Here is a 144,179-nt window from a genome sequence, read left to right as displayed (position 1 = left end):
GCAAAGGAAGGTGATAAAATTTGACTAAGCGTTTTATAGGCTCAATAGAAAGATAGACCACAAAACAAACAGCCGGAAATTTGGTGACTATGTTGAACCCATCTATCCCATCGAACTATCTCCCAATTGATACGATATTTCCAGGCTTGTATTTCCTATCATGATTTCCTTGATAGAGAATTGCTGCTCACAAGGACGCTATTAAACCAAGATTTCCAAATGGTGAAGTTGAAACCATTCTGTGCATGTACTGATTTTGTGTCTTTTGTTTTTCTATTGAATTATGTTGAACATTTTACTTATATATTAACCAAGGTTAATTTTGGAAAAATATTGAAATTGGTGCGAAGTATAGAAATAAATCGTTCGTGTGTCCGTACAATTGATTTCACTTCATCACGATCTGTGACTGTATCAAGTCACACTGTCCTATACTTGTCTCGTTCGTTCGGTTGGTTTATTTGAAAGTTCATTTTCTGAAAGGAGTTGCTTGTAATTATCGGTGATTTTTACCATGTGTTGTAGATAGATCATTGTTTGTTTAACGTCCAGTGTTAAAATATTTCATGCACATTCAGAACGAGAACAAACGAATAACTATAACAATGTAGGCTGACCAGGAAGAAGGAGGGGAAATTTGAACCTCCACTGAAAACAATTATGTGATCAATAGAGGTTGAAATTTGCCTTGAAGAAGGCAATAGTGCTATGAACTCCTCATAGAAATGCTGCAAAAAAGTGCTGATAACATGGTCCTAATTGTCTTATTTCTACCATGAAGGTGTCGCACGGTCGGTGAGATATATTATACATCTTGCACAGCGAACGACTTCTTTAATATATAACTGAAATATTCAAATACCCTAAAACTCAGGTTTACAAATGAAAACAAAAAGCAAATCTCAACTTGTCTTTATTTTGCATTTTATTATTTTGATCACAATAACTGATATTCGCATGATAGTTAGAGCAGGTATAAAATCCCCCTTTTAGTAACAATCGGAACATTTTGCAGTATACGTTGGAGTGATCCATATCAAGACGATTTGCATTAATTGTAAAATTTCTAGATGTATTCATATGCATTCTCTAGCAAGAGAAATTTATCTACATGCTCAAGTCGGTTCCAATATAAAAGAATATTTTTTATAAAATCATAGTGGGAAATAACCTAGTTTTGTCAATAAAGGAAAGTTGGTGGTATTTTTATAAACTCAGGGAAAAAAAGTCACAGAAAATAAAGTCACGGAAACACAGTCATAGTAAAGAAGTCACATTAGTTTTCGTATGAAAATTGTGATATGGTGCACATTACCATGCAGGTTGTCTCATTGGCAATCATTCCACATCTTTTTCATATTTCCTATAATCATTTAAAAATCTACCTTTCACAATAACTAATCTGATACAAGTGTATTACAACTTTATACCATGCATTCAAAAAAACATTTTAATGTTTTATTTTTCATACATGAACATAATGATTTATCATGTGCATTCCAACATGCTTTACTCAATCATATATTGTGACTTTTTTACTGTGAATTTTTTCTAGGAATTTTGTGACATTTCCGATTACTATTTGTATGTACCCTAAAATATATTTACAAAACTTTACATGCAGTTTTCCGCTTATTAGATGTGAATATAAATTGTATGATGATAGTAATCTTGCTGTATTTGAAATAAGTGACCCAGATTTCTCTACCATAAAAGGTCAGATACCAGGCATTACTATCTCTATTTTAAGTTAGGCTTGGAGGCCTTTGCAGTGGAGGATAACAGAATAATATAACCGGAATATATTAAGCAATTCATTTTTATAAAAGTTTTAAATAAATTAAGTATAAAAATTCCGAGGAATCACACTTTTTAATCTAAAAATAAAACAATAAATAAAATTGAATGATAAAATTTAATTATACATCAAATGCATAAACTTTTGTAGAAAAAAACGAAATACAAAGATCATAATATATATAAAATAGATTTCCGGTTCGGCGAATTTCCGACAAATTCCGGATCGGGTTCGGGTTACCACTTTTACCGACTTTACCTTACCTTATCGCTAAATCTGTCTCCGTCCTTCAGGACAACCTCTTAGTAGAGTACAATAGTATATATGACCCTCCACCATCCAGAATATCATACAAATATATATATATACAGTTTATATACAAGTCCGCAATTGTTTGTTTAATTGTTATCACTAGTTCTGTTAAATCAATTTTAATACTCAATCAGTACACACTTATTTTGAATGTTTCTTCTGCATACTTATGGTTCTGGCTTTTATAGTATGCAGTGCATAGCACAATTTTCTGGATATTAATTCACATAGTTGTTCTGGTTTTCTATCCAATAATAAATCTGAATTCTGATGTCTAAGTTTAGTACAATCCATAATTAATTGTGTCTGAGTGTTTGCAGACAGTTTATAGAAGGAAATGGACGCATCTTTAAGTATAATTTCTTCAATTTGATTTATGAAGGGACTTCTTATAGGTTCTAGAACCTTACATTTTAATAGTAGATGTTCAATGTCTTCGTCTTCATCATCACAGAGTTTACATAAAGGAGATTCACTTTTTGTAAAGCTAGCACGTTTGTTTTGTGTCATAAAAGTTCCAGTGACTAATTTAAGTTTGATCGCAATCGATAGCGCACCTTTTGACGGATTATTGTCATTATTGAGATTAATAATTAGATGATTTTTCCTTGGTAAAAATATATCACAATTCAAATATGTCAACGTGGGATAAGATCTACTGTTTTGAATTATTTTATGGATCCAATACAAATCGACTTTTTTCTGTATGATATTTTTCCATTCAAATTTCTTCGGTGGATTGTCAAGGAATTGAATGATATCAAGAAAAGTCATATTTATATAACAATTTCTTGATGGCTATATACCAACTATTGCTATTGTCTGGTTTGATAAGCAGCTGTCTATATGCAAGTTGTTTTTCTTTTGAACTATTATTTTGTCTGCATATGTTATTGAATAAGGTTAGACATTTTGTGTCAATTTGTGCTTCTATAAGAAGTAAACCTGAAATAATGTAGATTGCTGGATCTGGGGTATTTGGAGGTAATGACAGCATTATTTTCTTTAATGTTGTTTTTTGAAACTGCTCTAGTTTTTGCATATTTGTTGAGTTTGGATGTACTACTTCTAGACCATACGTCAAGACAGGTTGGATGTATGTCTTATATATTGATACAGATGTTATCGGATCTAGACCGTTATTCCCATGAAAACCGGCTGATAGTAAACTGTAGGCTGTTCTGCGAGCTTTTGTGATATTTTGTTCTATATTGAAAGTATCTGATTTTGACTTAGTTGTTGAGCGAATTATTCCTAAATGTGTGGATTTGTCCAAATTTGGCATTTCTTTGTTATCCAGATTGAAATTCCAGTTGTGATTAGCTGATTTCTTTGCTGTGTTCACCTCTTGAATAATGACACTTTTTTGAGGTTGTAGAGTATAATAATGGAGTTGACTGTATTGTAAGGCATGGTTAACCAAAATTTGTAGACCATAAGGATTATCACTGAGTAATGCAATATCATCTGCGCATGCAACAGCATTGATATTGATGTTACCTATCTTACAGCCTAGTGTCGAGTTTTCATATAATGATAACAAGTCTTCTATGTATAGTTTATACAAGTCAGCGTTTAACAAACCGCCTTGTTTGACCCCTTGATGGACTTTAAATTCCTGGGATAATTGATTCTTCCATTTGATACTACAGCTTGTGTTATTATAAAGTTCGTCAATTATAGACCAAGTTGCTGGGTCTATATCTAGTAAAAATAACTTTCTCATCAACATATTTATGATGATGACATCAAATGCCGACTTAGCATCGAGTAGCGCAATGTAAAAAGGACTATTACAGTCGGTGTACTCTCTGTATATTTCTTCAAATATAATTGCTGCATTTAAAGGGCAAGTATTTGGTGTAAATCCTCTTTGTAGTGGGGATTGTTTCTCAAGTAATATTGGTCTAAAGTCTAATCTGGCGATGTATTCAATGATTTTACATATAATGGGTAACACAACAATTCCTCTATAGTTCTTGGAGTCATTCTTACTTCCTTTGTTTTTAAATATAGGAGATAATAATCCTAATTTAATTATTTCAGGTATTAATTTATCATGAATGATGATATTAACCAGATAAAGTAGATAATCTGTGAAGTCATCTCCTGCATTTAGAATATGCCCAATTGACAGACCAAATATATCTTCTGATTTTCCTGTATTTATAGATTTGATTGTTTCAAGGAGTTCTGATTTTGTTACTATTCTAGGTGAAGCTTGATTGCATAGGTATTTTATTTGGCAATAATCTACATCACATAGTTTCTGATGTTTGAAGTCATATGTACTATTCTGGATTGGTTCAGCAAGGGTTTTAAAATTATTGTGCCAACCATTGATCACCTCCTCATTTTCATATGTTTTATCTGATACATGTAAATCATTAATAAAGATGTTTTTGTTATTTCTTTGTTTTTTTAATACGTTGGTAAAACAGTCTTTTATTCTGCGTATTTGCAGTTATAATTCTGTCTCTTTCTATGTGTTTGCGCTTATTTTCTTCTTTTTTCAGTTCAGTTCTAAATAGTTTTCTAGTCTCTTTTTTATCTATAACCAATGGATGTTCAGGGTCATTCGGTCTATCCGCATTTTTCCAGTTCTTGTACGTTATTTTATTCTGATACAAAATATGTTTAAAAATCCGGATTCCATAGTTTTAATTTCAGTTTGTTTTTCCCATACGTTTTTTGAGCGGAGCATTTCTTAGCTGTATTTGAAAGCATTTCCATGGTTTGTTCTATTGTGGTCGTAACTGAATTTTGCTGATTCTGTAACTTTTCCTTTAGCATAGGAGTTTCTTGTGTTATAATATTAGTATATTTATTAATATACACTTTGTCCCATCTAATTCTTGATTGCACATTACTTTCTAATATGTCTTCTTTCTTTAAAAATTTACATGGAAGTATGATCTTGATCAGATGATGATCAGATACATTAGATGCTACATCAGTTAATCTTGAGGTTTTGTGAATGACTTCTGTCTTGTATATGAAGTAATCGATTTCAGAGATTTCTTCTCCTTTAACATTGATGAAGGTTGGACCTTTAAAGTCTACTTTCATGTTACATTCATCTATTAATGTTTTTAATTTTAATGCTCTTCTTGAGTTATTTATTTTTGAAATGTCCTTATTGAAATCTCCTCCAATTACAAGATTGTTTGAAGCTCATATTTTTTAATAATCTCAAATAGTTGGTCTATACATTCACTAAACTCTTCAAATTTGTCATTTTCTGCTTTTGTTGGAAATATGCAGAAACTAATAAAATCGGATTTTTTAGGGCTAGTTCGATACATTGAATTCTATTGTTTCCATCAATTATGGGTTTTACATACTGATCAATTGAGCGATCCTATATTATGGCCACACCTCCATATCCTCTAACTGATTTTATCATTAAATCACATGTGTTTTTCCCAGAGTCAATCGACTTTCCTTTGCCACAAAAATGGGAATTTAATTCATCTAGCAGATTAACTTCATGATCGAATATAGTCTTTTTTATATTTTTTACAATTAAAAGATAAAATTCGTAGTTCACTCTGATGTTGAGTCATCTTAATAGCAGTTGGACAAGTTATAGTTGGTTTTGTCGATTCCCTAAAATATGATTCTGGTTTTGTTGAGGTGGTTGATCAAACATATTATGGAAGGAATTTGGAGCAGTCAAATGGGACTTTCTTTCCATGCAGTTATTCTGTGATGAATGCTGAGGATTGTTATAGTATGGACCTCTGTTGACTATAATTGTTTGAGGTATTTGATTTATGTACCCATTGCGTAGAGGTTGATGTATAGGTATTGACTTTTGTTCATTACAATATATAGGTTGTCCCCATAGCGGAGACGGTGGTATACTAGTATTAACTATTTGGGGTTTCGTGCAACGTATGCCTTGATATTGAGTTATTAAACTGTAACTAGATTGATTACTTGTAGTCGCTGTTTTTGACCTCGGTACTGCTTTGTTACTTGTAGGAGCGAAACCAGTCATTGGTGATTCTTGGATGATTGGTGTACCATTTTTTATATCAGAGTTGTCAGTACATCTTGTATTCCTTTGATTAGTAGGCTGCTGAGTTACAGGTATTATTGACATTTTCATTAAATTGGTTGATAATGTTGTCAAATTGGGTATCCATCTGTTGGAGGATAAATCCCGAGACTTTCTCATGTAACTTCGCAACTGTTTGTTCAATATATTTGCTTGAGGAACCATGATCATGAGGAGTATGTTGATTTTGTTTATCGTCTGTGAGGTTGATCAGCTCACATTTTTTTTGTAATATTTTATTTGAGTTTTCTAACTCATTAATTTTCATTTTGAGTTTTGTGACATAGGATTGTAATCATATTCTTTCCGTTTGCATTTCTTCGTTTAGTTTTTCTCTTATCTTTAGTTCTTCCTCTCTTTTCTTTAATTTTTGTTCTCTCTTCTTAAAGTCACTCATTTTGAGCTTTTTTGTTTTCTTGGATAGATCTCCATCTGTATTTGGTTGTTGAGTAGTTTGGTTGATGGTCTCAGTATCTACATAGTTGTTTTGGCTAATTATCCCATTGTTACAGCGTAAGGAGTCGTCTTGAGCAGAAACATTGGTACATGTTGTGGGTACCGATGTTATAGAGTTTGATAGTATACAGTTCTCGTGACTTAAATCAGACCCTGGATTTTTTGAAGTATGTTGTGAGGCACTTGTCTGCGTTAAAGACGTTATTGTCATTACTTTTGTTTGTTCGTCTGGATCAATGTTTATTTCACAGCTTACACAAGTATATTCGAAACCATTATATGATGCACAGTAAATATGACATGGTTGAGTGCAGGTTGAGCAACGTATAACTTGAGTATCAATAATGGTATTGCATATGTTGCATACGTTGTGTACTTCTTCGTCTAATAGAGCCTGTATTCTATAACGACAGTTGTAATTCTTGTCTGATTGATTAGAGTCCATAATTGCAATAGCTATGAACTTTACTGTGTTTGATCCTATTATGTTGTTTGTCTGGTTATCTGTTAAGCATAGCTTACATGTGTAATAGTCTATTTCAGATAGTTTTTTAACAGTTTGTATTTCAGATTCAGACAGTTTTGGGCATCTATAGTGAATCCAGTGTTGACCTTTGTCACAAAAAAAAAAATGCCCTTGTTTGTACATTTCGCTTACATTTGCTACATTAAGCACCATTTTGATCTTGTATGATTTTGCAGGGTTGGTCTATTATAGGTTGTTGAGTTGGTAAATTGGTTTCATCTTGAGGTGTTTGTTCTAAACCAGATAGTTTATATAGTTCGTTTTCTAGTTTCTCGTTTAGTGATTTTAGATTCACTTTGTTTGTCATTTAGGACTACCTCTTTTACGATTTTGAGTACTTTTGCTATGTCTTCTTTTGTGAAGATATGGACTGCTCTTCCATTAACCAAAAATTTGCAGTTCGTGATATATAGTGTAATAGTATATTGATGTTGTTCTTTCTCAAATACTTTAATTACCTTACTGACAGTAAGACCCCTTCTATCCTGATCTTCTGTTACCTTCACATGACGATTATTTGCTATTTTTGTGTTAAAGTAATGAGGGATGGCATTTTTTATGAGTTCAAATGTAACTGCATCCGCAGTGCCACTACTCCACCTTTTGTTTGTTCGTAAACAATATGCACTTCTCTTTTCGTAGCCAGAAGTTTCTTTGAGACTGCTTTATCCAAATTTAAAGTGAAAGTTTTTTTGTCGTCTACATTCATCCGAACTAGTTGTTTTGTTCAGTGAGTGGTTTGCTATTGATGTATCAGGTGTGTCAGATGTATCATTCATGATTGAGTCCATTTTCCTTCCTTTAGTTTGTTTTATATATATGTCCTTATCTTTATATGAGTTTCTAGCTTGATGTTTAGAAAAACTCTCTCAGATTTTGTATAAGTGTTTGTGGTGATACCGCTAAAATGTATCTATATTTACAATAATTCTACATGTATATCTAAAACTAAACCGATGATTAAAATCTATGCTCACTGTAAAGAGATTAGGTATCCTTAGAGTGTTGTTTGTGAATAGGGCCTCCCTTTTATACCTAAACTGGCTCGTTTGTTGTTATAAAATATTAAAATTTAAGAAATAAAATAATTTTCGTTACTCATATGTAATCTCTATGTGACCAGTATAATCTTTATTAGAAATGAAATATCAGATTAAGTGTCCTTCGTGTTGTCCAATATGGTACACTATATATTGAACAGGGCTTCCCTTATTCATATAGTGTTGTACCTTTCGTGTTTGATTAATATGTTGTAGGTAAAACAAAAGTCAAATATAACGGAAATTGTATGAGCTAAAAATAGTTCCATGTAAAAATGGATTATACAGCTATTAAAATATTTATGTGATGAGTTTCGATCCTTTAAAATATTCCAAATATTAAAATCTAACTATAAATCAGATACTTGTATGAGTGTAGTACTTATTCATGGGAATATCCTCTTCATATATGTAACAGGTAGAGCAGGAGAGACAGTGAATAGGGCTTCCCTTGTTCACTGGTTGTTTCTGAGGTTTCTTGCTAACTTAACCAAACGGTGTAGCCAGAGGCGAGAAATAGGACGTTTTGGGTGTATACCGTCAAATAATGATTTGAAGCTGATTTTATATTGAGTTCTGGAGCGTCGACGTTTTTTTGATGAGATAATTTGGTCTTGAGCAATATGTGGCACCAATGCGTTTCTATTGAGATGAGTTAACTGTTGGTTGAAATAATCGATAGCAGATTTTAACTTGGTATCCGTATCTTTGTATCAGATTGTACTTTCAGTATTGAATTGATAACCTCGTGATTGATTCCAGATATAGATTGAGAAATATGGGCAATCATTTGCTATAAAAGTGGCGGATGGATTGGCAAGGAGTATGTTATTTTTCACTGGTCTATACTCTGTTAATATTTGTTCAATAGACTGATAGGGATGATTGATGATGTCTGAAAATCTACAAGTTTTTTTTGGATATTTCACATGTACAATGATGTACCAAAACAGAGAAATACTATAGGATTTGTGGTTGTTTGTATGTTTCGTACAGCTGTGCTGACTATGTTTGAATGTATAGTCGCACCTTTTTTTCAGAGAATATATGAAAAGAGGATCTAAATCGCCTTGGTATCACTGTTGTATATAGTTGCCTTTACTGTCTGTGATAAGATATATTTCCGGTTGATAGAGACTTGGGTCTAAATTGAATTCTTCAGCTATGAGTTTGCTTGTCTGTTTTTTTAATTTGCAGTATAGACATGTATGTATATCAGTTATAGTACAGGTATACGGTTTGTCAGTGATAGCATACACAAAATAGTTATTCAAAATTTCTGCTCGTAGTAATATTGTTACAATGTTATATACACAACAAATATATATATACACATAAAAGTTTACGCTATATCACACTATTCTACAGAGTCAAGCAGGAAATATCAGATTCACTAGCACATGTCAAAGCAATTGTTAATATGATGAGTATGATGATTATATAAAGCGATTACAAGGTTGTTATGCAATCCGTTCATAGAAAGTGAGAAGGTACAAAGCACGTTTTGTTTGAATGGTTTTATACTTGTCAAATTACCTTTTGGTTAACTTGATTTTTCGGAAATTATTGTATAAAATGTTTTGGAAGAAAGCCAAATGCACTTCCGAATATATGGATAAATGTTTATAAGCCTATAGTTGTCTGGGAATATCTGACCACTGTCATGGCGGTTGTAAAGAAGTTGAATCTCACCACAAGCAGTAAGGGGAAACAACTCATTTCCCTAATGCAAACGCCATGTTTATGCTATGGAGATCAAGTTTTCCGTTTACAAAAAGGTTGATTTAGCGGATCGTACATATCAGAATGACACGTAAGTTTGCCACATAATATTTCATAACATACTCTTGTGATCTATCAATATGACAATAATAATCGCACTGTAAAAACTAATTTAACCAGACGATCAAAAAGTTGTGCTATTGAAAATTATTAAAACGAACTCGCAAGTTACTTGCGATTTCAAATTTTTTCAAGAAAATGACATAAAAAGATAAACTATTATATTATTTGACATACTATCCATTACAAATGATGTATAAAGTTATAATACTCGATATTGAATGACAAAAATAAAATCAATCAACAAAATAACGAGTTTGCAGATGCATGTTGACATTGTTGTTGTTCTATTGATATGCTAATCAAACACCACCTCACAAATTGTTTACCACACAGTCATGACAAATCCTAGAAATAGTTCCTACTTTAAATGTTGGCAGAATGTGTGTGAATAACATCCTAGATTTTATTATATAATTTACATTGCTTGATATATCATATAGCCATGTATATTTTTTACAAAAATGTACCATTTTGTACTCTCAGACTCAGTCATTGTTTAATTGTCAGGTCAATATTAAATCTTTGTATTGCACATGGTAAGCATTTTTGCTCATTCATAAAGGCAACCAAAGTTATTAACTTTTAAGTATTTAAGAATTTTGTTAATCCATGATCATGACCATAAAAAAAAACAAATGACTGGACAGCTTTGTTTGAAATAATATGTCTGATTATGTGACAAGTCTGTCTCATAGTCTTTAAAGTGAAGTAAAGTAAAGTAATCTATATTTAAAGTCGAGTTGCATATATGAATATTGATAACAAGGAACATGAGCTCTTAATTAGAGCTCTTTAAGGATTATGTACCCTTTTGTTGTTTCAATGCTAAACATGGAAATTTTAAAGAAAATCCAGCCTTTCCCTTGTACTCTAATATTTGACCATTCTATGCTTGATAGATAGAGCATTATTATTGCATGCAGTGCTAGCAATGATTTTCTTCGGACAAGTTTATAAATCAAAACATTGGTTAGAACAAATATAGATATGGACTAATTCAGGTACACCTTCTTGGGTGCACTCGACTTAAATGGCTCAACACGAGGTTTTTTTTTGGAATGTAAAGGTTTTTTAGGCCTTTTTGTAAATAACAAACGCTAGCACATCATGGACAACCAAGTGAGCAATCTATGTTTAAAATTTTATAACGAAAACCTCTGTATTAAAGGCTGGATTTTCTGCAAAAGTCTTGGCTTTTTGCGCCCCATTATCCCTATTTTGTATTTAATGCAATCAATAATATAGCTTTGAAAGGAGTTTCCCCTTGGTACATGTATATGTGCAAAAATGGCACATCTCTAATATTCATTATCTTTGCTGTTTTGATATCATTGCACATTGAAAATTTTCATTTTTTTTTTTCACACCTTTAAATTTTGGTTGTTGCAGATGCTGTTCTGATTGCAGAGGTATGCAAAATGGAAAGAAATAGATACATGTACATACCGAGAGTCTGATAATATAAAAAAGAAAATGTGGTATGATTGCCAATGAGACAACTCTCCTCAAGAGACAAAATGACACAGAAATTAACAATTATAGGTCACCGTTTTGAATTTAAGGTGTAAGTACATATATGATATAATTATTAGAAATGACGTATCAGCTTATTAGAATGTACAATCATTTATAAGAGTTCTATATTTCAGTTAAAAAAACAATTTTTTGTCATTTATGTATATAAGCAAGGCAAATATACCTGTTTGTTAATAGTACATTACTCATCTTACATATTTCTAGAAAATATAATTTTATTGGACTGTTTTCCTCTGTTGTATACACAATTGATATTAAAATGAATCATAAGTAATAATAAGACAATTTTATCTTCAGAGGCGGATTAAGGGGGCAGCGGCCGCCCCCCCCCCTTTTGTGGGAAAAATTTGTTTGATTATATAGGGAATCACTGAAGCATGACTGGATTGGCCCCCTCTTAGGCAGTCAGTTGGCCCCCTCTTATGAAACTTTCTGGATCCGCCACTGATCTTTATATAATTAAATGCCCATTTTGTTTATTCTTGATTTATATTATCAAAATATCTATATGACTCTTCTCTTTTTCAGGTAAAAATGAGCTACCAGAAAAGATGTTGAAAATTTTAAAACTGTTTTAACAAGAGCATAAAAAATAGAAAAAAAATTACAATACCAGGTCTGGACCTTTGTGGCTGCATGCAATTAATTCTAAAATACCAGGAAACAAGATGTAGCTGCACAGCAGACATGGCGGATCTTAAAATTGCTAATAGGCATCAACTCAACAATGTCAAGCTGCATATCAAAAATGAAAGCATTCCTTTTCATGGAATCCAAGAAATCTTTTAACCAAGTCAAGTGGTTATTAGACCTGCTATAATGAAAATACTAACATATATATTACAGTCACATGTAATTTCCCAAATATAAGAATTATTTGGTATGTTTGACTATCTTTCTTCCCATGTCATGTTACATGTATGCTCAGAATATTTTAATGTCACAAGGATATGAAATGGATAAATGATTTTGTCAACCATTTAAATAAAACAGACAGGCTCACATAGAAATTAACTGTTTATGTGAAAGTTCAAGTTGACTAAAATTGTCTATAATTAATACCATATATCCAAAAGTACAGAATTGCCTTTCTCAGAAATTTTGTATGTTTAATAGAATGATACTTGTAGCTTCTATTTCCTTGGATCTGTATGATTATCAATATAGAATAGGGAGATGTGGTATGATTGCCAATGAGACAACTTTCCACCAGAGACCAAAGTAAATGTTAGACAATACAGGTCACAGTTATGTATGGCCTTGTGTAGCAATCTATGAAAGACACAAAGATTACAAAGTGTAAAATAATTCCAACAAGAGAACCAACTAGCAAGGCTTCCTTTTAAACCAACAAACTCACTGAAACTAAACATAACAGCCAATTACAACTTCATATTCACAATAGGTACTAATTTGGGTCAACAGAGAATTCAAAATAGCCACCAAAGGCAATGACAATTAACATTAGAACCCAATAGGATATTGACTTTTGGTTTATTTTCAACTAGGTTTAATACAAATGGTCCCTGTTTTCAAGAACAAATGAAATGGAATCAAATGATGCAGGAATATTCAGTCTGGCCCAACACTTTTAAAAATTTGTTTTGTGCTTTGCAACATTGCAAAGATTTAAAAGAGGGACGAAAGATACCAGAAGAGGCAGTCAAACTCACAGATCGAAAACAAACTGACAACGTCATGGCCAAAAATAAAAAGACAAACAGACAAATAATAGTACAGATGACACAACATAGAAAACTAAAGACTAAGCAACACGAACCCCACCAAAAACTGGGGGTGATCTCAGGTGCTCCGGAAGGGTAAGCAGATCCTGCTCCACATTTAACCTGCTGATAACAATTTGGACATTGAGCTACAAAATGTATACACAAAGTGTTATCTGTGACTTCATATTTTAAATGTTTCATCAAAATGATACCAATGTTGACCTGACATAACTGTCAAAAGCTTAAGAAAAAAGTATGTTTTAGATTTAGAAAACACTCAAATGACTACAAAAACAATTACTAGTAATATGTATCCAGCAAACAATGTGTACAAATAATAATCAACAAATTCAAACTTTTTCTTGGTTCATCCTGCCTCCTGAAATACCAAATAAGCCATCGTACGGTGTTATTCTCTGTCGACCTTATACTTTTTCATGGTGTGTAGAATATAGCTTGTTTTTTTATATGACAATGTGACCACCAGGCCCACCATGGCCGAAAATAAACATAATAGTGAAATAAGGTCATCACTTAAAATCCATAACAGATACAGAAAATATGATCAGTGGGTAAAAGAATATTTTCGGAAGGTGAAAATTGACGTGTATTCAATTTTTACCATGTACATCCTACAATAGCAAATTCTATCACGATTAAATAACAAAACTTAGTAAATATCACCTATAGAATATTTCATGGTTTGATTTCATTTCAGTTCATGTGTTTAGTGACATATATATTGTACCAATAATTATGTCTCTGATGTCTTTTGGAAAATAGAACAAAAGAAAAAGTTCTCGTTTGCTTTAAATATGAACGATTGACCGCCTATTATGACCATTAGTCCATGGTGTGTCTCCGATCGGAACAAAAATAAAATACTTGTGGGGAACTTCAAACGCAAACACTGATATCCGACAGGTTTGATTGTGTTGGTTTACTGGTACCAATCTGATACCGTTTATCTCTTGCGACCATATTGGGTTTTTTGTTAGGTAATACAGTGAAAACATATTGTAATGGTATTTTCTAAATTACATTTCAGGGTGATTATCCTGTATGTGTTACACAATACAAAAATATAAATCTGATTTTAATTATCTGGTTTCCAGAAATGTTGAAGAATTTCTAGTTGTTATGAACATTTTTCATGGTTTTTGTTTTGCCTCGAAGAATTCATTTATGCGAGACTTGTGTGTGCGCTTTACAGCGTTGGTGTCGCTGTTTGAACAAGTTTGTGATTAGGTTACTTTAAAAAACCTTATTACAACTCGATCATATTTGGCATGCTGTTGTATAAGCATGCATATATTGGCAAATCTCGTATCCATGGATTTTGCATAGTTTAAAAGTTGAAGTTTCTAATTAATTTAATTTCAGGGCGTACATTTGTGAGTTCATGATTTCTCCCGTAGAGATTATTTGCCCTTTCCCCTCAGTTACGGTCCATTGAACTTGAAACTGTTGATGCCTAGTTTGCATGCTAAAGTTGGATTGGTTCAGTTGAACTGAAGTGAATCACTAACTGTAGCTAATTCAATGATATGTGTAATGCGGTTGTATAAGCAGTAGTAGTAGCATACATGTATCATTCCCATTGAGATTATATGCCCCCTTCATCATTGTCATGTTTTATTGATTAAGGGCATACGATACAGTTACAAGGGAGGTAATGAATTTGCTAACGTAAATTGTTATTTTCGCGACGTCAAACTGTGACATATCGGAAACGATGCAGTTTTCGACTGTTTTTTATCATTCAAACTGATTTAAATTGAAAACGAGTTCATGGACCCCTCTTTTTTAAAATGACATTTGGTTTGATTACGTAGGAAGATTATGTGTACCAATTTTCATGAAAAAGTCAATAATGCAATTTTTTTTTAATTTGATAAATATACAGCAAAAAATGACGTTTTTTCTACATTCATGAACATTTGAAAATATGAGTTATTTGTGAAAATAAAATGCACAAATTTATAGGACATTTATATAAAACAGAATTTACAAATAATTTAAAAAAAACAGCTTGTGCTTATCTTTTTAAACAAAAAAGTGATGTATTTCGGTCGAAAGGAAAAATACGTCCACAAATCCGAATTTTGAGCAAATAACTGAAATTTCGACCACAATTTACTCAAAAAGTAGCACATAAAGGTATACAAATATTCATCAAAATTTCATTATAGGATCAAAACTGTATCGTATGCCCTTAACACAAGCATAGATTATACATTTTCAAGTTGTGATTAAGTCATGTTAAGGAGAATCTGGTGATAAAATCAGTGATAGCTAGCTGATAAGCACGCTAATATTGGCATTTTCAGCATCAGCGATGGATTTAGGGTACCTGGATTTAGAGGATCAAGGGACCCAGTTCCTTACGTATGAGTTTCATGTATGATACAGCATAGACTTGTCTGATACAGTCTGTGTTTTTGTTAGATGTATTTCTATTTGTATCCATCTGATGAGTTAAGCCTTTTTCAAAGGAATATTCCACCATAGCCCAGGTTAGGGGAGGGTTGGCGCCCGCTAACATGTTTAACCCCGCAACATTATGTATGTGCCTGTCCCAAGTCCGGAGCCTGTAATTCAGTGGTTGTCGTCAATTGCTGTGTTACATATTTGTTTTTCGTTCATTATTTTGTACATAAATTAGACCGTTAGTTTTCTCGTTTTAATTGTTTTACATTTGTCATTTCGGGGCCTTTTACAGCTGACTAGGTAGTTAAAGCTTTGCTCATTGTTGAAGGCCGTACGGTGACCTACAGTTGTTAATTTCTGTGTCATTTGGTCTCTTGTAGAGTTGTCTCATTGGCAATCATTCCACATCAGTTTCTGTTTTCTATGGTGCTGTCATAAGCACATACTTACAAGCCGCTTTTGTTATAAATAGCTGAATTATGCATCCATATATAGATTAGTTAGTCTAAATAATTATGACGTCTAGAAAGGCTATTTTAATTTTTTTTTCTGTGACGCCTTCGTAGGAATTAAGGCGTCAATCTCATGGAACAAAATAAATAGCCTTTCAAGACGTCATAACTATTTGTACTATATATTAATAGAAGAAAAGTCTATAAAAGATGAAGACGAAAAAAATTAAATAATCATCACTGACTCAGAGTAACAAAGTTAATAGAACGAATACAACGACCCGGTGACGTGTAAGGGAGCATTGCAGGTAGAATGCAAATTACCTGTCACAAATTCGTTAATAGTTTACAAAATTATGTGTACAACGGAAACAAATAAACATATAAGGTCTTTTTTTTAATGTTGCCATTTTATAATATATAATCATATATCCATGTATCACTGTATAGTGATCCCAACTTAAATATGTGCATGGAAATGATTAATACGCGTTAGTTAGGAAACAAAACTGTGTATTGACCTTTCAATTTTAGAATAATAGAGTTCAAATATATCAATATTCATGTTATAACTTATTGTCATTTTGACGTAAATGTTTTTAAACCAATGGCAAGATACGATTTATTTTTCGATAATCTCTGATATTTAGTCGTTTGATATGGTAAAGTTCCAACAAGATCTTCCCAGCATATTATCATTGGTTTCCCTCCCCCTTACTTATATTCCCTGCCACAAGTTTTTTTCCAGTAAGGGGAAACAACTCCTTACTATAATGCAAACGCCATGTTTATGCGGGGAATATCAAGTTTTGTGTTTACAAAAAGGTTGATTTAGCGGATCGTACATATCAGAATGACACGTAAGTCTGACACGTAATATTTCGTAACATGGTCTTTTGATCTATCTAAATGACAATAATAATCGCATTGTAAATACTCTTTAAACCAGACGGCCAAAAAGTTGTGCTATTAAAAAATATCGAAAGGAAATCGCAAGGTACTTGCGATTTCAACTTTTTTCAAGAATATGACATAAAAAGATAAACTTTTTATGGCAAACCGTTGTTGAATTTATTCCCTATCTATTAATATTAAAAAATCATTTATTAATATTAAATATTATTTTTTAATATTAATAAATAGATTTTTTAATATTAATAAATATTTTCTAATATTAATAAATAGGTTATTTTTAATATAAATAAATGGGTTTTATTTATTAATATTAAATATTCAATTTTTAATATTAAATATTCGATTTATTAATATTAAAAATAATTTGTAATATTAAAAATAGATCCTATTTATTAATATTAAAAAATCATTTTTTAATATTAATAAATCATTTTTCAATATTAGAAATTCATTTTCTAATATTAATAAATGGTCTTATTTTTTGATATTAAAAAATGAATATTTAATATTAAATATTCAGCTTGATTTTTTAATATTAAAAAATCATTTTCTAATATTAATAAATACGCCACCTATATATAAGAGTTGCTTGGGCGCTTTTATATACGATGATCATACGTTACTGCAAGCATGTAGCTGAACTAGATCAGTGGAAAATATGAATAACAAAAATATCTACGAAATTCCGGCTTTTATCCTGCTATCAACAAATTGTTGCATAAATAACAAGTTCAAAAATAAAGTTTTGTTTATTTTTACTTGTACAAATAAAGCCTCTTGTACTCCACCTCCATATTGAGCAAACGGTAATGAGAATATTTCTGTTTCTGCCGTGACAGTTCAATTTCGATCAACTTCGAATTCGCGGTCAGCGGTTAAAACTATGTAGATTTCTTTAAAAAATGTAAAAATTCAGACTTGGATTTAAAAACTAACCATTAAAGCGTCAGTTATAAATTGTAGGATATAAACAATAAATGTACATTGTCGGAAATACTAAATGTATGTGTACTCGCTACTAAGAAAGAAGAGAAAACCTGGAAAAGAGTTGCTTTTCGTTCTGTTTCTAAATCTTGAACAAAATAAGTTTGATTTTAACAGGTAAATGTAATTACAGGTGACCAGATTTTCAAAGCTTTACCTGTTATATGCATGATATTGTTAATATTTGACATACGTTTAATTTCAATAACAACTACCCCCAATAAATGGCAAGCTGACATAACAGGAAAAAAGTAATAAAAGTTACTTTTATGACTATCAAAACAATAAATTAATTCATACACAAAAACGAAATTTTGAAAGATTTATATTCTTACGGTTGCTGTTTTTTTTTTTTTATCTTTTTCTCTAATCTTTTATTCTAATAATCACTTTTTACATTGACTTGCATATTTTAACACACGACAAAAATCACAATCCAGTGATAAGAAAACTGTTTTTTTTTAATTAAATTTAAGAAAGGACTTATCTTTTTAGACAATCAGTTGGGTTTTTTTATTACTGAAATCTATAAAACATTTTTTTTTATAATATTTTATGAAAATACAAGTTAAAAACATTACTAAACATAAACATATTAATAAAAAGCTGCCCATTTAATAGAAAAACATGGTAATAAAAAAAAGGTCCCAGAAAATAAGCCTTCTACCATTATTATTGTATATTACCTCTATGTGGTTAGGTGACGTCCCATAATTAATTTAGAGCTCTTCAAACTAGACGAAGAACATTAAGAAAAGAAAGTTCAATGAAAATGGACTTCACACTAAACTCCAAAACATATGAATAAACTAAAGTTAAAAAGGATACAAGACTAACAAAGGCCAGAGGCTCCTGACTTGGGACAGGAGCAAAAATGCGGCGGGGTTAAACATATATTGTGAGATCTCAACCTAGCCAATGTAGAATAAAGAATACGATATATGCAAACTATACAAGTGTTCTAAGTCTAGACCACACAAGCGGCGACCAAAGATACCGGTCATCGTTAATTGATGTAAAAAAGGGAGAAATAGAAACCATTTCATCCAAAAGGTATAAAATAAGAGAGTTTATCATAAATACATTTTTCAAGGCCATACATTTCACGGCATGATGATACACTTTTATTACAGTTACTTATCGGGGTTATCTAGACGGCAACAGGTATATTTTCCTTTTCATCAAACAGCCCAACGAAACATATTCCCAAAAGACAGCTGTACAGTCCTTTTTTACTGCACCTTTTTTATTGCACCATGTGCACTTTTTGTTCCTCATAGCAATTTAAGATTCGTATAAAGTAAGAACATTTCTGTAGATGCTTTGTTTTTGTCCAAAATAAAATTTGATAAAGCAAAGCATATATTGACATTTCCTTACAAAAAAATGATTATAAGGTCCTTTGTGGTCCTATGTGCTACATTGTGCTTTTTTTGTGCTCAAAGGAGGTCCTTTGTGGTGTTTAAGAGACAACAAAAAACATGCTGTCATAGTGAATTGGAATGTAGAAAAATAAGTCTGAGAAAAAATAACTGTGTAAGATATTTTTTAATAAATTTGGTTTATAATTTTTAAATGTATAAATGATTTGGTCCATAATAGAGGTCATGCATAACTCTACCTCTACCTCTGTAACATGGCCCATGTGGTGAATCACTTACTTTGGCCAGCAGGTGATAGTTCATGTGGTCTTTGTGACAAACCAGGCACCTCCTACCATATGCTTCAAAACTTTTACAGGTCTAGTGCTATTGGTAATTTTAGAGACCATGCCTACCTCTACTTCTGGTAACCGTGGGCCACATGGAAAATATCTTAGTTTGGTCAGTGGGGAATAGGAAAATTGGCATATTTGCCATACCAGGATACCCAAACTCCCATTCTTTGCTGACACACACGTATGGGTCTAAGCTTTAATTGCTTTGAGACATGCCAACCTCTACCTCTATTCCCATGGCCCACGTAGAAAATCTCTTAGTTTGGTCAGCAGGCAATATAAAAGTTGGACTATGTAACATTCCGGGTCCCCATTAACCTTTGCTGACAAACTCGTACAGTTGTAGGGTTTTAAATGCTATATTCCATTTTAGAGACCATTACCATTTTCTAGTACCATGGCCCCAATGGAGAATCTCTTAGTTTTCCCAGCGGGCAATAGTAGTGATAAAACAAGAATATGTCCATAGTACACGGATGCCCAACTCTCACTATCATTTCTATGTTCAGTGGACCGTGAAATTGGGGTAAAATCTCTAATTTGGCATTAAAATTATAGATCATATCATAGGGAACATGTGTACTGAGTTTCAAGTTGATTGGACTTCACCTTCATCTAAAACTACCGTGACCAAAAACTTCAACCTGAAGCGGGACGGACGAACTGACGGACACACGGACGGACAAACGAACGAACGGACGCACAGACCAGAAAACATAATGCCCCTCTACTATCGTAGGTGGGGCATAAAAATAAATTGAGCATGGAAATGGGGAAAATGTCAAAGAGACAACAGCCCGACCATAGAACAGAAAACAGCCGAAGGCCACCAATGGGTCTTCAACACAGCGAGAAAATCCCTCTTCAGCTATGTGCCATACAAGAATACCCCAATCTCCTTCTCTTTCCTGACACACTCCTAAGGGTATAAGTGCTATTGAACATTTTAGAGGCCAAACCTACCTTTATTTCTGGTACCTGCTATAACTATAGGACATTCAACCAGTACCTGCCATGACTATATGATATTCAACAAGTACCTGCTATAACTTTAGGACATTCAATAAATACCTGCTTTAAATATAAGACATTCAAAAAGTACCTGCTATGACTATAAGACATTCAACAAGTACCTGCTATAGCAATAGGATATCCAACAAGTACCTGCTATAACTATAGGACATTCAACAAGTACCTGCCATGACTATATGATATTCAACAAGTACCCGCTATAACTTTAGGACATTCAATAAGTACCTGCTATAACAATAGGACATTCAACAAGTACCTGCTATGACTATAAGACATTCAACAAGTACCTGCTATATATATAGGATATTCAACACGTAACTCCTAAATGTAGAGGCTATTCAACAACTACCTACTATACAAAATGATTTTCAACAAGTACTTGCTATAAATATAGGATATTCAAAGAGTACCTGTTATAACTTTAGGACTTTCAAAAAGTTCATACTATAAAAAAGAATATTCAACACGTAACTGCTATATGTCTAGGACATTCAACAAGAGCCTACTATACCGATAGGATATTCAAAAAGTACCTGCTATAGATATAGGAATTTCTTTGAGTACCTGCTATAACTATAAGACATTCAACAAGTACCTGCTATATGTATAGGACATTCAAAAGGTTCATACTATAACAATAAGAAATTCAACACGTACCTGCTATATCTATATGAAATTCAACAAGTACCTGCTATAGCTATAGTATAATCAACAGGTACCTGCTATATGTAAAGAACATTAATCAACTACCTAGTAATAATATTGGACATTCATCAACTACCTAGTAATAATATTGGACATTCATCAATTACCGGCTTAAACTATGATATTCAACAAGTTCCTACTATAACAAAAGGAAATTCAACAGGTACCTGCTATATAAAAAGGACATTCTATGAGTACCTACTTTACAATAGGATATTCAACAGGTACCTGCTAAAGCTATAGGACATTCAACAAGTACCTGCTATAGCAATATGACATTCAACAAGTACCTGTCATAACTATAGGACATTCAACAAGTACCTTCTACAACTATAGGACATTCAACAAGTACCTGCTATATCTATAGGATATTCAACTACAACACACTATACCAATAGGATATTCAACACGCCTATTATAGCTATTGAAAATTCAACAAGTATGTGCTATATCTATAGGACATTCAACAAGTACCTGCTATATTTATAGGACATTCAACTAGAACCTACTTTACCAATATGATACTCAACAAGTACCTGCTATTAATACAGGACATTTAACAAATACCTGCTATAACTATAGGACATTCAACAAATGCCTGCCATGACTATATGATATTCAACAAGTACCTGCTATAACTTTAGGACATTCAATAAATACCTGCTATAAATATAGGACATTCAACAAGTACCTGCTATGACTATAAGACATTCAACAAGTAGTACTACCTGCTATAGCAATAGGATATCCAACAAGTACCTGCTATAACTATAGGACATTCAACAAGTACCTGCCATGACTATATGATATTCAACAAGTACACGCTATAACTTTAGGACATTCAATAAGTACCTGCTATAACAATAGGACATTCAACAAGTATCTGCTATGACTATAAGACATTCAACAAATACCTGCTATATATATAGGATATTAAACACGTAACTCCTAAATATATAGGCTATTCAACAACTACCTACTATACCAATATGATATTCAACAAGTACTTGCTATAAATATAGGATATTCAACAAGTACCTGTTATAACTATAGGACATTCAAAAAGTTCATACTATAAAAAAGAATATTCAACACGTAACTGCTATATGTCTAGGACATTCAACAAGAGCCTACTATACCGATAGGATATTCAAAAAGTACCTGCTATAGATATAGGAAATTCATCGAGTGTCTGCTATAACTATAAGACATTCAACAAGTACCTGCTATATGTATAGGACATTCAAAAAGTTCCTACTATAACAATAAGAAATTCAACACGTACCTGCTATATCTATATGAAATTCAACAATTACCTGCTATGGCTATAGTATAATCAACAGGTACCTGCTATATGTAAAGAACATTAGTCAACTACCTAGTAATAATATTGGACATTCATCAACTACCTAGTAATAATACTGGACATTCATCAATTACCGGCTTAAACTATGATATTCAACAAGTTCCTACTATAACAAAAGGAAATTCAACAGGTACCTGCTATATAAATAGGACATTCTATAAGTACCTACTTTACCAATAGGATATTCAACAGGTACCTGCTAAAGCTATAGGACATTCAACAAGTACCTACTATAGCAATATGACATTCAACAAATACCTGTCATAACTAAAGGACATTCAACAAGTACCTTCTACAACTATAGGACATTCAACAAGAACCTGCTATAACTATAAGACATTCAACAAGTACCTGCTATATCTATAGGATATTCAACTACAACATACTATACCAATAGGATATTCAACACGCCTATTATAGCTATTGAAAATTCAACAAGTATGTGCTATATCTATAGGACATTCAACAAGTACCTGCTATATTTATAGGACATTCAACTAGAACCTACTTTACTAATATGATACTCAACAAGTACCTGCTATTAATACAGATCATTCAACAAATACCTGCTATAACTATACGACATTCAACAAGTTCCTGCCATGACTATATGATATTCAACAAGTACCTGCTATAACTTTAGGACATTCAATAAATACCTGCTATAACTATAGGACATTCAACAAGTACCTGCTATGACTATAAGACATTCAACAAGTACCTGCTATAGCAATAGGATATCCAACAAGTACCTGCTATAACTATAGGACATTCAACAAGTACCTGCCATGACTATATGATATTCAACAATTACCCGCTATAACTTTAGAACATTCAATAAGTACCTGCTATAACAATAGGACATTCAACAAGTACCTGCTATGACTATAAGACATCCAAAAAGTACCTGCTATATATATAGGATATATAACACGTAACTCCTAAAAATATAGGCTATTCAACAACTACCTACTATACCAATATGATTTTCAACAAGTACTTGCTATAAATATAGGATATTCAACAAGTACCTGTTATAACTATAGGACATTAAAAAAGTTCATACTATAAAAAAGAATATTCAACACGTAACTGCTATGTGTCTAGGACATTCAACAAGAGCCTACTTTACCGATAGGATATTCAAAAAGTACCTGCTATAGATATAGGAATTTCTTTGAGTACCTGCTATAACTATAAGACATTCAACAAGTACCTGCTATATGTATAGGACATTCAAAAGGTTCATACTATAACAATAAGAAATTCAACACGTACCTGCTATATCTATATGAAATTCAACAAGTACCTGCTATAGCTATAGTATAATCAACAGGTACCTGCTATATGTAAAGGACATTAATCAACTACCTAGTAATAATATTGGACATTCATCAACTACCTAGTAATAATATTGGACATTCATCAATTACCGGCTTAAACTATGATATTCAACAAGTTCCTACTATAACAAAAGGAAATTTAACACGTACCTGCTATATAAATAAGACATTCTATGAGTACCTACTTTAGCAATAGGATATTCAACAGGTACCTGCTAAAGCTATAGGACATTCAACAAGTACCTGCTTTAGCAATATGACATTCAACAAGTACCTGTTATAACTTTAGGACATTCAACAAGTAGCTTCTACAACTATAGGACATTCAACAAGAACCTGCTATAACTATAAGACATTCAACAAGTACCTGCTATATCTATAGGATATTCAACTACAACATACTATACCAATAGGATATTCAACACGCCTATTATAGCTATTGAAAATTCAACAAGTATGTGCTATATCTATAGGACATTCAACAAGTACCTGCTATATTTATAGGACATTCAACTAGAACCTACTTTACCAATATGATATTCAACAAGTACCTGCTATTAATACAGGACATTCAACAAATACCTGATATAACTATAGGACATTCAACAAGTACCTACTATATCTGTTGGACATTCAATAAGAACCTTCTATACCAATAGGATATTCAACAAGTACCTGCTTTGCAAATGAACATCAAACAAGTTTTCATACTATAAAAAAGCAAATTTAACACATAACTGCTATATGTCTAGGACATTCAACAAGAGCCTACTATACCGATAGGATATTCAAAAAGTCACTGCTATAGATATAGGAAATTCATCGAGTACCTGCTATAACTTTAGAACATTCAACAAGTAACTGCTATAACTATAGGACATTCAACAAGTACTTGCTATAACTATAGGACATTTAAAAAGTACCTGATATGACTATAAGACAATCAACAAGTACCTGCTAAAGCTATAGGATATTCAACACGTAACTCCTAAATCTATAGGCCATTCAACAAGAACCTACTATACCAATATGATTTTCAACAAGAACTTGCTATAAATATAGGACATTCAACAAGTACCTTTTGTAACTAAATGACATTAAACAAGTTCATACTATAAAAAAGCAAATTCAACACATAACTGCTATATGTCTAGGAAATTCAACAAGAGCCTACTATACCGATAGGACATTCAAAAAGTACCTGCTATACATAAAGGAAATTCATCGAGTACCTGCTATAACTTTAGAACATTCAACAAGTAACTGCTATGACTATATGACATTCAACAAGTACCTGCTATAACTATAGGACATTCAAAAAGTACCTGATATGACTATAAGACATTCAACAAGTACCTGCTATATCTATAGGATATTCAACACGTGACTCCTAAATCTATAGGCCATTCAACAAGAACCTACTACACTAATGGAATTTAAGTAAATAGACTTAAATTCAGTTATCGCTGGGGCCACTGACGGATTGTGTTTCATGTTTTAGATTTACCTAACATGAGTGACGTTATATTCTGTGACGTAATTTAGTCCTTTACAGAATTTCATCGCAGCAAGCAAGCTGTTTAAATTTCGTATGAGGTAAAATTGAAAAAAATGAAAAGTAGTATCTTGTAAATGGTAAAGTAGTGTTTGTATTGTATGGTTATAACCTGCCTCATGCTTCCAATGTTTATTAGAAGTAATCTTAGAAAGAATTCATTTTATCGATCGTCATTTTTTTAACCATATTCCATCAGGAATTTCATCGCCACGTGGAGAGCACATGCAAAGATAGTCCAAATAATTATGACGTCTTGAAAGGCTTAAAAAAATTAAAATAGCCTTTCAAGACGTCATAATTATTTGGACTAATGCAAAGACTGAAAGAGATTGGTCCCATTATTCGTTTTCATTTTTATAAATTATTTAATTTTTACAAATATGAGTAATTAGATGCATTATTGTCCTAAGATTTGCAGATTATAATAATGATTTCGTCATTGTATTTCTACATCAAATTAGATGCATGTATATAGTCTGTCTGATACTGATATAAAGGTACTCATATATATATATATATATATGACGACTACTGTGATAGTCGAGTTTGGCATATTTTTACACTGTTATTGCTAGGATTTCAAACTCCTGTGGCCTAACAATTGTATTTGCGCTGTAACAGATCATGCAGGTTAGTAACGTGTCTTTAATGTTTATGTGTTGTGGGGCAGGCGTTATCTGATGAACTCCCGAATTATAATTAAATTTTCCTTAAAATGGTATACATCGGTAATTGTGTACCTAGAACTTTCATAGCACATATACAGCAAATATTCCATGAAAGGATATGAACGTACAAAAGTGTAAAAGGGACGTACATTTTGGGGCGAAAGGAACCAGGTTCGTAACCGGAAGTTCAATTTTCGATACAAATAAACAAAAATCTTGGAAATCTTGCACATAGACCATGCCCGGAGTTAAGAAGCAGTAGCCAAAAATCGTCATGTCTAAATGTTAGCTTGCTGGTGGAGTTAAGCAAACATATATCATTAGCTGTATATATCCTGCTATAAATTTTGAGTGTACCTACACACTTGTTACTAAAAACTGTCAGAGTGTCGAGTCTGTCATATCAGTCATCACAGTGACATGTATAGTTGCTACTACTCTCTAGCCTAGACTAGGTCGATATGGTATGAATAGTTCAGATAAATCACAAAGTTAGTCATAATGTCATCAACAGGCCACAGCTTAAATTATTGTTGAAATAACTTAATTATATACAAATATTACACTATGTCACTATCAACTGACTATGGAATTAAGAATTAATAAATATATATATCATGTATATATACTAATTTTAAATTAATTTTTTTTTAAATTATTGTAACTATCTTCGACACAACTAGGAGTATACGTACTATTTTTATTGTTATTGTTTCTTTGTGCAGTCATTTGATTTTGTTATTTCAATGCTGTAGCATGGTGGAACTAATATTTACTTTTTGTTGAGTTGTAGCACAATGTTGGGAAGATCAGTCAGAAAGCGAAAAGTGCGACCTTGCTCTGCCACAGAATACCACCAGGGTTGTAACAGTTGGACCAGAGACATAGACAACAATGACACACCAGTTTTTACAAATAGGTCACCAGACTGAACTGGATTCACGACTCATCACGCCACTAACTCAACTCCTTTAGGTCACATACATTTGTACATTGGATCATCATCAGACGTCATTTATGCAAACCCCCAGAGCTCTGCATTAGTATGTTCCAGTTCACAGTTGATAATTTACCAGGTAATCATCAGATTTACAAAAGCAGTATATTACTTTTAAGTTAAACCCCTACATGTACATGTGATTCTAACTATAACAAACATATGTATAAACATTAAGGCAACTTTTATTTTTTTTTTTTCCAATCGTATGGTTTAGATTTAAAAGATTTGTGTAATGATTATATCTCAGTTTCTAAACTTAAATCCACAAAATATTGCTGAATGTGTTATTTTTACAATTTATAGGGGATGCCACATCATGCGTTAGAAATAAAAAACAATTCTTAAATATAAGGTTACAATTATATATTATTATAAATATATTACATGTGAAACTTTTAAATGTTGTTTTGTATATTATCATATGATTTGTGACATATGATTTGTAATGGAGAACACTATTGACTATTATAATATTATTTATCTTGATACATAATCTGAATATTACAAATCGATATGCATGTACTGCATGAATACAGATGTTGCAATAAAGTACCACAATTATAAAGGACAAAATTTATAGAAGTGTATATTTATTGACCACTATTTTAGGACAGACTGCAAATATTTCTGTTTGCCCAAACCCTACCAACCAGCCTTAGGTGTGTGGGAAATTTTCATTATTTTTAATTTAATTTTTTTTATATATTTAAGGGAAAATAGGGGCCAAAATGGTTTTATCTTGTAAACATTTTTAAAATGAGACTATTACAGAGTTTTGTGTAAATTGTCAGACGCAGATAAGCGAGGATATATACATGTATGTACATGTAATATTAGCACAAGCTAGTACTAATTAAGTAATTATTTACAGCTTGTCTTGCAGTCTGCTCCAAACCAGTTAAAAATCTTTAGTATTTAGGTGTCGACAACAGCTTTAATTTATATATATACTAGAATTTATTGAAATCTTCATCCTGGAAGATTCTAGGAGTTGCTCAAATAGATGAGTATCTTAGGCTGTACATTTAGGTGCCAAGCTTTGTTAATTTTAGGCTGGAAGCATTATGACAACAATTTCATTTGCATAAAACCATTGGCCCTACTGGTTGCTTGGCTACTGGTGATTCAAAATTATGGTTGATATTTATTAATGAAAATTATAGTACAGGTTGAATTTCAGTTAGCATGAACACTGGGACTAATTTGAAATGTTATGCTTTTAATTATGAGGGTACCTAGATGTTGTTAAGCAGTTTTTTTTTTTTTTTTTTTTTTTTTTTTTTTTTTTTTTGTGTAACACAGGTCATCCTTTATAACTTGTTGGTTGTCTAAACAGGAGACATTTACCATGTTTACTTTGCATAATCTAGGCCTTCTTATGATAATCCAAGTTTCAGGTCACCTAGACCTCAAATGGAAATAAGTTTTCATTTTGGCAACCTGGTTCAAACCCAAGACGAGACAGAGAGTGGTTGCTGCTGTTATACTAAATGTTTGTTTCTTCTTACATGGATTTAGACTCTAGTATACAGGTCCTCATAGTCATTCTTTGAAATTTGCATTTGCCTGAGTTGATCCAGTTCTTCTTGCCTTGTATTTATGGGCAGTTTTATAACATTATAAGAAATTCCCTTCTACATAGACATCTTACACATTCAGGTATTTCCCATCCAATCTTTTATGGTAATATACTTTACAAAGTACAAAATGTCAGTTTACCTCAAAAGCTAACAAAACATTAAAGCAACCTTATAAAGAAGGAATACTGTTGCCTGCATAAAAAATTGCATATTTTGGCTTCAATATTGATTCACTTGCACAGTCTTTGCATCGGACAAAATCTCATTTATTCTTAAACCAGTTGCTGGTTGATACGGGTTGTTCCTCTAATATATGTTATGATGATATGATACTAAACCCCCATTGGAGGGATGGTGCTAGATATTTCATATAATGAAGACATAATCTTTCGAACAGTTAAATTGAGGTCTAGAGCTGGCGTGTCAGTAACTGTTAGTAGTCCATTGTTGATTTATGTAATGTCGTCATTTTTCAATTTTTGTTTTGTTTGTTTTGTTACCTATTCTGATATTGGACTCGGACTTCTTTAAACTGTGTGATTTTTACTGTGCGTATTGCTGTGTGTTTGTTTGTTCTGCATTTGGTTGAGATTTTAAATAACTTGTTTAACCCCTCCACAATTTAGTACCTGTTCCAAGTCTGGAGCCTCTGGCCTATGTTAGCCTTGTATAAATTTTTATTTTAGTTCATATATTTGGGAGTTTAGTATGACATTCATTATCACTGTTCTGGTACAAATTTTTCATTATGGCTGAAGCCATTTCTGGTTTTTAGGTGGATCGCTTCAGATGCTTGGTCCTAACTGCAGATGTTTATCCTGCTATTACCCCACGGGTTTTATTACTGTTATTTCAGACCTTTAGTAACCGTTTAATTGTAAGTTCCACAGCACCCAGTATATACAGATGTATCAGAGAGGACAGTCTTTCTTTTTTCATGAGTTCAGATCTCTAATTGTTTTAATGAATACATTTCCTATCTCTCTTTATGAATTGTTAAGGTATTGCTTACTTGTACATTTTGTATCTCTCTCAACAAAAATTGTGACATTACTTTTACTAGGTTTGGATATTTTGTTAGGAAAATTTAACAGATGTGTCAAAAAAAAAAAAATTAAAAAAAATTTGAGGTTTGTCAGTTTTTAAGAAGGTATTAAACACTCCAGGCCTTTACATTTACCTTAACCAGAGTCATGCTGAAGTCTAGCAAATATTTCCTTATCTTGTTGTTGGCTAAACTTGGTATGAATTCAGTGTGTTTGAAGCTGTCTTTTCAATTGTTTTTGAGGATTATTAAAGGGTCGGAGATCCAATGCTGACAACTTAAGACAGGGGTTACAGAAGGATTATTATTTTTCTCGATTAATTATGCTTTAAATTGTATTGGTATTACATATGTACTTCCATGTAGCTATTTGCTGTACAAGAATTGTAGGAGATCCTATTAGCTTTAATGTTTGGATAGTAGAATCCTCAATAGTAAGTATGTTTTTGTAGCAGACCGACATCCTCCAGATAAGGTTGACTTAGGTCTAGGCACGGAAATGAATCTTTGTGGTGGCATGATTGTCAAGCATGTTAAAAGTTAACTCAGAACATAAAACTATGAGGATCCACCATATTTCTTAATAAAACATGTAGCAGGTAATGACACAGGTAGTTCTAGAGTGGGATTTTTGCACAATGAGACGAAGAACATGATCAGATGGATTATGCGGTTCATCAATTCTTAAGTAAATATGGTATCAAATTTGACCAGGTTATTGCAAAGCATGGACTTGTGTTGCTATAGAATATACAACTATATTATTGCCTTTATAATTAGCTGTCGGGTTGCTACATAAATATTATGATTTTCGATCAGACCAGAAATTTTTCAACTGGATGTTTTTCACTTGTCATGCTTATGAAATGAATTGTTAAACATCTTGAATATATATTTGATAAAATACTATAATATACTATATTTTATGGTATACAAATACAATCAACTATCTTATGGTTTGGTGTAGTTTCGGTTAGTATTTATATCTGTGTAGGTAAATATGTTTTTGAACAGTTGTTCACAAAACATCATATAGATAATTTAACATATATATGTACCAAGTTGTACTTTGAATAAAAATATCTATCTATCTATCTGTAGTTATCTAATATCTTTTTTTTGTACGAGATACTGCTCTTTTGTATTTATTTTTCAGGTTTTTGTCGGTGACAGTGGTAATACAGATTTGACTGATGATGTTAACTTGTTTGCGGTTGAGAAAAGTGACTTTTATTTGAACTTTGAGCATCATAAATAGATTCCCAGTAATGGCAGAATTCGCTGCATAGAATCTTAATGTTAACTATGAAATTTTAGGTTTTTGGATAATACAGACTACACTTGTGTATCCCACGGTGTTTTCTAAATTTGAAGCACCAGTGTATCCCACGGTGCATCTTTACATTTTCATATATATCTATCTATCTATCTGCATTTTGCAGCAAGGTTGCCATATTATCTTCGGGTAACCAACCATATATCTATCTACATATACATATACATCTATCTATCTATATATATATATATATATCATATGAATCTATATTATGAATAAAAGCCGTGGCCAGATATCGCCAAACCATATATGTATTTTGTTTTAATGGCACCATCTGAGATAATAGGATTTTCGACAAGTACTTGATTTAGATATTGGACATTCAACAAGTACTTGTTATAACTAAATGACATTCAACAAGTTCATACTATAAAAAAGCAAATTCAAGACGTAACTGCTATATGTCTAGGACATTCAACAAGAGCCTACTATACCGATAGGATATTCAAAAAGTACCTGCTATAGATATAGGAAATTCATCGAGTACCTGCTATATCTATAGGAAATTCAACAAGTACCTGCTATAGCTCTACTATAATCAACAGGTACCTGCTATACGTAAAGAACATTCATCAACTACCTAGTAATTGTATTGGACATTCATCAACTACCGGCTAGAACTATGATATTCAACAAGTTCCTACTGTAACAAAAGGAAATTTAACACGTACCTGATATATATATATATAGGACATTCAATGAGTACCTACCTACTTTACCAATAGGATATTCAACAGGTACCTGCTAAAGCTATAGGATATTCAAAAAGTACCTGCTATAGTAATAGGACATTCAACGAGTACCTGTTATAACTATAGGACATTCAACCAGTACCTTCTACAACTATAGGACATTCAACAAGAACCTTCTATACCAATAGGATATTCATCAATTACTTATTATAGCTATAGAACATTCCACAAGAACCTGCTTTATCTGTAGGACATTCAACAAGAACCTACTATACCAAAAGGATATTCAACAAATACCTGCTATAACTATAGGACATTCAACAAATACCTGATATAACTAGATGACAACCAACAAGTTCTTACTATTATTACTGTAGGACATTCAACAAGAACATATTTTACCAACAGGACATTCAACAAGTACCTGCTTTTACTATAGGACATTCAACAAGTTCCTGCTATAACTATAAGACATTCAACAAGTACCTGCTGTATCTATATGATATTCCACTAGAACATACTATACCAATAGAATATTCAACACTTACCTATTATAGCTATATAACATTCAACAAGTTTTGTTATATCTATAGGACATTCAACAAGTACCTGCTATATTTATAGGATATTCAACTAGAACCTACTTTACCAATAGGATATTCAATAAGTACCTGCTATAACTATAGGACATTCAACAAGTACCTACTATATCTGTAGGACATTCAAGAAGAACCTAGTATACCGATAGGATATTCAACAAGTACCTGCTATAGCTATAGGACATTCAACAAGTACCTGCTATAACTATAGGACATTCATCAAGAACCTGCTACAAATATTGGACAATTATCGAATACCTTCTTTTAATTGAGGACATTTAACAAGTACCTCATTTGACTATTAGACATTAACAAGTACCTAGACTTTATATACTCTGGTATAGGTGGTTATAATAGACCCCGCCATGAAAAATGAAGCAACGTTACTTAGAAAACTAACGGCTTTTTACGAAATAAAATATCATGACAGACAGGAACCAACGACAACCACTGAACTACGGTTCATGACTTCGACAATGTACCAGAGTAAAACATTAAACATGTATGTGAGAACCCATTAACCCATTAACCTTTGACAGTAGTATAACGGCACAACATAAGAACAAACTATATAAACTCTTGTTTAATCAATCATTACAGGCGCGTAGCTCCCTATAAGCCAACACGCAGTTGCGTGCACATCGGCATGCTGAAAAAAAATAGCACATAAAATTTCCGGCGTTGAACACGACATGACGTCGAAACGTAGCGAAAAAGGTGAAAAGGCTAAATGGAAAACTATTGACAGTTTTTTTTTACTAAACCCGTTTCAATAGAAACGAAAAGTTCTTCAGAAGAACCCATTTCCCAACAATCCTTGCCAGAGTCTGAGAGAATAAATCATGACAGAGATACAACTGCAAGCTCCAGCTCAGTTTCGACCGTCACCTCCAAAGCCAACACCCCTCCGTACTAGACATGTCAAGTCTGCACGATTCCAATTTGCAGATGACAGAAGTTAAGATGCAATTACTAACATCCAACTGGAAAGATGTAAATAATTTTGACTTCCCGGCGAGCTATGTTGATTTTAATTCTTCCAAGTCACTTTAAGTGTGTTAAACGTTTCCCAAAATCATGGAATAACATATTCCAGGGGTAACTCTTTGGATTTGATGGGGTATGTGGAAATGACTTTAAAATTGTGTTCAATTCAATAGTAGAAATCATGTCTGAGTCAAAAGTATACCGGCAAAAAAATAAATAGTGTTTATGAAAATCCATACCCCGAAAAACAGTCAATTTAAAAAAAAACAGACCAAAATTATTACTATACTATAGATTGTGTAAATTACAACGTATGAACCCGAATTTATCGTAGTTCTTCATACCCCGGGTAAAAAAAACCTCATCGTCTGATTTCCCGCAAACCGTAATTTAAACCCTCAAAAGGGGGTGGGTATGTTGACTAACTGTACGCAGATATCATAAAAAAATCGCTTCTCTGCGCAGTATCTGCTTCCTCGTGTTGTTGGAAATATAACCAACGAACAAATCGCAACATTGTTTGAGACATACGAGACTGACCTGGCATGTAATTTAGACGAATTCAATCGGGAGGTCGCTCGATGGCGAACACGCTGGTGTATAACACCTCGCGATCAGATGCCAACCTCGCTGTGTGAGACACTCGATGCGGTAAGCCGTGTTGTATCCTTCAGTATTTTGAGTATTATGTTGACAATGCTGGTAACAAGTGCTACCGCGGAGAGATCGTTCAGTGTACTACGTCGGTTGAAAACACATGTACGATTAACCATGAATAACGATATAGGTTATCATCGCTAGCAATAATGCATATTCATCCGGATTTCAGTGTGAATATTGACATAGTAATGGAGAAGTTCGTTTCTGCTAAGACCCGAAGAGCAGATTTTGGGCAATTTTGAGTAAATTCTGTCTCACAAAAATGTGTTGCTTATGTATTCAATTTACCCTGATTTATCTTATTCAAACGAATTCTGAATAGTTTTGCATTCATGAATTGTCTATGTAGCACAACTTTTAACCCTCCTATGACATGTATGACCGAAAACCGAAAAATCATTTTCTGCATAAAATGTTCCAATAAAATTTTCGCCTCGATCCGCTCGGCGGTAGATCGGCATGCACATCATTTTATTCTAGCTACGCCCCTGCATTATTATATTTGTTTATGATGATAACGCTGTTTCTCTAATTCTTCGTCAATTTATCCCTTTCTGCACCCATTGTATAAAAAAAATTTAATCAACGTGTGGTTCGTTTGATCTCAGTTTTTCATTGGTTGAAATCTGATTATGACGTCGAATTTTCTTGCTTTCCTCTGAATCAATCGGAACTACTCGGCCTTTCTGGTTGCACGAAGAAATAACTTTATTGTATTGCATAGCGAGAATGGCCGAGTAGTTACGATTGCCTCTGAATTTCCTATTATGACGGCATGAAAAAAGGCGACCATGCCTGATGACGTCACATAGAACACATCTTTTTGCAGATCATTCAAAAAGAAGGAATAAGTTTGCCTGCATATTGTTTGAAAATCATTATAGAAACAGATTCCACCACCAAATCTCGTGTAATACGATATTTATCCACTCTCGACAGTTAAATTTTAAATATTTAAAACGCTCGGCGAGCCTCGCGTTTTAAATTTGAAAATTTAACTTTCTCGAGTGGATAAATATCGTATCACACTCGATGCAGTGGTAGAATCTATATGTATCACACACTATAATCAGCATCCACTTCACAAGGTTTTTTTTCTGGGTATGAATTAAGTTTTATGATAAACTTAATGAAATTTGGATACTACGGAATCATATTTGGGACAAACTAGAATTAAAATTGGCACTGAACTTTTGTTTCAAATTCGAATTTAGAATCTGGAAATTTCAACTTCTCAGTATTTATATGTTTATATGTTCTAAAACTAGAAAACTGAGGAGCTCATGAGTCGTCCTGAAAATGCATGGCATATTTTGCCACTTGATTTACCATTGTTTCAACAAGGCAAAGTCGTTGACCTGCTTTTGGGATACCGAACAGGACTTTTAACCCAATCATAAAACATAGGATGCAAAATGTCCTTAGATGTGACGACCCTATGACAGAGTCGTGGACACTAAAACATGGAATATGGGAAAATAACATTTTTTTTCTGTCAACACGCATGCTCCTTCCGAATTAAACTCTTCAATCTTAAATGTTAATCCATATCATTATTAAAGAGAACAAAACTATTTCTGAATATAAATAGACAAAATGTTTGGATGACGCTTTATGTTTATTTATTTGCGTCCATGTCATCTCCTTCTAAAATTGTAATAGCTGTGTTTGAATACTTATATTAAAGTTGTAATACTTTTTAAAAAAGACGATATTTCAAGATTTGAAAAGTCAAAATTTCAGATTACAGTCAAAATTTCGAGATTTGAAAAGTCAAAAATGTGAGTTAAAGTCGAAATTTTTAGAATTGACATGTCAAAAGTTCGAATTCGAAACAAATGTGCCCATTTTATTTTTTACTATGTCCCTATATTTTTCTCATTGTTGATGGACGAACAGTTGTCTATAATTGCTTACACCCAATTCGTTTGAACTTCGGTGGAATAGTTGTCTTATTGGCAATCATATATTACCACATAACACCTCCTTATTCTTTATATTGCTATAAAGAAATATCGTGTCACTGTACTACTAGTTTAACCTAAACACGTTTCAAATTTTTGACAGAAGAAACAAGGTAACTGTATGTATGGTACTAATAGTTTGTATGTTTGCTTAGTCCAGACTCCAGGTTACGGAAATCGTATTACAGATATTTGAAATGGAAAAAAATGGAAGGTTTGAAATTCCGTGTCCTATTTGACTAACAAAAAAATACCTACAAATCGCTTATGTTGGCCCAAGTAAATAAATCGATTGACAATTTAGTCAGTGGTAATAATGAATGTGACACTATGTTTTGATTTTTTCATGAACTTAAATATTGATATGAATAGATCTTTTCAAAGCTTTGATAGGGACAATGCAGAATATTTAACCACGTGGCTATCACCAGAAGAGTAAAAAATTTACATTCAGAGTGGTACACTGAATAAATTCCACAACGGCTTGCCATACGAAAGAGTTGCTTAGTCTATATGTTTGCCAAATATTGGTCAATGCTAATTTGTTTTGTTCCTAATACGCTTCCGTAGGATTGAGTCCATTCACATGGATCAAATTATAATTTGAAATTATTTTGGCAAATTTAATGCACGATTTTAAAAGAAAATTTAATTCAAAATTCAATATTTAATGGTTTATAATAGTTCGAACTTTCCTTAATTACTTGTCTGGGTCGATATAAGATGGTCCGAGTTGACTTAACATAGTCGGTCCCAAATTTCTCCGGACCGACTTGTCCGATAATCATCATTAAAGCGTTTGACAGATAAATGATTGGTTTGCCTTATAAATATTAAACGCTAAGGTAACATTGGTGTTGATTTTTTAATATTAAAAAATCAGCGTATTATTTAATATTAAAAATTCATTTATTAATATTAAAATATCAGACTGAATATTTAATATTAAAAAAGGATTTTTTAAATATTAATAAATGATTTTTTAAATATTAATAAATGATTTTTTAATATTAAATATTCATTTATTAATATTAAAAAATGACAGTATTTTTTAATATTAAAAAATCGATTTATTAGTATTAAAAAATGATTTTGTAATATTAAAAAATCATTTTTTAATATTAATAAATAGGGAATAAATTCCACAACGGCTTGCCATAACTTTTCGATTATTTGACATAATATCCATTACAAATGATTGATAAAGTTATAATATTCGATATTGAATGATAAAAACAAAATCAATCAACATAATAACGAGTTTGCAGTTGCATGTTGACACTGTTGTTGTTCTATTGATATGCTAATCAAACACCACCTCACAAATTGTTTATCACACGATCACGAGAGTCCTAGAAATAGTTCCTACTTTAAGTGTTGGCAGAATGTAAGTGAATAACATCCTAGATTTTATTATATAATTTACATTGCTTGATATAGTCATGTATATTTTTTACAAAAATGTACCATGTTGTGCTCTCAGTCATTGTTTAATTGTCAATGTCAGGTCAATATTAAATCTTTGTATTGCACATGGTAAGCATTTTTGCTCCTTTCATAAAGGCAACCAAATTTAAAGTGATTAACTTTAAAGTATTTACTCAGAAACTTTTAAATCCATGATGATGACCAAAAAAAACAAAAGACTGGACAGCTTTGTTTGAAATAACATTTCTGATTATATGACAAGTTTGTCTCAAAGTCTTTAAAGTAAAGTATAGTAAAGTAATCTTTATTTAAAGTCGGGTTGCATATATAAATATTAATAGCAAGGATCATGAGCTCATTATTAGTGCTCTTTAAGAATTATGTATCCTTTTGTTGTTTCAATGCTAAACATGTAAATTTTAAATAAAATCTAGCCTTTCCCTTGTAATCTAATATTTGACCATTCTATGCTTGATAGATAGAGGAATAATGCATGCAGTGCTAGCAATGATTTCCTTAGGACAAGTTTATAAATCAAAATATTGGTTAGAACAAATATAAATATATGGACCAATTCAAGTATACCTTCTAGGATGCACTCGACTTTAGTGACTCAGCACGAGTTTTTTTGGAATTTAAAGGTTGTTTAGGACTTTTTGTAAACAATAAATGCTAGCACATCATAGAAAAACAAGTGAGTAATCTATGTTTAAAATTTTATAACAAAAATCTCTTTTTTAAAGTCTGTAGATTTACACAAAAATCTTGGTTTATTTGCCACAAAATCCCCTTTTTCTATTAAATGCAATGAAACAATAAATAAATTAATAATGCTTTGCACGAAGTTTCCCCTTGGTATATGTACAAAACGGCCCATCTCTATTATTCATTATTTTTGCTGTTTTGATACTATTGCAGTTTGAAAATTTCATAATTCACATGGCTACAGAAGTGGTCATAAACCTTAAATTTTGGTTGTTGCAGATGCTGTTCTGGTTGTTGAGTTATGTGAAATGGAAAGAAAGAGATACATGTACATACAGAGACTGTTTTGATATAAAGGTGTAAGTACATATAGGAAATATTTTTTAGAAATGACGTATCAGCTTATCAGTGAATGTACAAACATTTATTAGAGTTCTATATTTTAGTTAAAAAAACATTTTTTTGCCATTTGTGTAAATAAGCAAGGCAAATGGACTTGTTTGTTAAAAGTACATTACTCATCTAACATACTTCTAGAAAATATAATTTTATTGGACTGTTTTCCTCTGTTGTATACACAATTGATATTAAAATGAATCAGCAGTAACAATAAGACAATTTTATTTTCAGAGGTTGGTTTAGGGGGTGGCAGCGGGCCGTCCCCCCCCCCCTTTTGTGGGAAAAATTTGGTTGATTATATAGGGAATCACTGAAGCATGACTGGAGTGGGCCCCCTCTTATGAACATTTCTGGATCCGCAACTGATCTTTATATACATGTGTAATTACATGCCAATTTTGTTAATTCTTGATTTATATTATATGACTTCTCTTTTCCAGGTAAAAATGAGCTACCAGAAAAGATGTTGAAAATTTTAAAACTGTTTTAACAAGAGCATCAAAAAATAGAAGAAAAAAAAACAATACCAGGTCTGGGCCTTTGTGGCTGCATGCAATTAATTCTAAAATATCAGGAAACAAGATGTAGCTGCACAGCAGACATGGCAGATCTTAAAATTGCTAATAGACATCAACTCAACATTTTCAAGCTGCATATCAAAAATGAAAGCATTCCTTTTCATGGAATCCAAGAAAACTTTTAACCAAGTCAAGTGGTCATTAGATCTGCTATCATGAAAATATTAACATATATATTACAGTCACATATAATATCCCAAATATAATAACTGTTTGGTATGTCTGACTATCTTTCTTCCCATGTCATGTTACATGTATGCTCAGAATATTTTAATGTCACAAGGATATGAAATGGATAAATGATATATTGTCAACCATTTAAATAAAACAGACAGGCTCACATAAAAATTAACTGTCTATGTGAAAGTTCAAGTTGACTGAAATTGTCTATAATTAATACCATATATCCAAAAGTACAGAATTGTCTTTCTCAGAAATTTTGTACGTTTAATAGAATGATACTTGTAGCTTCTATTTTCTTGGATCTGTATGATTATCAATATATAAAATTGGGAGATGTGGTATGATCGCCAATGAGACATCTTTCCACCATGCAGAGACCAAAGTAAATGCTAGAAAATACAGGTCACAGTTATGTATGGCCTTGTGTATCAATCTGTGGAAGACACAAAGATTACAAAGTGTAAAATAATTCCAACAAAATAACCAACTATCAAGGCTTCCTCTTAAACCAGACAACTCACTGAAACTAAACATAACAACAATATTCACAATAGGTATTATTATAGAATATTCCTTCATGGTTTGATTTCATTTCAGTTCATGTGTTCAGAGACATACATATTGTACCAATATGTATATGAAGTCTTTTGGAAATTAAAACAAAAGAAAAGGTTCTCGTTTGCTTTAAATATGAACGTTTGACCGCCTATGATGACAATTAGTCCATGGTGTGTCTCCGATCGGAACCAAAATAAAATACTTATGGGGAAATTCTAAACTAATTGTTATGATTTACTGGCTCTTTGAAGCTAAGACCAATCTGATACCGTTTAGCTCTTGCAACCATATTGGGCTTTTTGTTAGGTAATACAGTGAAAACATATTGGTATTTTCTAAATAACATTCCAGGGTGATTATCCTTTATGTGTTACACAATATAAAAATATAAATCTGATTTTCATTATATGGTTTCATGAAATGTTTAAGAAAGAGGTGCATGCCAACAAACACCTGGTTGTTATGAACATTCTTGATGGTTTTTGTTTTGCCTCAAAGAATTCATTAATGTGAGACATGTTTGTGCGCTTTATAGCGTGGTGTCGCTGTTTGAAAAAGTCTGTGTTTAGGTTACGTAAGAAAACCTTATTTCAACTCGATCATATTTGGCATGCTGTTGTATAAGCATGCATATATTAGCAAATATCATATCCATGGATTTTGCTTAGTTTAAAAATTTCAGGGCAAACATATTCATGATTTCTCCCATAGAGATCATTTTCCATTTCCCCTCAGTCATTGTCCATTGAACTTGAAACTATTGCCTAGTTTACATGTTAAAGTTAGATTGGTTCAGTTGAATTGAAGTGAAGTTCAGAACCACTATAAAACTGTAGCTAGGTCAATGACATGTGTAATGCAGTAGTATAAGCAGTAGATTATATACCCCCTACATCTAAGTCATGCTTATGAGAATCTGGTGATAAAGTAAGTGATAGTTAATTGATATGCACGCTTGTATTGACTATTGGCATTTTCAGCATCAGCGATGGATTAAGAGGGTCAAGGGACCCACACCCTTATGTATGGGTTTCATGTATGGTACAGCATAGGCTTGGATCGAACCCCCTCAGGCCTCTTTTTTTTAAATTCTGGATCCGCACCTTAGCATATCTCATTTCCATGGAGATTAGTTAGCCTTGCGCCTCTGGTCATGGGCATTGAATGACTTGGAATATTTTTTCTTAGTTAAAATGTGTAAAAGTATTTGCAATTATTTTAACCTTTCCATTTTATCGTTTTAATTGCTATCAACGAAACGTATATCCCTGTGTCAACAGTTAATTAAATAATAGAACCTGGGAATAGTTTATTAACTATTAACAAACCCATGACTGAACCAAATTACTTCAGCCTTATTGTTATCCTTGATTTTGAGAATTTGTATGGTCATCTGTTAAAGTCATGACGAACATAAGGTGCACAGTTTTCTCTGCTTTCAAAAGTTTCTATATGAACCCGTCCTGGTTTCTTACTATTGGAATGTTATCATGAGTATCTGGGCGGATGTCAGAGCGGACCGCGAGAAGACATCGCTTATTACCCCGGAGAACCTCATGTTTAGCATTAAAGATATGCTTTACAACCTGGGTAGTGTACTTGCTCACAACATGTTATGCCCCAGCAGAAACATATATTACATGAAAAAGTAGTTAGCGGGTTGTTTTGAAGGTTTGAATTCTGTTCTTGGAACACAAATGTAAATAAGAAATGACAGGATACAGTGGGGAATCCCGTTTTACAAACTATGTACATACAGTCTGTGTTTGAGTTTCAGACTTAGTGTTTTAAGTGTCAATAGTGCTCCTTGCATGCATTATCCTGATGAGATTTCAAAATTTAAATTCACGCTAAGAAAACATACAAACAATTAGACTGTCCATTTCCCCAAATAAAAAAAACTAAACCCAATGAAACACACTTTCAAAATGACTGGATCCGCGCCTGGAATATACCACAGGTTGTGGTCAAAGGGTGGAGCTAGCTGGTTTATTAAATAAATGCAAGGAGTCTGTGTTTTTGTTATAGCCTGATGATGTATTTCTATTTGTATCCATCTGATAGGTTAAGCCTTTTTCAACTGATTTTTATGGTTTGTTCTTATGTTGTACTATTCCTCCATAGCACAGGTTAGGGGAGGATTGGCGCCTGCTAACATGTTTAACCCCGCCACATTCTATATGTGCCTGTCCCAAGTCAGGAGCCTGTAATGCAGTGGTTGTCATTAGTTGCTGTGTTACATATTTGATTTTCGTTCATTATTTTGTACATAAATTAGACCGCTTGTTTTCTCGTTTTATTTGTTTTACATTTGTCATTTCCGGGCCTTTTATAAGGCTTTGTTCGTTTTTGAAGGCCGTACTGTGACCTATAGTTGTTAATTTCTGTGTCATTTGGTCTCTTATAGAGTTGTCTCATTGGCAATCATTCCACATCTTTTTTTTCTATAAACTCTTTAATAGGTTTTATTGATAAGATGAAAAGAAAAAAAAAGACACAATAATGTTTTTTTTTTATATGCATATTATATGATTTCACATTGACAAATACAGTGGTCCTAAAAAATATAGAAAACTGGATTCAATTATTCTGTTTTCCATGCATACTAATTAACAAGCCGCTTTTGTTATAAGTAACTAAATATATTAATAGAACAAATGTCTATAAAAAGATGAAGACGAAAAAAATGAAATAATTATCACTGACTCAGAGTAACCGAACAACGAACAGTTCGAATACAACGACCCGGTAAGGAAGCATTGCAGGTCGAATGCAAATTACCGGTCACCAATTCGTTAATAATTTACAAAAAATATGTGCAAAACGGAAACGAAAAAAATTAAGATCTTTTTTTTTTAATGTTGCCACTTTACAATATATATATAATCATATCCCAATTTAAACATGTGCATGGCTGTGATTAATACGCGTTAGCTAGTAAACAAACCGGTGTATTGACCTTTTAATTTTAGAATAATAGAGTTCAAATATATCAATATTCATGTTATAAATGATTGTCATATTGACGTAAATGTTTTTAAACCAATGAGGGTCACCAATGGCAATTCAAGATACGATTTATTTTTCGATAACCTCTGATATTTAGTCGTTTGAGATGTTTGCAAGTTATGAATGAAGAAATTAAAGACGCTCTCAAAAACAAGAAGATTGCATTTTATTAATGGAAAATTAATGGTAGACCGAAAGAGACCGATAACTTATATTTGAAAAATAAAAAACAGACAACATATGCTTTAAGAAAAGAATGTAGATTGGAAGTTGCTAAAAGGAGGATATGTGAATGCCAAAAATTGATTGATGCTAGACCATCCGATCGAAAAATGTTTCACAAGATCATTAAAAATCAAAGAAGTAAATTATCAAAATTTATCGACCAATTAAATGTTGATGATAAGATATTTTATAATGAAGATATAATAGATGGCTGGAGTATACATTTCCATCAACTTGCATAGAAAATACCAAATCCAAATTATGACACTGAATACCTTGATTTAATTGAAAATGAAGCTAAAATTATAATAGACATATGCAAAGATCGTTTCAAACATAGCCCAATTACAAATAAAGAAATGGAAAAAGCAATATCTGGTCTAAATAGAAATAAAGCAGTTGATTACTTTGGCATTAATGCAGAAAACATCATATATGGTGGAAAACAACTACAACAATATTTGCAATTACTTTTTGATAAATTATTTGAATTTGGCTGCATATCTGACATTCTCAAAATTGGAACATTATTCCCAGTATACAAGAATAAAGGTGATATTAAAAGTGCTAAAAACTATCGTGGTATTACCGTAACTCCAACATACTCCAAGCTGATAGAGAAGATAATAAAAATAAGGGGAAATCCAGTTATCTTGAAAAATCAGAATCCGCTCCAAAGAGGATTTACAGAAAACACCACCCCTTCATTATGTGAACTTATGATCGAAGAGTTTGAACGCGAGAGCAAAGATCTGAAACTTCCAACGTGCATAGCCCTTTTAGATGGTAAATCTGCATTTGATGTTGTTGTTCATTCAAATTTGATACGAAGATTATATCAAGCAGGAATATCAGACCAATCTATAATATTAATAGATAGCTTATATATAAAAATGCAACTTCATGTATAAAATGGAGAAACAACACTTAACAGATGTTTGCGATTGAACAAGGTGTACGACAGGGTGGTGCCATTAGTGCAGATTTATACAAACTGTATGTTAATCCGCTATTAAATATCCTCTGTGAAACAGGACTGGGTGGACATATAGGTGACATTGGATGCTGTGCCCCAACTTGTGCTGATGACGTAGCCATCATTTCTAACAACCCTGTGGAACTCCAAATGTTGTGTACAAGCAGGCTCTATGTGGGTGTTAATAAATTTACAAGCATATAGTTCACTGTCTGGTTAGAGAGGTGTCACAGTAGTTCATTAATTGATATGGATTGATAATAACATGGATGAAGTCTACATCTATTAATGTTTAGTAGTGCTAGCACTTTGATATATTGTTCTCGTAGAGATTTCAAAAGATACACTCTTTCAGTTTCTAATGCTGTACATGAAATCAGAAAATGTGAAATAGTTTCATCCTCTTTTTCAAATTAAAAACAATTGCACTATTGACTTTTTCATGAAAATTGGTACACATAATCTTCCTACGTAATCAAACCAAATGTCATTTTAAAAAAAGAGTGGTCCATGAACTCGTTTTCAAGTTAAATCAGATTGAATGATAAAAATCAGTCGAAAACTGCATCTTTTCCCGATAAGTCACAGTTTGACGTCGCGAAAATAACAATTTACGTTAGCAACGTCATTACCTCCCCTGTAACTTAATATATAAGCTCCATGTACATAGATACAAAGGCAATTAAACTCTTAAATTTAGGTCAGAAAAGATCTAGAAAAAATAATTTAAGTTCAAAGTTTTATTTAAGAAAAAGGTTGTGTGTGGACTGCAAATCTCATGCTATCTAAGGACTCATTTTTTTTAGATTTTATAGACAAGAACGTGTGTGATATTGGTGTAGAGATATACCGACAATTGTATATAGTGTACATCGTTATACATATTCTATTGGTGATTGGATACTTTTAACTTATAACATTCTACTGGTCAGTGGCGGATCCAGAACTTTTCATAAAGGGGGGGGGGGGCGCTGACTGACCTACAGCCCCCCCCCCCCCCCCCCCCCCCCCCCCCGGATCCGCCTATGCTGGTGAAAGGATATTTTTGACTTCAGGTGAAGGTGTGCCTATATTGGCAGAAAATATAAAGATACAGATACAGATACAGATGGTAAAGTTCAAAAAGGTTCGAATAAGATCTTCCTAGCCTGGGGTCCTGGCTACTGATTTGCTCCGCTACATGATATCGACGCAGTTGGATTGGGCCAGGATGCCAGGCTGAAGATCTTCCCAGCATATTAGCCTGGGATCCTGGCTCACTGCTTGACAGTACGAAGTATTAGATTGGGTCAGGATGCCAGGCTACCCAGCATATTATCATTGGTTTCCCTCCCCCTTACTTATATTCCCCTGGTCAAGATAAATCACTTTTTGACAGGATAATCAAAGTATTTCATAGGTAACCATTACCCAGATTTACATATAAATCTGGCCCTTATCGTTTGCAAAGTATAAATGGTTTAAATCATGAGTATGAAAGTCAATGCATTTATCAATTCAATTCAATATTTATTGGAAAGAGCACAATAGAGGCGTGATCCGAATACAGACAATGATAATATTAAAACAACATATAAATGAAATATAGATGCATGTAACAGCAAGTCATTAGTAAATTCTATAGATACCATAACATTCTAAGTATATTCTATGAATACCATTACATTCTTAACTCATATTGATACCATACACATATACATCATGCAGTTCTGCCAACTTTTCATGAAGCAAATGCGTGAGATTTGGCCAAAATTGTAAAGATCAAAGAGAAAATAACAATAGATCAAAGGAAAATGCCGCCAAATAAGCATGTAAATGCGTGAGTCTCATGCTAAATGCGTGAGACTTGGCAGCCCTGCATCATGATTATTTTAAATTTTCATAATTTTACTTAAAACACACAATCACCCATATAAGATATACGTGTATATGCACAAACTACTATAAAGGATTATTATCTGATGAAACAGTATGGTGGTCTCTCAAATCAAGAGCTTCTTCAATATACATGATATACATACAAATAGATTTTATCACTGAACTAGTATATATATTTGTTTAGGGGCCAGCTGAAGGACGCCTCCGGGTGCGGGAATTTCTCGCTGCATTGAAGACCTGTTGGTGACCTTCTGCTGTTGTCTGTTCTATGGTCGGGTTGTTGTCTCTTTGACACATTCCCCATTTCCATTCTCAATTTTATTTAGTTCTTTTAGTTCTTTTTCAGACATAGGATTTAACATTTTGGTAAAATTTTCATTCAAATTATTTGAGTTAATATCATTGATTTTATATTATAGATCTAATTTTGTTATATTGAGGACATTCAATCAAGAAATGTATCTCATTTTCAATTTTTCCTGTGCAAAATTTACAAAATCTCTCATTAGGCCACACCAATTTGATTAATAGTTCTTTGGATTTTCCCGCTCCTGTTTTGGAGAAATTGACTTTTCAATAAAAAAAATAATTACCGCTTCCGCCAACTTTTGGGCCACATGCCGCTCCAAAATTAGTTTATCCTTGACATTGTTTTTTCTCTTAGACGTTTTTCTCGTGCATATATTGCTCCAAACGATTCAAACGCACGTGTGATAATCGATTTGTAAATAAAAGGTAAAAAAATCGGGATGCCAACATGAAGTTGTGTCAGATCATTGCCGAGGACACGTAGTTATAAAACATACAGTTATTTGAAATGCATTTCGTTTTACCTGTTCTAGGAGACAAAAATAGAAAATCTTTCGTTAGATGACCACGATCACATCAGTACTTATTAGAACCATTGTCATCCCCGATCATTGTTTCAACAGACATAGTCCGAGATTACTCCGACGTCCAACAGCTGTTTGCCAGTCAAGATGGGGGGGCTGTTGTCCCAAGGCCCCAGCTTGTCTGGCAAAACAGCCGTTGGACGTCAGAGTAATCTCGGACTACAACAGACATAGATATCTAGAGCTATCTGTCTTGGATGAAATTAATATTAAATTCACATGAATTTTTGAAAAATGACAGATTTATCTTATTTTAATAAAAACCCCATATCCCCTTGTTAGTCTATTGACATGCAGAACTCTTTTGTAAGTGAAAATTAAAGAGTTCCAACATTCGAGACCAAAGTGGTGGTATTGGGATTGGCATGCTAATAATAATTAGGGGTGTGTTATTGGTGCAACCACTTCCAGTTTGAAATACATTGCAGGTTTCAGGGGCAAAAGGAAAAAGTATTTTGCTAAGTCAGATTAATGCATGTGAATGTTGTTAAATGTATTTTAAGGGAATAGATATAGAAAGATGTGGTATGAGTGCCAATGAGACAACTCTCCATCCAAGTAACAATTTATAAAAGTAAACCATTATAAGTCAAGGTACGGCCTTCAACACGGAGCCTTGGCTCACACCGAACAGCAAGCTATAAAGGGCCCCAAAAATTACTAGTGTAAAACCATTCAAAAGGGAAAACCAGCGGTCTAATCTATATAAAAACGAGAAACGAGAAACACGTATGAACTACATAAACAGACGACAACTACTGTACATCAGATTCCTGACTTAGGACAGGTGCAAACATTTGCAGCGGGATTAAATGTTTTAATACATTGAGATCTACATGCATAGCAATATAATTATCTTACTCAGGATGTAGTTGAAATATTCACCTCACATATTATGTTGATCCTATTATGGATAAATAGTTCCAACTGGATGTCAAGCAGCCAATAAACAATCATTACCATATAATGAAAACAACTATATCAAAAGATATTTAATATTTTTCAAGGGCATTTTTTTGGAATACATACACATATTTTAATTGTATTCAACACATTTCATTTACCTAACTAACATAATTCCTCTTGCTAAACTGCATCTGATATGCTTCCTTAATATATACACATGTATGAATTTAAATGAAAATTCACGCAGTCAAAGCTTATTTTACGAAAATAATCAAAATTATACTAAACCAACGCGAACCAAAAAGTTGGGTATGGTACAGACTGTACTACAGGCACAAATACATCAAATTATATGCATAAGAGCATGTTTATCCTCCTTTTTCTTTGAAGTAACCCAGTTTTAACATGTACAAATATTCTAAATCGCACAATTTAAAAAAAAAATTATACCGCTCGCTCCACTTGTAGAGCACCCGCCTCAACAAAACTCATTTTAAAGAAATAAATACAATCAAAAACATTTCGCTCGCTCGCCCCATATTTTTTGGAGCTTTTGTCCGAAGAACTAAAAATTAAATTGGTCTGGCCTTAGAGGGTATTATTGGTCTTGCATACCTTCCAGTTTCTATTACTAATGAGTGTACACTTATTCTTAATTTAGTGAGTTTTTTTCTAAGATATTTAGGAACATTAAAGTTCAAATATTCTTCTTGTTAAAATTTAGTATAAATTTTACTAAAAAATAAAAGTTTACCACAGTTTCCATCTTTTATCTTAGATAGTTCAAATATAATTTTATTATCAGTGTTTGTGCACACTCGAGAAGTTGACCACCCGACAATATTCAAATAAATATATGTTTATATACAATTAATAACACGTTAAATAATAACAGTTATCAGTCCATAATTGTCACAATATCATCAAATTGCTGGATGTTTTGATCGACAACATCTTTGTTGAGTTTCGTAGATTTGTATGAGCAGACTCGGTATTCCAATGGGTGCTAATTGTGACTTGTTTTTGATTTCATAATAAGCAGAATTCATACAGAACCTTCTAAAAAAAAAACGAATATTGCAAGGTTCTTTTATTTCACTTTCTGATATATTGCTGATGTCCTGTCACTCAATAACCCTCATTTAAGTCAGTGCTTTCATCTAATGCATCCCACTGCATCTTGAGATTTATGATACTAGTACTATCGAAACTGAAAGGTCTACTTCATGTCTTGATCTTTTCCTCGAAAATGATACAGATGGACTACTTGTAACTAGAATCTAAGACAAACGTGATGCTTTCCACTTTCCATTTCTCATCAGAAACATGCCATATTTCCAATAGTATGACTTTTAAACCGGAGCGTCTTTTAACCACAGAACACCACAGAATACCACAGAACACCCAAAATATACCACATGTACAGAACTACACAAAATACAATAAAACTACTAAAATATACCACAGAACATTGAATTACTTTACAAAATGCAAAACTAATTGTTCAGAATTATATTATTTTTATAATTCGGGCTACACTAATGACAGGATGATTGACCGGATGAGATAGTTCTTTAATGATCATAACTTTTTTTGTTATTTGGTAGATTTTTTTTATATTTGGAGACCTTTGAGATACTAAACTATATTTTATAAAAAATCTTTTAAAAACAATTTATTGTACATAATATGAAAAAAAAAAGTTTTTCTATAAAATAAAAATGATTTTCTATAAAATAAAAATGATTTTCTATAAATAAATGTTTTTCTATAAAAAAAAAATGATTTTCTATAAATAAATGTTTTTCTATAAAAAAAAATGCCTTTTCTTAAAAAAAAAAAAGCTTTTTCTATAAAAAAAATGTTTTTCTATAAAAAAAAATGCTTTTTCTACAAAAAAAAAAGTTGACATGATGAATATTACCGGCGCCAATTACACTATTAAGATTTAGTTAGTTCTCCCAATTCTGTTAATAAATTTTAAAATAATCAACTCTTTACAAAATTATCAAATGATTGAATTCTAATTGCCATCTGATTATACAAGGTATAATTCAATTAAATGGTTTATTGAATATTCCTCCTAAAATCTTGTATGTCATTTGTAAGAAATCCATGTAGGAATAGTTGAATAAACAAGGGATTCATCAGGTTAGATTGCTAAAACATAATGCTAATTAACTTCAGGTAAATATTCATTAAACCTAACGAGTTAGTTTTCATCAATGTACAGTTTGAAAATATTAATAGTAGAAAATATAAAAAAAAGTTCTAACAAAAGGCTTTGGCACAGCTACGAATCATATTAGCATCTGTAAATAAAAACACTAATTTCTGTTGATCATCAAAAGACATAAAATCACTATTAAAATGTGTTGCTTCATCAAATAATTTTTTTCCAAAATCGTCATATAAAGGACACGATAAAATAACATGGGCTTCATCTTCTAAAATATCCTTACAACTATCACAGACTCGCTCCTTTAATATAATTTTTCAAATCTCCCTGTTTCGATTCTGAGTGGTGCTATACCACATGGAAATTTGACAAAAGAACTCCTTTGTGAAAATGACATTGGAATTGTACAATAAGTTTCCGTTTCAAAACTTTTCTTAAATAAAATTAAGTTATATGTTGGAAGTTTGTTACCACCTTTACCAGATAAAGCTTTCTCTGACTGTAAATTGCATTGCCACTGTTCAACATATTTACTAAACATTTGAGACATAATAGAATTGACAACTGAAGTACTACATGTATGAACATATTCTGTAATGTTACACAAATGTTCTGCATTACACTCAGAAAATGTTTTCGTTACATATATACATGTGTTTTTTACTCATAATGTCTGCCCATATGAAAACTTTTCTGTTTAACCGATTAGGACTCATATTGTTCAAACGCCACCATAGTCGAATTAAGCATTGCCATTGTTTTTATACGACCGCAAAAAAATTTTGTGGTCGTATATTGGTATGACGTTGGCGTCGTCGTCGTCCGGCGTCGTCGTCCGAAGACACATTGGTTTTCGCACTCTTACTTTAGTTTAAGTGAATGGATCTCTATGAAATTTTACCATAAGGTTCAATACCACAAAAGGAAGGTGGGGATTGATTTTGGGGGTTATGGGACCAACAGTTAAGGAATTAGGGGCCAAAAAGGGGCCAAAAATAAGCATTTTTGTAACTTCCAGACATAACTTGTGTGTTAGTGTATGGATCTCTCCGACATTGTACCACAAGGTTCCATATCACAAAGGGAATGCTGGGATTGATTTTGGGGGTAATTGCTTCCAAATTTTAGGAATTAGGGGCCAAAAAGGGGCAAAAAACAAGCATTTTTCTAGTTTCATGACAATAACTTGTGTGTAAGTGTATGGATCTCTCTGACATTGTACCACAGGGTTCCATATCTCAAAGGGAATGCTGGGATTTATTTTGGGGGTAATTGCCTCCAAATTTTAGGAATTAGGGGCCAAAAAGGGGCAAAAAACAAGCATTTTTCTAGTTTCATGACAATAACTTGTGTGTAAGTGTATGGATCTCTCTGACATTGTACCACAGGGTTCCATATCTCAAAGGGAATGCTGGGTTTATTTTGGGTGTAATTGCCTCCAAATTTTAGGAATTAGGGGCCAAAAAGGGGCAAAAAACAAGCATTTTTCTAGTTTCATGACAATAACTTGTGTGTAAGTGTATGGATCTTTATGAAATTGTACTACAAGGTTCCATATCACAAAGGGAAAGCTGGAATTTATTTTGGGGGTAATTGCCCACAACGTTTAGGAATAAGGGGCCAAAAATAAGCATTTTTCTAGTTTCCAGACAATAACTTGTGTTCAAGTGTATGGATCTCTCTGAAATTGTACTGCAAGGTACCATACCACAAAGGGAAGGCTGGGATTGATTTTGGGGGTAATTCCCTAGAAATTTGAGGAATTAGGGGCCATAAAGGGGCAAAAAAACAAGCATTTTTCTAGTTTCAGGACAATAACTTGTGTGTAAGTGTATGGATCTTTATGAAATTGTACTACAAGGTTCCATATCACAAAGGGAAAGCTGGGTTTGAGTTTGGGGTAATTGCCCTAAATGTTTAGGAATTTGGGGCCAACAAGGGACCAAAAAACAAGCATTTTTCAAGTTTCCAGACAATAACTTGTGTAACTGACATTACCTGAAGTTATATTTTACCTGTAAATCAATTAACATGCATAATTATATGGCTTCACTTGTCACCTTGGGTGTCAAACATACTGGTAATCAACGATTTTTACCTCAGGCTAACTGCCGTTGTGTAATAAAACTTTGTGTAGTTAAAATGAATGTTGGGTTACTTCCCTTGATTTATCCTGTTTTAAGTTACTTTCCTTTAGATAATGTTTATTTTTAAAAGAATATAAATAAAATATAAATTGAACAAATAATCATAAAAGGATGGTAATCAAATGATTTTAAATGTCTTAGGACAAATAAAAAAATAATAATTTGAAAATTATTTGAGGGTTCTATACTTCCTTTCAAGGCTTAAATTGAAATTTATATAATAAATATGACCCATGAATACAGTTTAAATGTATTACTTATCAAGCATTATAAATTTACTTGCATAAAGATAAAGCAAAAGATCTACTTGCAGATAGATAAGCAATTGTTTTGATTGCGATGAATAATGGTAAAACAGATATGACCTAAAAAATATAAAGAACATACTAAAAAAGAAGAATGTTAGATTGAACAAGTTGAAAGTTTAAAAAGATAGAGAAAATTAATTAATAAGTACAAGGGTACTATAAACATAATACATTCGGATGGAAAGTTGAAGAAAACACACTTTAACAGACAATTTCTACAGCACACGGTTACATTTATGACAGAATTTATGTCGATTAAAAACCTCCTGATCTGAGTCCTAATCTCCTGACCAAAATTTCCCAAACTCCTGATCTTAGTTTCACAGTCCATCACATGTATGCAAGTTGAAGGTACCATACCACAAAGGGAAGGCTGGGATTGAGTTTGGGGGTGATGAATCATAAGGGAGTTCAAAAAATTTGGGGGGGGGGGGGATTTTTTTTTCATTTTTTTTTCTTTAAAATTTTCCATTTTAAATTGGTTATTTCTGATTAATATATAAAAGCAAATAATAATGATATGGTTTGAATAGATAAATTAAAATTTTTTAAGTTCTTAGACCACATTCATTCTGTGTCAGAAACCTATGCTGTGTCAAATATTTAATTACAATCCAAATTCAGTGCTGTATCAAGCTTGAATGTTGTGTCCATACTTGCCCCAACTGTTCAGGGTTCGACCTCTGCGGTCGTATCAAGCTGCTCCCCAGCGGAGCATTTTATTGAAAGATAGGAATAGAAGGAATATTTATTTTCAAAATGTAGGAATAGCAGTAAGACACCCAATTAAATGTATTTGATGTCTCAGGTGTGAAAACTTAAATGACATGTTAATTGGCTTGTTGAATTGGTGATTACGATGAGTATCAAAATTAGATAATCTAATTAAATTTTGGTACTTTTAATGTGCCGGTGAACTCGATCAGATCATCATTTTGGACAAATTAAAACGTATTTAAAAAAAAAGTAATTGTCACAAATATACCCCAGAATTACAATTGTTGTGACTATAAATTTTTTTGTTTATTATGGTTTTAATACCGGTAGGTGTTTTTGGTATAGACCCAATAATAGGCCAATTCAGTTGGGGGCATAGCGATAGTGAGTCGACCCTAAACAGAAAAATTAAATTTATTTGAATAATAAATGTCATATTACAAAAAGAATTAACAATAACAATAATATAATGTCTGAAGTATTTATATTTCGAAGTTCTGTGGTAATATTGGTGTTCTGTGGTATTCTGTGGTAAAAAGACACTCCCCTTTTAAACACATTAATTAATTCAAAAATTTGGATCAGATATTTGTAGATATCTAAGAATCAACATCTGATTTACACCACTCGTTGTTTATACCTCATTATGATATTTTTGCAGGCCGTCCTCTACTGTAAAAATAATCGTAAGCAAGATGTTTAATAGGACACGAAAATGAGCCGGCTATTTACTGTTCTTTATTAGCATTTTATGCAGTTTTTATATCCAATCTATTTGTTCGTCCTTTTGAATGTCTATAACGTCAAAAGAAGGAGGATGGATTTGTTATTTTCTAAACTTCATTTGTTTATGATAGTACTGTATAAGATAACATTGTTACACTTAATTAGATTAACTTAACTGTATAATAGATACATGTAAACAATCTTATTGTATGGTGTATAGAAAGTTTAAAACTCTCTGATTTGTGTCGTATTCACAAAAGTACTTTATCAGTCTCTGATGCATCATTTTTTATTATTAATTGTTTTTGGCTTTTAACTAGCTTTCAGTTACTGTGAGTACTCTCAAATCGTACTTTCGTGTTGATTTGACCTGTTGATACAATTTGTAATGTATTTTTGTTATTTAATGTTTACTTATTTAGTGTTATATCTCGTCTCACTATTTTTAATATATATACCACCTTTGATAAGTGTTTAGTATGACGATAAATTTTCACTTTTGTTCTCGTACTAGGAACAACAAAATTATTTATTTTGTAAAAATTATTCCAGTACTCCATGTATACCTTACAACAAAATAATTTTTATTTACCTGTGTACGTTATTTTATTTGGCGGTATTTTGTCCAAGGTAATGGTTGTCTTTCTGGTATTGTTTTACATCTAACCCCCTTGTTTTATTAATTTTGTATTTACATTGTGTCATGGATCAAATTTATTCGTTCAGTGTATGTTCACTTGTTTTTGTTAATATGTATTTTGATTGAGTTAAGCCATTTCAATTTATATTTTATAGTGTGTCTTTCTATGTTGTGATGTTACACTATTGTTTCAGGTAGGGTAAAGGTTGGCGCCTATTAAAACGTTTAAACCCGCTGCATTTGTTTGCACCTGTCCTAAGGCAGGAACCTGATGTTCAGTGGTTGTCGTTTGTTGATGTGGTTCATAAGTGTTTCTTGTTTTTATGCCCCCGCCGAAGCAGAGGAGGCATTAAGTTTTACCCTTTTCCCTACATACGTCCCAAAATTGGTTTCTGTTCTCTAACTAAAGTTTGCCTCAACCAAATGATATCAAACTTATACACAATGCTTATTACCACAAAACACAGATCAAGATTGAATTTTGGTGGCGTCACTTTAACCAAATGTTCTAGAGTTATGCCCTTTATAAATGGAAAAATTGCAAATTGCATTGCAATTTTTCATTTCTGTTCTCTAACTTAAGTTTGCCTCATCCAAATGTTATGAAACTTATACACAATGCTTATTACCACAATACACAGATGAAGTTTGAATTTTGGTGGCGTCACTTTTACTGTTCTAGAGTTATGCCCCTTTACAAATGGAAAAATTGCTAAATTTTTAATTTTTTTTCTAAAAATATCAATGTCATTATTCAAGTAATTTTTATACGACGGCAAAAAATTTTTGCGGTCGTATATTGGTATGAAGTTGGCAAAGGCGTCGTTGTCAGAAGACACATTGGTTTTCGCACTCTAACTTTAGTTTAAGTGAATGGATCTCTTTGAAATTTTACCATAAGGTTAAATACCACAAAAGGAAGGTTGGGTTCGATTTTGGGGGTTATGGTACCAACAGTTAAGGAATTAGGGGCCAAAAAGGGGCCAAAAATAAGCATTTTCTAGTTTCCAGACAATAACTGTGGAACGGTGTATGGATCTCTCTGAAATTATACTACAAGTTTCCATACCACAAAAGGATGGTTAGGATTTGCTTTGGGGGGTTATGGCTCAAACCTTTTAGGAATTAGGGGCAAAAAAGGGGGAAAAACAAGGGTGTCCTGGTTAATGGACAAATACTTTAGTACAAAACATAATTTAATGCAGTGTAAGGGAGATAAATCAAATACATCATTGAAATTACCTCCCTTACACTGCTTTTAAATTATGTATAAAGTATTAGATCTTTTCAACAACTCTCGACACCGACTAATGACACCTACAGTTTACAGGTAAAATTAAGGGGTCGTCTCAAAATTAAAAATCATTCATGAATAGTATTACATTAACACCTTTGATTTATTGTTTTACAATATTTTGAGGAAAGAACATATTTCAAACAAATATGAACTATATCTCTCTCTTTTGTTTAGCATTCTTATTACATGTATTTATACGACATTTTACGTTGAATTTATTAAACCTTCGGGTAAATAGTTACTGCAATCAATTCACATCGTAATCTGCCTTTTTTCTTCTTGTATTTTATGATTATGTGAGTATTGAAATAAGCGAGTGTGTCAACGCAGATTGTTCCACATGCCAATAGCGATTAATTCGTTTTTTTAATGCTATTTATGAAATTTGCGAAAGGAACATTGTAACAGGACTGCCGTCCATCCGCTAGAGTTTGAGTTTCTCAATAGATCTCCACGTCACTTGTTGTACACTTTCAATTTTGGGAGGGGTAAAAGTCTATTTGTTTAAAGGTCAAAGGAAAAGGCCACATTGATAATTTAGTTACGAGGGACTACTCCGCTTTAAGACACCATGTTAAAATTGAGATGTTTCCTTAATGAACTGGAAACATAAACGGCACCATTTTTTTCTGCGCCACATGCACATTTTTATACAATTAATGTCTCTTCAGTGATTCGTATAGTATTTATATCTCAACAGAGCTTGTTGTCATTGCAGTGTCTTTTTGGACAGTGCCGAACTGATTGACCGTTATAGGTTATCCGTGTCCTGAAAGACAACAGTCAGGAACCTGATGTTCAGTGGTTGTCGTTTGTTGATGTGGTTCATAAGTGTTTCTCGTTTATCGTTTTTTATATAGATTAGACCGCTGGTTTTCCTGTTTGAATGGTTTTTACACTAGTCATTTTTGGGGCCCTTTTTAGCTTGCTGTTCGGTGTGAGCCAAGGCTCCGTGTTGATGGCTGTACTTTGACCTATAATGGTTTACTTTTACAAATTGTGACTTGGATGGAGAGTTGTCTCATTGGCACTCATACCACATCTTCTTATATCTATACCTTTCCCTTTGTTGTAGATACCTTTCCCTGTTCCTGAAAAATGACCTTCGTGTGTCTTGCAAGAAGCGAGAACTGTTTACCCTTCCCCTTTTCAGGACATAGCTTTGGTTTTCTACTCTTTTCTATTTTTTCCATGCATAATGGTTTTTAAATTTCATCTCTGACCATATATAGGGGAGGTTTTAGTGGAGGTTTTAGATCCAATTATACTAGTAAAACCCCGCCGCATGTTTTATGCGCCTGAAACAATTCCAGAACAAGTTGGTCATTGCAATTGGAAAGTTTTTGTCACAATAGAATTTTTAGTTTACAATTTGATATTTTGACATTATGCTTCACTCTCATATTCATTTCCTTTTTATTCGATCAAAGATAGTAACTTTGTTTCCTTTTTTATGCCCCGCCTAGAGATTGGGGTCTTTAACCAAAATGCAGACTATGCGGTAACTCTGAATGTCTGTTTTATATGTTGCATTGTGTGATTTTTTTTCCTACTGTGGAAGTCAAAAAAATATCAAGAGATTGAAGAGATCGAAAAAAAAGCTTACAATTTGAATCTGAATCTGAATCAGAAGAGACACCAAGGGCCTTTAAAAATCTGGTATCTATTTTGTTATGAATTTATTGTACTCCTGCTGATTCTTGCGAATGAGGTCCATTTGTGGGCTCTATTTTGCTTTAAGTTTGTTCTGGTCGTACAACATTAGGGCGAGGCAATTCATCAGCTTCCTCTTCTCTCTGGTCAGCTACGCCATCTGGTTGCCGGGGAGCAGGTCCAGCGATGGCACAGTAAACCGGATAATTTAAAGAGAAATAGTCGAAATTTAAATTGCATTGTCGCTGAATATCGATTTCAAGTGGGACATCAAATTGGTGAATTAAAAAGAAATAAAGTAATGAGTACCATTGAGGCATTCGAAGTCAAAATTAGTAGGAACATGTAACGCCCTAGTCAACAGATATAAAACATTGATTAACTAAATATCTACTACAAAAATACAGGTTTTTTTTTTTTTTTTTTTTTTCAACTCGCTCAACGTCTAAAAGAAATGAAACATTGAATAGCTTCTTTTCTTCATAGTCAATTCACAAAAAAGTTAAATTTAGATAAGCAAATACTTAATAAACACAATAAGGTACGGTACACAACAATTGCTTATATACACGTCATGTTGGATAGTGGTCTCATTGGCAATCAAAATAATCATATGCAATCAATAATATTTTTTTTCAATATTATTTTTGAGACGACCCCTCATATCTCACCTGTCGTAGTCGTTCTCAACTGTAGGTGTAGACAATTGTTGAAAAGGTCTATTGGTTAATGAACAATTAAGATAATTTAAAACAGTGTAAGGGAGGTAATCCAAATACAACGTTTTGGTTACTTCCCTTACACTACTTTTAAATTGTGTTTAAAGAAATGCATATTTATAAAGGAAGACCAGTAAAAATATCTGCAAATGTTGCATCTTTTATTTTTACAAAAAAATCCATATGAAAGATTTGACACTATGTTTTAAATTCTATTATAAAATAGATTAAGTTAGCACTATGGTAAATTTGAATGGGTAATTATGGTTGCAAACTCCATTGGAAATTTGAATTGAGATTATGACCATATCTTGAGGGAAAGAATTTTTTGGGGGAAAAAAAGGGGGGGGGGGGGTAAAAAGAAATTGTGGGGGGGGCAATTTTTTCTCATTTCAGATTTCAGAAATTAAAAAGAATTATTCTTCAAATATTATTTTTTTTTCAGATTTCAATTAATATTGAAAAATTTCAAGAAGCAATCTTTAATTGCACAGTATGGGGCATTAGATTTGTAAAATCTTTGACCACATTTATTTATTTGTTATGCCGAATCTAACCGTGTATTTAGATTTTTAATTTAGGTCCAGTTTTCAAATGGGTCTACATTAAGGTCCAAAGGGTCCAAAATTAAACTTTGTTTGATTTTAACAAAAATTGAATATATGGAGTTCTTTGATATGCTGAATCTAAACATGTATTTAGATTTTTGATTTTTGGCCCAGTTTTCAAGTTGGTCCAAATTGGGGTCCAAAATAAATTTTTTTTTTATTTCAACAAAAATTGAATATATGGGGTTCTTTGATATGCTGAATCTAACCATGTATTTAGATTTTTTATTTGTGGACCCCGCTATCAAATTGGTCCATATTGAGGTCAAAAGAGTCCAAAATTAAACTTTGTTTGATTTCATCAAAAATTGAATTATTGGGGTTCTTTGATATGCCAAATCTAACCGTGTATTTAGATTTTTAATTTTGGGTCCCCTTTTTTAAATTGGTCTACATAAAGGTCCAAAGGGTCCAAAATTAAACTTATTTTTGATTTTAACAAAAATTGAATTCTTGGGGCTCTTTGATATGCTGAATCTAAATATGTGTTAAGATTTTTTATTATGGGCCCAGTTTTCAAGTTTGTCCAAGTTGGGGTCCAAAATTAAACTTTGTTTGATTTCAACAAAAATTGAATATATGGGGTTCTTTGATATGCTGAATCTAACCATGTATTTTGATTTTGGACATTGGACCATAATAGGTAAATTAAAAAAAATTCAAGTTCTTAGACCACATTCTTTCTGTGTCAGAAACCTATGCTGTGTCAAATATTTAATCACAATCCAAATTCAGAGCTGTATCAAGCTTGAATGTTGTGTCCATACTTGCCCCAACTGTTCAGGGTTAACCTCTGCGGTCGTATCAAGATGCGCCCAGCGAAGCATTTTATTCTAGTTTCAGGACAATAACTTGTGTATAAGTGTATGGATCTTTATGAAATTGTACCTCAAGGTTTCATATCACAAAGGGAAAGCTGGGTTTGAGTTTGGGGGTAATTGCCCTAAACGTTTAGGAATTTGGGGCCAAAAAGGGGCAAAAAACAAGCATTTTTCTAGTTTCAGGACAATAACTTGTGTGTAAGTGTATGGATCTTCATGAAATTGTACTACAAGGTTCCATATCACAAAGGGAAAGCTGGGTTTGTGTTTGGGGGTAATTGCCCTAAACGTTTAGGAATTTGGGGCCAAAAAGGGACCAAAAAACAAGCATTTTTCTAATTTCCAGACAATAACTTGTGTTCAAGTGTTTGGATCTCTCTGAAATTGTACTGCAGGTACCATAACACAAAGGGAAGGCTGGGATTGAGTTTGGGGGTGATGAATCATAAGGGGGTTCAAAAAATTTGTGGAGTGGGGTTTCTTTAAAATTTTCCATTTTAAATTGGTTATTTCTGATTTATATATAAAAGCAAATAATAATGATATGGTTTGAATAGGTAAATTAAAAATTTTTAAGTCCTTAGACCACATTCATTCAAACCTTTGCTGTGTCAAATATTTTATCACAATCCAAATTCAGTGCTGTATCAAGCTTGAATGTTGTGTCCATACTTGCCCCAACTGTTCAGGGTTCGACCTCTGCGGTCGTATCAAGCTGCACCCAGCGGAGCATTTTATTAAAATTGGAGTTATCTTCCTTTGTCCATGATTATAGTTGAATCAACTACAATCAATGCTTTATACAATGCAATGTTTAATTTTGCCTTCCACTGATAAAACACAGATCAAGTTGAATTTGGATAGTGTCACTTTAACCATTATTAAGTTATTCCCCTTATAAATCGAAAAATTGCAAAATTTTTAGTTTCCATTCTGTGACTTAAGTTTGCCCCAACCAAACATTATAAAACCTATACACAAATAAAAAAGTGACAATACTCATTACAACAAAACTAAGATCAAGTTCAAATTTTTTGTTTCCGTTCTCTAACTTTTAGTTTGCCTCAACCAAATGTAATGAAACTTAATACGCAATGCTTATTACTACATAATACAGTTTAAGTATGAAATTCATTGGCGTCACTTTTACCATTCTTGAGTTATGCCCCTTTATAAACATAAAAATTGCTGATTTTTTTCTTTTCTGTTCTCTAACTTTAGTTTGTCTCAACCAAATGTTATAAAACTTATATACAATGCTTATTACCACAAAACTCAGATCAAGATCAAATTTGGGTAGAGTCACTTTTACCGTTCTTCGGTTATGTCCCTTTATAACTATATGATATGCAAGCGGGGGCATCATTTGTGTCCACAATCCACATTTATTTATATACATTAGACCGTTGGTTTTCCTTTTTGAATGGTTTTACACTAGTCATTTTTGAGGCCCTTTATAGCTTGCTAAGGCTCCGTGTTGAAGGCTGTAATTTGACCTATAAATTTAATGGTTTACTTTTACAAATTGTGACTTGGATGGAGAGTTGTCTCATTGGCACTCATACCACATCTTCTTATATCTTTTTATCAAGTCTATGTAAAAAAAAAAGCCAAAACAATATTATTCTGGTTATATTTAGTATACTGGTGTATTATATTGACAATTGTATTTATAACTGCAAGCATAAAGCGAGACATTAATATAATATTGAATGGAATGTGGATTTCAAACATTTTGTCTGATAACATCAATGATACCAAATTTAAGTGCAACAGATGCGCATTTCTATAATTTAATGTCTCTTCAGTGATGCTCAGATCCAAAATATTTCCAAATCCAAGAGATGGTAAAAACAAAAAGTTCTATAATTTAAGCCCAGCTGGATAAAGAATCAGCTATGAAGAGGGAGTTACATTTCTCATTTCAAATCGACTTCTAAAATTTTATGAAGCAAATTCAATAAAACAATATCCGTATTTTCATGTCAGTACCGAAGTACTGGCTACTGGGTTGGTAATACACACGGGGATTAGCAGTCCATTAGCAGAAATATCTACCGAAGTGAAGTAATATTATTAAATGATATCAATTATACTGCACCAGACGCATATTTCGACAATTAGGGTTTATTTAGTGATGCTGCAGGCCAAAATATTTAAAAATCCAAAACATAATACAAACGTTAAAGAGCTCAAAAATTTATAAGACAATTTCTGTAAGTAAAGCCCTCTCCTGGCAAAGAATCAGAGCTGTGCATGAGGAAGATACATTCCTCAGTTTAAAAATTGTTTCCAAAACTTTATAATGCGAATTTCCTTGATAAAAACAATATCCGTATTTTCATGTTAGTACCGAAGTACTTACTATTTGGCTGGTTATAATCTATGGTACTAACAGTCCACCAGCAGAGCTGACAATCGATCCAGTGGAAAAATAGCATTAACGCTATAATTTTAGACCTCATAATGAATGCATTACACTTTTGAAAATACGACAATCATATTTATATCTAGGAAATTCAACATGGAATTGTACTGTAATATATTCATTCTCCTCTTGTCCAGAAAAGCCGATCATACTTGTTTGAAAGTTAATTGTTAAAGGAGCAGTTTTCGTGTTGGTTTATGTTAGGTATAATTATGATATCTGACACATTCAGTTACTTTTCGTGTTTTACTTTAGGCATAACTTGTAAAAGGAAAATAAAAGATACAAAGGTAAACTACCCTACTTTAAGAATAGACTAGTCCGACAGAAAACCAATCGATCTGTCTGTTGGACTATGCTACTTCGAAAGGAGGGTAGTATACTTGACCTAATAATGACTTCACGGTTCAGCTAACAAGCAAGCTAACCAAAGATATTACCTTTGGCTACACACTCAATGGAATCTGCTGTAATAATCATATACTCTTCTGGAATATCAATATCCAATCTTCAATATTAACCAAGATATTGTATATTTCAGATGCCACGGAAGAATCTACTAGACTCGGAAGGGAAATGCATGACAGTTCTAGATGTAGATGGGTTCTATTTACCCGATTTCAACTTTCCAAGTCAGGAAAATGACGTATGGTCAATGGCAGATCATTATTTAGCCAGAGATGATGACGTATTACTTTGTAATTACCCAAAATCTGGTAATAAAAATTGTTGATATGTAAAGTAAAGCTGTGTCTCGTTCATGTGTTTATAATATTAGATATAAGAGCAAAGTATCTTCAAAGAGCAGTGAGTTTAAAAAGACTTAATACGGATCCAAAGCTTTTTAGACAAATGAAAAATTATGATGATAAAAGGAATAATGTAAGATAAATGACAAAATCTCATTCATATTTAATATAAGTATAAAGGTATATCATAAAATTGAGAATGGAAACGGCTAATGTGTCAGAGACAACAACCGGACCGAAGAGCAGAAAACAGCCCAAGTCCACCAATGGGTCTTCAACACAGCAAGACAATCACGCACCCGGACGCAGGCTTCAGCTGGCCCCTAAATAAAATGTGTACTAGTTAAGTGAAAATGGACGTCACACTAAACTCCGAAACAAATAGATGAACCAAAATGAAAAAAAAACATACAAGACTAACAAAGGCCAGAGGTTCCCGACTTGGGACAGGCGCAAAAATGTGGCGGGGTTAAACATGTATTGTGAGATCTCAACCCTCCCCCTTTACCTCTTAGCCAATGTAGAATAAACAAACACATAGCAAAACTCAGTTTAAAGGAAGTCCGAGCCCAATGTTAGAATAGGTAACAGAAGAAACTAAGCAAAATGACAATGATAACATAAATTAACAAAGGACTACTAGCAGTTACTGACATGCCAGCTCCAGACCTCAATTAAACTGATTGAAAGATAATGTCTTCATCATATGAAAATCAAGCACAATCCCTCCCATTAGGGGTTTAGTATCATACCATCATGAAATATATGAGAAGAACATAAACAGTATCATGCCAACAACAGGTTTTAGAATAAATGTGTTTATTTCCGATGCAAAGACCTTATGAGTGAATCAATATTAATTCCCCAAAAACAGTATCGTAACTACATCCCTTCTGAATAAGTCTATTTAAAGGTTTGGCAAGTTTGTATGTGGTACAAATGTGTTTGCAAAATAAAATTTGAAATTGAAAAATTGAAAAGCGAGACTGACAAATTTCCTGAGTCATTGGGCGAAGAAAAAGAAAGAACCAATTTTGTTCAATTTATTTCACATCTGGACCGCAATCTTTATACATGCGTTCACATTATTGTTTTCCTTGCTTTTGTCAAAAGAATGATTATCTACTGGTTTTAAAATGAAAATAACTATTTATAAAATTTATAAATGTCGTGCGACCGAAGCGCTTTTCTGGATTGACCTTCACCAAGAACAGTCAACACCAAACAAAAATCTGAAAGCCCAGGAACTATTAACACCTGAATTATTCACATTGACAAAAATCTTTATAATCTAGGGCTTTAAAGTTTGGTTTTTAATAAATTCCATATGTTATTCTGCACATTTTGGTTATTTTGAGTGACACTGTATTTTTAAGAAATGGCCGCGCAAGATTTGAAAATATTGTTCAGGGGGTAGTTCTTTTATTTGTAATATTATTTATTAACAGGAACCCATTGGGTGTGGGAAATTATCCAGATGCTGCATACACAGAAAGCAGAATTGATAGAACACTCAAAAATGAAATGCATGATGGAAAGCCTGTCAAAAGAAGCGTTTGATTCTTTACCGTCCCCTCGTATACTGAATACACATGTTTACTTTTCCATGCTTCCAAAAGATTCTCTAAGAAGGAAATGTAAGATAGTTTATACCGTGAGAAATCCCAAAGATGTTGCTGTATCATATTATCACCATCATCGTGGATTGTGTTTGTATAACTATGATGGATCTTGGGATGGCTACTTAAACAGATTTTTAGAGGGGAATCGTAAGTTTGTTTTTTAATATACACAAGTTATCCCGAATAGAGAAATCTAAAAAATTCCAGGGGTAGGTTTACTGATGTATGTGTCGCATAATAATTGCGGTCTGGAAAACCAAAAGGGAAAAAATGCACTGTTTTCCCCAATAAAATAATAATCTAAAAGAAACAATGAAAAAAGAGATATAAAAAATCAAACTCATCCGAATATTTGTCCATGCAGTATCAATATCTACTAATGTTCCCTTTATTGACATTGGGGGATTTCCCGCTCTTCAAGTCCCATATTCATGAGTTATGAGCACCACATTGAAGATAGAATTCTCTGCAAAATTAAACAAATATAGATAAACTGGTTAATATCAAAGTAAATACTAGCTATACTTTTCTTATTTTTTATCACTGATATTGTAAAGCAAAATTCTATCTGGATGAAATATCATCTGGGGGAAAAAATGTTATATTAGTAGTTGTTATTTTTTTATCTGGAGGAAAATATTTCACTGTGATATATTATCCATTGCCGTGAAATTCTATCTGAGAAGTTAAAATATTGAATAGTTAATAAAAAAACTTTATCTTTGCAAATACTATGTACTAATAATAGTGTATTTGAATATAAGCTAAATTAGTAAATAAAAAACCAAATAAATGTATCGATCATAAAGGGAAATAATTTCACAGATTATAATTGAAAATAATATCCTGAAATATTTAAGTAAATATCATTCTTTTAAAAGACAAATATCATGAAACATATGAAATAAAACCAGAAGTAATTTCACAGTTCTTAATTGTGAAATAATATCATGATCAATTTAATATATAAAATTAGGTGAATGAAATACAGGTAAAAGTGAGCTGTTTTCAGATCTCAGTACAAATAAAAAAGTAAGTAGAAATATAGTTTTTTTTAAATCATGTTTTAGGTCATCTTTTTATATAAATTAATATAAAAAATTAAGAATAAAGAAAAATTTCACTATAAAATAGATTCTGGTCTCTGGAATATAATATCTGTGAAATATAAATGGCTCATAATTATCTCCCTTTGATTGATAAATTATGCAAATATGTTCTACCTTGGTGAAACATTTATAATTATGGTCAGGTATATATTGATTGCGAGTACCTTGTATAGTAGACAGTTGGACTCTATTTCACAAGGTTCTGTGAAATATGGAACGGAAAATATATCCTGGTAAATACTATCCGCATAAGACAGATAGAATTTCACTCCTCTGGATAAAATCTACCTGTGAAATACGATGTCTGGAAAAAAACTTCTGTGACAAATTATCCCCACGATAAAATATCACAGAGGAAGAAATAAACCATTACAATATCGTCAGGAGTTGACAAATTTGGTCGTGTTTACACAAAATCTTCTCTGAGTACAGACAAAGTATCCACAAAAGTTTTAATGGGAACTAGAAAAATGAATTCTAAATTTATTTTATGTTTCAGAAAATTCAATACATTCCTGGATTTTGAGAGTCCTTTTATTGTATGTTGATAGAAAAATAAAGGATATGGGGTATCCATTAATGACACAAAATCAGTACATGCACAGCAAGAAACATACAAAAAGCAAAGGAACAGCGCTTTTATTGCTGTTCTTCATCTCAAAGTCACATTGAGGCCTTTAACACGGAGCAAAAAAGCTCTCACCTCTCTGCAAGTTTAAGACGGCCTCTAGCAACGGTAGGAGCGGATTTTTTGCAAAATAATTCAGGTAGACTTTGTAAGAGGTGAGGTAAATATATAATGTCAAAATTCGAGAAAAGAATCTTCAAACAATTCTTATTATAAAGATAGCTGGTTTAACGTCATAAAATATTTTATAAAACACTCTTAACATTTGTTTTGAGTCGAGGATATTTTCAACTTCGCTCAGACTTCTTTGACTAGATTTAAGATAAGGTTATGTACACCAGAAAATATATTTATGAAAATCTTTGATACTATCACTTGGTCAACAATGCTGTTTGTGGTAATTAGTCCACGAGAGCAACAGTCACTAATGCTTCAGTATTTCAAATTCAAATACAAATACTCTTTGTCTGTGCTTGACGCGATATAGCATTTTGTGCTGATGCAACGTAAAGCAATCACCAATCATTCAACCAATGTCTGAAAACCAAGTTCATGAAATTTTGTAATTGTTTTAAAGGGGCATTAGCTGTCACATTTATGATCACTGATTTAATTGACTTAAATTCTCATAATTGATTTATAGCATACCGTATACATTTAAAAAAATTCATTAACAATGCATAGACTCGGAATTATGTATCAGCATTTCGTCTGTATTTAAGACTAGACACCATCTAATTAAACATCAAGATTACCTCCGAAGACTGTTGATAATCATTCGACTCGATATAAACATAAATATTAATATAAATAGACGGAGAAGCACATCAATGGAGTTGCGTAATTACGATTAGTCGAGGTCTGTTTGATTTCAGGTCGTAGATTTATATTAAAAAAAGGTAAATCATACTTTTTCCTGGATATGAATGATTTCTTGTTGTTCCGAATCGGTAAAAAAATTATTTTTTTTATGGTGGATCCCCCATGTCTCTTTCAATAGTGACATTCATTTTTTTTTTATATAAAAAATTATATAAGATCATATAACTGAACATGTGTAATCCATCTTCAGCTAAGGGTCAAGATAGGGTTACATGAATACGGGTTCAACTGAGTTTGAATTATTATTCACTGGCAAGTCTATAATACATTTGGGATGTTTTCGAGAGTATTTTGACCATATTGAACCAAACTGACGACTAATAGCGAAATGGTATTTCATTAATAGCGTAATAGTATTTCATAAATCCGCTTTTATAGCTGTTTGAAATAAACAAAAATCGTATATTATTTTTTTGGTCTAAATGGCAGCTAATGCTCCTTTAAAGCCTAAAGCAAGTTGACCCTTTTTACATTTTATATTTTTTATGCTCTCAAACATGTGGTACTTCTGACTTTCCAAACATAATTGTGCTTTGAGAATACCTGATAAAGATTACTCAAGAAACACATGTGTGTGTGCACGAAAATAATGTCATATATCAAAATCACCATTTTTACCCTCTCAACTTACAATTTTAAATTCCAACAAGGAAAAAATTCACCAGTAAGTACTTGGTGAATAAAAGCGCTGTTCCTTTGCTTTTTGTGTGTTTTATTGTATTTTTGCTGTGCATGTACTGATTTTGTGTCATGGATGTATACCACATATCCTTTATTTTCTATTGAAGAATATATATTACAAACTTTCTTCAGTACCTATCAAACAATTAATCCATTTCAGTTGATTATATGTCCTGGTTTGACACTATACAAAACTGGTACAGGGCCATACAGGAACATAAGGATTATCCTATACATGTTATTCATTACGAAGATATGCAACAGGTATGGTAACCATCATCACATTATATAAGATATGCAACAGGTATGGTAACCATCATCACATTATATAAGATATGCAACAGGTATGATAACCCTCATCACATTATATAAGATGTGCAACAGGTATGGTAACCAACATCACATTATATAAGATATGTCACAGGTATGGTAACCATCATCACATTATATAAGATATGTCACAGGTATGGTAACCATCATCACATTATATAAGATATGTCACAGGTATGGTTACCTTCATCACATTATATAAGATATGCAACAGGTATGGTTACCTTCATCACATTATATAAGATATGCACCAGGTATGGTAACCATCATCACATTATATAAGATATGTCACAGGTATGGTAACCTTCATCACATTATATAAGATATGCAACAGGTATGGTTACCTTCATCACATTATATAAGATATGCAACAGGTATGGTTACCTTCATCACATTATATAAGATATGCACCAGGTATGGTAACCATCATCACATTATATAAGATATGTCACAGGTATAGTAACCTTCATCACATTATATCAGATATGTCACAGGTATGGTAACCATCATCACATTATATAAGATATTCAACAGGTATGGTAACCATCATCACATTATATAAGATATGCAACAGGTATGGTTACCATCATCACATTATATAAGATATGTCACAGGTATGGTAACCATCATCACATTATATAAGATATGCAACAGGTATGGTAACCATCATCACATTATATAAGATATGTCATAGGTATGGTAACCTTCATCACATTATATAAGATATGGACCAGGTATGGTAACCATCATCATATTATATAAGATATGGACCAGGTATGGTAACCTTCATCACATTATATAAGATATGCAACAGGTATGGTAACCATCATCACATTATATAAGATATGTCACAGGTATGGTAACCATCAAACAGGTATGGTAACCATCATCACATTATATAAGATATCACTACAAACCAGTAAAAGTCTGAAATGGCCTATATCTGTACTCGACTGTACTGATTTTTACTCGACCAGTCTGAATTGGTCTGACTTTTACTTGACATTACTCGACCCCAGTCTGAACCATACTCGACTGTACTGAATCGTACTTGACCCTTATCTTTTCCATTGAAAATAGTCTGAACTATTACTCGACCAGTCTGAAACAGTCTTAACCCATTCTCGACCTGTACTCGACCATATTTCCAGTCTAAACCATACTTAACCAAAGGTCTGAACAATACTCGACCAGTCTGAACCATACTGTACCAAATAACCTCTACTTTTTTTAATTGTTAAAATAAATTTCTTTTTAACTGACATATATAGCAACAGCCAACAAAAGCAATGAATTGTTTAACCTTATATTAGAAATAAATTTATTATTATAATTTGGGATATTTTTTTTTATATTATATATAATTTATATCAAAAAGGGATAAAATTAAAGAAATTAATAAAATTGTTCTTCTGATTAGTGGTGAAGTATAAAGTAATACCTCCTGCTTGGGGACAAACTCATTAATAAGATCACACCTGGTCAGAGGTATTAAATTCTAAATAACATTTATTCAAAATTGCAACATCCTGTTTAATTTAAATAACAAGGCCTTTCGAATATACTAGATAAGTAATACACGAGTTTAAGAAAATAGGGCTTTCTTTTTACCTGTAAAACACACATGTACTGAGGTAATTAAACCATATTAAAGTGCTTTTTGTATGCCATGTCTTTAATTTGACAAAAAATACTTAAATCTAATTGAAATAAATTTTTACTGTTACTTTGGAACACATTTCCTTTTTTAAAAAGGTTATCAAGGATTGCTATGGAAATTCTATTATCATGATTATATTAAATTCTTGGTTTAACAAAACAAAACAAAGGTCTCATTTTTTTAAATTTATTAAGTTGCTTCATATTTTATATATATATTAATAAAAAAAAATATTCACTGCTTTATTAACTAAACTCAACTGACACCATAAATCTATACTAGGCTTAAGTTTATGGTGAAATTAGTCCAGTTACCATAAAATACTTCTGAAACATTCAAAAAATTTTGTATAACATTGAAAATATTAGTCACAATTCATTTTTGAGATTATTTGATCAGCTTGTTTTATTTATATTTTAAAGTTGATATATATAATTATGTAAGTGTTGATGAATATTGTGTTGAATTTATATTATGATTGATTATTGTGAAATTTTAATTTCAATACTATATTGAATACATTTTTAATTTCAAGTTGTTGGTCAAATTTCATTTTTTTTTAAACATTTCCTAAATTGAAAAAATTCAGTTGATATAGAGATACAAAGAATAGGTCTAGGTTGGTTAAGACTTGGTCGAGTATGGTTCAGACTAGGTCGAGTATGGTTCAGACTAGGTCGAGCATGGTTCAGACTCATATAAAATGGTTAAGTACTGGTCGAGTACAAGTTCAGACTGTTAAGTATGGTTCAGACTATTTTCAATGGCAAAGATAAGGGTCAAGTACGATTCAGTACAGTCGAGTATGGTTCAGACTGGGGTCGAGTATTATCAAGTAAATTTCAGACCAATTCAGACTGGTCGAGTAAAAATCAGTACAGTCGAGTACAGATATAGGCCATTTCAGACTTTTACTGGTTTGTAGTGTATGCAACAGGTATGGTAACCATCATCACATTATATAAGATGTGTCACAGGTATGGTAACCATCATCACATTATATAAGATATGTCACAGGTATGGTCACCATCATCACATTATATAAGATATGTCACAGGTATGGTAACCATCATCACATTATATAAGATATGCATCAGGTATGGTAAACATCATCACATTATATAAGATATGTCACAGGTATGGTAACCATCATCACATTATATAAGATATGTCACAGGTATGGTAACCTTCATCACATTATATAAGATGTGTCACAGGTATGGTAACCATCATCACATTATATAAGATGTGTCACAGGTATGGTAACCATCATCACATTATATAAGATATGTCACAGGTATGGTAACCATCATCACATTATATAAGATGTGTCACAGGTATGGTAACCATCATCACATTATATAAGATATGCAACAGGTATGGTAACCATCATCACATTATATAAGATATGTCACAGGTATGGTAACCATCATCACATTATATAAGATATGCAACAGGTATGGTAACCATCATCACATTATATAAGATATGCAACAGGTATGGTAACCATCATCACATTATATAAGATATGTCACAGGTATGGTAACCATCATCACATTATATAAGATGTGTCACAGGTATGGTAACCATCATCACATTATATAAGATATGCAACAGGTATGGTAACCATCATCACATTATATAAGATATGTCACAGGTATAGTAACCATCATCACATTATATAAGATATGTCACAGGTATGGTAACCCTCATCACATTATATAAGATATGTCACAGGTATGGTAACCATCATCACATTATATAAGATATGTCACAGGTATGGTAACCATCATCACATTATATAAGATATGTCACAGGTATGGTAACCATCATCACATTATATAAGATATGTCACAGGTATGGTAACCATCATCACATTATATAAGATATGTCACAGGTATGGTAACCATCATCACATTATATAAGATATGCACCAGGTATGGTCACCATCATCACATTATATAAGATATGGAACAGGTATGGTCACCATCATCACATTATATAAGATATGGAACAGGTATGGTCACCATCATCACATTATATAAGATATATCACAGGTATGGTAACCATCATCACATTATATAAGATATGCAACAGGTATGGTAACCATCATCACATTATATAAGATATGTCACAGGTATGGTCACCATCATCACATTATATAAGATATGTCACAGGTATAGTAACCTTCATCACATTATATCAGATATGTCACAGGTATGGTAACCATCATCACATTATATAAGATATTCAACAGGTATGGTAACCATCATCACATTATATAAGATATGCAACAGGTATGGTTACCATCATCACATTATATAAGATATGTCACAGGTATGGTAACCATCATCACAATATATATGAGATGCAACAGGTATGGTAACCATCATCACATTATATAAGATATGTCACAGGCATGGTAACCTTCATCACATTATATAAGATATGTCACAGGTATGGTAACCATCATCATATTATATAAGATATGGACCAGGTATGGTAACCTTCATCACATTATATAAGATATGCAACAGGTATGGTAACCATCATCACATTATATAAGATATGTCACAGGTATGGTAACCATCAAACAGGTATGGTAACCATCATCACATTATATAAGATATGCAACAGGTATGGTAACCATCATCACATTATATAAGATGTGTCACAGGTATGGTAACCATCATCACATTATATAAGATATGTCACAGGTATGGTAACCATCATCACATTATATAAGATATGCAACAGGTATGGTAACCATCATCACATTATATAAGATATGCAACAGGTATGGTAACCATCATCACATTATATAAGATATGTCACAGGTATGGTAACCATCATCACATTATATAAGATATGTCACAGGTATGGTAACCATCATCACATTATATAAGATATGTCACAGGTATGGTAACCATCATCACATTATATAAGATATGTCACAGGTATGGTAACCATCATCACATTATATAAGATATGTCACAGGTATGGTAACCATCATCATATTATATAAGATATGGACCAGGTATGGTAACCTTCATCACATTATATAAGATATGCAACAGGTATGGTAACCATCATCACATTATATAAGATATGTCACAGGTATGGTAACCATCAAACAGGTATGGTAACCATCATCACATTATATAAGATATGCAACAGGTATGGTAACCATCATCACATTATATAAGATGTGTCACAGGTATGGTAACCATCATCACATTATATAAGATATGTCACAGGTATGGTAACCATCATCACATTATATAAGATATGCAACAGGTATGGTAACCATCATCACATTATATAAGATATGCAACAGGTATGGTAACCATCATCACATTATATAAGATATGTCACAGGTATGGTAACCATCATCACATTATATAAGATATGTCACAGGTATGGTAACCATCATCACATTATATAAGATATGTCACAGGTATGGTAACCATCATCACATTATATAAGATATGTCACAGGTATGGTAACCATCATCACATTATATAAGATATGTCACAGGTATGGTAACCATCATCACATTATATAAGATATGGACCAGGTATGGTCACCTTCATCACATTATATAAGATATGCACCAGGTATGGTCACCATCATCACATTATATAAGATATGGAACAGGTATGGTCACCATCATCACATTATATAAGATATGCAACAGGTATGGTAACCATCATCACATTATATAAGATATGTCACAGGTATGGTCACCATCATCACATTAAATAAGATATGGACCAGGTATAGTAACCATCATCACATTATATAAGATATGGAACAGGTATTGTCACCATCATCACATTATATAAGATATGTCACAGGTATGGTCACCATCATCACATTATATAAGATATGGACCAGGTATGGTAACCATCATCATATTATATAAGATATGGACCAGGTATGGTAACCTTCATCACATTATATAAGATATGGAACAGGTATGGTAACCATCATCACATTATATAAGATATTCAACAGGTATGGTAACCATCATCACATTATATAAGATATGTCACAGGTATGGTAACCATCATCACATTATATAAGATATGTCACAGGTATGGTAACCATCATCACATTATATAAGATATGTCACAGGTATGGTCACCTTCATCACATTATATAAGATATGCACCAGGTATGGTCACCATCATCACATTATATAAGATATGGAACAGGTATGGTAACCATCATCACATTATATAAGATATTCAACAGGTATGGTAACCATCATCACATTATATAAGATATGTCACAGGTATGGTAACCATCATCACATTATATAAGATATGTCACAGGTATGGTAACCATCATCACATTATATAAGATATGCAACAGGTATGGTAACCATCATCACATTATATAAGATGTGTCACAGGTATGGTAACCATCATCACATTATATAAGATATGCAACAGGTATGGTAACCATCATCACATTATATAAGATATGTCACAGGTATGGTAACCTTCATCACATTATATAAGATATGTCACAGGTATGGTAACCCTCATCACATTATATAAGATATGTCACAGGTATGGTAACCATCATCACATTATATAAAATGTGCAACAGGTATGGTAACCATCATCACATTATATAAGATATGTCACAGGTATGGTAACCATCATCACATTATATAAGATGTGTCACAGGTATGGTAACCATCATCACATTATATAAGATATGCAACAGGTATGGTAACCATCATCACATTATATAAGATATGTCACAGGTATGGTAACCATCATCACATTATATAAGATATGTCACAGGTATGGTAACCCTCATCACATTATATAAGATATGTCACAGGTATGGTAACCCTCATCACATTATATAAGATATGTCACAGGTATGGTAACCATCATCACATTATATAAGATATGTCACAGGTATGGTAACCATCATCACATTATATAAGATATGTCACAGGTATGGTAACCATCATCACATTATATAAGATATGTCACAGGTATGGTAACCATCATCACATTATATAAGATATGGACCAGGTATGGTAACCATCATCACATTATATAAGATATGGACCAGGTATGGTCACCTTCATCACATTATATAAGATATGCACCAGGTATGGTCACCATCATCACATTATATAAGATATGGAACAGGTATGGTCACCATCATCACATTATATAAGATATGGAACAGGTATGGTCACCATCATCACATTATATAAGATATGGCACAGGTATGGTAACCATCATCACATTATATAAGATATGCAACAGGTATGGTAACCATCATCACATTATATAAGATATGGACCAGGTATGGTCACCATCATCACATTATATAAGATATGGACCAGGTATAGTAACCATCATCACATTATATAAGATATGTCACAGGTATGGTCACCATCATCACATTATATAAGATATGTCACAGGTATGGTAACCATCATCACATTATATAAGATATGTCACAGGTATGGTAACCATCATCACATTATATAAGATATGCAACAGGTATGGTAACCATCATCACATTATATAAGATATGCCACAGGTATGGTAACCATCATCACATTATATAAGATATGGACCAGGTATAGTAACCATCATCACATTATATACGATATGGAACAGGTATGGTCACCATCATCACATTATTAAAGATATGGACCAGGTATGGTAACCATCATCATATTATATAAGATATGGACCAGGTATGGTAACCTTCATCACATTATATAAGATATGCAACAGGTATGGTAACCATCATCACATTATATAAGATATGTCACAGGTATGGTAACCATCAAACAGGTATGGTAACCATCATCACATTATATAAGATATGCAACAGGTATGGTAACTATCATCACATTATATAAGATATGCAACAGGTATGGTAACCATCATCACATTATATAAGATATGTCACAGGTATGGTAACCATCATCACATTATATAAGATATGCAACAGGTATGGTTACCATCATCACATTATATAAGATATGTCACAGGTATGGTAACCATCATCACATTATATAAGATATGCAACAGGTATGGTAACCATCATCACATTATATAAGATGTGTCACAGGTATGGTAACCAACATCACATTATATAAGATATGCAACAGGTATGGTAACCATCATCACATTATATAAGATGTGTCACAGGTATGGTCACCATCATCACATTATATAAGATATGCAACAGGTATGGTCACCATCATCACATTATATAAGATATGCAACAGGTATGGTCACCATCATCACATTATATAAGATATGTCACAGGTATGGTAACCTTCATCATATTATATAAGATATGCAACAGGTATGGTAACCATCATCACATTATATAAGATATTCAACAGGTATGGTAACCATCATCACATTATATAAGATATGCAATAGGTATGGTAACCTTCATCACATTATATAAGATATGTCACAGGTATGGTAACCATCATCACATTATATAAGATGTGTCACAGGTATGGTAACCATCATCACATTATATAAGATATGTCACAGGTATGGTAACCATCATCACATTATATAAGATGTGTCACAGGTATGGTAACCATCATCACATTATATAAGATATGCAACAGGTATGGTAACCATCATCACATTATATAAGATATGTCACAGGTATGGTAACCATCATCACATTATATAAGATATGCAACAGGTATGGTAACCATCATCACATTATATAAGATATGTCACAGGTATGGTAACCATCATCACATTATATAAGATGTGTCACAGGTATGGTAACCATCATCACATTATATAAGATATGCAACAGGTATGGTAACCATCATCACATTATATAAGATATGTCACAGGTATAGTAACCATCATCACATTATATAAGATATGTCACAGGTATGGTAACCCTCATCACATTATATAAGATATGTCACAGGTATGGTAACCATCATCACATTATACAAGATATGTCACAGGTATGGTAACCATCATCACATTATATAAGATATGTCACAGGTATGGTAACCATCATCACATTATATAAGATATGTCACAGGTATGGTAACCATCATCACATTATATAAGATATGTCACAGGTATGGTAACCATCATCACATTATATAAGATATGTCACAGGTATGGTAACCTTCATCACATTATATAAGATATGCACCAGGTATGGTCACCATCATCACATTATATAAGATATGGAACAGGTATGGTCACCATCATCACATTATATAAGATATGGAACAGGTATGGTCACCATCATCACATTATATAAGATATATCACAGGTATGGTAACCATCATCACATTATATAAGATATGCAACAGGTATGGTAACCATCATCACATTATATAAGATATGTCACAGGTATGGTCACCATCATCACATTATATAAGATATGTCACAGGTATAGTAACCTTCATCACATTATATCAGATATGTCACAGGTATGGTAACCATCATCACATTATATAAGATATTCAACAGGTATGGTAACCATCATCACATTATATAAGATATGCAACAGGTATGGTTACCATCATCACATTATATAAGATATGTCACAGGTATGGTAACCATCATCACAATATATATGAGATGCAACAGGTATGGTAACCATCATCACATTATATAAGATATGTCACAGGCATGGTAACCTTCATCACATTATATAAGATATGTCACAGGTATGGTAACCATCATCATATTATATAAGATATGGACCAGGTATGGTAACCTTGATCACATTATATAAGATATGCAACAGGTATGGTAACCATCATCACATTATATAAGATATGTCACAGGTATGGTAACCATCAAACAGGTATGGTAACCATCATCACATTATATAAGATATGCAACAGGTATGGTAACCATCATCACATTATATAAGATGTGTCACAGGTATGGTAACCATCATCACATTATATAAGATATGTCACAGGTATGGTAACCATCATCACATTATATAAGATATACAACAGGTATGGTAACCATCATCACATTATATAAGATATGCAACAGGTATGGTAACCATCATCACATTATATAAGATATGTCACAGGTATGGTAACCATCATCACATTATATAAGATATGTCACAGGTATGGTAACCATCATCACATTATATAAGATATGTCACAGGTATGGTAACCATCATCACATTATATAAGATATGTCACAGGTATGGTAACCATCATCACATTATATAAGATATGTCACAGGTATGGTAACCATCATCACATTATATAAGATATGGACCAGGTATGGTCACCTTCATCACATTATATAAGATATGCACCAGGTATGGTCACCATCATCACATTATATAAGATATGGAACAGGTATGGTCACCATCATCACATTATATAAGATATGCAACAGGTATGGTAACCATCATCACATTATATAAGATATGTCACAGGTATGGTCACCATCATCACATTAAATAAGATATGGACCAGGTATAGTAACCATCATCACATTATATAAGATATGGAACAGGTATTGTCACCATCATCACATTATATAAGATATGTCACAGGTATGGTCACCATCATCACATTATATAAGATATGGACCAGGTATGGTAACCATCATCATATTATATAAGATATGGACCAGGTATGGTAACCTTCATCACATTATATAAGATATGGAACAGGTATGGTAACCATCATCACATTATATAAGATATTCAACAGGTATGGTAACCATCATCACATTATATAAGATATGTCACAGGTATGGTAACCATCATCACATTATATAAGATATGTCACAGGTATAGTAACCATCATCACATTATATAAGATATGGACCAGGTATGGTCACCTTCATCACATTATATAAGATATGCACCAGGTATGGTCACCATCATCACATTATATAAGATATGGAACAGGTATGGTAACCATCATCACATTATATAAGATATTCAACAGGTATGGTAACCATCATCACATTATATAAGATATGTCACAGGTATGGTAACCATCATCACATTATATAAGATATGTCACAGGTATGGTAACCATCATCACATTATATAAGATATGCAACAGGTATGGTAACCATCATCACATTATATAAGATGTGTCACAGGTATGGTAACCATCATCACATTATATAAGATATGCAACAGGTATGGTAACCATCATCACATTATATAAGATATGTCACAGGTATGGTAACCTTCATCACATTATATAAGATATGTCACAGGTATGGTAACCATCATCACATTATATAAGATATGTCACAGGTATGGTAACCATCATCACATTATATAAAATGTGCAACAGGTATGGTAACCATCATCAAATTATATAAGATATGTCACAGGTATGGTAACCATCATCACATTATATAAGATGTGTCACAGGTATGGTAACCATCATCACATTATATAAGATATGCAACAGGTATGGTAACCATCATCACATTATATAAGATATGTCACAGGTATGGTAACCATCATCACATTATATAAGATATGTCACAGGTATGGTAACCCTCATCACATTATATAAGATATGTCACAGGTATGGTAACCCTCATCACATTATATAAGATATGTCACAGCTATGGTAACCATCATCACATTATATAAGATATGTCACAGGTATGGTAACCATCATCACATTATATAAGATATGTCACAGGTATGGTAACCATCATCACATTATATAAGATATGTCACAGGTATGGTAACCATCATCACATTATATAAGATATGGACCAGGTATGGTAACCATCATCACATTATATAAGATATGGACCAGGTATGGTCACCTTCATCACATTATATAAGATATGCACCAGGTATGGTCACCATCATCACATTATATAAGATATGGAACAGGTATGGTCACCATCATCACATTATATAAGATATGGAACAGGTATGGTCACCATCATCACATTATATAAGATATGCCACAGGTATGGTAACCATCATCACATTATATAAGATATGGACCAGGTATGGTCACCATCATCACATTATATAAGATATGGACCAGGTATAGTAACCATCATCACATTATATAAGATATGTCACAGGTATGGTCACCATCATCACATTATATAAGATATGTCACAGGTATGGTAACCATCATCACATTATATAAGATATGTCACAGGTATGGTAACCATCATCACATTATATAAGATATCCAACAGGTATGGTAACCATCATCACATTATATAAGATATGCCACAGGTATGGTAACCATCATCACATTATATAAGATATGGACCAGGTATAGTAACCATCATCACATTATATACGATATGGAACAGGTATGGTCACCATCATCACATTATTAAAGATATGGACCAGGTATGGTAACCATCATCATATTATATAAGATATGGACCAGGTATGGTAACCTTCATCACATTATATAAGATATGCAACAGGTATGGTAACCATCATCACATTATATAAGATATGTCACAGGTATGGTAACCATCAAACAGGTATGGTAACCATCATCACATTATATAAGATATGCAACAGGTATGGTAACCATCATCACATTATATACGATATGGAACAGGTATGGTCACCATCATCACATTATATAAGATATGTCACAGGTATGGTGACCATCATCACATTATATGAGATATGCAACAGGTATGGTAACCATCATCACATTATATAAGATATGCACCAGGTATGGTAACCATCATCACATTATATAAAATATGCAACAGGTATGGTAACCATCATCACATTATATTAGATATGTCACAGGTATGGTAACCATTATCACATTATATAAGATATTCAACAGGTATGGTAACCATCATCACATTATATAAGATATGTCACAGGTATGGTAACCATCATCACATTATATAAGATATGTCACAGGTATGGTAACAATCAAACAGGTATGGTAACCATCATCACATTATATAAGATATGTCACAGGTATGGTAACCATCATCACATTATATAAGATATGCCACAGGTATGGTAACCATCATCACATTATATAAGATATGGACCAGGTATAGTAACCATCATCACATTATATACGATATGGAACAGGTATGGTCACCATCATCACATTATTAAAGATATGGACCAGGTGTGGTCACCATCATCACATTATTAAAGATATGGACCAGGTATGGTAACCATCATCATATTATATAAGATATGGACCAGGTATGGTAACCTTCATCACATTATATAAGATATGCAACAGGTATGGTAACCATCATCATCACATTATATAAGATATGTCACAGGTATGGTAACCATCAAACAGGTATGGTAACCATCATCACATTATATAAGATATGCAACAGGTATGGTAACCATCATCACATTATATAAGATATGCAACAGGTATGGTAACAATCATCACATTATATAAGATATGTCACAGGTATGGTAACCATCATCACATTATATAAGATATGCAACAGGTATGGTTACCATCATCACATTATATAAGATATGTCACAGGTATGGTAACCATCATCACATTATATAAGATATGCAACAGGTATGGTAACCATCATCACATTATATAAGATGTGTCACAGGTATGGTAACCAACATCACATTATATAAGATATGTCACAGGTATGGTAACCATCGTCACATTATATAAGATATGCAACAGGTATGGTAACCATCATCACATTATATAAGATATGCACTAGGTATGGTCACCATCATCACATTATATAAGATATGTCACAGGTATGGTAACCATCATCACATTATATAAGATATGCAACAGGTATGGTAACCATCATCACATTATATAAGATGTTTCACAGTTATGGTCACCATCATCACATTATATAAGATATGCAACAGGTATGGTCACCATCATCACATTATATAAGATATGCAACAGGTATGGTAACCAACATCACATTATATAAGATATGTCACAGGTATGGTAACCTTCATCATATTATATAAGATATGCAACAGGTATGGTAACCATCATCACATTATATAAGATATTCAACAGGTATAGTAACCTTCATCACATTATATAAGATATTCAACAGGTATGGTTACCTTCATCACATTATATAAGATATGTCACAGGTATGGTAACCATCATCACATTATATAAGATATGCAACAGGTATGGTAACCTTCATCACATTATATAAGATATGTCACAGGTATGGTAACCTTCATCACATTATATAAGATATGCAACAGGTATAGTAACCATCATCACATTATATAAGATATGCAACAGGTATGGTAACCATCATCACATTATATAAGATATTCAACAGGTATGGTAACCATCATCACATTATATAAGATATGTCACAGGTATGGTAACCATCATCACATTATATAAGATATGTCACAGGTATGGTCACCATCATCACATTATATAAGATATGTCACAGGTATGGTAACCATCATCACATTATATAAGATATGCACAGGTATAGTAACCTTCATCACATTATATAAGATGTGCAACAGGTATGGTAACCATCATCACATTATATAAGATATGCAACAGGTATGGTAACCATCATCACATTATATAAGATATGCAACAGGTATGGTAACCATCATCACATTATATGAGATATGCCACAGGTATAGTAACCTTCATCACATTATATAAGATGTGCAACAGGTATGGTAACCTTCATCACATTCTATAAGATATGTCACAGGTATGGTAACCATCATCACATTATATAAGATATGCAACAGGTATGGTAACCATCATCACATTATATGAGATATGCCACAGGTATAGTAACATTCATCACATTATATAAGATGTGCAACAGGTATGGTAACCTTCATCACATTATATAAGATATGTCACAGGTATGGTAACCATCATCACATTATATGAGATATGCAACAGGTATGGTAACCATCATCACATTATATAAAATATGCAACAGGTATGGTAACCATCATCACATTATATAAGATATTCAACAGGTATGGTAACCATCATCACATTATATAAAATATGCAACAGGTATGGTAACCATCATCACATTATATAAGATATGTCACAGGTATGGTAACCATCATCACATTATATAAGATATGTCACAGGTATGGTAACCTTCATCACATTATATAAGATATGTCACAGGTATGGTAACCATCAACACATTATATAAGTTATGTCACAGGTATGGTAACCTTCATCACATTATATAAGATATGTCACAGGTATGGTAACCATCATCACATTATATAAGATATGCAACAGGTATGGTCACCATCATCACATTATATAAGATATGCAACAGGTATGGTAACCATCATCACATTATATAAGATATGTCACAGGTATGGTAACCATCATCACATTATATAAGATATGTCACAGGTATGGTAACCTTCATCACATTATATAAGATATGTCACAGGTATGGTAACCATCATCACATTATATAAGATGTGCAACAGGTATGGTAACCATCATCACATTATATAAGATATGCAACAGGTATGGAAACCATCATCACATTATATAAGATATGCACCAGGTATGGTAACCATCATCACATTATATAAGATATGCAACAGGTATGGTAACCATCATCACATTATTCATCACATTATATAAGATATGTCACAGGTATGGTTACCATCATCACATTATATAAGATATGTCACAGGTATGGTTACCATCATCACATTATATAAGATATGCACCAGGTATGGTAACCATCATCACATTATATAAGATATGCAACAGGTATGGTAACCATCATCACATTATTCATCACATTATATAAGATATGCACCAGGTATGGTAACCATCATCACATTATATAAGATATGCAACAGGTATGGTAACCATCATCACATTATATAAGATATGTCACAGGTATAGTAACCATCATCACATTATATAAGATATGCACCAGGTATGGTAACCATCATCACATTATATAAGATATGTCACAGGTATGGTAACCTCCATCACATTATATAAGATATGTCACAGGTATGGTAACCATCATCACATTATATAAGATATGCAACTTGTATGGTCACCATCATCACATTATATAAGATATGCACCAGGTATGGTAACCATCATCACATTATATAAGATGTGCAACAGGTATGGTAACCATCATCACATTATATAAGATGTGCAACAAGTATGGTAACCATCATCACATTATTCATCACATTATATAAGATATGTCACAGGTATGGTTACCATCATCACATTATATAAGATATGCAACAGGTATGGTAACCATCATCACATTATTCATCACATTATATAAGATATGTCACAGGTATGGTCATCATCATCACATTATATAAGATATGTCACAGGTATAGTAACCATCATCACATTATATAAGATATGCACCAGTTATGGTAACCATCATCACATTATATAAGATATGTCACAGGTATGGTAACCTTCATCACATTATATAAGATATGCACCAGGTATGGTAACCATCATCACATTATATAAGATGTGCAACAGGTATGGTCACCATCATCACATTATATAAGATATGCACCAGGTATGGTAACCATCATCACATTATATAAGATGTGCAACAGGTATGGTCACCATCATCACATTATATAAGATATGCACCAGGTATGGTAACCATCATCACATTATATAAGATATGCACCAGGTATAGTAACCATCATCACATTATATAAGATATGCAACAGGTATGGTAACCATCATCACATTATATAAGATATGCAACAGGTATGGTAACCATCATCACATTATATAAGATATGTCACAGGTATGGTAACCATCATCACATTATATAAGATATGTCACAGGTATGGTAACCATCATCACATTATATAAGATATGTCACAGGTATAGTAACCATCATCACATTATATAAGATATGCACCAGGTATGGTAACCATCATCACATTATATAAGATATGTCACAGGTATGGTAACCTTCATCACATTATATAAGATATGTCACAGGTATGGTAACCATCATCACATTATATAAGATATGTCACAGGTATGGTAACCATCATCACATTATATAAGATATGTCACAGGTATAGTAACCATCATCACATTATATAAGATATGCACCAGGTATGGTAACCATCATCACATTATATAAGATATTTCACAGGTATGGTAACCTTCATCACATTATATAAGATATGTCACAGGTATGGTAACCATCATCACATTATATAAGATATGCAACAGGTATGGTCACCATCATCACATTATATAAGATATGCACCAGGTATGGTTACCATCATCACATTATATAAGATGTGCAACAAGTATGGTAACTTTCATCACATTATATAAGATATGCAACAGGTATGGTAACCATCATCACATTATATAAGATATGCAACAGGTATAGTAACCATCATCACATTATATAAGATATGTCACAGGTATGGTAACCATCATCACATTATATAAGATATGCAACAGGTATGGTAACCATCATCACATTATATAAGATATGTCACAGGTATAGTAACCATCATCACATTATATAAGATATGTCACAGGTATAGTAACCATCATCACATTATATAAGATATGTCACAGGTATAGTAACTATCATCACATTATATAAGATATGCACCAGGTATGGTAACCATCATCACATTATATAAGATATGTCACAGGTATGGTAACCTTCATCACATTATATAAGATATGTCACAGGTATGGTAACCATCATCACATTATATAAGATATGCAACAGGTATGATCACCATCATCACATTATATAAGATATGCACCAGGTATGGTAACCATCATCACATTCTATAAGATGTGCAACAGGTATGGTAACCATCATCACATTATATAAGATGTGCAACAAGTATGGTAACCTTCATCACATTATATAAGATATGCAACAGGTATGGTAACCATCATCACATTATATAAGATATGCAACAGGTATAGTAACCATCATCACATTATATAAGATATGTCACAGGTATGGTAACCATCATCACATTATATAAGATATGCAACAGGTATGGTAACCATCATCACATTATATAAGATATGTCACAGGTATGGTAACCATCATCACATTATATAAGATATGTCACAGGTATGGTCACCATCATCACATTATATAAGATATGTCACAGGTATGGTAACCATCATCACATTATATAAGATATTCAACAGGTATGGTAACCATCATCACATTATATAAGATATGTCACAGGTATAGTAACCATCATCACATTATATAAGATATGTCACAGGTATAGTAACCATCATCACATTATATAAGATATGCACCAGGTATGGTAACCATCATCACATTATATAAGATATGTCACAGGTATGGTAACCATCATCACATTATATAAGATATGTCACAGGTATAGTAACCATCATCACATTATATAAGATATGCACCAGGTATGGTAACCATCATCACATTATATAAGATATTTCACAGGTATGGTAACCTTCATCACATTATATAAGATATGTCACAGGTATGGTAACCATCATCACATTATATAAGATATGTCACAGGTATAGTAACCATCATCACATTATATAAGATATGCACCAGGTATGGTAACCATCATCACATTATATAAGATATTTCACAGGTATGGTAACCTTCATCACATTATATAAGATATGTCACAGGTATGGTAACCATCATCACATTATATAAGATATGCAACAGGTATGGTCACCATCATCACATTATATAAGATATGCACCAGGTATGGTTACCATCATCACATTATATAAGATGTGCAACAGGTATGGTAACCATCATCACATTATATAAGATGTGCAACAAGTATGGTAACCTTCATCACATTATATAAGATATGCAACAGGTATGGTAACCATCATCACATTATATAAGATATGCAACAGGTATAGTAACCATCATCACATTATATAAGATATGTCACAGGTATGGTAACCATCATCACATTATATAAGATATGCAACAGGTATGGTAACCATCATCACATTATATAAGATATGTCACAGGTATAGTAACCATCATCACATTATATAAGATATGTCACAGGTATAGTAACCATCATCACATTATATAAGATATGTCACAGGTATAGTAACTATCATCACATTATATAAGATATGCACCAGGTATGGTAACCATCATCACATTATATAAGATATGTCACAGGTATGGTAACCTTCATCACATTATATAAGATATGTCACAGGTATGGTAACCATCATCACATTATATAAGATATGCAACAGGTATGATCACCATCATCACATTGTATAAGATATGCACCAGGTATGGTAACCATCATCACATTCTATAAGATGTGCAACAGGTATGGTAACCATCATCAAATTATATAAGATGTGCAACAAGTATGGTAACCTTCATCACATTATATAAGATATGCAACAGGTATGGTAACCATCATCACATTATATAAGATATGCAACAGGTATAGTAACCATCATCACATTATATAAGATATGTCACAGGTATGGTAACCATCATCACATTATATAAGATATGCAACAGGTATGGTAACCATCATCACATTATATAAGATATGTCACAGGTATGGTAACCATCATCACATTATATAAGATATGTCACAGGTATGGTCACCATCATCACATTATATAAGATATGTCACAGGTATGGTAACCATCATCACATTATATAAGATATTCAACAGGTATGGTAACCATCATCACATTATATAAGATATGTCACAGGTATAGTAACCATCATCACATTATATAAGATATGTCACAGGTATAGTAACCATCATCACATTGTATAAGATATGCACCAGGTATGGTAACCATCATCACATTATATAAGATATGTCACAGGTATGGTAACCTTCATCACATTATATAAGATATGTCACAGGTATGGTAACCATCATCACATTATATAAGATATGCAACAGGTATGGTCACCATCATCACATTATATAAGATATGCACCAGGTATGGTTACCATCATCACATTATATAAGATGTGCAACAGGTATGGTAACCATCATCACATTATATAAGATGTGCAACAAGTATGGTAACCTTCATCACATTATATAAGATATGCAACAGGTATGGTAACCATCATCACATTATATAAGATATGCAACAGGTATAGTAACCATCATCACATTATATAAGATATGTCACAGGTATGGTAACCATCATCACATTATATAAGATATGCAACAGGTATGGTAACCATCATCACATTATATAAGATATGTCACAGGTATGGTAACCATCATCACATTATATAAGATATGTCACAGGTATGGTCACCATCATCACATTATATAAGATATGTCACAGGTATGGTAACCATCATCACATTATATAAGATATTCAACAGGTATGGTAACCATCATCACATTATATAAGATATGTCACAGGTATGGTAACCTTCATCACATTATATAAGATATGCAACAGGTATGGTAACCATCATCACATTATATAAGATGTGCAACAGGTATGGTAACCATCATCACATTATATAAGATATGTCACAGGTATGGTAACCATCATCACATTATATAAGATGTGCAACAAGTATGGTAACCTTCATCACATTATATAAGATATGCAACAGGTATGGTAACCATCATCACATTATATAAGATATGTCACAGGTATGGTAACCATCATCACATTATATAAGATATGCAACAGGTATGGTCACCATCATCACATTATATAAGATATGTCACAGGTATGGTCACCATCATCACATTATATAAGATATGTCACAGGTATGGTAACCATCATCACATTATATGAGATATGCAACAGGTATGGTAACCATCATCACATTATATAAGATATGTCACAGGTTTGGTAACCATCATCACATTATATAAGATGTGCAACAGGTATAGTAACCATCATCACATTATATAAGATGTGTAACAGGTATGGTAACCTTCATCACATTATATAAGATATGCACCAGGTATGGTAACCATCATCACATTATATAAGATGTGCAACAGGTATGGTAACCATCATCACATTATATAAGATATGTCACAGGTATGGTAACCATCATCACATTATATAAGATGTGCAACAAGTATGGTAACCTTCATCACATTATATAAGATATGCAACAGGTATGGTAACCTTCATCACATAATATAAGATATGCAACAGGTATGGTAACCTTCATCACATTATATAAGATATGCAACAGGTATAGTAACCATCATCACATTATATAAGATATGCACCAGGTATGGTAACCATCATCACATTATATAAGATGTGCAACAGGTATGGTAACCATCATCACATTATATAAGATGTGCAACAAGTATGGTAACCTTCATCACATTATATAAGATATGCAACAGGTATGGTAACCATCATCACATTATATAAGATATGCAACAGGTATGGTAACCTTCATCACATTATATAAGATATGCAACAGGTATAGTAACCATCATCACATTATATAAGATATGCACCAGGTATGGTAACCATCATCACATTATATAAGATGTGCAACAGGTATGGTAACCATCATCACATTATATAAGATGTGCAACAAGTATGGTAACCTTCATCACATTATGTAAGATATGCAACAGGTATGGTAACCATCATCACATTATATAAGATATGCAACAGGTATAGTAACCATCATCACATTATATAAGATATGTCACAGGTATGGTAACCATCATCACATTATATAAGATATTCAACAGGTATGGTAACCATCATCACATTATATAAGATATGTCACAGGTATGGTAACCATCATCACATTATATAAGATATGTCACAGGTATGGTAACCATCATCACATTATATAAGATATGCAACAGGTATGGTAACCTTCATCACATTATATAAGATATGCAACAGGTATGGTAACCATCATCACATTATATAAGATATGCAACAGGTATGGTAACCATTATCACATTATATAAGATATTCAACAGGTATGGTAACCATCATCACATTAAATAAGATATTCAACAGGTATGGTAACCATCATCACATTATATAAGATGTGCAACAGGTATGGTAACCATCATCACATTATATAAGATATGTCACAGGTATGGTAACCATCATTACATTATATAAGATATGTCACAGGTATGGTCACCATCATCACATTATATAAGATATGCAACAGGTATGGTAACCATCATCACATTATATAAGATGTGCAACAGGTATGGTAACCATCATCACATTATATAAGATATGTCACAGGTATGGTAACCATCATCACATTATATAAGATGTGCAACAAGTATGGTAACCTTCATCACATTATATAAGATATGCAACAGGTATGGTAACCATCATCACATTATATAAGATATGTCACAGGTATGGTAACCATCATCACATTATATAAGATATGCAACAGGTATGGTCACCATCATCACATTATATAAGATATGTCACAGGTATGGTCACCATCATCACATTATATAAGATATGTCACAGGTATGGTAACCATCATCACATTATATGAGATATGCAACAGGTATGGTAACCATCATCACATTATATAAGATATGTCACAGGTATGGTAACCATCATCACATTATATAAGATGTGCAACAGGTATAGTAACCATCATCACATTATATAAGATGTGCAACAGGTATGGTAACCTTCATCACATTATATAAGATATGCACCAGGTATGGTAACCATCATCACATTATATAAGATGTGCAACAGGTATGGTAACCATCATCACATTATATAAGATATGTCACAGGTATGGTAACCATCATCACATTATATAAGATATGCAACAGGTATGGTAACCATCATCACATTATATAAGATGTGCAACAGGTATGGTAACCATCATCACATTATATAAGATATGTCACAGGTATGGTAACCATCATCACATTATATAAGATGTGCAACAAGTATGGTAACCTTCATCACATTATATAAGATGTGCAACAGGTATGGTAACCTTCATCACATAATATAAGATATGCAACAGGTATGGTAACCTTCATCACATTATATAAGATATGCAACAGTTATAGTAACCATCATCACATTATATAAGATATGCACCAGGTATGGTAACCATCATCACATTATATAAGATGTGCAACAGGTATGGTAACCATCATCACATTATATAAGATATGCAACAAGTATGGTAACCTTCATCACATTATATAAGATATGCAACAGGTATAGTAACCATCATCACATTATATAAGATATGTCACAGGTATGGTAACCTTCATCACATTATATAAGATATGTCACAGGTATGGTAACCATCATCACATTATATAAGATATGCGACAGGTATGGTAACCCTCATCACATTATATAAGATATGCAACAGGTATGGTAACCATCATCACATTATATAAGATATTCAACAGGTATGGTAACCATCATCACGTTATATAAGATATGTCACAGGTATGGTAGCCATCCTCACATTATATAAGATATGCAACAGGTATGGTAACCATCATCACATTATATAAGATATGTCACAGGTATGGTAACCATCATCACATTATATAAGATATGTCACAGGTATGGTCACCATCATCACATTATATAAGATATGTCACAGGTATGGTAACCATCATCACATTATATAAGATATGCAACAGGTATGGTAACCATCATCACATTATATAAGATATGTCACAGGTATGGTAACCTTCATCACATTATATAAGATATGCAACAGGTATGGTAACCATCATCACATTATATAAGATGTGCAACAGGTATGGTAACCATCATCACATTATATAAGATATGTCACAGGTATGGTAACCATCATCACATTATATAAGATGTGCAACAAGTATGGTAACCTTCATCACATTATATAAGATATGCAACAGGTATGGTAACCATCATCACATTATATAAGATATGTCACAGGTATGGTAACCATCATCACATTATATAAGATATGCAACAGGTATGGTCACCATCATCACATTATATAAGATATGTCACAGGTATGGTCACCATCATCACATTATATAAGATATGTCACAGGTATGGTAACCATCATCACATTATATGAGATATGCAACAGGTATGGTAACCATCATCACATTATATAAGATATGTCACAGGTATGGTAACCATCATCACATTATATAAGATGTGCAACAGGTATAGTAACCATCATCACATTATATAAGATGTGCAACAGGTATGGTAACCTTCATCACATTATATAAGATATGCACCAGGTATGGTAACCATCATCACATTATATAAGATGTGCAACAGGTATGGTAACCATCATCACATTATATAAGATATGCAACAAGTATGGTAACCTTCATCACATTATATAAGATATGCAACAGGTATAGTAACCATCATCACATTATATAAGATATGTCACAGGTATGGTAACCTTCATCACATTATATAAGATATGTCACAGGTATGGTAACCATCATCACATTATATAAGATATGCGACAGGTATGGTAACCCTCATCACATTATATAAGATATGCAACAGGTATGGTAACCATCATCACATTATATAAGATATTCAACAGGTATGGTAACCATCATCACGTTATATAAGATATGTCACAGGTATGGTAGCCATCCTCACATTATATAAGATATGCAACAGGTATGGTAACCATCATCACATTATATAAGATATGTCACAGGTATGGTAACCATCATCACATTATATAAGATATGTCACAGGTATGGTCACCATCATCACATTATATAAGATATGTCACAGGTATGGTAACCATCATCACATTATATAAGATATGCAACAGGTATGGTAACCATCATCACATTATATAAGATATGTCACAGGTATGGTAACCTTCATCACATTATATAAGATATGCAACAGGTATGGTAACCATCATCACATTATATAAGATGTGCAACAGGTATGGTAACCATCATCACATTATATAAGATATGTCACAGGTATGGTAACCATCATCACATTATATAAGATGTGCAACAAGTATGGTAACCTTCATCACATTATATAAGATATGCAACAGGTATGGTAACCATCATCACATTATATAAGATATGTCACAGGTATGGTAACCATCATCACATTATATAAGATATGCAACAGGTATGGTCACCATCATCACATTATATAAGATATGTCACAGGTATGGTCACCATCATCACATTATATAAGATATGTCACAGGTATGGTAACCATCATCACATTATATGAGATATGCAACAGGTATGGTAACCATCATCACATTATATAAGATATGTCACAGGTATGGTAACCATCATCACATTATATAAGATGTGCAACAGGTATAGTAACCATCATCACATTATATAAGATGTGCAACAGGTATGGTAACCTTCATCACATTATATAAGATATGCACCAGGTATGGTAACCATCATCACATTATATAAGATGTGCAACAGGTATGGTAACCATCATCACATTATATAAGATATGTCACAGGTATGGTAACCATCATCACATTATATAAGATATGCAACAGGTATGGTAACCATCATCACATTATATAAGATGTGCAACAGGTATGGTAACCATCATCACATTATATAAGATATGTCACAGGTATGGTAACCATCATCACATTATATAAGATGTGCAACAAGTATGGTAACCTTCATCACATTATATAAGATGTGCAACAGGTATGGTAACCTTCATCACATAATATAAGATATGCAACAGGTATGGTAACCTTCATCACATTATATAAGATATGCAACAGGTATAGTAACCATCATCACATTATATAAGATATGCACCAGGTATGGTAACCATCATCACATTATATAAGATGTGCAACAGGTATGGTAACCATCATCACATTATATAAGATATGCAACAAGTATGGTAACCTTCATCACATTATATAAGATATGCAACAGGTATAGTAACCATCATCACATTATATAAGATATGTCACAGGTATGGTAACCTTCATCACATTATATAAGATATGTCACAGGTATGGTAACCATCATCACATTATATAAGATATGCGACAGGTATGGTAACCCTCATCACATTATATAAGATATGCAACAGGTATGGTAACCATCATCACATTATATAAGATATTCAACAGGTATGGTAACCATCATCACGTTATATAAGATATGTCACAGGTATGGTAGCCATCCTCACATTATATAAGATATGCAACAGGTATGGTAACCATCATCACATTATATAAGATATGTCACAGGTATGGTAACCATCATCACATTATATAAGATATGTCACAGGTATGGTCACCATCATCACATTATATAAGATATGTCACAGGTATGGTAACCATCATCACATTATATAAGATATGCAACAGGTATGGTAACCATCATCACATTATATAAGATATGTCACAGGTATGGTAACCTTCATCACATTATATAAGATATGCAACAGGTATGGTAACCATCATCACATTATATAAGATGTGCAACAGGTATGGTAACCATCATCACATTATATAAGATATGTCACAGGTATGGTAACCATCATCACATTATATAAGATGTGCAACAAGTATGGTAACCTTCATCACATTATATAAGATATGCAACAGGTATGGTAACCATCATCACATTATATAAGATATGTCACAGGTATGGTAACCATCATCACATTATATAAGATATGCAACAGGTATGGTCACCATCATCACATTATATAAGATATGTCACAGGTATGGTCACCATCATCACATTATATAAGATATGTCACAGGTATGGTAACCATCATCACATTATATGAGATATGCAACAGGTATGGTAACCATCATCACATTATATAAGATATGTCACAGGTATGGTAACCATCATCACATTATATAAGATGTGCAACAGGTATAGTAACCATCATCACATTATATAAGATGTGCAACAGGTATGGTAACCTTCATCACATTATATAAGATATGCACCAGGTATGGTAACCATCATCACATTATATAAGATGTGCAACAGGTATGGTAACCATCATCACATTATATAAGATATGTCACAGGTATGGTAACCATCATCACATTATATAAGATATGCAACAGGTATGGTAACCATCATCACATTATATAAGATATTCAACAGGTATGGTAACCATCATCACATTATATAAGATGTGCAACAGGTATGGTAACCATCATCACATTATATAAAATATGTCACAGGTATGGTAACCATCATCACATTATATAAGATATGTCACAGGTATGGTAACCATCATCACATTATATAAGATATGTCACAGGTATGGTAACCATCATTACATTATATAAGATATGTCACAGGTATGGTCACCATCATCACATTATATAAGATATGCAACAGGTATGGTCACCATCATCACATTATATAAGATATGCAACAGGTATGGTCACCATCATCACATTATATAAGATGTGCAACAAGTATGGTAACCTTCATCACATTATATAAGATGTGCAACAGGTATGGTAACCTTCATCACATAATATAAGATATGCAACAGGTATGGTAACCTTCATCACATTATATAAGATATGCAACAGGTATAGTAACCATCATCACATTATATAAGATATGCACCAGGTATGGTAACCATCATCACATTATATAAGATGTGCAACAGGTATGGTAACCATCATCACATTATATAAGATGTGCAACAAGTATGGTAACCTTCATCACATTATATAAGATATGCAACAGGTATGGTAACCATCATCACATTATATAAGATATGCAACAGGTATGGTAACCTTCATCACATTATATAAGATATGCAACAGGTATAGTAACCATCATCACATTATATAAGATATGCACCAGGTATGGTAACCATCATCACATTATATAAGATGTGCAACAGGTATGGTAACCATCATTACATTATATAAGATGTGCAACAAGTATGGTAACCTTCATCACATTATGTAAGATATGCAACAGGTATGGTAACCATCATCACATTATATAAGATATGCAACAGGTATAGTAACCATCATCACATTATATAAGATATGTCACAGGTATGGTAACCATCATCACATTATATAAGATATTCAACAGGTATGGTAACCATCATCACATTATATAAGATATGTCACAGGTATGGTAACCATCATCACATTATATAAGATATGTCACAGGTATGGTAACCATCATCACATTATATAAGATATGCAACAGGTATGGTAACCTTCATCACATTATATAAGATATGCAACAGGTATGGTAACCATCATCACATTATATAAGATATGCAACAGGTATGGTAACCATTATCACATTATATAAGATATTCAACAGGTATGGTAACCATCATCACATTATATAAGATATTCAACAGGTATGGTAACCATCATCACATTATATAAGATGTGCAACAGGTATGGTAACCATCATCACATTATATAAAATATGTCACAGGTATGGTAACCATCATCACATTATATAAGATATGTCACAGGTATGGTAACCATCATCACATTATATAAGATATGTCACAGGTATGGTAACCATCATTACATTATATAAGATATGTCACAGGTATGGTCACCATCATCACATTATATAAGATATGCAACAGGTATGGTCACCATCATCACATTATATAAGATATGCAACAGGTATGGTCACCATCATCACATTATATAAGATATGCAACAGGTATGGTCACCATCATCACATTATATAAGATATGCAACAGGTATGGTAACCATCATCACATTATATAAGATATGCACCAGGTATAGTAACCTTCATCACATTATATAAGATATGCAACAGGTATGGTAACCATCATCACATTATATAAGATATTCAACAGGTATGGTAACCATCATCACATTATATAAGATATTCAACAGGTATGGTAACCATCATCACATTATATAAGATATGCAACAGGTATGGTCACCATCATCACATTATATAAGATATTCAACAGGTATGGTAACCATCATCACATTATATAAGATATGTCACAGATATGGTAACCTTCATCACATTATATAAGATATGTCACAGATATGGTAACCTTCATCACATTATATAAGATATGTCACAGGTATGGTAACCATCATCACATTATATAAGATATGCAACAGGTATGGTAACCATCATCACATTATATAAGATATGCAACAGGTATAGTAACCATCATCACATTATATAAGATATGTCACAGGTATGGTAACCTTCATCACATTATATAAGATATGTCACAGGTATGGTAGCCATCATCACATTATATAAGATATGCGACAGGTATGGTAACCCTCATCACATTATATAAGATATGCAACAGGTATGGTAACCATCATCACATTATATAAGATATTCAACAGGTATGGTAACCATCATCACATTATATAAGATATGTCACAGGTATGGTAACCATCATCACATTATATAAGATATGCAACAGGTATGGTAACCATCATCACATTATATAAGATATGCACCAGGTATAGTAACCATCATCACATTATATAAAATGTGCAGTATAGGTCAATATGACGGCATTCAAATAATTTTATATACAAAAAAAAAATAATCCTGACTGCAACTATGCACATTACAAATATTCCACACTTAATAAGAAAACCTAGACAATCATAGTCTGTTTTATGCGACTTTGGTTTTTCAATCATGGACGAATTGCTGGACTATCTTTCATATTGAATAGTCAATGTATATAAAATGAGTAACCTTATACTTAAATAGTATCGCTGTGTTTGACAATCTCTTTTTACTGTAGTAACATCTGTTAGTTAGCCATCACTTTTAGACATCAGAGTTGCTTTGAAACAGCATACTACCAGAGGCATATAATACAATATGTCTCTGATACTACATGTGAACCCGATTTAGAAGGCAACTTCAATTATGGACAAAGAAAGATAACTCAAATTTTAAATATCACTTTAACAATGACATTATTGATATTTTGCAACAGATACCAAATTCATGCATAATGCACAATTTATGTATTTTCTTGACAAGAATGGCTACACATACACATCATTCTGTAACTTGAATATTTGTGTATATATTTAATTGATAAATTTCTTGAATGTTCATAGTATGTAAAGAATGTTGTGCTCATTAGTTTTGTCCATCTCAAAAGAGTGATAAATTCTGGAAAATTTATAACTATCAAGACAGCCACATAAGGATTTTGATTGCATAAATGCAATCTTTATCCCAAAAAAGTCTAAATTTGTTTATTAAAAAAGAATCGCCAACTTAAATACAGTTATCTTGTTAATGGAAGGGCTGATCAACCCTTTTAAAAATCCACTATGATTCTGACATAAAAAACACCGACAATATCAAGGTGCTGTCCTTCTGTTGAATAATTCAGAGTTTGGTGACCTTTTTACCTTTAGAAAAAATTTTTTTTTGCAATTTTTCCATTTATATAGGGGCATAACTTTAGAACGGTTAAAGTGACGCCACCAAAATTCAAACTTGATCTGTGTTTTGTAGTAATAAGCATTGTGTATAAGTTTCATAACATTTGGTTGAGGCAAACTTAAGTTAGAGAACAGAAACTAAAAATTTTTCAATTTTTCCATTTATAAAGGGCATAACTCTAGAACGGTTTAAGTGACGCCACCAAAATTCAAACTTGATCTGTGTTTTGTGGTAATAAGCATTGTTTCAATTTTGAAATCAATAACTATGTTGGTAGCATCTATCACGCTAAACCAGAAACATAAGATACCACAGATACAGTTTTGTATGTTACTTACCTTAGCCACCTAGAATTTGACAGTGATAGTCAGTTAAGAACTCAACTTTAAGAAAGTTGAAATAGCTTGTGATTAAGCATTGTAGATTTTCCATGTTTTGGTAGCAACATTCCCGTAACACCTGCATATGTAATATCTATCTTACACTTATTTGAAGGAGCATTGAAATAAGTTCTGCATGCTTTTTTAAAAATGAATAAAATGCGATGAGTATTCAATAGGTCAAGCACTAAATCTACACCTAGTCAACATAGGTACTGAAGTAGTTAATAAATGTAACAGAGAATATAGAAGATAAACCCAATATTCCCTTACAGACAACCCCTGACCAAGTTCCAAACATGACATAGGCACATATTCAACATGTGGTTGAGTTCAACTAGATTTTGAACATTCACCTTCACCTTTTTTTATTCTAAGTAAGTGGAATAATAGATTATAATAACAAAGGTACATATTAACACACAACAAAAATTAATTCAGAAAAAATTTCTAGGGTATACAGTAATATAGACTACAACATGTACTGATTTTGTGTCTTGGATGGATACCCCATATCCTTTGTTTTTCTAATACAAAAACACATGTTCATGTGAATCAATGCTAAATAATATATACATGCTGGCAGTAAATGAAATCTAGTTCAGAAAACTTAACCTGCATAAATATCATGAATATAGCTTCCATACCTTACTCTCTAATATTGGCCAATGTGCATTTGTTTTGTGCGTTTGCTTATCTTTTTTAGCATCAGTATTTTAATTTCATCCACTTAATTTAAAAGCGATTCGGCAATTATCTAGATTTGGGTATAATTTGTAGCCATTCCAACTGAATTATTTTAATTTGGAAAAGGAATAGCAAAGTTGTGTTAAAAATCTTATTGTTCAAAACCTGATACAGGATAGAAGAATGCATGAAAAGAAAAAGAGATCGAAAAACATAATGCCCCCTACTATTGTAGGTGGTGCATAAAATAATCTTTCAGTATTTATAGCACATAGTTTTTTTTCAGAATGGCATTGAAGAAATAAGAAAGTTAGCAAACTTTCTAGAGAAACCATATGATGAAAAGTTGTTAAAAGATATCCAAGACAAGTGTCAATTTCAAGTGATGCAAAAGGATAAATTTACCATTAAAAGTCATTGGAAAGAAAACACTGCTGGTATCTTTAGAGAGGGTAATTTATTATTTTGAAACATTCATGTTGATAATTTAATTAACAACAAAATAACTACAACTAGACACAATTTTTTAAAATTACATGAAAGGGAATATATATGATACCAAGACCAGATGTTAACTGGGACATATAGATATATAACAAAGATAATAAAGATTTTGCTTAATTAGGTACCAGTTGTGAACAAATATTGTCAAGTGATATATGAGCTGCGTCGGATAGAAATAGACCTTATGCAAATGAACATTTACATGTACATGTATATAAATTCGATTAGTTTTAGGAACATTCAACATGTTCAAATACGAAATAAAATATGAATTTTGATCTGTTTTATATGGTTTTTATAACAACTCAATTTTCAAACAGTTACAGACATTTGATAGATATTTTATTTCAAGCCGAAATAGGATAACAGATATATTGATTTCACTTGCATAAGGTCGATTTCTATCCGACGGAGCCCATATATTGACTTCTAAAATAAATTGTCATTACTGATCAACAGAAGATTATAACACTAGAATAAACATTTATACAGAAACTGAGATGGATATTTTAACAGTCACTTGAAACTGTGGTAGGCTCTGTTAAAAATCACCATCTAGACTTCAGGAAATTTCAAATTTGACAAATTGTATTGACACTATTACTAATAAACTGCTTTGCTGAGCACAGCTAGATACGCCCGCAGGGGTCCAACACTGAACAGTTGGGGCAAAAATGGACACAAATTTTTTATATTCAAGCTTGATACATGTCTGAATTTGGATTGTAATTAAATATTTGACATATTATAGGTTTCTGAATAAATGTAGTCAAAGAATTTGAAATTGGTTATATGAATTGAAGTTATATTCAATTAAAGATTTCTTGCTGTTGTGCAATACACTGTGCTGTTGCGCACTATTAAGTAAATCTGTTGTCAGACTATAAACAAATAAAGTTCAATTTCTTCTCAATGTCATATTTGAAATTTATGAAAATCAATAGGGAGATTACATCAATAGCTATAAATAATTCACCAAAGTTTCATAAGAATTTTTGAGTTATTGTCCAAAAACTGGAAAATCCCGAAGGGCCCTATGTGAGCTTATGCCATCACTAGGCTTCCTTCCTCGTCTGTCGTCGTAAACTATTTAAAAAATCTTCTCCTCTGAAACTACTGGGCCAAATACCTTAAAACTTTAACTAAATGTTCCTCAGGGTATCTAGTTTATAAATTTTATCCGAAGTTTTGATCCATCGACAAACATGGCCGCCATGGCTAAAAATAGAACATAGGGGTCAAATGCAGTTTTTTGCTTATATCTCAAAAACTAAAGCTTTTAGAGCAAATCTGACAAAGGGTCAAATTGTTCAATTGGTCAATAATTTTCAGACGAATCGAACAACTCATTGTTGGGTTGCTGCCACTAAATTTGTAGTTTTAAGGAAATTTTGCAGTTTTTTGTTATTTTTTTGAATATTATTATAGATATATATAAACAGGGTATCTAGTTTATAAATTTTATCCGAAGTTTTGATCCATCGACAAACATGGCCGCCATGGCTAAAAATAGAACATAGGGGTCAAATGCAGTTTTTTGCTTATATCTCAAAAACTGAAGCTTTTAGAGCAAATCTGACAAAGGGTCAAATTGTTCAATTGGTCAACAATTTTCAGACGAATCGAACAACTCATTGTTGGGTTGCTGCCACTAAATTTGTAGTTTTAAGGAAATTTTGCAGTTTTTTGTTATTTTTTTGAATATTATTATAGATATATATAAACTGTAAACAGCAATAATGTTCAGCAAAGTAAGATCTACAAAAAGTTTGTATGACCAAAATGGTCAATTGACCCCTTAAGAAGTTATTGCCTTTTAAAGACAATTTTACACAATTTGTTCATCAAGTTTGCTAACATTTAAAAATCTTCTCCTCTGAAACTACAGGGCCAAATACCTTCAAACTTCATCTAGATGTTCCTTAGGATATCTAGTTTATAAATTGTATCAGAAGTTTTAATCCATCGACAAACATGGCCGCCATGGCTAAAAGTAGAACATAGGGGTCAAATGCAGTTTTTGGCTTATATCTCCAAAAGTAAAGCTTTTAGAGCAAATCTGACACAGAAAAATTGTTTAATTGGTCAAGATCTATCAGCCCTGAAACTTTCAGACATTTCCAACAACCCATTGTTGGGTTGCTGCCACTAAATTGGTAGTTTTGAGGAAATTTTGCAGTTTTTTGTTATTATCTTGAATATTATTATAGATAGATATAAACTGTAAACAGCAATAATGTTCAGCAAAGTAAGATCTACAAAAAAGTTTTTATATGACCAAAATTGTCAATTGACCCCTTAAGAAGTTATTGCCCTTTAAAGACAATTTTACACAATTTGTTCATCAGGTTTGCTAACATTTAAAAATTTCTCCTCTGAAACTACTGGGCCAAATACCTTCAAACTTAATCTAAATGTTCCTTAGGATATCTTGTTTATAAATTGTATCCAAAGTTTTAATCCATCGACAAACAAGGCCGCCATGGCTAAAAATAGAAGATAGGGATCAAATGCAGTTTTTGGCTTATATCTCCAAAACTAAAGCTTTTAGAGCAAATCTGACAGGAGTTAAATTGTTCAATTGGTCAAGATCTATCAGCCCTGAAATTTTCAGACAAATCGAACAACCCATTGTTGGGTTGCTGCCACTAAATTGGTAGTTTTGAGGAAATTTTGCAGTATTTTGTTATTATCTTGAATATTATTATAGATAGATATAAACTGTAAACAGCAATAATGTTCAGCAAAGTAAGATTTACAGAAAAATTAAATGACCAAATTTGTCAATTGACCCCTTAAGGAGTTATTGCCCTTTAAATACAATTTTACGCAATGTGTTCATCAAGTTTGCTAACATTTAAAAATCTTCTCTTCTGAAACTATTGTGCCTAATACTTCTTAACTTTGAATGAATGTTCCTTTAGGAATCTAGTTTATGAATTGTATCCGAAATTTTGATCCATCAACAAACAAGGCTGCCATGGCTAAAAATAGAACATAGGGGTGAAATGCAGTTTTTGGCTTATATCTCAGAAACTAAAGCATTTAGAGCAAATCTGACATGGGGTAAAAATGTTCCAAAGGTCAAGATCTATTAGCCCTGAAATTTTCAGACACACCGAACAACCCATTGTTGGGTTGCTGCCACTAAATTGGTTGTTTTAAGGAAATTTTGCAGTTTTTGGTTATTATCTTGAATATTATTGAAGATAAAGATAAACTATAAACAGCAAAAATGTTCAGCAAAGTAAGATCTACAAAAAAGTTTTATATGACAAAAATGGTCAATTGAACCTTTTAGGAGTTATTGCCCTTTAAGGACAATTTTACACAAGTTGTTTTATGTTTTTTAACTTTAAAAATCTTCTCAAATGAATCTAGTATAAATTTTGTACTTCATTTCCTTGTACGCCAAGAAACATAGACACTATGGCTAAAATGGAACATATGGGTAAAAAGCAAAAATAATCATTGATGAAAGATTTAAGCAAAAAAAAATAACAGGTGAGCGATTCAGGCTCTTGAGAGCCTCTTGTTTAATGAATAAAACCCCATAACTCAGAAATGTAAAATCTAAAATTTATAAAATTCTAAAGGGAGCTTACATCAACAGATATAAACAATTCACCAAAGTTTCGAGAGAATTGCTGAAAGCATTTTTTAGTTATTGTCTGAAAACTTGAAAATCCCCCTTTTTTATGAATAAAACCCTGTAACTCGGAAACGTTAAATCTAAAATTTATAAAAATTCAAAATGGAGCTCATGTCAATGAATATAAACAATTCACCAAAATTTCTTGCAAGTTGGTGAAAGCATTCTTGAGTTATTGTTTGAAAACTGGAAAATCCCCCCTTTTATAATGAATAAAAAAAAACCAAAACTCGGAAACGGTAAATCTGAAATTTATAAAAAACGAAAGGGAGCTCACGTCAATAGATATAAACAATTCCCCAAAGTTTTATACATATTGGTTAAAGCTTTTTTGAGTTAATGTCCGACATGTTGACGACGGAGGGACGGACAACGGTTCACCATAATACGTCCCATAAACGCCGGTATAATAATCCCAAGTCAATTTTTAAATGTTTTTTGTTTTTGTTTTTTTTTTGTGCTGTATGGTTGCAGTCTCATTGACCTTCTTTTTCTAATTATATTTGAAGCACTGCTATGATTTAACAACAATGGATATATTTAAATATTTGTATATTACAGGTAAAGTGGGTGGATGGAAGAAGGTTTTTACAGTAGCACAGAATGAAAAGTTTGATAAATTTTTTCAGGAAAAAATGGCTGATTTAAATTTAGACATTAAATTCACAATATGAATGATAAAACAATACATGTAATTCATCTAATCTTATTTATTCAAAATGTATTAAATAGCTTACAAAGACACAATATTTACTAGACAGATTATAAAATTATTAAAATTCATATAGAAAATAAACCTTAGAATTAGATAAACTGTTATCACAGAGATATGCCTCGCCTTTTTGTAATTTTGATAATGCAAATGTTGAAATTAAAATAGCAATACTTGAACATGTAAGTTATGCAAATATTCAAAGTCGATGAACCATGACTGAAGGTACATGGCTAAACAATCTCCATGGAATGAGATGTGCCAATGCTAATACAACTGCATACCAAATACCATTGACTTATTATAAGTCGTTCCCTTTAAACAAACCTAAACACAAACATTAACTTGTAAACTATGTAAAAGTTTCAAAGTCAATGAACCATGATCAGGGGTGGGGCTATATAATCTCCATGGAAACGATACTTGCAAATGCCAATACATTTGCATACCAAATATCATTGACTTAACATTAGCAGTTCATCTTAAACTGATCTAATCACAAACTAATACATGTAAACTAAGCAAAATAAACTAAGCAAAAGTTTCAAAGTCAATAGACCATGACTGAGGGGGCGAGGCCAAATATTCTCCATGGAAATGAGATGTGCTAATGCTTATACAACTGAACACCAATTAACATTGGCCTACCACTAATGGTTCCCCTTGAACTGACCTAATCACAAACTAATACATGTTACTTAGCAAAATTTCAAAGTCTATAGACCATGACTAAGGGGGTGGAGCCAAATAACCTCCATGGAAATAAGATATGCCAATGCTTATACAACTGCATACCAAATATCATTGACCTACCACTAGTGGTTCCCCATAAATTGATCTAATCACAATCTAATACATGTAAACTATGAAAAGTTTCAAAGTCAATAGACCTTGACTGAGGGGGCGGGGCCAAATAATCTCCATGTTAATGAGATGTGCCAATGATAATACAACTGCATACCAAATATCATTGACCTACCACTAGTGGTTCACCATGAACTAGACCTAATCACAAACTAATACATTGTTGACGTTGCCGTCGCCGCCGGAAACAGCATACCTATGTCTCGCTTTTTGACTCCGTCAAGGCGAGACAAAAATAGACATTCTTGACACACTGAAATCTGTCTTAAATGTAAAACATGTAAAAGGAAATAGTCAACAAGAACAGGGAATGTAATTTAGAAGATTTTTATCTTATACAATGTAGAACTAGAACAGCAGGGTATAAACCAAGCATGTCAATTTTGCTTCAGTGTACACTTTAAATACATATTGTTAGACTTTATGAAACATTGTAAGAAGTAAATAGAACTATTTGAACATGCATGACAAATATCAAAAAAATAAACTCATCAAAGATACCATATAAAGTCTTAGATGGCCTCACTTGCAGCATCAGTTTACCCGAAGCCAATATCATTGATCCCATGTTTATCATGGACAACAGCCTCCACTGTCTTCACAAAGGTAGGTAGGCCTCCCTTGCTGTGTCTGTTTATCCAAAGTCTAGTATACATATAATAAATCACTCTTTAATAACTTATGATGAATGTAAGTAAATTGAGTAATAAGGGAAGTACCTTATTGTTTTTAATTCATGGATGCATTTAATTCCAGACTTAAGGATGTGCATTTCATTTTACAGTTAATGTTGTTATATGAATGAATATAATTTCAATAAAAAGGCATCCATAAATTTTAATTTGATATGTTATAGCAAAGTTAAACCGGTTTATTGTTCCTTACTTCTACATCATTTGGTCTCTTGTGGAAAGTTGTCTCATTGGCAATCATGCCACATCTTATTTTTATATTGTGTCTTTTGAACCATAGTGTAAGTTCTGCTCTCAGTTCCTGTCTAGTTTTGAATTAGATGAAAATGTAAAATATTATGAAACAAGCATTCTGAGAGTATTGCATGGCAATACATAGTACCCTACCGGTTAGAAATTCATTGTACTCGAACAAAATGCTAACTTGATCTATAACTTGTCATGGTGTAAACTATATAACAAATATCAAGTCAATATCTTCAAGCATGACTAAAAAAAGGGAGGAAAAGTCCAAGGACCATAACTCTGCACAAAATCATCAAACTGGAATAATATTCGGACTTGATCTGTAACTTGTCATGATAGAACTATAAACCAATTATCAAATCAATATCTTCTAGCATGACGAAAAAAAGTGCGGAAAACAAATTATTTTAGTGAATTATCTAAGTCCAAGGACCATAACTCTGCACAAAATCATCAGACTGGAACAAAATTCGATCTTGATCTGTAACTTATCATAATAAAACAATACACCAAATATCAAATCAATACCTTCAAGCACGAAGAAAACAAGAGGCTCACAAGAGCCTGAATAGCTCACCTGTATTTCAGAGGAGAAGATTTTTAAATGTTAGCAAACTTGATGAACAAATTGTGTAAAATTGTCTTTAAAGGTCAATAACTTCTTCAGGGGTCAATTGACAATTTTGGTCATATTAACTTTTTTGTAGATCTTACTTTGCTGAACATTATTGCTGCTTACAGTTTATATATATCTATAATAATATTAAAAAAAAACAAAAAAAACTGCAAAATTTTGTTAAAACTACCAATTCTGTGGCAGCAACCCAACAATGGGTTGTTCGATTCGTCTGAAAATTTCAGAGCTGATAGATATTGACCAATTAAACAATTTTACCCGATGTCACATTTGCTCTAAAAGATTTAGTTTTTGAGATATAAGCCAAAAACTGCATTTGACCCTTATGTTGTATTTTTAGCCATGGCGGCCATGTTTGTCGATGGAAACAAACTTCGGATACAATTTATAAACAAGATACCCTAAGGAACATTTAGTTAAAGTTTGAAGGTAATTGGCCCAGTAGTTTCAGAGGAGAAGATTTTTAAATGTTAGCAAACTTGAACAAATTGTGTAAAATTGTCTTTAAAGGGCAAGAACTCCTTAATGGGGCAATTGACAATTATGGTCATATTAACTTTTTTGTAGATCTTACTTTGCTGAACATCATTGCTTCTTACAGTTTATATATATCTATAATAATATTCAAAATAATAACAAAAAACTGCAAAATTTTGTTAAAACTACCAATTTGGTGAGAGCAACCCAACAATGGGTTGTTCGATTCGTCTGAAAATTTCAGAGCTGATAGATCTTGACCAATTGAACAATTTTATCCCATGTCAGATTTGCTCTAAAAGCTTTAGTTTTTGAGATATAAGCCAAAAACTGCATTTGACCCCTATGTTCTATTTTTAGCAATGGCGGCCATGTCGATGGATCAAAACTTCGGATACAATTTATAAACTAGATATCCTAAGGAACATTTAGTTAAAGTTTGAAGGTATTTGGCCCAGTAGTTTCAGAGGAGAAGATTTCTGAAATAGTTTACGACGACAGATGACGACAACAGACGACGGACGCCAAGTGATGGCATAAGCTCACATGAGGCCTTTCGGGTCCCGGTGAGCTAAAAAGTGTGGAAAACTGATTTGCCGGACTGATGGATGGACAGAGAGAGTGCAAACCTAAAATCCCCTTAGACTTCGTCGGTAGGTGACTAATAAGATTTAATCAATGAGTTCATCGCACTACATACAACCTTTTAAGGTAAGACGGTGACTTCAAGTCAAGATTATGCTACAACTCTTATGTAATTGTTTATAAATATCAATGTGGATTAACATTACCTTAAAGGAAGTATAGGAATTTAACCAAATTAGAGGCTCCATGTAAATTTACCCCTTAATTACTCAAGGTATAAATGTCTGAGAAATTTAGCTTAAAATGGCTTTGTTTTTTATCATTCCCCTGAAATTTCACCATTTTCTGACTTGTCATCTCAGGGAAGATTTTTGACAATTGGCCAATCAGAATCAATTTTTTTTTCTCTGGTAGCCATGTTTTTCTTCTAATCAGAACCAAATAAGGATCATTTGTTAAAAACCTGCCCTACATCATTCCTGTCAAGTTTGGTTAAATTTGACCTAGCAGTTTCGGCGAAGATACAAAAAGTGACAATTAATAAACAAATGTAAAATCAACTGTTATTTTCTTCAAGTTCTATCCTTCTTTTCTTCACTTCTGGTCCACAACCTAAAAAATAAAAGTAAATCAATATTTTAAAGTTTCACTTTGGTCTATGACCATGATGACATATACAATGTATCTATATAATACAAACATGTCTGGTTACTCTGGTAACTGATGAATCATTCATTAAGTCAATATTCTTTACATGTACATGTAAATTAACATAAAAAAATGGTCAGCATATTTATCTTACAATATCTCTCCTATAGAAAAAATAACAAATAAATGTATGACCAAAAGAAGATGTTGGGTATATATCAATGAGACAGCAACACAATGAGATTAATAACTTAAAGCCATCTTGAGGTCAATATGCAGTCTTCAACAATAAACAGACGTGAGTCGATGACAGGTGTCTATACAATATGTTGAACCCTAAATATCCCAGGCTATGCCAGAGTGAAAACAGTTGGAATAAATCAAACAGACCATTACCACAAAGTTCTCCAAAAAGTAATGGTAAAAAAATCATTAAAAGATGGCATAAGACAACATTTTTTTGTGGTGACACAACGGCGATTATTACGGGTGATTAGCACTGAAATATATCTCTGTATGTTCAAAAATATTATATGACATGGTTGTAAATCAGACTTTTATTTATCTAAATCACCAGCTATCACCCTGATTGAATATGATTCAATCACCACAAGCAAGAGCAACTTTTAAATGAATATCTTTGTGTCTACTTTACTTAAGCTTTTTCAGGATTTGTACAAGTAAATACACATAACACCAGTAGTCATAGTGGTCAGGTACTTGTGTTTAACAAAGAATAAATTTCTTTAAAAGATAGTAAGTTGTAAGAACACAGATAAAAATGAATCCATCAAAAACTCAAATGAATAGTATTCAGTTGGGATATTTTTTTGTATTTGTGGGCTGTAAATACAAAAAAATCATCCCTATTTCCATAAGAGCTATGGTTCTGCTGATATAGTAAATCATGCTTGTGGAATAAATTAATATTAAGGCATAAACATTCAGCTTACCCTCCTCTGGTTTTTGCCTGAATAGAATCTCAGCTGGCATATGGAAAGACACACACATCATTTCTTTATTAGGGGCTACATTTCTAACATTATGAATGGTAAAGTTATCTGGTAATTGTGATCCTATTGTACTCTCTAATCTCTGTTTCACATCAGCTTCAGGAGTCTCACTCTTTGTAAAACAATACACATACATATAAGGAAGTAAATCTGATGATGTAGGTTTTATATTTTCATCAATATCAGCAAATAATGACTGAAATGTATCAGTAAACTCAATACCAAGAGCTGGCAAATTCATTACAACTTTCAAATTTGTCTTATTTCCTGTTTCCATATAATTTTCCCATCTTTTTAAAATATCAGGTTTGACTATTGTCTTGATGAATTCTCTTCCATCTAAATTACTGCAGTGTATCTCTGTCTTAATTTTGTTTAGTTTGATGTTCTTACAGAGACTTTCATAAGAACTAGGATTCAAGTCATTGGCAAAAACAATAGCTTTCCTTGATTTAGCAGCAGGTATGGCAAATGGTCCTACACCAGCAAAAACATCATATACAACATCTTCTTTTTTTATTTCATTAACAACCCTTTGATGCTCGGAACCTACAAGTAAACAATATACATGTACATGTATGAAACTTTTTTTTTATTATCAAAATTTCATAAGGGTGCATTTTATTAGGGGTTAAGTAATGATTAAAATCAGTTCTTTCATTTTGCTCATTTAGATTTGCTTGTTACTCTTGTAACCCTTTTATCATTATAACAAGAGTGGACACGCTGAAATGTCTCGCCTTCTTTACTAACCATTGATATTATGTTGATAGTCCTAAATGAAAGCTTTACTACAACTATTACATAAACTTAACATGATCCAAGAAAATGAAGTCAAGGTCATATAAACCAAACAAGAAATACATGTACACCTTACAATCATTCAATACACTAAATATAGTTGACCTATTGCTTATAGTTTCTAAGAAACAGACTTAACCAAGAAAACTAAACATTGACCAATGAATCGTGAAAATGAGGTCAAAGTCAGATGAACCATGCCAGGCAGACATGAACAGCTTACAATCCTTCCATACAACAAATATAGCTGACCTATTGCTTATAGTTTAAGAAAAACAGACTGAAACACATAAACTTAACACTGAGCAATGAACTGTGAAAATGAGGTCAAGCTCAAATAAAACCTGCGAGACTGACATGTACATCATAGAATATTTCCATACACCAAATATAGTTGACTTATTGCATAATAGTATAAGAAAAAAGACCAAAACTCAAAAACTTAACTTTGACCACTGAACCATGAAAATGAGGTCAAAGTCAGATGACACCTGCCAGTTGGACATGTACACCTTACAATCATTCCATACACCAAATATAGTAGACCTATTGGATAAAGTATAAGAAAAACTGACCAAAACACAAAAACTTAACTATAACCACTGAACCATGAAAATGAGGTCAAGGTCAGATGACACCTGCCAGTTGGACATGTACTCCTTACAATCATTCCATACACCAAATATAGTAGACCTATTGGATAAAGTATAAGAAAAACGGACCAAAACACAAAAACTTAACTATAACCACTGAACCATGAAAATGAGGTCAAGGTCAGATGACACCTGCCAGTTGGACATGTACACCTTACAATCATTCCATACACCAAATATAATAGACCTATTGCATACAGTATAAGAAAAACAGACCAAAACACAAAAACTTAACTATAACCACTGAACCATGAAAATGAGGTCAAGGTCAGATGACACCTGCCAGTTGGACATGTACACCTTACAGTCCTTCCATACACCAAATATACTAGACCTATTGCTTATAGTATCTGAGATATGGACTTGACCACCAAAACTTAACCTTGTTCACTGATCCATGAAATGAGGTCGAGGTCAAGTGAAAACTGTCTGACAGGCATGAGGACCTTGCAAGGTACGCACATACTAAATATAGTTATCCTATTACTTATAATAAGAGAGAATTTAACATTACAAATAATCTGAACTTTTTTTTCAAGTAGTCACTGAACCATGAAAATGAGGTCAAGGAAATTGGACATGTGACTGACGGAAACTTCGTAACATGAGGCATCCATATACAAAGTATGAAGCATCCAGGTCTTCCACCTTCTAAAATATAAAGCTTTTAAGAAGTTAGCTAACGCCGCCGCCGCCGCCGTAGCCGCCGCCGCCGCCGCCGGATCGCTATCCCTATGTCGAGCTTTCTGCGACAAAAGTCGCAGGCTCGACAAAAAGGGCGTCAATTTCAATGGTTATATGCTATAGATTAAATTAAAACTTTGTCTTGCCATCTTGACCTCTGACATGTCTGACCTGGGAAATCAATAGATAATTTTCTGAGTGTGAAAATAAAGAATTGTTTGATGAACATTTCTAATTTTATACACAACCAAAACTGAAATGTTGCTTGAATTAATTTCCATTGTACCAAACTGTACTTTGAAAATGTTTAACTACATGTATGTATATAACAAGCTCAGTAACTGTTTGATGAATTTATAGAATATCGAGTCAGTAACAGTTTAATTTAAATACTGTGTGCATTTAATTCATTTAACTGTGTAATTACATGTAAATACCAGCTTACAACCTACATGTAAGTATAATCTTTATTTACCAAAGTCATTACAACTAAAGGCATACAACATATAAACTACACACATTAAACATAGATAGCAGAAGGTAGTGTGAAACGTATCACAACATGTTGGATCTTAATTTTTGTGCACGAAATATGAATTTACCCAAATTACATGGCTCTCTAAGATTATTCAAACTCATTTATTGTATATCATGTATATATATGTTTATACATATACATTTTGTAGAAGGTTTTCTCCAATAATAAGGTTTAATAAAATAAGATCTAAGACCTTGATAAGTGGGACATTTTAAATTGAGGAAATGTATCTCATCCTCAATGTCATCCTTACAAAAAAATACAAAGTTTATACTTTTAGAAATTGCAGAGTAACGTCCACTTTCTATAGCTAAATTACGACTACTAACTTACTAAGTCTTATTTTGGTAATACATGTCTTATAAATAACTGGTATTGGTTTACATAAATAATATTGTAAACAAAGATTTTGAACCACCTATCTATACATGTAGCTTGAACATTTAATTAAATTACTCAGTTGGCTGTCAAAAACTTGCTTCAGACAATCAAACAGGCACTGTTTTATTTAAGAAATAATTCATGGGGGCTTGAATATATCATGATTTTACCATTGGCCCTTTATGACAAATATTTTACCCTGAGCAATCACGATATATTTAAGCCCCATGAATTTATTTCGATTTTAATAGGACAAATATGGCAACTGTTCTAGGTGAAGACATTATTTGCCGTTCCCATAAATAAATGCACTATTAAATTGACGTAGAAGAACAGAGCAAACTGAATAAGTGGCATGCTTAAACCATTTACAATAACATATTTAGATAGGTTTGGATGAATCTAAATGATAATTGTACTTATATGTCTTATATGTATACAAAAAATGGCTTATATATTAAACAAATTTAAGCATCATTTGTTTATGTTTCCTGTTGTGATGATTTTCGGTTTCACAAGCGTGTATTTTCCCGTAAAATGCTTATATTCTTACGTCATCGTTCTATGACGTCGGGTAGCTCATTCATAAAAAAGCATATGACGTGGGAGTACAATGGGAACAGCCCAAACAATATATTCATATATCATATTACCACAGGTGTGTACTCAAAGCGTTTAAAGAACGTCATGTTAGAATATTAATTAAAAAGCACTGGAGAGCTTACTATCTACCGTATATTGAAATATCCTTGATTATACCAAATATCACCTTAACCTATACTAAGCATCTCATTTTAAATAAAAAAACAACCAATTTGTCTTATTATTTGGACATTTTTGTAAATCATCATATAAAAAACAGTAACAGTTTTCAAAATACAGTTTGTGGTACATAGATTAAACCAGTATCTAAAAATTCTACATTTTCTGGTGTGCAATAAGACATTACTAAGAGAGATATTCACTTTCATAATTTTACAATAGCCCAGATTGTAAGATTCAAGTAAGGCCACACTTAAAAATATTTTGGTTTGCCCAAACCCTACCAAAAGGTAGAGACAGTGGGTAGGTAGGTAGGCATTTTCTTTTTTTTCAGCAAAGAGAAATTGAAGTGTCAGATGTTTTTTAGTCTTCATGCCTATCTGATTAAAAAAAAAAACTTTTTCACATCAGGACAATTAAGATTTTGAGTAGGAAGCTATTTTCTGGATAGGTAGGGTTAGGGCAAACAAACATTTTCTTTTTTATGGCCTAAGGCATATGAAAAATAATACAAGAAAGGAGATAACTGAAACACAGACTATGGGGAGATTATTCAAACTTTGAAAAGGAAACTGAAACGGACAAATTTACAAGAAAATATTACTTACATTATCAAGTTTATAAAAATTACTTTTACAAGTAATACTTCTGACTGAACAACAACAATACTCTATTTTAGAGAACTACAAAGTTAGTTATACAATTAATCTTCCCAGAGGCCCTATTCATACTAAACATAAGCCTTGTAAATGATCAGTCTGGATATCAATGCAAATTTGATTCAAGCCATTTCAATTGATATTTTATAGTGTGTCTTTCTATGTTGTGATGTTACACTATTGTTTCAGGTAGGGTGGGAGGTTGGCGCCTTTTAAAACGTTTAAACCCGCTGCATTTGTTTGCACCTGTCCTAAGTCAGGAATGTTCAGTGGTTGTCGTTTGTTGATGTGGTTCATAAGTGTTTCTTGTTTCTCGTTTTTTATATAGATTAGACCGTTGGTTTTCCTGTTTGAATGGTTTTACACTAGTCATTTTTGAGGCCCTTTATAGCTTGCTGTTCGGTGTGAGCCAAGGCTCCATGTTGAAGGCTGTATAATGGTTTACTTTTACAAATTGTGACTTGGATGGAGAGTTGTCTCATTGGCACTCATACCACATCTTCTTATATCTATCAAAGTGTAATACAGCTATGTTTTGTTACATCATTTGTACATTGCAATTGTACTTAATGAAAATAGATATATCATCTTTAAGTTAAGCTACATGCAAATTAAACAAATATCTTGCTGGTATGGGCCAAATTATACAGGGATGTGTACAATAAAATAATAAAATCTTAAAGAACACTTACTCAATCTGGGATTCCAATATACTTTTGAAAAGTCAAACTCAAATGTAAATCCATGTTCTTTTGCTTGAGCTATCATATTATCTTCTCCGGCTATTAACTCCATTTTAAAATTACGGAAAGTATTGTCTATTTGACCAGTTTTGTTTACTACTGTTTTCAGTGAAGGCTTTTTATCCATTAAGACCTGGCCTGCAATGAAAATTATTGAAGAATGATCAACATACTGATACAAGAATAATAACATTATATTTACAGGTATATGAAATATCAAATGTCTTTATATTTTATGTAGTAATTGCTTTTCTTTCTCAGAATTTGATTTATTCACCAGAACACAGGACAATCAGTCAATGGAGAATACATGTGCTATTATAGGTTTAAGATTATATAAAAGTAGTTAAATATATACCTTATCTTAAAAAAAAAGTTTTAACTACAGGACTCTTCAATGCAGTTCTTACTTCACGAATAAAAGACATTGTTTACATGGAGGTTAACACCAATGAAATATTAACCAATAAATTAAACAAGAGGCTCTCAAGAGCCTGAATCGCTCACCTGTATTTCAGAGGAGAAGATTTTTAAATGTTAGCAAACTTGATGAACAAATTGTGTAAAATTGTCTTTAAAGGGCAATAACTCCTTAAGGGGTCAATTGACAATTTTGGTCATATTAACTTTTTTGTAGATCTGTAACTTTGCTGAACATTATTGCTGCTTACAGTTTATATATATCTATAATAATATTCAAAATAATAACAAAAAACTGCAAAATTTTGTTAAAACTACCAATTCGGTGGCAGCAACCCAACAAAGGGTTGTTCGATTCGTCTGAAAATTTCAGAGCTGATAAATCTTGACCAATTAAACAATTTTACTCGATGTCCCATTTGCTCTAAAAGATTTAGTTTTTGAGATATAAGCCAAAATCTGCATTTGACCCTTGTGTTCTAATTTTAGCCATGGCGGCCATGTTTGTCGATGGATACAAACTTCGGATACAATTTATAAACAAGATACCCTAAGGAACATTTAGTTAAAGTTTTAAGGTAATTGGCCCAGTAGTTTCAGAGGAGAAGATTTTTAAATGTTAGCAAACTTGATAAACAAATTGTGTAAAATTGTCTTTATAGGGCAATAACTCCTTGAGGGGTCAATTGACAATTATGGTCATATTAACTTTTTTGTAGATTTTACTTTGCTGAACATTATTGCTGCTTACAGTTTATATATATCTATAATAATATTCAAAATAATAACAAAAAACTGCAAAATTTTGTTAAAACTACCAATACGGTGGCAGCAACCCAACAATGGGTTGTTCGATTCGTCTAAAAATTTCAGAGCTGATAGATCTTGACCAATTGAACAATTTTATTCCTGTCAGGTTTGCTCTAAAAGCTTTAGTTTTTGAGATATAAGCCAAAAACTGCATTTGACCCCTATGTTCTATTTTTAGCCATGGCGGCCACAAAAGCGGATACAAACTTCGGACACAATTTATAAACTAGATACCCTAAGGAACATTTAGTTAAAGTTTGAAGGTATTTGGCCCAGTTGTTTCAGAGGAGAAGATTTTTGAAATAGTTTACGACGACAGACGACGGACGCCAAGTGATAGCATAAGCTCACATGGGGCCTTTCAGGCACCGGTGAGCTAAAAAAAGACATCTAGAGTTCAAAATACAGATTTCAACAAAAGATTACTGTCTATATACTACACAATACATCTACATTGACGCTAGTTCCATTATAATTGTTTATGACTTTAAACAGCGTCGTAAAAGGCATCTACAAGTAAATTAAACCCTATCTTTAAAGCAAACAAGTTACACAAACTTTCCTTCAAGTCATTCTTTTTAGCTACAACAATGTAATTAAGACTGGTTGAATTATTTACTTTATAGTTATTATGACCAACACCTGACTCCTAATGAAAAAAAAGATGTGCAAACAAAAAAAAAACTACATGTTCAAATTTATTTATTTGTATGTTTGTTTGAATTTTTTAGTCTGTTGTGTTGTATGTCTTGGCTGCTGGATTACATTTAGTGTCAAATTAACCTATAATGTCTGTTTTGGTTGCTCATCAATATACAGTCAGGGGAATTACTTAAATGAATGATTTCTAAATCACCAATTCGAGTAACATTTTCTCCAGAAATTTTGGAAGTAAGTGTTGTCTTTCTTTTATAATCACATATTTAAGTACATGTAGTACAAATGAATCACTAGACTAAGTGATTTAATTTTATGGTAGCTTTAAATCTATAATACTTATGATCCAGGGACTAATTATGTTTCTAAAATTATCAGAACCAACATCTGTGTTTTATAGGATGACTGGTCATGTCAGGTGATGACCTTGTACTGAATCTGGGATAATGACATGAAAATCACTTGTTTCAGTATCAGGGCCTGTATGCATAGAGCTACTTAAGTTAAGATTTGTTCCCAACGGACGGATTTTTCTACATGTCCTACGATAAATTAGAATTACGATTGGATATCTCACCTTAAGTAGCTTTATGTATACGATCCCAGACCTCTATTTTCTTCCAAAAAATCACTTCTTTAAGTATTATTATTTTAAATACCCCCACTAATTTCAACACCCCCAAACAGTGAAATTTTGATAGCTAACAGTAACATATTACATAACATGTAGGATGAAACCTTGAATTTTACAGGAAAAATACTCCCACTGCTGGAAAAAATCTGTTAAGACATTATACGTATTAGTTCATTTATATGTAAAGCCTTCATTATAGCATTTTTTCAACAAATATAGAATTGACAGCTGAATGATTGCATCAAAGGTATGAATGAACCTTACTACTTAAAAGAAGCAAAAGGTTATTTTTTTCAATTTTACTAATAATAAGATATAATCTATACCAGTGTATGTAAAAAATTTTGGTAAAACTACAAAATCACCGAATTTCTAATTTGTTACTTACATGACTTAAATAAGTGATTTTATAAATCACTTATTTCAGTAATTCCCCTGACTGATATATTCATATTCAAATATTTATCGCCATTTAAACTTTTAACAATAAGTTTGTGACAAATACAAAGAAGTAGACAATATAACTGAAATTCACATATATATGTATATTTCGCTGAGGGAAGAACAAAAATTTGCTAACGCAAATTTGAAGATCTAACATTATTGAGCTAAATTTGAGACGAATTATATATAAAAAGAAATAGTTTGATACCCAATAAGACTTTACCTCCAGATCAACCAGAAAATAAACTATCAGTATTAAAACATACATGCAGAATAATAATTAGAAAATGCAAACTAAAATAATACAACTTGAATATGTGCAATGTTTTGAAAATTCCTATACATGTATGTACATGTATGCAAGTTTGTCACCAACATGACCAATTCAGTGTTGCTAATAGTTCATTTAAAAACAATTTTAGATGGAGACAATAATTCTTTACTTATTGTTTGAAGGTTGGTTGAATTGTTAAACAAAAAAAGGTTAAAATTCAATGCAGTTAAAATGTTGTAGCAACAAAAAACATGTTGAAATAACATATACATGATATACGTTGATATCTGCACAATGTAATTGTTCTAAAATGTGTATTTTATTTCAACATTTATACTTTTATATTTCATAAAAAATTGTGGTAGTTCAGTTTAATGTTCCAAATCATTTTAATTATTTTCAATTGATAGACAAACGGAAGGCAGGCAAAATGTTATGTACACAAATGTACATGTATTGGAGCTAAAAAGGCATAGGCGGATCCAGGGTGGGGGGCCCGCCCCCCCCCCCCCCCCCTTTTGTGGGAAAATTTTGGTTGATTATATAGGGAATCACTGAAGCATGACTGGAGCGGCCCCCCTTAGGTCAGTCAGTGCCCCCCCCCCTTACAAAAAGTTCTGGATCATGTAGGTTATCATGTGATGTACATTTAGATTGTTATGAAGTATTAATTACAACCAACATTTTCTCTAACTTACTTCACATGCTTAACTAACAGTTTCTCCATAACTGCTTTAAAGTTATTATTACCTATAATATGTTTATATTGGAGGACTTCTTCTTTTAAATTTAGATGGGCTATATGGCCTATAATGGAAAATCCAGAGACATTGGTTTTTACAATAGCTGGAATAATTTCTGAAGCTGTCCAATTCTCATAGCACAACTCTATATCATACTGCTGAAAGCTTTCCAAGTCTACATCAGCTTTTTTGAACATTTGTCTTTCTTCATTGCTAAAATCATTTAGTGACTTGTATTTCAATGGATTGAGAAGAAATAGCTTGTGTGAATTATAATCAGGATCAAATTTTTCAAGATCTGCTATTGATTTCAGTTTTGGCATCCTCAGCATTGATAACTTCATACATTTACTCATATGTTTTATTGCTTGAAATGGTACTTTAACTCCTGGAATTTTACAAGTCCTTTTGAAGGCAGATTTGTCCAAAACTTTCATTCCTAAAACCTGTTTTGGGGGACACAGTTCTAACATCTCAGACTCTGAGTCAATGTTATCCATTTTTAATTTCAATTTGTTGAAAATATCAAAGAAATTTAATGAAATGGCCTTATTTGTAAACTTCTGTAAATTAATCAGAAGTACTCTATAAAAAAACCGGTAATTCGCAACTTGGAGGAATTTCTGTCCATTTGTTTCAGTTCTTACAACTACAAGTCTTTTGGAGTCTATAGATGACAATCTTGGTATAAATCGGTGAAAAATCTGTTTAATGAACATGAATGAAATTATTTAGCAATTAAATTTTCAAAGATAAGGACGTTTTGTCATTTCTTCTTAGAGAAACGTGCAGAAAATTTATCAACAGGAAGTTGCTACTCTTTGATCCTCTTCACTAAAGAGTGGGAGAGTTTACTAATGGGTAGTAATAATACATTGCCTATTTGTAGACAAATATTCAATTATTCCTTGTTAAATTTTTCATAATTAAAATAGTATAAAATCAAGTAATTAAACTTGATGTGAAATAACTTCGATCTCAATAATAAAGATAATGTTTTAGAATTTTAAAAAGTAAACACAATGATGTTTCCCAAGAATTATCTCCCTTATATCTCAGCATGGATGATCAAGGGTGTCCAAGATGTAAAACAACTAAATACAGAAATCCTTCATTGAAATTGCTTGTTAATATCTGTGGACACTCATTGTATGTTGTAAATCCTTCTTTTATAAAGACCAGACATCAATAAAATCAAATCAAGTATAAAGATAACAAGCCTTGGTTTCCTCCACAGAAATCTACACATCGGCTCTAAAAGCATCAAAGAGCAAGCTTACAAAAACCTAGTAAGGCCCCAACTAGAATATGCCACAACAGTATGGGACCCATATCATCAGAAACATATTGAACAAATTGAAAAAGTTCAAAGGAGGGCTGCGCGATACGTCACCAAGCGCCACAGAAACAGATCAAGTGTCACGGACATGATTAATGAATTGGGTTGGAAAAGTCTCCAAGAACGACGCAGAGAGGCCAGGCTCGCAATGATGTACAAGATCGTCAACGACAAAGTAGCCATCAACAAAGACATGTACCTCCAGAGACCAACCAGAGTATCCAGACATACACAACAGCATGGATACATGGTACAAACAGCAACCAAAGACTGCAGGAAATGGTCTTTCTTTGTGAACACCACCAAAGACTGGAACAAGCTTCCCCCGGAGATCGCCACAGCACAGTCATTTGAGACATTCCATTCTCAAATGACCAACCTTACAAAATAAGATGAACATTTGTTTTTATCCTGTTTTTAACCATGCAGAACCAATTTTGCCAGTATATTTAGAAAGTTGAATGTGGGCAGTATATGAAAGAAGAAGAAGATCCCACAACTGCCACTGAACTGGCAAAACTAGCCACAAGCTTACAAAATACAAGGGGTAAATTGACAATCAAGATTCAAGGGCTCACAATTTGAGTACAAACTTACCTGAACGCCTATAAAGTTTATAGATCTGTGAAAACCTAAATAAAATGAAAAAAAAAGGGAGAGAGAGTACATTTAAACCTCGAAGAAAAACTTGCAAGCTATGGAAATTTCCAAAAGGGGAACAAATCCACAAAACACCACTTAGAAAACTAAAGATTGAGCAATACAAAAAAAAAGGGGGGCTCCGGTAAGTTATATGGTTTGGATGTCACCCAAATGAGGTTATAATCATGATAATAGGATCCCAGTTGGTTATTTTATTTGTCCTCTATTAAAGTCTTTTCATTTAACTTTATTTTGAGGGAATGCACTGACTTAATCGAAGAACAAAATTACTGTATCTGAGGGTCTATATCATTTCCCATTAATCTGCTATAGTGATTATACTCATTTTGGAAAATCATGCATGTAAAAGTTAGTTCATCTGATACATGTGATAAGTACTAAGCAAATAAACAAGAACAAAAAAACAAATAACACAATGACTTAAATCACAGTTACTCAAAGCTACATGTAGTTCCCAATTTCAACTAAAAGTTAATCCAGGTTCTCCTATGCCAGATTTAATATAATATTTCAATCAGTATGTACATGTATACACTCCAAATGATTTAATATAAAGATGTCATAATTATAAGCAGTCTGAGAAAAGCATGATCTTTTGCAATTACAAAATATAAGTATTGACAAGTTGGTCGACCATATGCCTTAATTTCTGGATCAGTAATACATGTTCAGTTATCATAGTTATGTATAAACTTTCAAAAAAAAAGATAGACATTGTTGGATAAAAACAATATTCCAGAACTTTACTACAGTACTAAATTGTAAACCTTTAAAAAATGAGATTCAATCATATTAAGTCCGAGGACATAGTTGTCTTCCTTTGATTTTCGTTGTCTACAAATATAGTCCTTAGTGTGGAAAGTGTATAACTTGCTAATTTTCCATACACTTTTCAAATTTATTCCTTAATATTTAGGAGAGGGATAAAAAAACATAGAATTGTCCATATTTTGAGTTAGATCTGGTTAAGTTTTCTAAAATTTTGATATTATTTGTCCCAAAAGTAGTACATTAAGCTGTACAAATTTTTCTTAGAGCAGGTGCGATTTTTTAAATTTGAATTTATTGTCTAAAAGAAATGCACTACAAAATAACTGTGTTCTTGGGCCAACAGACTACTAACTTTACATGGATTCTATCTTAATTTATGAGCTAGATATAAACAACATAATCACCTTGAAAAATTAGGATGTGATATCCTGTTTTTGAAAAGAATCGACAGGTACAAAAAAATGTACAGCCAATCTTTTAATGTATGAAAGAATTAAGTAAAGGTTTTAAGTAATTTGTGGTTGTGAAATCCCTGACTCAAAATTTTAGCTGGTACGTTGTATTTAAAGATTTCTTTTATATAAATCTAAAATGTCACAACAGACAAGGAAATATTAATTTTCTTGGATTTTTAACCGGATTTTCGAAGGAAATATCGGTTATTGAAATGGTGATGTACAGCGGGCGGCTGGGCGGACGGGCGGCTGCCAAACAGTGTCTTTACAATAACATGAAAACGCTTTAATAAATTTTTTTTCAAATTTAAATATCTTGTTTCCTGGGACTCAATGAAGGTCTAGTTCAATTTTCAAGATTTTAGTTTTTCTCCTTTTTGAGTTATCGCCATTTTTAATATCCAAAAGTGGAATTTTTAAATATTTTACTCTTGTTATCATGTTATGACTTGTCTTATCTCACAATAAAAATTGGAGTGACAGATTTATTTGAAAATTATCTATTTCTTAAGTGGTAATGATTATAAGCTATATCATTAGACGTTTTGAAGATTATTACATTTATTAATTATTATATATGTAATGTTAGAGTACTATGTTAAACCATAGTTCTGTTCAATTAGATCTGGGAAATATTTTAGCATATGATAATGACTTATTTTCATTATTAATTAGAACTTGGAAATATTTTAGCATATGATAATCATTGGAGTGACAGATTTATTTGAAAATTATCTGTTTTCTGATAATAAGATCTGTAGGACTGTATATATAAAGTTTGAAATTACTGTTCATTATTAAAAAAATTTGAAGATAATTAAGTGTCCCTAAATCATATACATGTATATTCTTACCTCTACCCCCCTTCAATTTGAGAATGTGCTTTTATCTTGTAAACGGTTGAGATCCCCACCCTTAAACCATATATATTCTTGTATGGGGCAATAAAACAAATCAAATGAAATATTGGGATAGTCCTCGGGTTTACACCTACCCTCCTTTTTTTTGAAAACTTGTAAATGTTCAAGCTCCCCACCCTGAAACCATATATATTCTTGTATGTTACAATAAAACAAATCAAATGAAATAAAAGGTGAGTCCCCTGGGGTCACCCCCACCCCGTTCTGTTTGAGAACTTGTGAACGGTCGAGATCCCCACCCCTAAACCATATATATTCTTGTATGGGACAGTAAAACAAATCAAATGAAATATAGGGGAAGTCCAATGGGGTAACCCCCACCCCCTTCTGTTTGAGAAATTGTAAACGGTTGAGATCCCCACCCCTAAACCATATATATTCTTGTATGTGACAATAAAACAAATCAATTGAAATTTAGGGGAAGTCCACAAGGGTAGACCCCACCCCCTTCTTTTTGAAAACTTGTAAACGGTTGAGATCCCCACCCCTAAACCACATATAATCTTTTATGGGACAATAAAACAAATCAAATGAAATTTAGGGGAAGTCCCCTGGGGTAACCCCTACCCCCTTTTTTTTGAAAACTTGTAAACAGTCAAGATCCCCACCCTGAAACTATTTTTCTTCTTGTATATTACAATAAAACAAATCAAATGAAATAAAAGTCGAGTCCCCTGGGGTCTTTTTGTGATTGAGTTATTTTCCTTTGAACAGAAATTGTTAATTATTTACATAAAGTTTGATTACACTAAGCCTTTATAGATAATTTTCACCTGTTTATATGTCCTGTAATCAGTTTACTAAACATATGGTTAATGTCTTACCTTGAGTGACAGATTTATTTGAAAATTTTCTGTTTTCTAAGTCAAGTGTTGATGATTAAAAGCTATATTGTAGTAAATATAGTTAGAAGAAATTTACTGTTCATTATTAGACATTTTGAAGATAATTACAGATAAGTTTAATAGATTTTTAAAAGACATTGTATTACTGATAAATAAAATTTTTGATTTTTTTTTTTTCTTTACATGTACTTTGGTAAATTGTAAATTGTTTGTTATTCTGTAAAAACTAATTTTCTGAATGCTATATATATTTTTTTGATTAGGTGAACTCCTTTCAAAACTTAGCTTATATTGTCTATTAATAAACATATATTTAGATATCTGATTTTGGGCCCAGTTTTCAAGTTTGTCCAAATCAGGGTCCAAAATTAAACTGTGTTTGATTTCAACATAAATTGAATACATAAAGGGTTCTTTGAAATGCTGAATCTAAACCTGTACTTATTTTCATTATTAGTTAGATAATACCACATTGAGGTACTAAGGGTCCTAAATTAAACTTTTGTTTAATCAACAATTGAATTATTGGGTTCTTTGATATGCTGATTTTAACAATGTTTGAGTGTTAAATCATATCTAATTTAAGAGAACTTAGTCATCACTGGTTGTTGTTATATATTATTGATTAAAATTTGAAAAATTACATTATTATATTATTGATTATAACTTAAAAATTACATCATATCTAATTTTATAGAACTATGCATGCAATTTATCAAGTACTTCCAACAAGTTTTTGACACTCCAAAAGTAATTAATTCCACTATTTTCAAAGGCCTTATTTGAACAATTTATTATCAGGTTTTTGATTGTACCAAGCGTACTAGTAAGTAGAATAGACAATTTAGTAGTGGAACAATGACTTGAAGACGAAATAAATCTATATTTGTAAGGTGATTTGTGTAGCTTCGGAAGCCAGTACATAGTTGGGACTTTCATTGTATTTGGTTCTGCTTGTAAAGAAGTAGCTAATAGTTTATGTTTGTTACAGATATCGTTTTCTGAAAATGAAGTCAGTTGGAATGTTGGTGAATTGGTGATTTCCTTTTGCAGAACCTCAATGTAAAATTTACGTCAAACTATAATGATATTATTAGCAGCTTTATCAGCCTGGACAAAAACAAATTCCTTGGCTAGTTCTTTTAGTTTATGTTTGATACGAGAAATAGGATTTTTATGGTTGTTTTTAAGAGTAAAATGTTCTTTAAAATGTTGTATACGTATATCAACTATCTTCATTACTGAATTAAAAAAAGAGTCCAAAGATTTTTTGTCAGCTTTTTCCCGTTTTATCCCTTTCAAACAGTAAGCATGAAGTGAGTCGTGGATGATATTACGACACTCATTCCAATTAATAATTGATGGGGGACGATATTTAGGTCCTTTACTGAGGAATGATTTTAACTCTCGGTCACGAACGATGTTAAGGTCTCCTGTTAGAACATGGGAAATGGGCCATAAGTGTATTCGGAATTACACAATTACATGACGTAGGTGTATTTTCACTGATACTTATATCTTTACAGACTTGGCTATAATTAAACACAAATTTCGGGGTAGATTTCTTGTAAATGTAACAAATAAGAGGGAGTTCAGTATTATCAAAATATCCCGGAATTTGTTCTATAACAGAATGGTCGTTAAAAATACCGGCAATATTTACAAAATCAAAACCTTGATTGACATACTTAATTTTTATAAAATGTTTTTTATGATCTTCAGGGCGATCAATTTTGGGAAACAGTTTAGAATAACAATATGCCATTATGATTTGAACAATTTCATACTTAGGATTGCAATATGAAATTGTGTTGCAATCCTCTAAAATTTTATTTAATTTATTTATAGGTAAAGAACAGAGCTTGGTTAATAGATAATGTCTGCCGTTGTTTTTTGAAATAGAAATAAGGTCCGAAATATTTGTATGATTGGTCCGAAATTTTCTTTGATTGCGATTTTTTCTATGCCCATGAGAACGGTTTTTACGATCAGTTTTAGAAACTATATCCAAAATGTTAACAGAATCGGTTCTTAATATATTACCAATTCCCATGATATTATCATAAAGAAAGAGATGGTAGACTGTCTGTAATTTTTTAATCCAATTTAATTCAATTATTTTCCGTGATTGTACAAACTTTGAATGAGATTCACCAGGCTGCTTATTTACTACTTCTAAAGGTTGAACTGTTAAATATATAATATATGCACATTTTCGGAAAATATAAGATTTATTTGTATGAGCTTTAGAAACAGGACGAAAAGTGAGGCTCGCCGAGCTTTTCTCCTGTTTCGTAGCGAGTACAAATAAATTTTATATTTTCCGACAATGTACATATATTGTTTTTATCCTGAAATTTACACCCAACACTTGAAACTTTAATTGTAAAAATATAAATCATTGTCTCTAAGTTTTCAAAGAAATCGACATAGTTAAAACGCGCACCGCGAAGAGGACCCCAAAATGAACTGGTACGCAAAAAGAAATATCCACATTACCGCTTGCTCAACATGGAAGCGGGGGTAACAGGAGACTTTATTTGTACAAGCACAGATAATGCAAAATTTATTTGTGTACCTGTTATTTGTACAATAGTTAGCTGATTGCAGGATAAATATTTAATAGGATGATTGTGCTTTTTAAGATGTTGATAAATGATACTTTTGAATTTATTGGGTCTTTTAAAACGATACAGGTGTTCTTGCGTGCGTTTAGATAAATATCGTCCAGTTTCACCTACGTACTGAATACCCCATCCCGGTTTGTTTCATGTGAGTAAATAAATAATACTATTTGTTTTTCAAGTTATATCAGTTTCATAATTTAATGAAATTTGCGACCATTATACGTAGACCTTACCGTATTGTTGGTGGAAAGACAGGGACAAATTGTAAGTCATTTTTTGGCATGACACTTATCGATAGAAGGGTAACCACGATTTTTATTGTTAAAAATGTTAGCGATGGTAGTATTTTTAGATAAGCGATTTTGAAGATTTGAGACGTGTAGATACCCTTTGAACGAGTTTAGTATTTAATATTTTCCCATTTCTATTTATCAAGTTTGAGTTATTTCCCTTTGCACAGAAAATATATGGATAAAATTAAATTGTGTTGCATTTCAACTTAAATTAAATATATATAGGGTTCTTTCAAATGCTTAATCTAAACCTGTATTTAAATATTAGATTTTTGGGCCCAGTTTTCAAGTTGGTCCAAATCAGGGTCCAAAATTAAACTTTGTTTGATTCACAAAAATTGAATTTATGTGGTTCCTTGAAATGCTGAATCTTACCATGTATTGAGAGATTTTGGATTGTGAGCTCCTTTGTCAAATTGGTCCACATTGTGGTCCAAAGGGTCCTAAATTAAACTTTTGTTTGATTTCATTAAAAAATGAATTTTTGGAGTTGTTTGATATGCTGATTCTGACAATGTACTTAGATTTTGGATATTGGACCATAATAGGTAAATGTCCATTTTCAAATATTTCAGTTCTTTGACCACATTCATTTTGTGTCACAAAACTATGCTGTGTCAAATATTCAACCACAATCCAAATTCAGAGCAGTTTTAAGCTTAAATGAAGTGGCCATACTTGCTCAACTGTTGAGGGTTTGACCTCTGCAGGAAAATCCGGTTTGCTGTCACTCTGACAGCCTCTTGTTTTTGTGTAAACTATAAAACCTGGAAAAATTTTAATAAATTTCTTATGCAACTTTTAAATTAAAACAACATTGGGATGGTATACATGTATATATCCAGTGTTAATGTACCCTATCAGCAGTTGGCCCAAAATGGTAAGGAAGCCCATATTTTTCATATAAAGTAAAGGAGAAGATGATAGAGGCATTAAATTACAAACCTCAGTAATTGCATAGTTGTCATACATGTACACTCATAATGTTTATTGTTTATAGTTTTTATAGTTTTATTTAAGACAGACGTGTCTCTAGTGTGTTATCAGTGGTCTCGTTAGCCCAAAATAGACTGGGTGCCTTTATCCGCGCCCTTCTGCCCTGACGCCTTTTTCTCAAAAACCCTTGTGCCGTTTTGGTAAAATTGCCTTTTGTTTCATCGATTTCTTATCACAAAGTTAAATTACATATATGACACCAGGTGATTGCCCCCAGGTTAATCATGGCATTACAATCAATTACAGTGGATAAGACTTTAAAGGTGTTAATAACTAGGTAATTTAATTTAGAATATAGCAAAGTACTCTCGACCGAAGAAATTGTAGAATTGGATGCCTCTTAATTGTGAAGAATGAATGTAAATCATATTCTTAGTAAGGGATTATCCTATTATTTGGGTCTATTTACAGTTCAAAACAAAGAGTTTCTATAAATGAGTTACAACTGCCCCGAAGCACATTTATCAGATTGAAAGGATTTTTCTCACAGTGATTGAAACTGACTAAAAATTGAATTGTGAAATAAACAAAAATCTCAAAACAAGTTGAAGTTTACTGGTGCAGTAAAATTGGTTCTGTGAATTTTATTATGAAAGTATTAATAACTTCAAATTACTATAAAATTAAACAATACCTAGGCAATGCAAAAAAAAAAAAAGAAAAAAAAATCTTTCAGATAAAAATAACCTAAATCTTTAGCTTTCCAAAACTTTGATTACTTGATCAGCGGTTGGGGAGAATAGTTATTTCCAATACATGTATTCCGATAAAAAAACAGGAATTTAATTTTGAACATATTAAAAACTTTTAAGGGCATTATTTTTGAACATTTCCCTGACATAATGAAACAGTATTAACAACTTTTAAGGGCATTATTTTTGAACATTTCCCTGACATAATGAAACAGTATTTGATGTAAAAAGCCGGACTAAACTATTGACTGTGAAATAAAATTTAGTTGTAACTCAAATGTATTAATTGATTTAAACTGTAAATAAAAAAGGATAATTCCTCACTTAAATAATACATGATTTACATTCATACTCACAATCAGGAAACATACAATTCCTACCTTTTCTTTCTACTGTTGTGTCACCTAATATCTATAACGCATTTTTTTAAAAATATTTCCCAAATGATAAGAAAATCCTCACACCACTAAAACTTATCCATAAATGACATGCCGAAAAAGGAAGTCATGCATCATTATAAACATTGCACTGACAATGAAACTAATTCTTGAATAGATCATTTGAGCCTTCAGCACTTTACAATATTCTAAGGGGACGACCATTTGATATTCTGGGGGGGGGGGGGGGGGGGGGGGGGCAGGAGGATTTTGAAAATAAATAACTCAGCCTTGATAATCACAAAAATAAATGGTTTGAAAATAAATTACCTGACTTGCAATGTATTGAAAATAAATAACTCAGCAGGTCTAATCGAAAGTATGAGATGGCACCAGATTCTTCATAAATTCATCTTTTTTCCAAAAAAAAAAATCGGGAAACACTTCCCATATCTTTTAAATTAATAATAAAAGTATAAATATTATTTAAATATACTTGCTGTGACCTATAATGGTTTACTTTTATAAATTTTGACTTGGATGGAGAGTTGTCTCATTGACATTCATACCACATCTTCTTATGTCTATTGAAATGTCAGAAAATTGGTTACATTTAACCTGAGGTTAATTGTCTCAGGAACACTTACCTCACTTTTATTAAATCAGGGCCGTAACTACATTGAGACAAATGCCTCATGTAGGAAATTTCAAAACCAAACGCTTGTCTCCATATCAAATTGTGTTCACCGTGAGTGCCTTGCAAGAAGAAAGTTCTGTTCTCCCTCAGACGTAGCCCCTGACTTTTCGGGATCAATGTTTCTTATTTATTTGTCTTTTGTTCATTGATTGCCCTTCTGTATTCTGTTAGTGTTGCATTCATTTTGTAATTTAGTAATTTTATTATTAACTTGATCATGAGTTTAAAAAAACACAGCAGTCACAGACTTAACTATGTGAATTACATTTTTGCTTTATCATGCATATTTGTCTTTTGATGTTGTTCCTAGAAACTTAAGTCTTACACTGAATCTATAACGTGATTTTGCTTTGAGACCAAAATATTGTCATAAAATTATTAGAACAGAACTTGCATTTTCAGTTTAAGAAAGGGTCTGGGGAACACCCAGAGGGCATGATTTTGCATCATTTGTTCTACAGCTTCTTGGGCCTTCAGCGGTTCAAAAACCCTTCAAAAAAAATTATGTCACAGAACGAACTGGGCAAATCAAATTGCCGTCCGGTAGAAATTTAGCTGACTTTCTTCATAATTCTGAAACCGAATCCGCAACGGTCATAAATGTAAATAATGTAAATAATATAGATATTTTCTCTGAATGTGTTTATGATGCTAATACAGACGATGTTGAGGAAACAGTATACAAAAAGAAGAAAACTAAACATAACAAAAAGTATAAAACCGTAAATGTTATCCAACTTAACAATGACTCTTTATATGATATAACAACTGACCAGTGCAGTTACAAACTAGACATTTTTGATATTTCCACGGTGTATGATACGCCAAGAGACAATAATTTCGATAAACCTACTCAAAATATTATAAAGAATCAAAATCATGACAATACGTTATCAGAACTTGAAATTTTAAAAAACAGTGATTTAACATCACAAAATATTAAAGATTTGCAAAGGAAAGATCTTGATTTATTACCTATGATTATTTACTTGGAAGAAAATAAACTTCCTAATTTACAGAAAGAAGCTAGGAAATTATTATTACAAGCGGCTGATTATCTTTTAATTAATGGCGTATTATTTCATAGCTCCGTAAAGAAGAAATCCCGTAGAGCAAGTAATTTAGACAGTTTTCAACTTGTGGTTCCAAGATTAATGAGAAATTTAGTGTTACACATGTGTCATGATTCACCTCTCGGAGGTCATTCTGGAATTAAAAATACAATCGATAGAGTACGTGAACATTATTATTTTTCGAGGTTATCTACAATAGTATCAGAACCTGTCACGAATGCCAAATACGTAAAACCTCAAGTGTACACACTAAAGCAGGTATTATTTCCCCGACACCATCAGCACCGTTTCATGTATGGGAAGTAGACTTATGTGGGCCTTTCCCACTTTCATCGGCAGGACATTCACATATATTCACGGCTGTTGACATGTATTTGCTGTACCTTTGCATAATTGTGATGCTCTGTCTGTGTGTCATGCACTTTTTCAATTTTTTCGTCTTATGGTGTTTGCCATACTTATTTGAGTGACCAAGGGTCAGAATTTATTTCAAAAGGTATAAAAGAACTATGTAAAATGTTAGAAGTTTCCCAAGAGTTTACACCAAGTTTTGCGCATCATTGCCTAGGTACATGTGAACGTTCACATCGAACATTAGAAGAACGAATGACTCAATATATAAGAAAAGGTAGACCTTGGAATGATGTTTTACCAGCTGTAATATTTTCAATGAATTCCTGTACAAACGCAGCTACACAATACTCGCCATTTGAAGTGGTATATGGTATATAGACCCCAATTTCCGCTTTCAACTCCTCCTGAATTAGATTTAAGAGACATTCCAAAAGATATAACACGTTTACCTTAAACAAATGCAACAAAGATTGAACACAATAAGAAAAGAAGTCCAAATAAACGTTGAAAAGGCAAATGCTAAAATGGTTGAAAGAGTAAATAAAACAACATCAACTCTAAAAATGTTGTTTAAAAAAGTTGGAGACTATGTGTACTTGCACGACGAGCCTACTGGGCAGGGACGAAAATTACAAGCTAAATATACTGGACCTTTTATTGTTGATAATATACCAAGTCCTCATTTAATAAAAATTAGAGATCCTGAAAACAAGCGAAGACTTCTAATGCCTGTACACATAAATAGATTAAAAATGGCATATATTCGTGCCCCGCAACCACAGCCGTATTTGCAACATGTAAGTGAAAGCCAAAGTTCCAATACTACGGTCGATTCTTCTAGTTCGTCATATTTTGAACAAGTCCCTGTACGTCAGTCAACAAGAAATAAAAAGCCACCCACAAAATTTAATGACTTTGTTAATTTAGATTCCGAATTAGGAACAGAATCAATATCATCAGACGAAAATCGATATCATAAAATCAAACGTGTTTTAGCAAGGAAAATCGATAACAATCAATACAAAACAAATATCTTGTACAAATTGTCGGCGAACCAGCACAAAATTATATATGGGTAGAGGAGTCAAGTTTATCCCCTAAAGCAAAGAAGGTAGTTCAAAATAGACCACCTCCAATGATACTGTGAGTTTATTTTTGTGTGTGAAAATTGTTTCGCCACAACCAATCAACATTGTTTCAAACCTTTTATACAGATCTGTGTGTGAGAATTGCCTCGCCACAGCTAGTCAAGATGAAAAGTTTATACTTGTGTGTGAGAATTGCTTCGCCACAAGATTCTGAAACTGAGTGTGTGAAAATTGTCTCGCCACTCTCTATAGATGTACCTTAAATTAATACCAAACCACGGATACCAGAGATGACGATGGAAGAATATTTTTGTGACAATATTAAATAACTTTGACATTTTGTTGATATCATTTGTGTTAATTGATTTACATTGAACTGTTAATGACATTTACTTCATTTGTTTATTTTTGATCTTATATTGATTTATTTTGCATGCTTATATAGGGGGCTACACGTGACTGCATTTAAGGTAGCACAATACAAAGATTTTTTTACTTCCAATCTCCAACCTTTAAAATGATGTTACTTTCTTATGACTGCATACAAATTGATAAAAGAGGTATATATAGATAGATAAAAGATTAATCTTTTAAATGAATGCAACATTTTTGTTATGCAATCATTATGTAATCAGTTATTATGCAATTAATGGCAAAATCTTGGTCAGTTCACTTGAATGAATTTAGCTCTGACATCTCTATAACTACACAAGAAATTTTAACGTTATCTTAATCAACACAGCAGGAGCTACAAAAGGGTGTCTCACATTATCGCTATCGTATTCCATTCTCTCATAAATCTGTAATTAGTGTAAACATCCTTACCACATAAAAGTAGAGATTATTTGATTAGGTGTAAAATTTGATCTGTACATTCTATCCAAAATCTGAGACACCCTTTTGTAGATAATGGCTCTAGGAACAACATATTATAAAATCAACCCTCTCGGGGTATCCATGAAGAAGCTAATTTCAATTGAAAGTGGAAATTTCTTGTAAAATTTTGTAGACACAGTTAAAATTATAATTAATTACATAATTGTTGTATAGTACTAACATTGCATTAATTTGAAAGAGTAATATGTTAGCTATCCATAAATACCACTTTTATAAATTTTCAAGCATTATAAAGAAAGTTACAGCATTTTAAAACTGGGGAGTTGGAGGTATAAAATCTTTGTATTGTGCTACCTTAAAAGTAGTATATTTGTGGTTGTTGATCCTTTCATCGTGCTGATACGGTTATTTGTTAAAGTTATTTTTAGCTATTTGAGAGACAAATTGTATTAGGAATTTTTGAGTGGAATCAAATGATAGAAGAGGTAGAAAGTGTAATAGTGGCCAAAAAATGGTGGCCGGGATTTTGTTATAGTGGCCAAAAATTGGTGGCAGGAATTTCGTTATAGGGGCCAAACATTGGTGGCCGGGATTTTGTTAAATGTTTAAACGTTGATCAACAGATGTAGTAGCGCAAAAGATGTTATACTAGAAATAACCTATGTTTTCATATATTAATATCTATTTTTGACTGAATGATGTAAGAATCTTTAATCTCAGTTAACGGAGCATTAATGAGTAAATCTGTGAGTGCGTGAGAATATATTAGCTATTATTATTTGAAATTTATTAAGAGTCACTGGTCTCTGCTAGTGTCATCACTTTCAAACATGTATGTTTATTTGAAGCTACAATTTATGCATCGCAGGTGTTCACTTGAGCAAAGTTGACAGTTGTAACCTGTCGTGCTCTTGGAAGTATCCGTTAGATAAACAAGTGAAAGTTTAATGGTCAAGATTTTACGACCTCTGGTATCGAACATCTGTTTCTGGATATTCACAGAGAGATGTTAATTGTGTTTTGGTTTCTTGTATAATGAGTTCTAATGAGCTTTGGTGGTTAGATTTGTTGATTTGTAACCATAAAATTTATGAACACTTGTCATTTTGACAAATCAGATAAACAGAATTTCCGTTTCAAGAATTGAAAATAAAACTGTTAAAGTTAATTACACTGGTCATTAAGTTTAAACCATGATCATTGATTCTAATTGAAAAATGTTTTATTGTTTTCTGTTTTCATATACATTTTGACATAATGAATTTTTTTTTACTGCATATTTTAACGAAAAAAAAAGAAACCTTTTATTCTAATTCTTTTATATTTATTTTTTTTTTTTTTTTTTATTACCTAATTTCGCAGTTATTAAATTTAAAACAGTATTTTAATGAGAACTTTTGATTTTTTTTAATGAGTGTTTGAGTACAATTTATTTGCATATAGATTGTTTCAGATTTTTTTTTTTTAATTATTATTCATAATTTTTGTATTTACAGATTTCATTTACCAGTAAGAAATTTCGGGTATGTTACATTCATCTTTTTAATACTGGTTAATGAAATCATAACAGTGTGTAATGGCTGTTCATTATCGCGTATGATACGATTTTGACACGCCTACATCCCTGTTGAATATGCATGACTATAGATAAGAACAGCACGTGTAGCCTAAAACTGGGAGTTGAGTTGTAGATTTGTAGCGTAAATGTATATATGTAGTTTATTGAATAGAAAATTAGATCAGAAATATAGTGTTTAATTATTTAATAATCCGAGCAAGTAAAACACGGATCTTTCAATAATGCTTGTTTGGGGCAAACTTAAGTTTCAGAATTGAAACTAAAAATTTTGCAATCCTTCGATTTATAAAGGGGCATAACTGAATAATGGTTAAAGTGACCCTACCCAAATTCAACTTGATCTGTGTTTTATCAATGGAAGTCAATATTAAACATTGCATTGTATTAAGCATTGATTGAAGTTGATTCAACTATAATCATGGACAAAGGAAGATCACTCCAATTTTAAAAATTACTTGATATTTAGAAGAAAATAAAAATTTTGCAATTTTTCCATTTATAAAGGGGCATAACTCTAGAACGGTTTAAGTGGAGCCACCAAAATTCAAACTTGATCTGTGTTTTGTGGTAATAAGCATTGTGTTTAAGTTTCATAACATTTGGTTGAGGCAAACTTAAGTTTGAGAACGGAAACTAAAAATTTTGCAATTTTTCCATTTATAAAGGGGCATAACTCTGGAACGGTTAAAGTGACGCCACCAAAATTCAAACTTGATCTGTATTTTTTGGTGATTAGCATTGTGTATAAGTTATATAACATTTGGTTGAGGCAAACTTAAGTTAGAGAACGGAAACTAAAAATTTTGCAATTTTCCATTTATAAAGGGGCATTACTCTAGAACGGTTAAAGTGACGCCAACAAAATTCAAACTTGATCTGTGTTTTGTGGTAATAAGCATTGTGTATAAGTTTCATAACATTTGGTTGAGGCAAACTCAAGTTAGAGAACGGGAACCAATTTTGGGATGTACGTACGTACAGACGGCAGACGGACAAGGGAAAAACTTAATGCCCCCACCGCTATGGCGGGGGCATAAACATAGAATTTGTTGTAAATGTGGAAAAAATGAGATAGAAAATGATTTTCATTTCTTAATTAAATGTGACAAATACCACATTGAGAGAAAAGACATTTTTACCTAAGTTTATATGTAGTAAAGTGAAAAATTTGAGCCAGTGAAATGAGGAGGAAAAGTTCTTTTTTATATTAAATAACGAGAACAAGGATATTTTATATTTTGTGAGTAAAACTCGCTGTTCTGCCTTTTTTTCAAATTTCATCCTAGCCCCCCCTCGCATAAAAATCAAATGGTAGCTCCCTAAATCAAGTAATTTGGTATGGCTCTTGCGCCTGCCCTTTTTAAAATTATTTAATGCATCTCTACGTTCTCGTTTCAGAATAACATATATGGTGGAAGGATAAACGCTCAAATGACCCAGTTTTTGCAGGATCGATGAACGGACGGACTACGTAAAATTCCCGTACCATAAATGCCGGGAAAACAAATAGAATGTAGCGGGAAAAGTTTCAACAGCGCGAAAATACAAGATCTCTAATAAACGATGCTTTGAATTTCAAGTCATCTTAATTATTTTATCAAAAGAATGTCAGTAGTCTTTAAAAAACGAACTTTTTGTAACTGCTTTTTAAAAAAATAAAATGTTTTCAATCTATATGGCTTATTCCATTTTCAAGGGGGTGTAGTGTGTTCTTTTTATAAATAATATCATTATAAAAACAAGAGGCTCTCAAGAGCCTGAATCGCTCACCTGTATTTCAGAGGAGAAGATTTTTAAATGTTAGCAAACTTGATGAACAAATTGTGTAAAATTGTCTTTAAAGGGCAATAACTCCTTAAGGGGTCAATTGACAATTATGGTCACATTAACTTTTTTGTAGATCTTACTTTGGTGAACATTATTGCTGCTTTCAGTTTATATATATCTATAATAATATTCAAAATAATAACAATAAAATGCTCCGCTGGGGCGCAGCTTGATACGACCGCAGGGGTCGAACCCTGAACCTTAGGGGCAAGTATGGACACAACATTCAAGCTTGATACAGCACTAAATTTGGATCGTAATTAAATATTTGACACAGCATAGGTTTCTGACACAGAATGAATGTGGTCTAATAACTTAAAAATTTTCAATTTACCTATTCAAACCATATCATTATTATTTGCTTTTATATATAAATCAGAAATAACCAATTTAAAATGGAAAATTTTAAAGAAAAAAACGAAAAAAAATCCCCCCCCCCCAAACTTTTTGAACCCCCTTATGATTCATCACCCCCAAACTCAATCCCAGCCTTCCCTTTGTGGTATGGTACCTTGCAGTACAATTTCAGAGAGATCCATACACTTGAACACAAGTTGTTGTCTGGAAACTAGAAAAATGGGTTTTTTTTTGGCCCATTTTTGGCCCCAAATTCCTAAACGTTTACGGCAATTACCCCCAAACTCAAACCCAGCTTTCCCTTTGTGATATGGAACCTTGCAGTACAATTTCATAAAGATCCATACATTTACACACAAGTTATTGTCCTAAAACTAGAAAAAATGCTTGTTTTTTTGCCCCTTTATGGCCCCTAATTCCTATAATTTTGAGGCAATTACCCCCAAAATCAATCCCAGCCTTCCCTTTGTGGTATGGTACCTTGCAGTACAATTTCAGAGAGATCCATACACTTGAACACAAGTAATTGTCTGGAAACTAGAAAAATGCTTATTTTTGGCCCCTTATTCCTTAACGTTTTGGACAATTACTCCCAAACTCAATTCCAGCTTTCCCTTAGTGATATAGAACCTTGTAATACAATTTCATAAAGATCCATACACTTACACAAAAGTTATTGTCATGAAACTAGAAAAATGCTTGTTTTTTGCCCCTTTTTGGCCCCTAATTCCTAAAATTTGGAGGCAATTACCCCCAAAATCAATCCCAGCATTCCCTTTGTGATATGGAACCTTGTGGTACAATGTCAGAGAGATCCATACACTAACACACAAGTTATGTCTGGAAGTTACAAAAATGCTTATTTTTGGCCCCTTTTTGGCCCCTAATTCCTTAACTGTTCGTACCATAACCTCCAAAATCAATCCCCACCTTTCTTTTGTGGTATTGAACCTTATGGTAAAATTTCATAGAGATCCATTCACTTAAACTAAAGTTAGAGTGCTAAAACCAATGTGTCTTCGGACGACGACGACGACGACGACGCCAACGTCATACCAATTTTCGACCGCAAAATTTTTTTGCGGTCGTATAAAAAACTGCAAAATTATGTTAAAACTACCATTTGGTGGCAGCAACCCAACAATGGGTTGTTTGATTCGTCTGAAAATTTCAGGGCAGATAGATCTTGACCAATTAAACAATTTTACCCCTGTCACATTTGCTCTAAAAGATTTAGTTTTTGAGATATAAGCCAAAAACTGCATTTGACCCTTATGTTCTATTTTTAGCCATGGCGGCCATGTTTGTCGATGGATACAAACTTCGGATGCAATTTATAAACAAGATACCCTAAGGAACATTTAGTTAAAGTTTGAAGGTAATTGGCCCAGTAGTTTCAGAGGAGAAGATTTTTAAATGTTAGCAAACTTGATGAACAAATTGTGTAAAATTGTCTTTAAAGGGCAATAGCTCCTTAAGGGGTCAATTGACAATTATGGTCATATTAACTTTTTTGTAGATCTTACTTTGCTGAACATTATTGCTGCTTACAGTTTATATATATCTATAATAATATTCAAAATAATAACAAAAAACTGCAAAATTTTGTTAAAACTACCAATTCGGTGGCAGCAACCCAACAATGGGTTGTTCGATTCGTCTGAACATTTCAGAGCTGATAGATCTTGACCAATTTAACAATTTTACCCGTAGTCAGATTTTCTCTAAAAGCTTTAGTTTTTGTGATATAAGCCAACTACTGCATTTGACCCCTATGTTCTATTTTTAGCCATGGCGGCCATGTTTGTCGATGGATCAAAACTTCGGATACAATTTATAAACTAGATGTCCTAAGGAACATTTAGCTAAAGTTTGAAGGTATTTGGCCCAGTACTTTCAGAGGAGAAGATTTTTGAAATAGTTTACGACAGACGACGACGGACGCCAAGTGAGCTAATGACTATTATTATAGGTCTCTTCATTGTTTTGTGGAGAACATATACTAAAAAGTCTTAAAAATGGCTACCACCAGTGAATTTTTGTCATTAACAAATCAGTTGGAGCAATGTAAATTGGAAAATTACCCCCCACGATTTGGTCCATCCCATCATTATTTTGAAGAAGACATAGCTTGTAGGTGGTTTAAATGTTATCTATGCAAAATATTAATTTTAAAGCACCAATATTTTGCTATACAAGTTCATTGTTCATGAAATCAATTGATGCTTGCCAACAGAATATTTGAGTGCATAATTATCCAAAAAAAACCCTGCATTTATTACATCTAAAACCCTGTCCTCATAATTATATGAAAGATTTCGATTATCAACTCATTGTGCATTATTGGACGACTTACTTGGTTCCTGCTACTCAATCTTCAGTGTCTGTGTTTTTTGACATGGCATTTAGTTGAGGATTTTTCTGAACTGATCATCTCTCTTTTTTTACCCATGGGCCATGGTTTCCTAAATTTAGTGTTGCAGAAAATTTATTTCATGCAGCTTCGGGCAAAGTTTATTTTCTGTTCCAACCAGGCAGTAATAAATTTCCGAAATCCTTCCTACCAACTCCGGAATATAAAATAGTCATCAATGATCTGGGGCTGGTCTAGTATAAATGGTGCCTTTGAGTTTTTTTACAAACTCCAGATTATTTGTATTCTTTTTTTTCTGTGTCTGCAATATGATGATTAAATAAACCATCTGGTCTAGGAACATAGTAGTGCAAATAGTTATTACGTCTTGAAAGGCTATTTTACTTTTTCCTGTGACGTCTCATATGAAGGCGCTACTGAAAAAAAAAAATTGCCTTTCAAAGCGTCATAATTTTTTGTACTTGGAACAGTTATTCCATGGATTAATGACAGATTTTACCAAGAAATTATAAACTTTCATCATGTATAATGAGAAAACATTTCAGGGTTCTGCCGCTGCTCAACACCTAAGTAAATAAAGTTATAAAGGGACACAGATGAAGCCCCCGCTTGCATATCATATAAAGTTATAAAGGGACATAACTGAAGAACGGTAAAAGAGATGCTACCCAAATTTGTACTATGATCTGAGTTTTGTGGTAATAACTATTGTGTATAAGCCTCATAACATTTGGTTGAGGCTAACTTAAGTTAGAGAACAGAAACGTAAAATTCAGCAATTTTTCCATTTCTAAACAGGCATAACTCTAGAACGGTAAAAGTGACGCCACCAAAATTCAAACTTGATCTGTATTTTTTGGTGATTAGCATTGTGTAAAAGTTTTATAACATTTGGTTGAGGCAAACTAAAGTTAGAGAACGGAAACCAACTTTGGGACGTACGGACGGACGGACGGACGTACAGACGGACAAGGGTAAAACTTAATGCCCCCTCCGCTACGGCGGGGGCATAAAAATAAATGGATAATGTGTCCATGCATATACTCTATAATACTACTAAAATTGATTTTATTTCCCCCATTATTTTCGCTATAATTACGAAATCTTCAGGCGACTGTGGACCATGGGACATTTTATAACGTTATAAAGAGAAATAACTCGAGAACAATAAAAGTGATGCCACCCGAATTCAAACTTGATCCGAGTTTTGTGGTAATAAGTATTGTGAATAAGTTTCATTATTTTTGTTTTTTGTTAATTGTTTTGTTAAAAATTAGGCAGCTAGTTTTCTAAATTGTATTGTTTCATAATTTTCATGTCGGGCCTTTTATAGTCGGCCTAACGGAACAGATTTTTCTCATTGTTTGAAGCAGTGCAGTTGCCTGTTATTGCTTTCATCCACTTTATTTGAACTTGGGTGGGTTGTTGCCATTATACCACATCTACTTATTTTAATATATAAAGTTAGAGGATTGAACCCAATTTCTGGATGTACATGCGGACAAGGGTAACATTTAATGCCCTCTACGCTGTACACCAATCTTGCTTTGGCATTAAACAATAAGTTCTATTCCATTTAATCTTAGTCATCCCATGGATGGCACAAAGAAAACACTTCTCAGCTAGGAATGGTAATTCCAATTTTAATAAAATTTTGTTGCAAGTTATCTTAAAATTTGAATACCACATCTTATGATCTGCTCCTGGTGCACTGATACAATTGTTGTCTTCTGATGATATGAGCTCTGTTTAAATGGAATAACCCTAAAAATAATGATCACTTTAGGTCTTATAAATTTTCTTTTCATTGCAGTTCAATAAAAGATCAGAACTTAAACCATGTCGCATCAATAATTTGAACATTACACTATAAGGATATGGATAATGAAGACATGGAAACAAAAATCTCAAATCAGAAGTCAATTAATAAAAATGTGAAGTCAATCTTCTTATTTCTGATGGCATTCAACTCATGTAATTTTTAAGCAGCCAATGTTCCAGCGGTTTCATCCACTAATACATGCTGAATTTTTACTTTAGAGGGTCCACCACTGTCTCACTTGATCTCTGAAATAAAAATGCATAATTGAAACTATTTTTTCTGCGAAATTTATCGAATAATAGAGTGTTTCTCAGATACAATCTCGTCGATGGGCTATTTATCAAATATGCTTTTGCTAAGGGCTATTCCATTAAAATGTATGTGGGAGGGTAGGAAAAAGTTAAATCACAAAAATACTGAACTCCGAGGAAAATTCAAAACGGAAAGTCCCTAATCAAATGGCAAAATCAAATGATAAAACACATCAAACGAATGGACAACAACTGTCATATTCCTGACTTGGTACAGGCATTTTCAAATGTAGAAAATGGTGGATTGAACCTGATTTTATAGCGCTAAACCTCTCACTTGTATGACAGTCGCATCAAAAAGGGACTTTCAAAATATCCCTACAACCAAGAACTATTTTTAGAACATTTTGCATAATGGTAATAGACGTATACTAAAAAAAGACCCATGACTCACATTCAATAATTAAGCTTCCCATCTACATTCCCACATACATTGTAATGGAATAGCCCCAACAAGCCTTAGATACTATCGATACTTTTCCATCTCTACGAGTAGCATGATATAAAATAAACTGTTATCACAGAGATATGTCTCGCCTTTTTGTAATTTGATTATGCAAATGTTGAAATTGAAATAGCAATTTTTTAACATGTTTCATAAGTTATGCAAATATTCAAAGTCAATGAACCATGACTGAGGTACATTGCTAAATAATCTTCATGTTTTAAAATGAGATGTGCCAATGCTAAAACAACTGCATACCAAATATCATTGACTTATAATAAGTCGTTCCCTTTAAATAAACCGAAAAACAAACATTAACTTGTAACCTATGTAAACATTTCATAGTCAATGAACCATGAAAAGGAGGTGGGGCTATATAATCTCCACGGAAACGATACTTGCAAATGTCAATAAATTTGCATACCAAATATCATCGAATTAACATTAGCAGTTCATCTTAAACTGATCTAATCACAAACTAATACATGTAAACTAAGCAAAAGTTTCAAAGTCAAAAGACCCTGACTGAGGGGGGGGGGGGGGGGGGGCCAAATATTCTCCATGGAAATGAGATGTGCTGATGCTTAAACAACTGAATACCAATTAACATTGGCCTACTACTAACGGTTCCCCCTGAACTGACCTAATCACAAACTAATACATGTTAACTAAGCAAAAATTTCAAAGTCAATAGACCATGACTAAGGGGGCGGAGCCAGATAATCTCCATGGAAATGAGATATGCCAATGCTTATACAACTGCATACTAACTATCATTGACCCACCACCACTGGTTCCCCATAAACAGACCTAATCACAAACTAATGCATGTAAACTAAGCAAACGTTTCAAAGTCAATAGACCATGACTGAGGGGGCAAGGCAAAATCATCTCATGGAAATGAGATGTGCCAATGCTAATACAACTGCATACCAAATATGATAGACCTACCACTTGTGGTTCACCATAAACTAGACCTAATCACAAACTAATACATTGATGACGCCGGCGCCGCCGGCGCCGCCGACGCCGGAAACAGCATACCTATGTCTCGCTTTTTGACTCCGTCAAGGCGAGACAAAAATTATCACAACAAAAGATCAAAGGAAAAATACACAAATAGCAATATTGTTTATCACCATAATCACTATTTTCATAAATTCGTTTTGACCTTTTTATGTGATAAAAGTTTTTCCAGTCAACCAGAGAGAGAACACAGTGACTTCATTAAGATTGGCCATGAAAATAGCAATAAAAAAATATTTATGGTCTTTCAACTTTAGGATGTATCTGAGCTACATTTGATCATATCATCTCATTTCAGGGCTACCAACTTTCTATGAGATCTTAGCAGAGAAACTCCCCTTTCTTTTTCAAAACCATTGTTTTATTTTCATTAGTGCCATAATAAATGATACTGAGCATGCAGAGAGCACAACTTTCAATAAAACTAAATGAAGAATGTGTCCATAGGACACAGCTGATGATCCTGCTTGCATATAACATTATAAAGGGACATAACTAAATAACTGTGAAAGTGACATAGCCAAAATTTGAACTAGATCTGTGTTTTATTGGAAAGAGCATCGAGTTTCATACCATTTGGTTGATGCAATTAAAAGTTGGAGGACAGAAACAAATTTGGGACGTAGGTACGTTCTGACAAGGGTAACACTAAATGCCCTCTTTGCCAAGGGGTTGGGGCATATAAAAGTGAAGGTCATGTCCCACATAAATATTTAAATACAATTATGCATCACTAGTAAACTTAATCTGCGACCTTCAAATCACCAATTGATGCCTTTGGAGCCTTCGGAGCTCAAAATACAGTTATCTCACAATTTGATTTTTTTTTTAAATCCTTGAAAGAAAAAAGGTGTCAATGTTAATTGCATGAAAAGTCTAGAGAGAATCTTTCCCCACCAAATTTTCAATGGCTTCAGTGGCGGATCCAGGACTTTTTATAATAGGGGTCCACTGACTGACCTAAGGGGGGCCCCGCCAGTCATGTTTCAGTGATTCCCTATGTAAGCAACCAAATTTTTCCTACAAAAGTGGGGGGGGGGGGGGGGCAGTCTGCCTTTGGGCTTATATCTCAAAAACAAGCACAGACAGACCCTCCTTTTTTAGTTCCTTTATTTATATACTATCAATTTATAAGTCATTTCAACAGAGTCAAACTGATAAAATTTTTTGCATGATTCTTATTTACCATCTTAGATGTAGCCATTGACAAAATCATCATGCATATGACTTGAAATTAAGTAGATATAAATGTTGACAGTTTTCCCCTACAAACATGACAAATGGGAACAATTTGCTCTATTTTCTTAATTCTTTTCTTCTTTTAGGTTAAATCTTTCCAGAATGGATATCTGTATGTTTGCAAAAGTTATTCTGACACGGGCAACAAAGGACATTTCTTCATTGCTATGGGGGAAGAAACAAAATTCTGAGAACAATCGCCCTATTCTTTCTAACAATTCTCTGAACAACAACTCTGATGACAACTCCATTCAAAAATCTTACACATCCAACTTCAGTTTAATGGAAAGGCACCAGAACTATATGATGTTTATGGACGGATATCCAAAAACGCATGTGGAATACGATTACTTCAAAAAAAGGATAAGTCGACTGCAATTATATCTGACAGAAAAGAAATTTTGGAAAAGTGGTG

General features: G+C 32.5%; 2 protein-coding genes and 2 long non-coding RNA genes across 5 annotated transcripts; 3 read left to right on the top strand and 1 right to left on the bottom strand.

Moving 5' to 3' along the window:
- The first annotated feature begins 26,664 nt into the window (after positions 1 to 26,664).
- LOC127718455 (uncharacterized) lies at positions 26,665 to 28,764 on the top strand. The gene is made up of 2 exons (XR_007989836.1): positions 26,665 to 26,937; positions 27,267 to 28,764. It is a non-coding gene; the product is annotated as an uncharacterized LOC127718455 (long non-coding RNA).
- A 9,274-nt stretch (positions 28,765 to 38,038) lies between these two features.
- LOC127718463 (uncharacterized) lies at positions 38,039 to 39,818 on the top strand. The gene is made up of 2 exons (XR_007989852.1): positions 38,039 to 38,828; positions 39,309 to 39,818. It is a non-coding gene; the product is annotated as an uncharacterized LOC127718463 (long non-coding RNA).
- A 5,600-nt stretch (positions 39,819 to 45,418) lies between these two features.
- Positions 45,419 to 104,506, top strand: LOC127718452 (sulfotransferase 1B1-like). 2 transcript variants are annotated; one of them, XM_052224482.1, is made up of 6 exons: positions 45,419 to 45,508; positions 62,859 to 63,033; positions 64,515 to 64,835; positions 68,149 to 68,252; positions 99,811 to 99,976; positions 104,242 to 104,506. In XM_052224482.1, the coding sequence occupies exons 1-6, from the start codon at positions 45,506 to 45,508 to the stop codon at positions 104,352 to 104,354; spliced, it is 882 nt and encodes a 293-aa protein (XP_052080442.1). In that variant the 5' UTR covers positions 45,419 to 45,505; the 3' UTR covers positions 104,355 to 104,506. The 2 variants fall into 2 exon arrangements, with proteins under 2 accessions (XP_052080442.1, XP_052080443.1); XM_052224483.1 differs by lacking the exon at positions 45,419 to 45,508 and adding an exon at positions 45,695 to 45,796.
- A 3,767-nt stretch (positions 104,507 to 108,273) lies between these two features.
- Positions 108,274 to 119,018, bottom strand: LOC127718454 (tRNA (guanine(37)-N1)-methyltransferase-like). Its single transcript, XM_052224484.1, has 4 exons — positions 118,765 to 119,018; positions 114,725 to 114,913; positions 109,495 to 110,103; positions 108,274 to 108,505 (listed from the first exon to the last, which is right to left on the bottom strand). The coding sequence occupies exons 1-4, from the start codon at positions 118,952 to 118,954 to the stop codon at positions 108,450 to 108,452; spliced, it is 1,044 nt and encodes a 347-aa protein (XP_052080444.1). The 5' UTR covers positions 118,955 to 119,018; the 3' UTR covers positions 108,274 to 108,449.
- Positions 119,019 to 144,179: the final 25,161 nt, after the last annotated feature.

The sequence above is a fragment of the Mytilus californianus genome, unplaced genomic scaffold, assembly GCF_021869535.1.
Source record: "Mytilus californianus isolate M0D057914Y unplaced genomic scaffold, xbMytCali1.0.p SCAF_10, whole genome shotgun sequence".
In the NCBI taxonomy this organism is placed as follows: Eukaryota; Metazoa; Mollusca; class Bivalvia; order Mytilida; family Mytilidae; genus Mytilus; species Mytilus californianus.
Note: the sequence above shows the minus strand (reverse complement) of the source record. Positions and strands in the feature narration are given on the sequence as shown.

What these genes read in the sequence shown, in the direction of transcription:
- LOC127718452 (XM_052224482.1), top strand. An exon ending in TTGTAATTACCCAAAATCTG is followed by an intron (nt 63,034 to 64,514) that starts GTAATAAAAATT and finishes ATTTATTAACAG; the next exon opens with GAACCCATTGGGTGTGGGAA. An exon ending in TGCTGGTATCTTTAGAGAGG is followed by an intron (nt 99,977 to 104,241) that starts GTAATTTATTAT and finishes TGTATATTACAG; the next exon opens with GTAAAGTGGGTGGATGGAAG.
- LOC127718454 (XM_052224484.1), bottom strand. Translation starts at nt 118,954, where the DNA reads ATGTTCAAAAAAGCTGATGTAGACTTGGAAAGCTTTCAGCAGTATGAT. An exon ending in CCAATATAAACATATTATAG is followed by an intron (nt 114,914 to 118,764) that starts GTAATAATAACT and finishes TTTTCATTGCAG; the next exon opens with GCCAGGTCTTAATGGATAAA. An exon ending in CAGGCAAAAACCAGAGGAGG is followed by an intron (nt 108,506 to 109,494) that starts GTAAGCTGAATG and finishes TTTATTTTTTAG; the next exon opens with GTTGTGGACCAGAAGTGAAG.